General features: G+C 40.0%; 4 protein-coding genes and 1 non-coding gene across 22 annotated transcripts in view; 1 reads left to right on the top strand and 4 right to left on the bottom strand.

The window, feature by feature from the left end:
- Window positions 1-27,748: 27,748 nt before the first annotated feature.
- LOC112444239 (U6 spliceosomal RNA) lies at window positions 27,749-27,855 on the bottom strand. Its single transcript, XR_003032493.1, has one exon. It is a non-coding gene; the product is annotated as a U6 spliceosomal RNA (small nuclear RNA).
- Window positions 27,856-32,582: 4,727 nt separating this feature from the next.
- Window positions 32,583-76,852, bottom strand: CUPIN1 (cupin superfamily member 1). 8 transcript variants are annotated; one of them, XR_009492655.1, is made up of 12 exons: window positions 76,805-76,852; window positions 64,093-64,196; window positions 61,208-61,429; window positions 60,067-60,273; window positions 58,593-58,823; window positions 55,751-55,904; window positions 53,647-53,756; window positions 52,977-53,090; window positions 51,574-51,720; window positions 48,782-48,860; window positions 34,662-34,939; window positions 32,583-33,013 (listed from the first exon to the last, which is right to left on the bottom strand). XR_009492655.1 is itself a non-coding variant. In XM_059880747.1 (12 exons), exons 2-11 carry the CDS (start codon window positions 64,171-64,173, stop codon window positions 48,646-48,648), a joined length of 1,365 nt encoding a protein of 454 aa, XP_059736730.1. In that variant the 5' UTR covers window positions 64,174-64,196; window positions 74,708-76,781; the 3' UTR covers window positions 34,854-34,939; window positions 48,609-48,645. The 8 variants fall into 8 exon arrangements, 5 of the variants coding, with proteins under 5 accessions (XP_059736730.1, XP_059736732.1, XP_059736729.1 ...); XR_009492654.1 differs by lacking the exon at window positions 76,805-76,852 and adding an exon at window positions 74,708-76,781; XM_059880747.1 differs by lacking the exons at window positions 32,583-33,013; window positions 76,805-76,852 and adding exons at window positions 48,609-48,665; window positions 74,708-76,781 and having other exon boundaries at window positions 34,854-34,939.
- An 11-nt stretch (window positions 76,853-76,863) lies between these two features.
- Window positions 76,864-111,220, bottom strand: C24H18orf54 (chromosome 24 C18orf54 homolog). 4 transcript variants are annotated; one of them, XM_059880991.1, is made up of 8 exons: window positions 111,131-111,220; window positions 108,436-108,758; window positions 106,382-107,164; window positions 105,894-106,044; window positions 103,142-103,244; window positions 95,891-96,022; window positions 95,461-95,531; window positions 76,864-77,989 (listed from the first exon to the last, which is right to left on the bottom strand). In XM_059880991.1, the coding sequence occupies exons 2-8, from the start codon at window positions 108,710-108,712 to the stop codon at window positions 77,977-77,979; spliced, it is 1,530 nt and encodes a 509-aa protein (XP_059736974.1). In that variant the 5' UTR covers window positions 108,713-108,758; window positions 111,131-111,220; the 3' UTR covers window positions 76,864-77,976. The 4 variants fall into 4 exon arrangements, with proteins under 4 accessions (XP_059736974.1, XP_059736973.1, XP_005224326.1 ...); XM_059880990.1 differs by lacking the exon at window positions 76,864-77,989 and adding an exon at window positions 77,998-81,080; XM_005224269.5 differs by lacking the exon at window positions 76,864-77,989 and adding an exon at window positions 88,771-89,869.
- A 762-nt stretch (window positions 111,221-111,982) lies between these two features.
- STARD6 (StAR related lipid transfer domain containing 6) lies at window positions 111,983-132,794 on the top strand. 4 transcript variants are annotated; one of them, XM_059881090.1, is made up of 8 exons: window positions 111,983-112,063; window positions 112,879-112,938; window positions 113,579-115,184; window positions 115,385-115,434; window positions 118,630-118,756; window positions 122,462-122,579; window positions 125,018-125,111; window positions 131,626-132,794. In XM_059881090.1, the coding sequence occupies exons 3-8, from the start codon at window positions 115,095-115,097 to the stop codon at window positions 131,825-131,827; spliced, it is 681 nt and encodes a 226-aa protein (XP_059737073.1). In that variant the 5' UTR covers window positions 111,983-112,063; window positions 112,879-112,938; window positions 113,579-115,094; the 3' UTR covers window positions 131,828-132,794. The 4 variants fall into 4 exon arrangements, with proteins under 4 accessions (XP_059737073.1, XP_024840386.1, XP_024840385.1 ...); XM_024984618.2 differs by lacking the exon at window positions 111,983-112,063 and having other exon boundaries at window positions 112,169-112,938; window positions 113,579-113,662; window positions 115,091-115,184; XM_024984617.2 differs by lacking the exon at window positions 111,983-112,063 and having other exon boundaries at window positions 112,169-112,938; window positions 113,579-114,701; window positions 115,091-115,184.
- A 7,428-nt stretch (window positions 132,795-140,222) lies between these two features.
- Window positions 140,223-144,179, bottom strand: part of POLI (DNA polymerase iota) — a 24,060-nt gene continuing 20,103 nt past the window's right edge. For 4 of the 5 annotated variants that reach the window (XM_024984260.2, XM_024984261.2, XM_024984262.2 and 1 more), the window contains 2 exons: window positions 142,880-143,085; window positions 140,223-141,286 (listed from right to left, as the gene is read on the bottom strand). In XM_024984260.2, coding sequence (XP_024840028.1) covers window positions 140,477-141,286; window positions 142,880-143,085 — 1,016 coding nt within the window. In that variant the 3' untranslated portion in view covers window positions 140,223-140,476. 5 annotated transcript variants of the gene reach the window in all.

Raw genomic sequence — 144,179 nt, 5'->3', positions numbered from 1 at the left:
AGTATTGAAGGTGGAACATACTCACCAACTTTTTCACATCTCGTTATGTCACCAGTAAGATGGCCGACTCGTCGAGCTTTTCTGGAACTTTCTTGATCTTAAGACTTGAAGTCCAGGGTGGGATGATTCGGGAGAATGGCATTGAAACATGTATAATATCATATAAAAAAATACAAACAAATATTTAATCATTATACTATTAAAACAAACAAAAAAAAGACTGGAAGTCCTGATCTTGGGAAACTACTTAGGCTCGGGCAAACAAGGATGGTTGGTCACCCAAGTCACTGTGCTGTTCAGGGATCAGAGAGCTATACAGGGTGACCATTTATTTTGAAAACAGCCAAATATATATTTATTTGATGATACGGCATAGAAGTACATGAGGTGCTTAATGCATACATGAAAGTTTAATGCATATTTCACTACAGTAGGGAAAACAGCAGCAAAAGTAGTACATTAAATGCAGCATTTCCATCGATCCCTGCAGACAAAAACACACATCTGTAATGCACTGCCTCAGGTGATCTGTACCTCTAGTGTTCTCTATATAAAGCTGTGCTTTTAGCCTACCTGGGAAGAAATAAGCATGGGCTTCCTGTCCGAGAAGCATTTATCACATTCCACAGTCACACAGTCCAGTACAGTTTGATAGACTTCGTCTCACCAGTCCCTTAAACACTCCAGGGAACTTCCCCCAGCAGGTCAATGCAGTCATTACTGGGTGTCTTGCCAGAGTCCATGAAGTGTTTCTAAACTTCATAGCTACACTAAAAAGTTTACGATTGGCAGGTAAAGTTTTTGTTTGTTTTTATATTAAGAGCCAACTCATTGGAAAAGAACCTGATGCTGGGAAAGATTGAAGGCAGGAGGAGAAGGGGATGACAGAGGATAAGATGGTTGGATGGCATCACTGACTTGATAGACAGGAGTCTGAGCAAGTTCCAGGAGTTGGTGATGGAGGCCTGGCGTGCTGCAGTCCACGGGGTCACGAACAGTGGGACACAACTGAGTGACCGAACAACAACAAGAGAGAACAAAGTTAAAGGTTCAAACCTGATATACATTTAATTCATGATTCTCTGCTTAGTTCAATTTTGCCAATAGAAAAAGCTGCAAAAATGTAAAATACCAAAGCCAAATTGTTATATTATGGACCTCTACAGCTTTGACAAATTGATAATCATATAATCAGTTTCTTCCAGAGCAAAAAAATGTGTTTAATTATGGGATCAGGAGCTCTAGATGACAAAATGACTGCATGCAGTTGTGTTATAGTTCACCATCTGAGTCAGCATCTATTTTCCAACAGGTACAATTTCCAGATTCAGCTGGGATATTATGTTATGGGGAAAATTCAGCCTTTTGGAATCTAAGCACACCTCTAACGTAATCAACAGAAATTGTATGCAATTAACCAAAAACAGATTTGGGGCAAAAGTAAGTAATTAATTCAGGGTGTTACAGGAAACAAGCCTATGGCCTGAAAAACATGTTCATCACGATTATTATAAGTGATTAAGATATTTTTTTCTCTTCCTTATACAATGTTATTTTCTTAATGTTAACTTACTTTTGATGCTTGATATAAGCAAAAAACAATAGTTAATAACTCTTGCTATTAAAAATAGAGTTCAGTTCAGTTCAGTTGCTCAGTCGTGTCCGACTCTTTGTGACCCCATGAATCGCAGCATGCCAGGCCTCCCTTTCTATCACCAGCTCCCAGAGTTCACTGAGACTCACGTCCATCAAGTCAGTGATGCCATCCAGCCATCTCATCCTCTGTCGTCCCCTTCTACTCCTGCCCCCAAACCCTCCCAGCATCAGAGTCTTTTCCAATGAGTCAACTCATCGCATGAGGTGGCCAAAGTACTGGAGTTTCAGCTTTAGCATCACACTTTCCAAAGAAATCCCAGGGCTGATCTCCTTCAGAATGGATAAATACATCCAACTTCATCAAGAAGAGAAAAAGTCAGTCAACCAAGAATCACCTTAGAAGAAAGAGCCAGCCTGGTTTGCTGTCAGTATTACTCTGCTTGCTCAGTGCAGTTTACCAAAGGTCCTTTGAGGATTCATGTTCTGCACACTTTTAGGCTAGCAGAGGCATATATTATTGGTTTTGCTATTAATACAACAGCCACCATTTACAGAATATTTAATGGGTCCCAGATTTTGTCTCAGGCTAGCTGCATACTGTCATAAATCTTTACAACTATGTATGGTAGGTTTTTTTTTTTTTTTAATTTTACAGACAGGAAAGAGGCACAGAGGGTTGATTAACTCTGCAAAGATCACCCAGCAGGAAGCAGCAGCAACTGGATGAGAGCACAAACGTGTGGAATCCTATCCATATATCCATGTACAAAGCACGATGCTTTAAAGCGTTATAACACAGAATAAATTAATATTTTGCTTCTCTCAGAATTCTCTTTAGAAAATAGGCAAGTTCTAAATTTTATAAAACACCAGTTTAAGTGGGGCATGAATTAGTCATCTAGGCTATTTTTCCTGTGATATTTTAAATATTCAACACTACAATAAAAAACAGAAAGTATACCTATTATTGGCATCTCGTCTGATTTTATTTTTATGACATAAAAATAAAGTCACTTTGTTTGGAAGCATTCTAATCTCAGGAGTTGAAGGCTTACAGCATTCTTTCTTGTTTTGTTTTCATTATCCTCATCTCCTTCTAAAAACCACTTGAAGGTGATCAGAATGCTAAAACCCAAATAAAGCAAGACATCTAATTTTTTACCATTGTACAATGACTGGAAATAGGTGTGTTAAGTATCTAGAATAAGATGATTACTGAAGCTAAGCACTAAATTTATCTTTGAGTTTCTATCAGTTATATACAACAAGTAAACAACTGAGAATATGTAATTCTCATCATTCATTTTATTAAAAAGGAACAAGTTTCCTAGAAGAGTCAAATATTTTTTTGACAATAAATCTTAGAAGAGATTGTTTTAATTACTACCATTTAGTTAGTGTTCACTCTATGCTAGGCCCTGAACTTGGCAGGATACGTATATTTCCTTTTAAGAAGAACAAACATTATTTCAACCCTTAATAGGCTTACGGCATAAAATAAAATATCTTTGACTAAAGTTTTGTAATTCTGAGTCATTCTTCAAATGAGTATTTTTTATCTGCCTTCCTTTTAAAAAAAATAAAAGAGAGAGAGACAATATTGCATTAACTATTTATTAATGCAGGAACAGCGTTTCTGGAAATTGAGACAAAAGGTTCTGATTTTTTATTTGAGAGGAGCTGCCCTAGTGCAGGAATAGAGGGAAGGAAATGAGAGAAAGGAAGAAAGCTCATCCTTTCTCCAGCTCTGTGAAATATCAAACACCTTAAGTTAGTGTTTGACATTTGCAAGACTACAGTCAGTTTATAAATGAATTCCTTAATATGTTCCTATCTCATGGTGCTCTTTGTTGCCAAAAAAATCTTTGATATGCAAAAAGTAGTGTTAGAATTCTGTGGTATTGCTAAAAATTCTCATGAGTAGAATCTGTCATCCTGCTTTTGTTTTAAATAAGTTGATGCATATTTTATAACTTCAAATAGGTAACATTCGCTTTAGAAATTGAAAATATATACTGACTGACCTAAAATGGGAGATCGCATTACTTAGGATGCAATTTACATCATTGCTATAGGTAAACTTGAAATTTGCTTTTATAGTTTATACTCCCCTTCAGTTTTCTGCTTTCAGTATTTAAAAAGCCTACTTTAGGCGATTTCTTTTCCTTTGTGCTTTTAAAAATAAAGTGAAGTAATTATTAATAAGGCATTTTTACTTTTGTATTTTTTGTATCGGAGAAGATGATGGCACCCCCCTCCATTTTTATGTTGACTCACTCAATCCTTCAAATACTTGAAGGAACTCAAACTCAAAGCTTCTGAGGACCACAAACGATTATATAGAAATAATTAGAAAATATACTATTCTAGAATACTAAATACACACATTTACAAAGTAGTACACATAATAGACATACGTATGTTATTAAAGTGATTCAGAGTGTCAAGTTTCTGGTGAGAACTAAGACATCTTTGCTTCTGGGCCTCTGGCTCCCCCCTTTCCTTGGTTCTGTAAATGTTTTCCTGCTGTGTGGCTCAGTTCTGAACATGGGCATTTTGATCTTGTATTGGAACGCTTCTTACAACAGGCAAAAACCACTTAGCTTTTCATGAATTTGCTCAAGGCTCATTTGGAGGCACTATTTGTAATTGATCTGGGGAAAAGTTTACATCCTCCAGGAATCACACTCAGATACCTCCCACTGCTTATTCAGAGCCAAGGTGGACCGTTCTCTCTTTAAACAGAAAACAATGAATCCTCCCTGTGTGGGCGTCTTTTGTGGATTGGGGAAAGAGTCCCTCCCAGATCTCCTGCAGGTGGGGTCTGAGCTGATACTGGGTTCTCTCTTGGCAGGAACGTGGAATCCTAACATATCTAGGTAACCTAGTTAAGTCTACTTCTCAACTGCTCTTCAGCTCAGGACACTCTTTTATAACCATTTCAAGCCCTCTCTATTGTGAGCTATCCCTTATCTGCCCATTTGAGAAGTGAGTTCTTCACTTGGCAATGAACTCCTCTTGGTGAGGCCCATAACTGATTTCTATACACACATATGTGAGTATACACACTCACATATCCTATTAGTTCTATATCTCTGGAGAATCCTGACAAGTACAGAGGCCTTAAGTAACAAGCCAGGTCACAGAACTTTTCTTTTGTAGGTGACAGGAAGACTTTGAAGAATTCTGAGCCAGGTGTGGCGTGACCAGGGCCAAACTGAACTGTAGGAATCTGAGAGCAGAAAACAGGATCCTTTAGAAAGAAGAGACCAGAAAAGAATGATCAGTTAGGAAGTTACTATGAGAGTTTTGAGTGGTGACATTAAGAGATAGATGGAAATTTTCAAAAACAGAGTCAACAGAATGTTGGTCGCTCAGTTGTGTCTGCCTCTTTGTGACCTCATGGACTGTAGCCTACCAGGCTCCTCTGTCCATAGGATTCTCTAGGCAAGAATACTGGAGTGGGTTGCCATTTCCTTCTCCAGGGGATGTTACCAATCCAGGATCGAATCCAGGTCTCCTGCATTGCAGGCAGACTCTTTGCCATCTGAGCCACTAGAGAAGCCTCTCAGAACTTGGTGGCTAATTAGAGGTGACATCTGAGCAAGAGTGAGGGCATAGATTTGACATGGATCTTGAAAAATGGTGACGCCAGACTTCCCTGATGGTGCTGCGGATAAGAGTCTACCTGTCAACGCAGGGGACACAGGTTTGATCCCTGGTCCAGGAAGAATCCACGTGACAAGAAGCATTTAAGCCTCTATGCTTCAAGTGCTGAACTTGCGTGCTGCAGCTACTGAAGGCCGCCCACCCTAGCGCCCGTGCTCCCCAACAAGAGACGCCACAGCAATGAGAAGCCCGAGCATCGCAACAAAGATTGCCCCTGCTCACAACAACTAGAGAAAAGCCCACACAACAAGGAAAACCCAGGGCAGCCAAAAATAAATAAAGGGTTACTACTTGGGGAGGGAAATAGATTATCCTCCCACTGGGGTTTTTAAAAAACAGAAAACTGGTGATGTCCTTCACCTGAGTAGGAGTGCCAAGAAAAATAAGTGGTTTGTTGGTAAGCATTTATGAGTTCAGGTTGGAAATACCAAATTCAATCTGCCAGGGAGACATGAAGGACATGTGGAGAATTGAGAGTAGTAATAAGAGACAAACAATGTTAAAAAAATTAATGAATTGCTATAGGCTAGGCACAAGGCACAATACAAGCCTTAATCCATTATAATCTCCGTAAGCAATGTGAGACAGAAACTCTCAACTACACAAATATCCCCTTCAAACAATGGAACCAAAGCAGCTCCAGGAGGTTAAGTTGCTTGGGAGACAGTGAGTCAGAGGGGCAGTAAGAAGGCCAGCGTGCTAGAGAGTTGTGAGCAAGAGGTGACAGGGTAGAAAATGAGGCTAAACACACGCCAGGAGCCGGGGCAGGGAGGGGCCCCTGCAAGGTGTTTGCCTTGATTCTAAAGAAGATAGATCACTGGAGAAGCCAAGGACTTAGGTTCTTAATGTCACTTAATGTTTCAGAAGAATCACTCTGCTGTGTGGAAATCGACTATAGCAGGCAAGAGAAGCAAAATGTCAGGGAACAAGGCTCCTGGGGGAAACCCCGGCCACAGAAGGTGATGTTCGGACCAGAGATTAGGAGAGATAGGTGTGACAGGAATACGTTTTGAAATGAGAGCCCCTGGGCTTTATTTAGGAACTCAGTATGGGTAACAGCGAAAGAAAGAAGTCAAGGACAATGCCAAGGTCTCTAAACTCCGCTAGCAGGTGCCTGGCAGTGTCATTTACCAGTGGGGGTGAGGGGAGACAATAGGGAGGAGAAATCATAAGTTGTTTTTAGGCATGTAAAGTTAGCATGCAATTTAGTAAAAAGAACAATATCCTGCGCTGCTGTTTGGTTTCTCCCTGTTAAGTTGTTTGGAACAATATCCTATATTGTTATAAAGGGTGAGCACTGGCTAACAGTAGAATTTGAAATACTCAAAGGTGATCTGGACAAAGATTTTCTTCCTATTGTTACGCCAGTGATCATCACTTTGGGAACTGAATCACTTTTTAGTGTGTGTCACAAAACTAACCTGACCCTCACTATCCCACAAACTGTGAACCAAACAGACCTGCCTAATGTGTTATATGTCAGACTCTAAACAAAATCTTGAAGGCGTGCAATTGATGGATGAGAAACTAACTTTTTCCTCCTGGATAGGGAGAAGCCAATGGAGGCGCTAGAATAACAGCAGGATCCAATATTTAATGGGAACTTAACCAACATTGAACAGGAACTTACTGTGCTAAGTCTTTACCTGCATTTAACCATATTATCATATTCTGCTCTTCACTCTGTGAAAAAAATTCAAACAAGCAACATACTATTAATACAAAGATTTATTTGTTTGCAATTTGCCAAACAGAATAAGGAAAGAAAGTTGAAACTAGGAAATACATCTGGCTACAATAGCCCACATTTATTAATGAGGGATGGCAGTGAAAATGAAAAAAATGGGAACAGCATGGAAGAGATACTGTAAGTCCCAGGAGGGCAGGAACCTCATCTCTCCTGATCACATCTGTCTTGCTGCACTCTGAGTGGGAACAACGTCTGGAATATAGTAGCTATTGTTGTTTAATCGCTAAGTCATGTTCAACTTAATTTTGAGATGCTATGCACTGTAGCCTGACAGGCTCCTCTGTCCGTGGGATTTACCAGGCAAGAATACCGGAGTGGGAACAAAGTCTGAAACACTCTGAGCAGGAACAATGACTGGAATACAGTAGACACCCAATAAATATGTGAGAAAGAATTAAAGAAGAAAAAAAAGGGAGGCCTTTGAAGGAAAGGAGGAGAAAGGAAAGGAGATAAAACCTTTTTTACATGTGTGTTTACAAAGTAATATTACAAAGCAATAATTTTGGGAATTCTGGGAATTTTTACTGCCTGATTTCTCAAATTTTCTGAATGTCCGTCTCATTCTTCTTAAGTTCCAGTTTCTCCATTTAATCTTGCCACCTAGTATCATGTGTGTTTTTTTCAGTACTACAATCAAATAGGTGTTGGTGATTTAATGCAATTATCATTAATTGTATTAAATTGTTTCCTGATTTCTTCCTCATTCCTCAGAAGTGCCCTAAGTGTCTGAAGGTATGTAAGGCTTAATGTGGAAATAAAACACCCAAACCAATTTTCCATCACAATTGTAAAATCTTATTGTTTCTCATATAATAGCTTTACTATAGCTGTCCGTATTTTTAAAAGATGATTTATATAATTTTACATGTGCATTTGTTAATAAATAGGAATTAAGCATGAACAGACCCCTCTGTCTGGAGACCTAATATTTTTATTCAACAACATTTGCAATACAAATGATTTCTTAAGGACACACGTAACTAATTTGGTCCTAAAGGTAAGCATCTGGACGTGCAGATACATAGTTTTAAATTAAAATTAAAGGATGTACCAAAATATTCTCTGGGAATTCAAAAATCCCAATCAAAACTGTTCACAATATGCACTGAATTCAAGTGAGTTGTATTAAAATAAATCTGACATATGTTGTTTTTCCACTCTGTCTTTTCAAGACCTCATTCTGTTTCCCTCTTTGTCTCCGTTTTTTTTTTTTTTTCTTTTTATCTTCTGCCACTTTTGTGTGAGTGTAGGACTCACAGTTCCAGTATCATCACTCTATAGAATCCCTAGCACAAAGGAAAGTATTGATCTTCCTGGGATATTGTCTTCACCGATGGCGCCAACAATGAACAAACTGACTGTCACAGATACTCTCACTTTAAATGAAATACGACAATGTTTCCCGAAAAACTCTCTTTGAGAACTTTCGGTATTCCACATTCTACTGGATACAAATTTCATTGTTAGCAAAAAAGTTTAGAAATCAGAGATGTTTCTGTTTCAGCAGCAGCATAGAATACTGGTTAATACAGAATACTGGCCCTGGAATCAGGCTGTCCAGGTTCACAGGTTCAGGCTCAACTGTTTCGAATTGCTCTGTGCCTCAGCCTCCTCTCTACAGAGCAGGGATACTGGTGGTCCTGATGGGGCCTAACTCACCGGACTGCTGTGAGGCTTAAATAGGCTGATTTATGCCAAGAATGATGACTTCTAGCGTTTACTATTATTCCTTTCAGAAACACTCACTTTCAAGAAATCAAAAAGCTAAGAATCCTAACTGATCAAGGATTTAACACACGTGGAGATTCTCACTCAGAGAAGTTATATGCGTTTTCTGACTAGGATGGGAACTGTTTCCTGCTATGATGATATATAAAGTTCCAGGGGAAAAAAAAAATAAAATTTTTAAAAATGGAAGATCATCTGGGTTTATTGTGGCAGATTTTAGAAGGCTTGGCAAATAATTTATTTAATGTCATAATTTTTTAATACTACGCCCCAGCTCTTTTTTTTTTCTGTCCTGCCCCAGTAAGACTTGTTGTTTGAAAGTTCTCTTTTGCTCAGTGTTTGCTGATCGCTTTTTGTCCTCAACTGAACAAAAAGTCCACTGAGACCCAGAATCATCTTTGGCTCCTCTCATCTCTCTTCTAGATCCAAGCACCATATTTCAGGCCTCAAAAATCTATATTGATTGATTGCTAACAAGGCAATTTGCACAATACTTTACAATTTACAAAGCACTCCAGCATACACTATTTCATTTCATCCTCTCTCTCCGTATCTCTCTCTCTCTCCGTATCTCTCTCTCTCTCTCTCTCACACACACACACACACACTGAGAAAAATCAAATAATTTGCCAAAAGTCATAGAAACTAGTAAGTATTAAAAGTCAAACTTTGAGTTTTGGTCCTCAGAGAAAGTCTGTTGTTCCTCACTCCACACATTTCCCCACAAGCAACTCCCCGTCCTCGACCATCGCAACTGGGGACTCTTGTGTACGCCAAGCCCCTTGGTTTCACTATTTAGGAGTAAAATGGCTCACCCAAGGTCAAGCTTTGGAATTCAGGGTCCTGGTTCCCAGTCCAGCGTTCTTTTCACAGATGAGAAAGTGCATTAGTTGGACAGGAAAAGGAAAGGACAACCACCTGAGAAATAAGTCAATGACTCCCTCTCCAGTCACACCTAAAACTTGCCCCAAATGACTGCAAAGTCCTAGAATTTAGAATGTATATATTCTGTAAAAGAAACTCTGACTAGGGTTTTTGAACCTGAGTTTTTATAGAAAAACAAACCCTATACACTTATGCATTTTCCTTCTCCCTTAATACGTGAAATTAACGCAGTTCCTACTTTTGTGGGGCTTACTCAAATGTTTGCCTTTGGTGTGAAAGATCAATATTTTCCCCTTGAATCAATTAGCCATGTACTAATTCTAGTGTAGCAGATATGAATCTCAGTCCACAAGCTCAGGTGTTCAAGAAATATTGCAGTTTTATTGCCTTTTAATCAACTTAATATGGCACTAAGCCCACATTTCATCCCAGTCATGATGAGCATCCCCTTCGTTCCCAGGTGGCACAGATCAGTGGGGTCACTGGGAATGCAGCAAAGGCAGGAGGCGCTCTGGGTGAACACCCTCCCAGCCCAGAGAGGTTCTGTAAGGGCAGGAGACTTGGCCCCTTGTTATGCGCGGGCTGCAGGGATCTCCCCCTGAACTGGCAACCCTCACGTTCAGTCTCTTCTCCCCTAAGTGCCACTTTCCTGAGGTCTTCTCAACTCCTCAGCTATTGCCCCTAAGCAATGTGTTTATTCTCCCCATGATACCTCAAACCTCTTACTTATGAATTTGGGGAGAATCTTCAGCCTCAATTTCCCCAAGCCATTAAAGGCTTTTATTTATCTCCCTTTTCCTCAGAGGACATTACCATTAGCTCTTTCTTTTTTAACTGAAATATAGTTGATTCATAATATCATATTAGTTTCAGGTATACAACGTAACGATTCAGTGTTTTTATAGATTATACTCCATTTGGCGCTACTACAAAATAATGGCGATACTTCCCTGTTCTGGCAATTAGCTAAAAAAGAAAAGAAGGAAGGGGAAAGGAAAGAAGGAAGGATTGCTTCTCCTTTCCATCCAACAAAAATCTCTGAACCAATTAAAAAGAAAAAAAACTAGACCAGGCTATATTCCTCAAGTAGAGAAGAAAGGAAAATAACCAGAGAAAATAATCAGCTGATATTTCACTAATCTATCCCATCACACTTTTTTGCTCCTGGATCTTTGACATAAAGAAGGGATGGATGCTAAACTATTTCTCATGAAACAAGATTTAACAAGACTGGTTCCTCAAAAGTATGAAGGTGAGCTCTGTTGAAAGCACTCATTAAGAAGCATTATGCAAATACAAACTTCCAACAGGCCCTGCAGACATGGTGCAAAGCTGCTAGGTCTCTGTTGGGAAGGAGGCAGGTTGCAGGTGGTGCTGGCTGAAGCCTTGCTTAACAAAATCCCTGACACACCTACCGCCTTCTTCTCCCAGATCCTCTCCTGATCCCTTTCACGCCTTCACATACACTCATCTCTTCTAGGGCTGTCCGAAAGGGAAACAGACACAAACTCTGGAGAATAGGTAACACATACTTTTCATTTTTCCAAAAAGATTTTCTTTAGCTACAGGAAGAGTTGATGAATAGCCATAAAATAATATTCTGGCTGGGCAGGAGAGGGTGGGGGATGGAGAGAAAGGGGAGGGATGATGTTGTCAAAGTCTACTCTCTTTGACATCAGAAAACAGAACTACTCCAGCCTCATTTTTCTAAATGAAAAGGAAAAATAAAGACTCTAAAGGATTAGCCAACACTGTATTACAGGAATGCAAATTTAAAAGTCACTTAAACGTGAAAAATTTCGGGTTTTGTAAGAAATCACTCTAACGTGGAAAAAAACTTTGGGTCTTGCAAAACAGAAAATTATCGACGTTGTTTTTATAGTATTTGAAGAGAGAATGTTTCCCCTCCAACATTCCTGACTTTTCCGTGTTTAACTTGTTTTCATCAGGTGTTAAGATTTCTGGAGGCCATCCCAAGGTTTGTTTGTTTTTCAAATGAATGTTTGTTTTGTTTACCATCAGACACTTCAGACCTGGGGTTGAAAAATGCATTGGCCTTGGGAATTATTTGCAATTCTTCTGCACAGATTTGCTTAGTCTCCCTCCATTTATTAACAAATCATGTATCAATATTTATGTCAGTATTGATATTTTACTTATTTTATACTTTGAGTTTTAGTGCAGTATTATTTTATATGTTGTTGCCCAAATTGTTCCAGCATTGTAAAACAGGTTTTTGTAAAAACCAAATAATATTAATAATTTTTAAAGCAGCAATAAAGAAGGCAACTCTATAAAATAAAGACTATTATTATCCCCACTTCACAAAACAGAAACTGAGGCTTAGAAATCTTAACTAATTTATCAAAGAGTTAACCCCTAACTCTTTGATAAATTTGACAGTTAACCCCTAACTCTTTGATAAACTCTTTGATGATTTGAACCCCTAATTACAGGGATCCAAGACAAGAATAAATTTTACACACCGTTTCCTCTAGTGTCCACCAGAAAAAACTGGAGAAAAGCCAAACTCAATGCTTGTACTGCACTTAAATGAAAAATCTAATGTCCTAGGAAAGCAGACTATTATAACACAGAAATATGATATGAGGCAAAACATAGTCACTTAATATTATCCTCCTATCTGGACATAATCAGATCTTACCCTCTATCGAAGAGCAACTAGATGCAGAAAAACACCAAGCAAATGTCTACAAAGAGCAAAAATGACGTTGGGGGTGAAGCCAGGCTATTACTGTTCATCCAGGCATTACCAGCTAGCTCCAGGTCTTCAAACGTTAACAGGTGAAAAGTGACCAATTTGAATTTTCTCTCCTATTCCTCAACTTCTTCTACCTGTCCCATTTTTAAAAGCTCCCTTTAAAACTCCTGGATTGCAGAGATGAATGACTGGGCAAAACAGTAAATAGGGATTTAGGAGATTTTCCAATTCCAAGTCAAAGCTTGTCTGAGTAGGAACTGTCCATTACCTCCTGCTCTCAGTAGGAATTGCCCACGGTCCCCTGGCGGAAAAGCCTGGAGAGAAGGGACCGGAGAGGTGGGTGTGTCCAACCTTCATTTTCTCAGCCCCTCAGTGCACACAGGACCAGCCCAGCAGCTCTGAAAGAGGGGTGCTTGACAGAGGGGAACTCTAATTCCACTCTCGCCCCTGGGATTCCTGCTTGCCTCTGCACTGTTCCAAAGTCCAGAGTCAATCTAAATCCTCCAGTTTAGAATTCATCTCCGAAGGCTGGAGAAGCGGAACCCAGCCCTTCACCCTTTCCCTCCTGTGTCTGCCTCCCTGACGTGAGTCCTCGCTCTTATCTTGCCAGGGTCAGCCACCTTGCCTCCCACCCAGAGCACACCTGTGTCACACTTCACTCTGGATCCAGAGGACTCGGCATCTCAACTTTATTTCTAATTCTACCCAATCCTCAATGCTGCTCACCAGTTTGTTCTCTCTACCAGCCAAGTCTAAGTGCTCTTAGAACCATTTTAAAATAAGTCACTAACTCCGAATTGCATCCTCTGGGAAATATCCCTGTGAAAAGATGGAGAGCAGATTTCCAACAGCAGCTCTGCACTAAAACCACCTATTAAATCCTGGGGCCCAGGCCATGATCAGGACCAATTAACTTAGAAGCCTTGGAAGAGACACTCAGGCACTGACATCGCTAAACATCCCCCTGGGGTTCCCAATCAATGACTTCTGTGTGGAGACTCAGAACCTGCCGGCAGAAGTTGAGCAAGGTAGACATTCACTTCTACTTTGTTTCTGGGGGAAAAAACAAACAAAACAAAACACCAATGATGTGAAGCAAAAAGCTACACGTGGCTGCATTTGCAACACTCTTCTAGAACATCTGGGGTGTTCTGCTTATGCGGCATATGGGTAACTCTAGATAGAAAAACCCAGAATTTGGCAAAGGTATGGCTGCAGGTTGTCGTGTCTAAGGATGATGGTGGCGGAGGTGCAAGGGTGAGATCTACTTCTTGGAAGGAGGAGCACCCAGAATCCTTAAAGGAACGAAGGTGCGTTAGGACCTCTCTCTCTCTGTCTCTATCTAAATAAGGCACAGCTGAGAGCCAAGAGTGTCCCTAGACAACATCTATTAGAGGACTGCCTCCCTTTCCAAGCCAAGGATTTTAACAGTTTGGTCTTCTCACACTTTGTCTCCTTTTTTAATCATTCCCTCTGTGGCAGAGATTGCTAACTCTTCCTCAATATTCATTCTCCTCTTCTCATAGGAATAGAACCTTTGAGTTTCAGCTGGCCATATGATAGATTAAATTAAATGATGTCTCTTAAAAAAAAAACACTCCAGGAAAAAAAAAAATCATTACATTACCTCAAAAAACAGATATCATTAGTTCCTGCTTTGGGTCACAAAATATCTCCACTCCTGAAGGAATCTCTTCTTCCCCTCCCTGCAGTTCAAGCCCAAACAGAATCCCATCTTCCTCATCAGGCCTTAGTTGATCATCCTCTCCTTTCTCTGAACTCTGTAGACGTACCATCTCGTCTATATCACTCCCTGCCACTTAGTCCCACACTATTTTTCATTATAACACAAGACTTCCAAGTTTATCAGGCCTGCCTTCCATTAGAGTCTAAATACCAGAGTTCTTTTCTTTTAGTTCACACATCCTATTTGGCCCAACATGGTGTGCTCCTAAAATACTCATTAAAGGGATAAATGATACCCTTCAAATAAGTGTGCATGTGCAGCTTACAGAAAGCCAAGCAGAATAAATGTCATTCTATTCATACACTGAGTAACCAAATGGCAGAATACCTTAAACTTTAAAAATCAAATTAATGGAATTTTGACATTTGCAATCATGCACGAAGCCAACATCATGTACTTTAAATTTTGCCTTGACAGCAATAGATGTTTCTCTTGACTCACCTCGCTAACAATAAGTAAGTTCTAGCTGCAAACTCAGGTCCCCGCACAGCTGTTTCCCCTGCCATTTCAAAGCCCATCATAATCCTGTATTTTATTGGGCTTCATTGAAATAATATTCATTATTTTTCAAACATTTGTATGCTAAATGATAACCTGGAGTATCACAAATAAATAATTCTAGGAATTTCCAATCTAGTTTAGTTAGATGGTTCACCTACTAGGTGAACTTTAATATTTGTGCCCTACATCCCAAGAACAAATCCAAGAGAGGACAAAAGACATCTGATTCTGTTATGCGTCTAACTTCATGAGAAGGTATGAAGTGTCACTCAGCACAAGAATTGACCATAGAATGAATGTTTTGAGTGCCTGAGTCAATCTGTGTAAATCACTTAGAAAAATCCCCAGCAACACAGTAAGTATTTGAAAAGTGTTAGCTACTATTAGTAGTATTATTCATATTATTTACATATAAAATCATAATATTCAAGGTAATGTCAAAAAAAATTCAATCCCAGCTGTAAGTATTGACAACATTTGAAACCTAGATGAGTGTGGAGGTAAAAAGCAGAGTGTGATGAACTTGGTGAGTTGTTCATAACTGGGAATTTATCAATTAAACTTTCAGGAGCATTAATGAGGAATGCAAAAATTAAAGTGTAATGAATTTATTATGTAAATATATTCCTTATCCGTATTTTCACTGTTATCACAAAAGAGCAAAAAGGAAACAACAGTGTTCCAACAGGACACATTTAATGAAAAATCTATGGAACTTATACATTTATGAAATAGTACAAATGTAAAAGGAAATAAATGTACTCAGTTTATTTATCTCAAAGTCTTGGAGATTTTTTTAAATAGACAAATGGTTAGGATGGTAAATTATATGTTATACATATTTCATGAGAAAAAAATTTTAAGTGTACATAAAACAATGCAATATTCTTAAAAGTAGCAACAACCATGCTGATACTTTGAAATTTTGTAACTTCTAGATAAACTACGTTTATGAAAAAGTGTTAGGAGTCCATCAGAAGAGGAACTAATTTTTAAGCAAAATGGCATTAGGAAGAATGACTTGCTGACAAGTTTGAAAGGAGAGAGATTTACAGGTGCACGATCAAGATTTCCTTGGCTTTAAAAGGAAGCCCTACCCTAAATGTATAGTTAACTAGACTCTTCTGTTCGAGAAAAGGGGTACTGAGTTGAATTTGAAGAGATATAAAATATGATGTCATAATATGAAACCATCAGCTATTCAAAAAGCAACGTCTGCTCACTAGTGAAATGAGCGGTGCAGATCTTAAGCACTACAGGAGTCTGACATGAAGGCGGCGGGGCTAGTGGCAGGGGAGGCTTTTTAGAGGCAGGCTGTGAGCCACGTCCTGAAGGACGACAGAGGGGCAGGAAAGGAGGTGGAAGACGCAAGACTTTGAGGGACAGTGAGCAGGCAGAGAATTAACAGATGAAAGCTCACAGGGGTGGCTGAATTTATCCACCCCTTTCCAATTCCTTTTCCAATTCTAGTGGCTGTAATCAGGTCCATGCGGTCCTGGGAGACGTACTAGTGTCTGGAGATTTCCACCCTGCCTCAACCCCTGCCATCGACCCAGAGAACAACAGAGGCTGAGAGAGAAAAGCAAGAGCATAAAGTGAGACTGTACACGTGGGATCCTGCCAAGTTTTACAAATGCAAACGGTGCTCATTGCTTCAATCAGTGCTTTATTATTATATTACTTTTAAAAGAATTAAAAACTGTATTACCAAAGTAGCCTCAGTGGCACGACATACCTTAACAGCAAAGAAAGTCGTTGAGTAAGAAAAGAGGTGTTTTTTCATGTTCTGATTGTTGGTGACTAAGCTATGGTTCCAGAGTTCCTGCCTCATGCCTGGTGATGGGTTCCCAGCTCCTCCAGGCAGTCGGCTCCAGGAGCCCTCTCCGTATTTCCCCTTCCATCGCAGGCCTATTGGACTCTAGTTCATCTTTTTACATTTGTGTTCCCCCCCTCCGCCCCCACCCCTCCTACTAGGTGAGGAGCTTAGGTCAGGGCCCCTGTTAAGACCCAGGTTCCGGAGTCAGAATGCCCAAATTTGAATCCTGTCACTGCTATTCTCTAGCAGTGTGACCTCAGGTTAAATCACCCAACTTCTCTGAACCTCACTTTTCTGATTTATCAACAGAGATTGTGAGTCTATAAGTTAACTCATTAAAAGCACTTTAGATAGTTAGTGCATGCTTATAGTGAACATTCAAAATGTTAACTGTTTGATTGACCCAGAGCCTAACACAGGGTCTGGCATATAACGTGTGCTCAGGAAATACTACTGGAAGGAAGGAAGGAAAGAAGAAAGAAACGGAAGGAAGGAGGAAGACAGGAAGGAAAAAAATTTTTTACTGAGTAGAAAAAACTTGTATTTCTCTTTGCATCTCTCCCAAAACCTAGCACAGCGATGAGTAGATCTGTGTTCAAAGAAAGGCTTCAAGGCAAAGATTCTACATAAAATGAAGAAACAAAGCCACTGATGGGGTGGAATTCCAGGTCCCCCTGAGAGATTTTTTTTGACCAGAGATCTTATCTTCAAGAAGTCCTGTTCAGGCACCAACACAGGAGATACCCTTGAGAGCTCCCTGAACTTCACTTCCTGCAGGGGAGGGGTGAATATGAACGGGAACAGGAAGAGCTGCACTCCGATTCCCGAAATGTGGACCTCCTATAATGTGCACAATGCTGCTGCCACACCCTTCCTGAAATTCTGGACTCGTCCTTTCATAACAATTCACAGAAGCATTAGAATTTTGGAGCTAATCACTGGCTTGTGAAACACACCCAAGAACCAGCAACTGGCAGGTGTAGACCTGTCCAAGATTTTATGGGTGGAAAATAGGTGGTATGGGTAACTTCACTTGGATTAACGCCAGAGTTATCGAAAAACAGCTTATTCCCCACAAGACTGCACTGGTTTTCCATCAGACATATGGACTGTATCTCACCTAAACTCTCCAACATATTGAAGAGAACTTTTATAAACATAAAGATGAGACTTTAATTTGATTTTATTTTTATTTTATTTTATTTTTATTCTTTTTTTTTTTTACTTTTAAATTTTATTTTATTTTTAAACTTTACGTAATTGTATTAGTTTTGCCAAATATCAAAATGAATCCGCCAAAGGCATACATGTGTTCCCCATCCTGAACCCTCCTCCCTCCTCCCTCCCCACACCATCCCTCTGGGTCGTCCCAGTGCACCAGCCCCAAGCATCCAGTATCGCGCATCGAACCTGGACTGGCAACTCTTTCTTACATGATATTCTACATGTTTCAATGTCACTCTCCCAAATCTTCCCACCCTCTCCCTCTCCCACAGAGTCCATAAGACTGTTCTATACATCAGTGTCTCTTTTGCTGTCTCGTACACCAGGTTATTGTTACCATCTTTCTAAATTCCATATATATGCATTAGTATACTGTATTTATGTTTTTCCTTCTGGCTTACTTCACTCTGTATAATAGGCTCCAGTTTCATCCACCTCATTAGAACTGATTCAAATGTACATATACACAATGGAGTAAAGACTTTAATTTTAAAGACTGAAATATTTTAAAAATTTTGGGGGCAAAAGTCAGGATTCTAGTTCTAGTTCCATTACTTTCTGAACCCTAAGGCCAAGGACATGTCATTCAACATCTCTGAAATGGAGCAGGAAGCCCTGCTGTGCCTACGCTGGGTGGGGGACTGTTGCAACCATTTATTCATGCAACAAACATTTATTGGGTACCTACTATGGGCTTCCCTTGTGGCTCAGACGGTAAAGAATCTGTCTGCAATGCAGGAAACCCGGGTTTGATCCCTGGGTCAGGAAGATCCCCTGGAGGAGGAAATGGCAACCCACTCCAGGATTCCTGCCTGGAGAATTCCCTGGACAGAGGAGCCTGGCAGGCCACAGCCCATGGGGTCACAAAGAGTGGGACACAACTGAGATCTGAAAGCACTGAGGCTATGTTCTCTCCCTCTAAAAAGAAACCCAGGTTTGCTCAGGGCAAGTGATCTGTCCAAAGTACTTGCACTCTGGGTTTCCCTATAGGTCAGCACTGATTCTCGTGCCCAGATAATACCCTCTTTCTCTAGCTCTCTTTCTCTGCTTTTCTGCTGGTCTTTTCCTTCTCTGTAATAAAGCTGTTTAAAAGGCACAAAGACCAAGCAAGAAGAGACAGTGTCACTACGTTGACAGAAACAGGATTTGACCTTCAACACAGCCTGAGCTGGGTGCTTTACCATCAGGTTTGTGTGTGTGTGTGTGTGTGTGTGTGTGTGTGTGTATTAAGCCTGCCTTTGGAGAACCTGAGCTCTGGCCCAGACGTCTGAAGGAAATCAGTTTGTCGTAGAATTGTGCAGACAACCACAGCTCTCCGCTTTGGTAAAAGAAACCAGACTGAGGCAGTTTGTAAAAACTTCTCTAATGGTGTGTGAGCGCCATCTGATGCCCAGAGGCAGGGGTGGCTTCAGTCTCTAGTTTCAGGCTCAACATACTAACCACAGAATGTGGTTATCAAAATAAGGAGCCACGCTCTAAGATCCATGAATTTTCTTGTCAATTTTCTTGTCAATAATGCATAGCTAGTAGCAGCCATTATGACTGCTAGAAACCTCGGTTGTAAGTGGGGTGTTCATATTTTTCTTTTTAAGTCTTTATTGAATTTATTATAATATTGCTTCTGCTCTATGTTTTGATTTTTTGGCCACGAAGCATGTGAGATCTCAGTTCCCTGACTAAGGATGAAACCTGCTCCCTTGCATTGGAAGGTGAAGTCTTAACTACTAGACAGCCAGGGAGGTTCCCCCGTATTTTTCTTTATATCAATTTTATGCTATACTTGTGGCCTGAGTCTTATCAAGATATAGATCATATACGTCTATGTATATTATATCACCTCCAATTTCACTGATTGAACTAACTTGCTAAGTACCTACTATGTGAGACACCCTTTCTTGGTACTTCGAGGAAACACAAATGAATAAGGAGGAAAAAACCTTGCCCCTAGGAGTTTCCCTGCTTGCAAAGGAGATAAAACATCTTGACAACTTAGGAGGAAAAAGCAATATTACCAGTGTTATGAGAGGGAATTGAAGGAAGCTCGGGGAACACTCAGACAATGATCCACTCTCTTGTAGCTGAGAGGCTGAGAGGGTCTGGGGAGGTTTTTTGAAAGGTGGGTATGAGATCGTTTGGGGTGAGTGCTTCCCTGTGGTAGGGGGCATTCCTCTCCTTGAGACCCTGGTGGGCTCGGCCAGGGGAGAACTGTGGCAGGTATAGATCAGCCCACTACACTGAACCCTGGGGCTGAGGGGTGGAGGGACTCCTGATAACAGACGCAAGGGTAAAGCAGGAGAGTGTGCCTTGGGCACAGGAAGAAAGCTCAGGTGCTACTGACGACCCGTTCCCTGCCAATCCAAATGCCTATGGCCCTCAGCTCTGGACTCAACATCCAGCAGATTGATTCCCACCCCCCAGGTTGGCTGAGACCACTGAACGTGGGCTTTGAATTCAGGAGTGCCTCCCGAGAAAGAACAAAGGTCAGGAGCCACTGCGTGGAGCCTGAACTTAATCAAATGCGCCTTCTTTTCACTACCCTCTGGTGAGCTCACCAGTGGGGTTTTAACTGCATACAAGTACGCTAGGACCTAGAAAGGCTTTCAGGGGACACGCGGGCATGGACACTAGACCCTCAATTTCCGTGTGCTTCCCTAAGAGTGACTGCCCTGCACAGGCTCCGGGCTGGAGCAGGGTCACCCCGACCTCCCCTCCCACAGTCCTACCCCCTCACAAAGGAGAGATGCGGCCTTCAGCCCGGCGGACTGGAGCACTGCCCCAGGTTACCAGACTGGTGGACAACGTGAGAAAGCACCTCCCCTGAGGGCAAAGCAGAGCGAGTGAGGCAGGAAATCCTGAAGGATTTTGTCTTCTATGGCTGCGTGCATGTTCCCTCCACTCTATGACAAGAATTTAGATGTGGAATGCTGTCAAAGGAATGCACTTGAATGGGACTGAGAAAGAAAACCACTGTGTGTTACAAAGATTTGGCTGCGTGGGGTGAAAATGAGGAAGAGTTTTGTCCATTGATTACATGGTGGGCATATTTTATGACCAGATAACTCAAAGCAGTAGCTTCAGAAAGACATTTGAAGCACACACGCAATAATCTGGTAACTGCATATTTATAACTACTGAGCTTATGTTTAAACATCAAGTATGTATGTCAGAGGGGAGATACAGATTTTCACATAATTTGGAGGCAATGAAATCAAAAAGAAAGGAAGGGGAAAGGAAGAAGAGAGAAAGACAAGGGCTCTGGAGGGTAGGAGCAATTCAGAATCTCTTTCCGCTCACCTCACCCCTATTTGGGATTTTTTTTTTTTTTTTTTTTTTTATTGGCTGCTCTGGGTCTTCATTGCATCGCAAGGGCTCTATAGTGGGCGGGCTCAGTAGCTGTAGCAGGCAGGTTCTCCAGTTGCATTCAAGGGCTTAGTTACCCCAAGGAACGTGGGACATTAGTTTCCCGACCAGGGATTGAACCCACGTCCCCTGGGTTCAAAGGTGGGTTCTTAACCACAGACCACCATGCAAGTCCCTATTTGGGCTTTATTGCTCAATTAGGAACCTTTTCTATGATGTGTATTGTTTCTTTGTTTCAACTTGTTCAATGTCCTTTAGTCAGAGACCAAATAGCCATACCTCACCCTCCCCAGCTGTCCTTCCACTTCTTTTCCTTTGATATTTCAGTATCCCAAGCATGAAAGGTGTTAAAGGTATTCCTCCAGAAAGGATTCATGGCATGAGTCTGGGGAACGCTGAACACTCCCCTCTCTCCTAGAGAGTCATAATGCACAGCAGCTCTGTCTCCCCGTCTAGGCTGCAGGGGCCATGTCTATGGTGCTCACCACTGTGCCTACTTCACGGAGACCAAGTAGGCACCCAGTGAATATGATGCGAATGGATCAGGGTACCAGAGGCCCTTAATAAAAGGGTATATATACGAAAACCTCGGCAATGTTCTTTAACCCAATGTTTTCCTGAGTATTTCACCCTAGAACTCGTGCGTGTGTGTCCTGCTAAGACACTTTTCCTGCAGAGACAATCCCAGCAACAGTGGCAAATGGTTGTCTTATTAGACCTATTTAGAGACAGTTTCTTCACCTGGTAACACATGTTGCCACAGGTACAGCCTAGCTCTTGGGTGCACAAGGGAACATAGGAATACTCACCACCCACATTTTGCTGGCTCTTACATTTAACTGCCACGCAAGACCTTAAACCCCTCGAGGCCCCTTTGTGTATTTCTGAGAATCCCCCAAGCCCCGTCTTAAACATAATCACAGGAAAGCCTGGTCAGGTATCAGGTGGAGCCCCCCGGCCATCTCCTCTGGTGACATAAGATACCACCGCACCCTGCAGAACCTGCCTTCTCTGGAAGGCACCGGTGTCATCCCCTCCAGGCTGTCCCTGAGCATCATAACCACGCCTGTTTCTTCTGCCAGCTACTGCCCCATTTGCCAAGCACTGCAGCCTGATAAACACCTTGTCCACTGTGCTGATGTTCTGGAACGACTGAGAAGCCAAAACTACTCTGCATTCTTTGGAATCTTCAGTGTGCCAATGCCACCTTGCATTCCATGTCCAACTGGGGAGATCCTTGCTGGGGGTTATACTCTGCCTGCCAGGAAGTGCCTCATCCCCCAACAGAAGTAGGCTAAGATGTGGTCACCCGGAGGAGAGTTTCCCAGAGATATATCTGAACATGGATACTGTGTGGGTTTGAGCTATGAACCACCCACCAAGTCAACAGAGAGAACGGTGTTCAGCTCTATCCTCCCTGCAGAGCTGCTCTCTGCCTTCTCACCTACCACTGGCCCAGCAATCAGCCCTCCTCTCTCGCCCTCCAGTGGTGGAGCCTCTCCTCAGAGAGCACCCAAGACCTTCTAATTGCTGACATCAGGGGAAAAGAGTCAGACACCACGTAGTGACTAAAACATGAACAACAATAACAAAGCTTATTATTGTTATTAATAATAACAGTAATTAACGTTCCCCTTAATTAAGATAAGGGGAACCTTATCTTAATCTTTGCACCACAGTTCCCTTTACAGTGTCCAACACAAAGAAGGTCTACAATAAGTATCTGGCCCTTAAATTACTAAATATTTCTTTATTGCCAAATATAAGCGAGCATTGTGCTAAGAATCAAGGGAGAAAGAATAAAAGAACAAGACATGGAACCTGCTCTCAAAGAGTTATTTTCTTGTTTAAACAAAACAATACAGGCAAGATTCAGAAAAGGGTGACCCATCACCACTATTCTTTAACATTACTCTGAAAGTGCTAACCAAAATAATAAGATGCAACAGTAAAATAAAGAGGAAAACACTGGAAAGGAGAAAAAGTCACCAGTACTTGCAATGATATGATGTGAATAGCTGAAAAATCCAGTTTAAAAAAAAAAAAAACAATTTTAAACAATTTTCTAGAAACAGAGAGTTCAGTAAGGTGGTCAGTTACAAAATTAATATATTGAGATGGATAGTTTTCTTAAAAATCTAAAGTAATCATATAAAATATAATGAAAAAAAATCTTCCTTTTACTGTAAAATACAAATACCCAAGCATCAATTTAACAAGAACTATGAGAAATCTACATAAGGAAAACTATAAAGTTCTTCTGAAATATATAAAATATGACAATTATTCAAAATATATTTCTAGATAGCTCAATATTTTTAAGTCAATACTTTTCAAAGTTTATGTTTCATAACACTCCATTCAAAAGCCCAACATATGTATTTTTGCAATATGAAACAATAAAACCAAATTCATCTGGAAGAATAAAAATATAAGAGTAGTTAAGAATTGTAGGAGATAAGAGAGACCTATCCTTCCAGATACTGAAGCGTATCATTGAGTGAATCTATTACACAAAGGACAGACAAATCAATAGAATTTAATGGATAACTTAGAGGCAGAATCAAGACAATATATTTGGGAGAAGATGAACTATTAAGTAATGCTATTAGGCCACAGGCTAATTCTTGGATAAATAAAATAGAATTCCCTACTTCATACATCAGCTACCTTTTGCTATACAACCAGGAAAACTCCAAAGCTTAGGGGCTTAAAAACAGCTTCCAATTATTTAGTTCACTTTTCTGTGGGACAGCAATTTGGGCTAGACCCAGCAGAGCAGCTCTTCTTCAAGTCTTGATGCTTCTGCTGTCAGCTACTGCTCAGCTGATACCTTGGCTAGGAACCAACTGGTCTAAGAGAACCTCACTGACATTCTGGAAGTTGACTTGCTGTCACCTGGAGTGATGGAGAGCAATAAGGCCACATGCTCACCCAGCAGGCTTGATCACCTGGTGGCCCTGGAGAGTTCCCCGAGAGCTAGGAGAAGCACCAAGGGTCTCATAAGTTATAGCATTGGAACCACAAGCTGTCATTGCCACTGATTCTATTGGTCAAAGCAAGTCACAAGGCCAGACTTAAGCGGTGGGTAAACAGATTCCACCTCTTCATGGGTAGAGCTGCACCCTGACACTGCAGAAAGGAGTGGTCCTGAGAAGGATGAATTGAAGATTGTAGCCATTTTTGCAACCTGTCACAAGTATTAAACCTAATAAACATAGAACATATAATGATTTTGGTGAAACAATAAAATCACAGAAAACTTAGATGAAAATACGGAGAAATATTGATGGGAAGAGAAGTGAGAGACAGTTTTTAAGCAAAACAACAAAACTAGATCCCATAAAAGAAAAGATGGATGGTTAATTCTCTAAACATTTAACATTTTGAGAAAAACACCATAAAAATATAAAAAGTAAATGAGGAGAGAAAAATTAAAATGCTAGGAAAGGGTTAATGCATAAAGAGTTTTCATAATTTTCCAATGTTAAAAAACATACATAAAAGTAAAAACTGTAAATTATCAATAATGATGTAAAAAATGTCCACCCTCAATAGTAACCAAAGGTATGTAAACTAAACCGGTAATAACATACAATTGTTGGCCTGTATCGCAGTAAAGAATCCGCCTGCCAATGCAGGAGAAGCAGGTTCGATCCTTCCCTGGATCAGAAAGATCCCCTGGAGAAGGAAATAGCAACCCACTCCAGTATTCTTGACTGGAAATTCAATGAACAGAGGAGTCTGGAGGGCCATGGGGTCCCAAAGAGTCAGACACGACTTAGTGACTTAAACAATAAGAATCAGCAAAGATGTTTCTTTCTAATAAGACGGTGTTATCAAAGGTTTGGAGCAAGGAATGAACACACACTTGATGAAAATGTGAAGTAGAAGAATCTGGATAGTGGTTTGGCAATAGCTGGCAAAAAATTAAGGACATATATTTGATATTAAGAAGAGGTGGCAAGAATACACAGAACTGTACAAAAAAAATCTTCACGACCCAGATAATCACGATGGTGTGATCACTCACCTAGAGCCAGATATCCTGGAATGTGAAGTCAAGTGGGCCTTAGAAAGCATCTCTACGAACAAAGCTAGTGGAGGTGATGGAATTCCAGTTGAGCTATTTCAAATCCTGGAAGCTGATGCTGTGAAAGTGCTCCATTCGATATGTCAGCTAATTTGGAAAACTCAGCAGTGGCCATAGGACTGGAAAAGGTCAGTTTTCATTCCAATCCCAAAGAAAGGCAATGCCAAAGAATGCTCAAACTACCACACAATTGCACTCATCTCACACGCTAGTAAAGTAATGCTCAAAATTCTCCAAGCCAGGCTTCAGCAATACGTGAACCGTGAACTTCCAGATATTCAAGCTGGTTTTAGAAAAGGCAGAGGAACCAGAGACCAAATTGCCAACATCCGCTGGATCATCAAAAAAGCAAGAGAGTTTCAGAAAAACATCTATTTCTGCTTTATTGACTATGCCAAAGCCTTTGACTGTGTGGATCACAATAAACTGTGGACAATTCTGAGGTAGATGGGAATACCAGACTACCTGACCTGCCTCTTAAGAAACCTATACGCAGGTCAGGAAGCAATAGTTATAACTGGACATGGAACAGACTGGTTCCAAATAGGAAAAGGAGTATGTAAAGGCTGTATGTTGTCACCCTGCTTATTTAACTTCTATGCAGAGTACATCATGAGAAACACTGGGCTGGAAGAAACACAAGCTGGAATCAAGATTGCCGGGAGAAATATCAATCACCTCAGATATGCAGATGACACCACCCTTATGGCAGAAAGTGAAGAGGAACTACAAAGCCTCTTGATTAAAGTGAAAGAAGAGAGTGAAAAAGTTGGCTTAAAGCTCAACATTCAGAAAACTAAGATCATGGCATCCGGTCCCATCACTTCATGGGAAATAGATGGGGAAACAGTGGAAACAGTGTCAGACTTTATTTTTTTGGGCTCCAAAATCACTGCAGATGGTGAATGCAGCCATGAAATTAAAAGACGCTTATTCCTTGGAAGGAAAGTTATGACCAACCTAGATAGCATATTCAAAAGCAGAGGCATTACTTTGCCAACAAAGGTCCATCTAGTCAAGGCTATGGTTTTTCCAGTGGTCATGCATGGATGTGAGAGTTGGACTGTGAAGAAAGCTGAGTGCTGAAGAACAGATGCTTTTGAACTGTGGTGTTGGAGAAGACTCTTGAGAGTCCCTTGGACTGCAAGGAGATCCAACCAGTCCATTCTAAAGGAGATCAGTCCTGGGTGTTCTTTGGAAGGACTGGTGCTAAAGCTGAAACTCCAGTACTTTGGCCACTTCATGCGAAGAGTTGACTCATTGGAAAAGACTCTGATGCTGGGAGGGATTGGGGGCAGGAGGAGAAGGGGACGACAGAGGATGAGATGGCTGGAGGGCATCACCGACTCAATGGACATGAGTTTGAGTGAACTCTGGGACTTGGTGATGGATAGGGAGGCCTGGCATGCTGCAATTCATGGGGTTGCAGAGTCGGACACGACTGAGCAACTGAACTGAACTGAACTGATTTGAACCCAGTTGTTCCTTTTTTCCTTTTTTAAAAAAATAAATTCTTTTTTTTTTTTTAATTTAACAAGTGAGGCAATTTACTAACCCAGCATCACTTGCTCAAACGCTCCTTGCTGTCAACCATCACCTGTCTGGAGATGCTGTCTGGACCCTCCCTCTGTGAGGTGTCAGCCTGTGGGCCCCTCTCAGAGCTTTCCCGCCATTTTCAGAGGACCCCACGCTCCCGCCTGCACTGAGGAGGCAGGATGCCGGGTCCCTGTGCGCCGCTACATCTCAGTCACTAAGCCTCTCCAGCGCCAGCCCAGGGACAGGTGTAAAACTGGTTCTCATGGTTCAGAGCAAGTGCTTGAAGCCAGCCGGCTAACAGTGCCTACCCGTTCAGTGATTTCGGCCTCTCAGATCCTCTAAGCAAGGCTGCCGGGCGCTGACAGACTCCCAGGGGCCTCTCTCCATCACTTGGCTTCTAGCTGCCTTCGCCCCCTGCCAGGGCACCGGGAGCGACAGCGTTTCCCATGCAGCTTCCGGGCATCGGGGGTCTCAAGAGAGTTCCCCGTGTTCTACCGCTGGTCTCTCTCTGGACACACCGCTGTGCTTATCCACAGACAGGAATGGGTAGGGAGAGACATTTGTGGGTGGCAGGATTTTTCCTGTTTAGCTAGAATTATTTATTTTCTTTTTAAACTTTTAAAATTATTTTTTAATTGAAGTATGGCAAAAGAGTCGGACTGGACTGAGCAAATGAACTGAACTGAACTGATAACTGCTGTTGAATATATATATATCACAGGGGTATAATGTAATGTGGTATTGGAGAAAACTCCTGATAGTGCCTTGAACAGCAAGGAGATCAAAGCAGTCAATCTTAAAGGAAATCAACCTTGAACATTCATTGGAAGGACTGATGCTGAAACTGAAGCTCCAATACTTTGGCCACCTGATGCAAAGAGCCGACTCCTTAGAAAAGACCTTGATGCTGTGAAAGATGGAGGGCAGGAGGAGAAGGAGGCAACAGAGGATGAGATGGTTGGATGGCATCACTGACTCAATGGACATGAGTTTGAGCAACCCTGGGAGATCGTGATGGACAGGGAAGCCTGGCAAGCTGCAGTCCATGGGTTCTCAAAGAGTCGGACATGACTGAGCAACTGAACAACAACAAATAATATGAGTCACAATTTTTTTTAATTTTAAATATGGAACGCTTCACGAATTTGCATGTCATGCTTGCGCAGGGGCCATGCTAATCTTCTCTGTATCGTTCCAATTGGTTATATCCCATTTTTAGTTATATGAATGTTGGCTGTATTCCCTGCAATGTACAATATATCCTCATAGATTATTTTATACCTAATAGCTTTTCTCTCTTACTCTCCTTTCTTCTCCCCACTAGTAATCACTAGTTGTCTATATCTGTGTCTGCTTCTTTGTTAATATTCATTAGTTAGCTGTATTTTTTTGATTCTCTATAAAAGTGATAGTGTACAGTATTGGGTCTTCTCTGTATGACCTACTTCACTTGGCATAGTGCCCTCTGAGTCCATTTATGTTGCTGCAAACCGCATATTTTTGTTCCTTTTTATGGTTGAGTAGTATTCCTTTGAATATATACCATATCTTCTTTGTACACTCATCTGTTGATGGACTCTTAGTTTGCTTCCAAATCTTGGCAGTTGTAAATCAGGCTGCTATGAACATTTGGCCACCTGATGCAAAGGGCTGACTCATTGGAAAAGACTCTGATGCTGGGAAAGATTGAAGACGAGAGGAGAAGGGGACGACAGAGGATGAGATGGTTGGATGGATCACCAACTCCATGGACATGAGTTTGAGTAAACTCCGGGAGCTGGTGATGGACAGGGAGGCCTGGTGTGCCGAGGTTCATGGAGTCACAAAGAGTCAGACACGACTGAGCGACTGAACTGACCTGAACTGATGAACACATTGGGGTAGTATCTTTTCAAGTTAGTGTTTTGTTTTGGCGTGGGGGGGGGGGGGACATTTCCAAGTGATACGGTAGTTTCATTTTTAGTTTTTTGGGAAATCTCCATACTGTTTTTCACAGTGGCTGCACCAATTTACACTCACCAACAGTGTAGAGGGTTCCCTTTTCTCCACATCTTCACCAGCATTTGTTGTGTCCTTTTTGGCGATAGCCATTCTGACAGGTATGAGGTGATATCTCATTGTGGTTTTTATTTGCAGTTCCCTGATGATTTAGCAAGGATGATTATTGAGAAAGGGACATTGGAACAAAGCCCTGAAATTGTGAGGGAGTTAGAAATCTGACTGGAGCGACCCATGCAGAGGGGACCACCAGTAAATGGTCTAATTCTGAAGCATGCCAAGAGTGTTTGAGGCTCAGCCCAGAGGCTGGTGTGGCTAGAGTGGAGTGACCAGGAGGAACAAGAGTAGTGGAGCCTTAAGGCCAGAGAAGTTACGGGGATGAGGCACAGAAGCAGTGACCATGGAAAAGGAAGGGTATGGAGGGACTTGGGGGCAGCTTGGACAGGTGTGGCTTGGAGAAGTGGGATATGGAAGAGGGTAGGGGTTGGAGGAGGAAGATCTTTTAACTTCTGAGTGAGATGGGGAGTGTCTTGAAGAAAGGATGACATGACCTGCCTTACTTATAAAAAGGACCTCTCTGACCACTCCAAGAATAGACTGAAAGCAAGAGTTATAGGCAGAAAGAAAGCCAAGTTAAGAAACTCAAACTAAATAGGACAGGAAATGATAGTGGCTTAGTCCGAGGTGATAGCAGTGGAGGGAGTGAGAACTCGTCAGATATAGAGTGGACAGAGGATGTGAGACAGGAGCAAGATGACTCTGAGCATCTTGGCCTGAGTAAGCAGAAGGACAGAGTTGCCACTGTGGCATGATGTATGACATGTGCTCAGTTGCTCAGTTGTGTTGGACTCTTTGCAGCCCCATGGACCACAGCCTGCCAGGCTCCTCTGCCCATGGACTTTTCCAGGCAAGAATACTGGAGTGGGGTGCCATTTCCTACTTTAGGGGATCTTCCTGACCTAGGGATCAAACCTGGGTCTCTTGAGTCTCCTGCATTGGCAAGCATGTTCTTTACCACGAGCGCTACTTGGGAAGCCTGGAAAAGTTGCCATTAACCAAGATGAAAAATGTTCAAATGGAATTGACTTGGGAGAGAAGACCAGAAATTCACCTTTTGTCATGTGAATTTGAGATGTTTCCTAGACAAGCAAATGCAAATGTCAGGCAGACTGTTGATAAGTCTAGGGTTGGAGAGGGAGGGTCTAAAGGAGAGATGAGTTTAGGCAGGGGGAGGGGTGACAGCAGATTTCCAGCACCATCACAAGTCAAGCTGCCATCTGGGAACTAGGGACGTGGATTAGGCATGCTTATCATTTCATCGGACTTCCCTGGTGGCTCAGACGGTAAAGCGTCTGCCTAAAATGTGGGAGACCCGGGTTTGATCCCTGGGTTGGGAAGATCTTCTGTTGAAGGAAACGGCAACCCACTCCAGTACTCTTGCCTGGAAAATTCCATGGATGAAAGGGCCTTGTAGGCTACAGTCCATGGGGTCGCAAAGAGTTGGACAAGACTGAGCAACTTCACTGTCAAAAAAAAATGTCAATATCATTTCATCACAGCCTTCTCTAAAGTGTGAAAAAGGAGCTTTACACTAAAGATAGGCCTAAAGTCACAGTCTTTGCCATAGTAGCCCATGTTTAGCCTCACATTGCCAGGAGAAGCACTAGTTTAAAGTTGCTATTGAATTTTTTCCTGAAAGAGCATGTACAATTCTCTAAGGTTGTGTTCCCAAAACAGAGAATCCAAAGAAGGTGGCAAGCATATCCTTCAGTTCAGTTCAGTTCAGTCACTCAGTCGTGTCTGACTCTTTGCGACCCCAAGAATTGCAGCACGCCAGGCCTCCCTGTCCATCACCAACTCCCGGAGTTCACCCAGACTCACGTCCATCGAGTCAGTGATGCCATTCAGCCATCTCATCCTCTGTCATCCCCTTTTCCTCCTGCCCCCAATCCCTCCCAGCATCAGAGTCTTTTCAGGTGAGTCAGCTCTTCACATCAGGTTGCCAAAGTATTGGAGTTTCGGTTTCAGCATCAGTCCTTCCAATGAACACCCAGGACTGATTTCCTTTAGAATGGACTGGTTGGATCTCCTTGCAGTTCAAGGGACTCTCAAGAGTCTTCTCCAACACCACAGTTCAAAAGCATCTGTTCTTCGGCGCTCAGCTTTCTTCACAGTCCAACTCTCACATCCATGCATGACCACTGGAAAAACCATAGCCTTGACTAGATGGACCTTTGCTGGCAAAGTAATGTCTCTGCTTTTGAATATGCTATCTAGGTTGGTCATAACTTTCCTTCCAAGGAGTAAGCGTCTTTTAATTTCATGGCTGCAGTCACCATCTGCAGTGATTTTGGAGCCCAAAAAAATAAAGTCTGACACTGTTTCCACTGTTTCCCCATCTATTTCCCATGAAGTGACGGGACCAGATGCCATGATCTTCGTTTTCTGAATGTTGAGCTTTAAGCCAACTTTTTCACTCTCCTCTTTCACGTTCATCAAGAGGCTTTGTAGTTCCTCTTCACTTTCTGCCATAAGGGTGGTGTCATCTGCATATCTGAAGTGATTGATATTTCTCCCGGCAATCTTGATTCCAGCTTGTGTTTCTTCCAGTCCAGCGTTTCTCATGATATACTCTGCATAGAAGTTAAATAAGCAGGGTGACAATATACAGCCTTGACGTACTCCTTTTCCTATTTGGAACCAGTTTGTTGTTCCATGCCCAGTTCTAACTGTTGCTTCCTGACCTGCATATAGGTTTCTCAAGAGGCAGATCAGGTGGTCTGGTATTCCCATCTCCCTCAGAATTTTCCACAGTTTATTGTGATCCACAAGGTCAAAGGCTTTGGCATAGTCAATAAAGCAGAAATAGATGTTTTTCTGGAACCCTCTTACTTTTTCGATGATCCAGCGGATGTTTGGCAATTTGGTCTCTGGTTCCTCTGCCTTTTCTAAAACCAGCTTGAATATCTGGAAGTTCACGGTTCACGTATTGCTGAAGCCTGGCTTGGAGAATTTTGAGCATTACTTTGCTAGCGTGTAAGATGAGTGCAATTGTGTGGTAGTTTGAGCATTCTTTGGCATTGCCTTTCTTTAGGATTGGAATGAAAACTGACCTTTTCCAGTCCTGTGGCCACTGCAGAGTTTTCCAAATTTGCTGGCATATTGAGTGCAGCACTTTCACAGCATCATCTTTCAGGATTTGAAATAGCTCAACTGGAATTCCATCACCTCCACTAGCTTTGTTCATAGTGATGGTTTCTAAGGCCCACTTGACTTCACATTCCAGAATATCTGGCTCTAGGTCAGTGATCACACCATCGTGATTATATGGGTCGTGAAGATCTTTTTTGTACAGTTCTTCTGTGTATTCTTGTCACCTCTTCTTAATATCTTCTGATTCTGTTAGGTCCATACCAAAGGTTAAAATCTCCAGAGGAAACCAAAACTTTACAAAGTTACCTTTTAACTCACTCCTTCATTAGCGAGGGTTGAACTTCTGGTTCCTAGAAATTACCCATTTCTAAAACAGTTCTGTCACTACCACACTCAAGCACTTTATATCTAGGAAGTCAGCTCTTCAAGCTCTAATTTCCTTACTTGGAAAGGAAAGCAACTGGCCTAGGTCACTGAGTTTCAAACCTTTTACTGATTTGTTTGAAGCAGGGCAGGTGAAAGCTGGTAAGGGCTTTGAGCAGACCCCAGTTTGGTTCACCTCTGCTCTGAGTCCCAACTCTGTGCAGATGCTTAGGCACCACAGGAGCACAGCTTGGAATTACTGGACTAGCTGGTCCCTTCCCAGCTCTGAAGGTCTCTTTCTCTCTTACAACCTTCCTGAATATGGCTGTAGGGTGAAGTCAAGCAATAGTGAGAATCAGGAAGGCAGAGAGTATAGCAGTGTTTGGGATTTTCTCCCCGGAACTTGGAAGCGACGAACCTGAAAGAATGACACTCGGACAGTCTCTTGCAAGGACTGACAAGTTTATTTCTGCAGTCAAGCCTTTTTATAGAAGCAGGAACAAACAGCTTAGGGTATAGAGCCAGCAGAGCACGTACGGGGTTAACATCTAATCAGTAAAACTATTTCAAGGACAGCGCGCTCTAAGTGACCCATGTGCTTATCCCATAACCCATTTTCTCAAGCAACATCCTTAATATTTATTATTAAATCTTGGCGCCGGACATAACCAGAGGCAGGAGATGTTTTTCTGCCCGCAGCACCAAGCCGGGGTACTTCTGGCCCTTTGCCATTTTCCCAAGGACTTCCTCCAACCGCGCTTTTGTACTGGGCTTCCCAACATATCCTCCTTTTGTTTTTAATTTAAGCATGGCAGCTGCTAGTTAGACTCCGTTGTGAGAGGCATGGAGTCTTGAGTAGAGACATCTATATCCTATAAGCAATGACAAAAAAAGCAGGGTGATTAATACATATATAAAAATGTTGCTTCCTGAAAACCAAGTTTTAGGGTCTAGAGACGATAGGGTTTTGGTTAAAGTATCATAAAATTGAGTGCTGTACAATTCCTTAGGTACCTTAACTTGAAAATTAGCAACTTGTTGTTTCAACAAATTGATGTCTAAACTTGAGTTATCTGTGAGATCCTGCAAATGCGCTTTAACTTTATCCCAAGGATATTCAGTGCTATTATAGGGCATGTTAGTCAGACAAAAAGAAGTAAAATTCCAGTGACAACGTATACGTGTTTGGAAGGTCAGTTGCTGCATTTGATCTCCTAAGTGGATAATCACAGTTCGTAACTCATTAATTCATGTTTGTAATTGCTGATCTATTTGAGCTTGTCAAGTCCAAAGATCATGAGAGTCTTTGTGCCAAGCAGTGATAAAATCATGATTTTGTATAGAATTATGTAAAGCCATACCGGACAAAGTTCCTACAGTCACAATGGAGATAAGGCTTAAGATGCCTGCAACAATCCACCCAATGATGCGTTTAGATCGCCTAAGTCCAGTTTTCAACAATACAGAAAGAAATACAGGATCAGTCCAAGGCTCAGTTAAGTTTACGGGAAGCCATAACTCAGATTTTTGTTTAACTAGCGCAATGCTAGCATTGTGATATGAAATGGTGTGATTAAGGCAGGTATACAATACACATGCAGTACAATTGACAATCTTGGTCGATAAGTCAATATCAAAATGCCCTACAATAAACAAATATGGAAGGTGAACACATGATTGAATATAGCCAGTACTATTGTATAGGAAGGTATAATTAGAAGGACGAAACACACCCACAGTCCCATAAACACTAGTGAAGTGCTCTAAGGCTGCTGGAATTTTCCAAATGTGCCATCGCTCTGGCCCCACAATGGGGATGACAATCCTGGGTCATGGGGATGATAAGCCCCCATTATACCAATTCAGCAATATGTCCTTATTAGTCCAGAAATTTGTCTTAGATTTATGAAAACCTCCAATGCTTGATCTATTAAACCAGGAGCAGTTATGATGTTCCTCCTGTTCTTCAGGATAGTTTACAAACAACCCATGAGGTCCCCAGTCAACAAATTTGAATGTATGATTAGTATGATTTTGCTGAATTATAGAAACTTTCCCAAATTGGCCTCAACAATCAGACCAGTGTAACAGTTGTATCTCCTGTTTTCTTCTCCAAGATACAGTATGACATGAAGGTTCCTCTGGTTGAAAAAGCGAGTTCGAATAGTTGGCTATCTGGCCTGGACAATGTTGCTCGGAGCCATTAAGTAAGAAAGATGCCGTAGCAAACATTCCCAGACGCAAAGCAGTCCCACTGTTGGCAGAGTATGCCCACCATTGTGTGAAAATAATCATGCAAAGGGGGTGAGATCCGAAACAGATAGGCAAGGTTTTGAATTCCACGGAAATGTTGATTGGTTTTCCCTCATCTTCTTCATGAATTGGTTGCTTTATGGACCAGGGACTTGGAAAATGCATGCTATCATTAGTAAAGATCATAGGGGCTTTATCTACCCAATCCACTATGGAGAGAAGTGGTGGGTTGGGTATGTATGCCCAATAAACATATTCTGCACTTACCCAGAGGAAGAGGAAAGAATAGCTAACATTGGCAGAAACAGCTTATCTGGAGTCATAGAAGTTCCAGTACTCTTCAGTGTCTGCTCAGCCTGACGAGTCATGTTTTTCCCTTGAGCCCATGTCAGGTAAGGATTCAGACGATGGCGTTTCCTCATTGGCTCCTCCAGGGTCATCGACGAGACCCTTCGCGTCAACTTCGTCACTTCCCAAGGGAGTCCGGTCTTGGGGTCCCTCTCCGTAATGGACATGGCGAAGGGGAACCCAGATTTCTTCTCCATCTGCAATGACAAGACCATAACCCTTGCCTAGGAGTCATAAGATTCCTGGCAGCCACTGATTAAATTGCTTATACCATATTGGTGTATTGATTTCTAATTTGCTGTTTTTGTCTTCTGCAAAATGTCTATCTGCACGAGTGTCAGAATTATTTTTTGTTAAGTTTAACAAATTTAGGGAATAAAGAGTTAAAGATAATAATAATTGAGGGTTCATAGGATAAGAAGTGTATCTCCTCTTCCATATTCCCCCTTTCTGTTTTAATAAATGAGTTTTTAGGGTGCGGTAGGCTCTTTCAATAATGGCTTGACCCTGAGGATTATAGGGTATTCCTGTAATGTGTGTTATGTTCCATTCTGATAAAAATGAACGAAACGAGTGCGAGGTAAATGCAGGCCCATTGTCTGTTTTCAGGACTGAAGGAATCCCCATAACGGGGAAGGTGAGTAAGAGTGCAGAAATGGCGTGTTTGCTGGATTCTGAAGAGATAGGTATTGTCCAGATAAAGTCGGAAAATGTATCAACTGAGACAAAAAGCAAAGAAAACTTTCCTAAGGAGCAGTGATGAAGTCAGATTGCTGAAGGAAATCAGTTGCCCCCTAGTTGCCCCCGGGGATTAATTCTTGAAATCGTAGTCCATAAATGCAGAGGGGCACAGACATCACAGGTTTTAATAATATGCCATGCTTCAGCGAGAGGAATATGGTATTTAGAGTGCAATCTATTAGCATTGGTATGAAGATTAGCATGTTCGTCACTGGCAGATGTAAAAATGGGAGCTATAAGCCTGTCAATAGCATCATTTCCTGTAACCAGAGGGCCAGGTAAACCTGAATGAGCACGTATATGTGCAATAAAGAAAGGTTCCGTACGTGAGCGAATTAAAGCTTGAGTCTGTGAAAAGAGAGTTGTAGTTCATCTAGGTTGTATAAAAAGGCAGTAACAAAATCAGGAAAACGGGAAGCAAGGTATTTGGAATCAGTATATACGTTGAAGGATAACTGTTGAAGCGACAAAAGAGCATATAAAGCATACAACTCAACTCTTTGTACTGAAGAATAGGTAGTGGGTAATTTCTCTTTGATATCAGGGCCGACAGTCCCTGCTATGCCTTTCTTGTTGCCATCAATGAAATAGGTGGGTGCATTGGAAATAGGCTGGGATGCAATGATATTAGTTACAATGAATTCAGTACATTGTAGAAAGTCCCATAATTTTCCTTTTGGCAAATGAAATGAGATAACATTTTGAAAATCATTTAATGCCATTTGCATGGTCAAGTTATATTGTAAGGCAATTTGCAATTCCTTTTTTGTCAAGGGAATGTGTATTGCATATGGATCAAATCCAGTCAAAGTTTGTACATGGCGTCTTCCTGACACAATTAAGTGCCCTATTTTCTCAATATATGATACAATTTTTTAAGACTGTTTAGTGTGTAAATATACCCATTCTATTGGGCTATGTTGAGCTATAATTGCAGTGGGCGAATGTTCAGTGGGGAATATATATAAAGAAACTGGTTGATCATAATCTAGCCGAGTTGAAAAAGATTGTTGAATGCGTTTCTTCACTAAGGCCAGTTCTTCTTTGGCCTCTTTTGTTAGTTGCCTAGGACTATTAGGGTCAGGGGATCCCTCTAAAATTTTAAATAGATTTTGTAAGGCATAGGTGGGGATGCCAATAGATGGCCGCAGCCAATTAATATCTCCTAGCAATTTTTGAAAATCATTCAGCATGTGTAGAGATTGCACAGAAACTTGAATTTTTTGAGGTTTGATTTTAGATTCTTCCATAACATGTCCTAAATAATTAAAGGATGCTTTCCATTGAATTTTATCTGGCACAACAAGCAGGCCATGATTTTGAAGAGTAGTAGTAACTTCATTGTATAACTGTTGCAAACAGAGTTCAGATTCCATAGAAAGAAGTATATCATCCATGTAATGAATTATAAATGCAATAGGACATTTATGTCTAATAGGTTGTAATAAAACAGATATGAGATATTGGCAAACAGTAGGAGAGTTCATCATTCCCTGAGGTAGCACCTTCTATTGAAATCTTTTAACAGGAGCCATGTGATTTATAGAAGGAACTAAAAAGGCAAAACGTTTTCTATCTTTAGGGTGCAGAGGTATAGTAAAAAAGCAGTCTTGTAAGTCAATGATAACTACAGACCATCCTTTTGGTACCATAGAAGGGGAGGGCAATCCGGGTTGTAAGGGCCCCATAGGTAACATGGTATTATTAACATTTCTTAAATCTATGAACATTTGCCATTTTCCTGATTTCTTTTTTATTACAAAAACAGGGGAATTCCACGGGGAAAATGAAGGTTCTATATGAGCTTTTTGTAATTGTTCATTTACTAATTGCGTAAGAGCTGCCAATTTTTCTTTAGTTAGGGGCCATTGAGGTGTCCATACTGGGGTATCAGATTCCCAATCGAGAGGCAGTGGTGTTAACTCAATGGCCCCCATTAAAAAGGTTCATTTAAAGAAATTGTGGCTTTCGTTTGTTCAAGAAAATCCTGTCCCCATAAATTGATAGGGATATTAGTAATATATGGTTCAAGATAAACTACAATTTGATCAGGGCCATACACTTGTAAATAGGATGCATTGACAAAAGTTTGTGTGGCATCAGCTTCACCCACTCCTAATAGTCTAGAAGGAGCCACAACCTTACCCCAATCAAGGGGCCACTCTGCAGCTCTAATGATTGAAATGTTAGCTCCGGTATCTAACATGCCTGTGAAATTTTTTCCCCATATGCATAAAGTAAGCATGGGTTTCTGATGTTCCTTTAATAAGGTGGATAGTGCAGCTGTAAGGTTGGTACTGCCAAAGCCTCCCTGCCGAACTTTATCAGATGCCTTCATTGGTTTGACATATGGCAAAAGTAATAATTGTGCAAAACGTTCCCCTTTTTGTAAGTATACATTTCCCATTTTCACAACATTTACCATAACATGTATTTCCCCTTCATAATCTTCATCCACAACACCAGTCAATACCACTAAACCTCTCATTGTGCAGCTACTACGTCCCAAAATCAGTCCCACTGTCCCGGGTGGAATCGGGCCATAATATCCAGTGGGAACTTTGTGGGGGCTGTATAATTCTATTAGTTCCATATCCTAAGGACTAGGTATATCACTCTTAGATGTAGCTGCTTGTGGCGTCATAACGTTAGGTCCTCCTTTTGTAGTGGGGCTAGAGGATGACCCTTTATCAGTTTCCCTGTTGTTTTTGTTGTGCACCGGGGTTCAAAGTGTTTCCATCCTTATCAAATTTAGGATGACATTCATTCAGCCAATGGAACCCCTTTTTACATCCTGGACATACTCCTGGGGGCCTCTTCTTATTAGAAGTAGTATTATTTTTTCCGGCCTGTGTTGGCATGTGACATTGTTTTTTCATATGGCCGGGCTTCCCACAGTTAAAACATTTGGCATTAGCAGCTTTCTGTACATTAAAGGTTTCCAATGCTGCCAATTTTGCTCTATGGGACATAGATCCAATATCCCTACATGCTTTCAAATATTCCATGAGAGAGCCAGTCTCTCGAATTGATCTGAGCACGGATCGACATTCCTCATTAGTATTTTCAAAAGCAAGTTGTTTTAAAATAATATTTTGTAAAGTCACATCCTTAATAGATTTCTCAACTGCATCCTTTAATTTTCCTATAAATTGAGAATATTCCTCCTCATGTCCTTGAATAATCTTAACAAATGAACCATCAAAGTTAGCGCTATTAACTTTTGCCCATGCCCTGCAGGCAGTTTCTTTAATAAAATGTAACATCTGAGAGGTAATATTAGCTAATTGTGCAATCAGATTGGCCATGGCTCTTGTTCCGGTGAGTCTATCATAGGTTAAAGTGGCAGGGTTACCATGAGATTGCTGGTCAATCAGCATTTGTTGGGCCTCATCATTAACCCATATTTGCCACTGAAATAATTGCTGAGGATTTTGAATTATCTTTGCTATTTGAAAAAATCATATGACATCCAATGGTCAGCCCATCCTCCGAGAAATTCCATACAGTAAGGAGAAGTAGGTCCATACAGAGTGCATGCTTTCTTAAAGCTAGACAACATGCCAAAATCTAGATTAGCCCAAGTATTTTGGCCTTGGGCAGGTTGATTAAATTGCATTGGGAAAGCGAAAGCGCAAGCAGGCATCTCCCGAGGAGGAGTGAAATGATTAGTACGAGGAAAGTTAGCAATTGCTGTTACAGGCGGAGCAGAAGGAAAAACCTCAGATTTGGGCTGTCCATTGAATGAAATGACCTCTGTTCTAAGTGGCTTCAGTTTTGACACATCCTATATATATGTCTCTAAGTTGTTTTTCTAAGGATTGTGTCTGATTGAGCATAACATTCGTATATTTCAAAGCACCTTGTATATCTTGTTCCTTATGCTCATATTCATGTAAAGATTGAATAGTTTTTTACTTCCAAATCAACGTTATGCCCTTCAATTTGTTCTATGATAGCCCGTATGAGTGACCATGTAACCCTTGCCGATATGCTCGCAAAACATTATTTTTAACCCTTTTCTATATGTCTAGATTGAGTGTCCCCTCTTCTGGGAACCATGAATTGTTCCAGTAAAATATGATAGCAGTCGTTCAACTGATCTCTTGAAACATTAACACCATTTTGTTTCAAAAAATGATGCATTATAGAAATGAAAGGAATTTTACTGCTATGTTGTCCCATCCTGCCTACCTCTTTCTGCAGGGGCTCGTCGCTTTGTTCAGCCTTCCTTTCAAGTCCCTGTTTGTGGCGCCACTTGTTGGGGATTTTCTCCCCGGAACTTAGAAGCGACGAACCTGAATGACACTGGGACAGTCTCTTGCAAGGACTGACAAGTTTATTTCTGCAGTCAAACCTTTTTATAGAAGCAGGAACAAAGAGCTTAGGGTATACAGCCAGCAGAGCGCATACGGGGTTAACACCTAATCAGTAAAACTATTTCAAGGACAGCACGCTCTAAGTGATCCATGTGCTTATCCCATAACCCGTTTTCTCAAGCAACATCCTTAATATTTATTATTAAATCTTGGCACCGGGCATAACCAAAGGCAGGAGATGTTTTTCTGCCCACAGCACCAAGCTGGGGTACTTCTGGCCCTTCGCCATTTTCCCAAGGACTTCCTCCAACCAGCTATTTTGTACTGGGCTTCCCAACAAGCAGCACATGGGAAGGGGCTTTGATGAAGGAAGTGGGGTCACCACAATCAAGAATTTTCCAAAACACAGTATAAGCCATGTGGCATTCCAGACAGTTGTGGTGATGTCATTGCAGGTGACAGAGTAATCTGACCCATGACACTTAATGGATGGGGATTTTCACTCCGTTAAACAAAGGTACTTTGGGGAAAGGCTTCAGATACTAATTTGAGTTCATATTGATTTCTTAGATGCCTATTGTGGATGTGTGACTGGTGTTTGGACCTCAGCCCTACATCTAATCCATCGTTCAGATCATAATATTCTTACTAGCAACTGTCCCTAAACCCGTCGTACAAAATAAATTCAAATTTTCTACACATATTTTATAGCAAGGCCTCAAAAGGTAACTCTCTATTCTATTTGACCTTCACATCTTGGGTTTGGGGAATTTTTAGTGCCCACAGATGCAGGATTCTCAACATTTCATTTTACAAATGGAAATGGTTCTCATGCCCCAAGCAGAGGCACGTGGAGAGACCTCTCCAGATGAGCTCTGCCTCTGCAGTCTACTTTTCCAATCAGGCAGCCAGGGTCAAGGACTGTGAGGAGGGACTTGCCAGAAGGCTTCAGCAGCCCCTGTACCATAATCCACCTCCCGGACAGTCCTTCTCGCAGTCACTGCAGAGTTACAGGAGGGTCTGTATCTCCCTTAGCGTCTAAAACCACAGCAACCATTACACTCTTCCTCCCACTTCCTCCTCCATTTCTCCCTGTCCTGCAAACACTGATAATAAATATAAAAAGAAATATCAGATGACAAATGCACAATTCTTTTGTCTTTGTTATATAACCACTTTGACTGCAACCTAAGAATCTAAGTTGACTTCATTCCAGTGAATCAGTTCAGTTCAGTCGTTTAGTCATGTCTGACTCTTTTCGACCCCATGGACTGCAGCACACCAGGCCTCCCTGTCCATCACCAACTCTCAGAGCTTGCTCAAACTCATGTCCATCGAGTCAGTGACGCCATCCAACCATCTCATCCTCTGTCGTCCCCTTCTTCTCCTGCCTTCAATCTTTCCCAGCATCAGGGTCTTTTCAAATGAGTTAGTTCTTCCCATCAGGTGGCCAAAGTACTGGGGCTTCAGCTTCAGCATCATCCTCTGCCTTTTAGGTCAGAAGAATAAGTTGGAGTAGTGTTCAAATATCTATTGATTTTCTTGATACTGCATTAGTAATTGAAGTAGACACATTCAGACAGCTATTGGCTTTACTTCTGCACTGTGCATTAAAATGAATGAACTGACACATACTTAGTAAAAAGAGGACCTTCAAAACTACAGAGCTACTATTATAAATTTCATTCTGCAAAGAGCCCAGGGGAAAAACTCTTGATAAAATCAATTGCTCAAACTTGAAAGGGTTATTTCATCTAAGCTATATGTTTGTGAAGTTTAAATCTCTCTCTCTTAAAAATAGCTGCTGTTAAATTTATTTTTATGAAGTACTAGCTCATTTCTCATGGACAAGGAAACCAGGAGAGGGAAAACAGTTATGAACAACTTGCCAACCAAACAAGAATGATGTTTTTTTATTTTTTTTTTTTTTATGAAAGCTGGTAATAGGTCACCTTCCTTTACTTCTAGGTCACCTTCCTTTACTTCTGCCTCCCTAATTAAAGAAAAAGGACTTCTGTTTGGGGGAAAGTGTTGCCATGGAATTGAACCTGGCTGGAGTAGTCAGCATTGATCACATTCCTCCCACCTGATGGACTGGGGTGGAAAGAGTTGGAGTAAGGAGAGTGTTAAAGGAAAAGAAACTTCAGACAGAAAGTGCTAAGTTTTTAGCACTTCTCTCTTCTTAGATCTCAGTTCTGCCCAGATAACAACCATGTAGAAGAAAAAAAAAGCAGGGACAGCCCTAGCGATGAAGGCCACCAAGAGGACCTGACTTCGAGTCACTCCACTTATACACATGTCATGGCTCCCTACACTGAATCAAGGAGGTGACACATGAAAGCAACATGTCTATCTGAAGAAAAAGGAAAAAAAAAAAAAAAAAACTAAGTGAAGAGGAGGAGCAACAACATGAATGAGTTTTGAAAACATAATGTTATGGAAAATAAATCAAGTCCCAAAAAGCACACAGACTATGATCCCATGCATACAAAGTTCAAAAACTGCTTATCATATTGGGGGTGGTGACTGAAGCTGGCCCCACAAGAGGACTTGCAGGTAATATAATATTTCTTGATCAAAGTGCTAGATGAATGCACATGTTCTGTTTGCAGAAATCACCAAGCTGTACATTTGCAATTGGACATTTTGCTCCTGTATGCTTTATCTAAATGAGGAACTGAAAGTTAAAAGACCTAAGGGGTAGTAGCTAAACATATAGGCCAAAGTAGATTATATCTGGCTAGAAAAGTTTTCCAGTCAAAAGCAAATATTTTAAAAGAAAACTGAACATGTCTCATGGAAAGGAAATTCAAGATTTCTACTCCAGCCCTTAAAACCACAGCTTTCCCTTTTCTTGTACGTGTTCCTGCTTCTCTCTGTTCTGGAGCTATCTGTGTATTTAAGAAAGCCTTCCCATACCCAGGCGAGGTGGGAACTCAGAACTATATAAACTCGTAAACTCATCTCCAATGGTTTATTTTACATTAGAGAAAGTACATTTGAAAGGACAATCCATCCTGGTTGACAGAAATTTCTTCTTCTTGGCTTTTACTATCTAAAACGCCTTACAAAGAGAGACAAAATTATCTCCCACGACAGCAATCCTCTGAGCAGTGCTGATTCTGGAGGAAAAGTTATCTAGGTACTGGAGACATTTAAAGGCTTTACATGAATCACTTGAGACCAACCTTAGGAGTAACTGTTCTATTTTTATTTAATTTATTCTCAACACGTACTAACAGCTGCAGCGTACTGCATGCTTAACACCAAAACAAAAACAAATTAAAAAACACTGCCTCTTAATTGTCCAATTTCCTGAAAAGACCAAAAAAAAAAAAAAAACACAGATACTCTTTCCTTTGCAAATTTTTCCTAGGTGATGATTTAAATATCTTAAAATCTTCATTGACCCTACATCCAAAGTGGTCTTTTGGGATGTGGGCTAATGCCTTCACTGAAGTTCATGAGTCCAGGCTCCCCCTCACTACAGCTGGCCCTTCTGGTACAACATCCATTTAGCCTGCACATCAAAGCCTGCTCCCTTTCATTGAGAGCTACTCCACATTCTGAACAAAGGAAGATGGAATTCAACAGGCTAACATAATAAAACAATAGGTATACTGCCAGTAGGATGAAGTTGGGCATTCCTCAATCAAGGTAAGAGATGTAAGGGACACCTGCTGAGGCTACATGGGGTTTCTTGTTAATGTTTAAAGAACAGAAGTCAAACACTCTGGATGACTAAACTTCAGGGACTAGAATGAGGTGCCTTCAAAAAAAAAGTAGAGGAAAAGCAATTTTATGAGAGTTATGAAAAATTTGAGGACCAAGAACTGTTATGACAGTCTCTGGAATGGGAACCACCAAAAAGACTGAGTGTTGCCTTCTCTGGAAATACAAATGCTTAATATAGACTCACGTCTTTAATTTTTTTCAATTCTGCTACTATGTACTCCTTGTGTGTGTGTGTGTGTTCAGTCATGTCTCTGTGACCCCATGGACTGTAGCCCGCCAGGTTTCTCTGTCCATGAGATTTCCCAGGCAAGAATACTGGAGTGGTTGCCATTTCCTCCTCCAGGGGATCTTCCTAATCCAGGGATCAAACCCTTGCATCTCCTGCATCGGCAGGTGGATTCTTTACCACTGTGCCACCTGGGTAGCCCCTTAACGTGATCTAAATGAATAAACATTCTTTTGAATACTCATGATAAGGGCTGGGTTCATACAGGGGTGGGGAGGGAAGAGAAATATAGAACTAAATAAGAAATATTTAAATTATAAATTTGTAGAGACCACATCTTCATGTCTCTTGTGTATCCCAGCACAATGATAAGAATATAGTAAAGGCATAATTACTGAAAATGAGTAAAAAAATTCATAAAAATAAGGCCTGAGTAACATTGTATGACTCCACTTATATGAGGGACCTAAAATAGACAAATTTATAAAGACAGAAAATAAAGGTTACCAGGAGCTGGGGAGGAGAAGGGAATGGGGAGCTAGTGTTTAATGGGTATTATGTTCCTGCTTGGGATGCTGGAGAGTTCTGGGAATGGACAGTGCTGGTGACTACGCAACAAGGTGAATATACTTAATGCCACTGAACTGTACACCTTAAAATGGTGACTTTTATGTTATGTTCATTTTATCAGTGTAAGTGTGTTAGTCTCTCAGTCACGTCTGACTCTGCGACTCCATGGACTGTAGTCCGCCAGGCTCCTCTGTCCATGGAATTCTCCAGGCTAGAACACTGCAGTGCGTCGCCATGCCCTTCTCCAGGGCATCTTCCTGACCCAGGGGTTGAACCCGGGCCTCCTGCATTGCAGGCAGATTCTTTACCATCTGAGCCACAATATAAAAATTGTTTAATAAAACTTTAAAATGAAAACTCAAGCAGGGAATACTTGGCTACATAGGGACAGTGATCTCAGGGGGCTCTGGTCACCTCTTTACCAGGGGGTTGGACACTGGGCACGTTCCAGGCTCAGAAAAGGAGAAGCGGTGTTGGCACTGGGGCTGCTGAAGTGCAGGTGGCAGAAGCCACCTCTCCCACTTGAAGACGGTCCATTTCCTAGTGTAGAGTTCTGCTTCAGGTGGAGGAATCTTGTATGTACTTGAAAACAGTCATCAAAAAACTCTACAAGGATACCATGGAGCAACTAACCCCGTGAGCCGTAACGACTGCAGCCTGAGCTCCACAACAGGAGAAACTACCACGATGATGAGCCTGAGCTCGGCGACTAGACAGCAGCCCTGCTCCCTGCAACTGGAGAGAGCCCACATGCAGCAACCAAGACCCAATGCAACCAAACATACAATAAATAAAAGTAAATAAATAAAACATTTACTAGCGGACCCTTTAAAAAAATAAACTCCCCAGGGGAGGTGCAAAGCACCTCAAAAGATCCAGACTTTGTCTCAAATATCTTACTTACAATCTGGGCACCCTACCCTTGTCAGGTATCACTTTGTCTCTCTGCAAACTGAAGCACTGAGATCACACGATACATGGCCTCTACCAGCTGTACAACTTCACTGTTTCTACGTCATCCCTTAACTTTTTTCCCGACAGTTCCAACTTAAGTACACTGAAGAAAACATAGGTTTTCATCTCTTTAGCATCAATTTTCTTTTCTGGACTCTCCAGTGTCCTACTGTTCTGTATAAAGGAACAGTGCTCCAAAGTGAACATACAAGTTTCATGAAGCTACGGTGAGTGCAGAGAGTGGAAGAAATACCACTTATCACTTCTGATTATAGCACAAAGTCACTGTGGCTTTTTTTTTTCCACTTTCTTTTCTTAGTTTTTTTTTACAGTAGTAATGCTATATAACTGAAAATCACTTGCAACCGTTGGTAAATTATGGTCATTAAGAATCAAGTTATATAGTAAAAGTAACTATTTTCCTTTTTCTAAATTGGTTTGGTGGTAAAAAGCAGCCTGATTACTCTTTAATAGGAAAGGATAAGAATATGAACAAAGAAACTTTTTATAACCACCTTGCACTATTTATAAGCAGTAAGGAACACTCAGTGGTGTTTACCTAACCTTGTAGCTCCTCTAGGCAAATCAATTCGCTCCATTCAGTTATTCAAAGCTGCTGTTAAAAAGTTCTAAAGATTTAAGAACTTTTTATGTACAATTCAAACCATTTCAAATGAATCAAATGTAGCTGTATTATAGACTGGCTATGTAAAGTGAGTAAGGTAGGTTCAGTTTTAAAGGAGCTTTTCAGTCAAATGCCTGGGTTTTGCCTAAATGATGACAAATAATCAGTCTGACTGAGCAATTCACTCTTCAATCTATTGATTTGATAATAAATAAAATAGGTATACCAAAAAGCTTAAAAGCACTTGAGTAGTAATGGATGAAATTACCCTAAGGAATAAAATGGTATTAAAGTTAGACATCAGCTTTCCAAACAGGGAAAAAGGACTGAAATTAGAACCACCAAGTGAAAACTAAGAATATATCCTCCCCAGGGAATTTCCTGGCTGCCCAGTGGTTAGGACTTTGCACTTTCACTGCCATGACCCCAAGTCCAGTTCCTGGTCAGGGAACCAAGATCCCTGAAGCTGAGCAGTGTGGTCAAAAAGAAAAAATCCCCCCATAAAATAATATACCAACAACATCCAATTAATATGTCTTCATTAGATCATTCAATTTTATTTTTACTATTTTTCTTTTTTAAATACATAATAGGCTGGAAACCTAAGTCAGGAAACCCAGAGAGTTCCAACACCATAGTATTTTGTCTTTAGATGATGATATAGCATATTTCAAGGATGCATAGAAGGAATCCAGTAATGTGCCAAATTCATAAAACTGCAAGAACAGGTTTCATTTAAAATTAAATGACAAAACAGTGGGAATTTGCTGTATGACTCACAGAACTCAAACCGGTGCTGTGTGACAACCTAGAGCTGTGGGATGGGGTGGGAGGTGGGAGGGAGGCTTAGGAGGAAGGGGATATACGTACACCTATGACTGATCCATGCTGATGTATGGCAAAAACCAACACAATATTGTAATTATCCTTCAATTAAAAATAAATTAAGAAAAGAAGAAAAAATTAAATGACAAAATAATATGCAGATACACAAAATCTTTATTAAATGATCACATAGTAATCAGATACACTTCCTGATTCAAGAAAAGGGATTATCACCTGGTTTATAATATATTTTTAAAAAGTCCCAAAGTAAAACAAGATTTGCAGGTAAGCTCTGTCCACACACACCGCCGTCTCCTTTTATGAATACTCCCCCTCTCTTTGGACATCCACCTTCCACACACCTACTGTCCTATGCTCCTCCCTGCATCTTCTCAACCATGCGCCTCCTCCTGGATGGTGACGAACTCCCTACAAAGTCTCTTCAAAGCAAGACTACCACCACAAAATCCCCTGTGCTACCAAGCTCTAATCTCAGCTGGCTCTCCTGGAAAATGGCAATAAGGTAAATACACCTTGGTAGCAAGGGATGACAGGCCTTTCATGACCTGATCATATATAATATGCAAACGACTACTCCTCCATCAAAGGGGGTCATTCCTGATTCTCTGTCTTCTATAAGGTCAACAGAGCTAGTTATCTAAAGAGAGAAACACAGAGAGAGAGAGAGAAAGGAACATATAAACAGATTCCTTCTTCGGCTAAGAACAAACATCCTTAAAATATCTAAAAATTTCATTATGAGTCAGGGAAATATAACTGAAAGAGGGTGCTGGCTGAAAGCATTAACAAGTGTCTATACTGACTAGAGCTGTATATAGTATAGCCCAGAATTGACAGTGGTACCCAAGCAAAACGCAGAGGTACCAGATACCTATTAAGATAAACTATAAAGAAAACTCAGGGCTTCCCTGGCGGCTCAGTGGTAAGGAATCTGCCTGCCAATGCAGGGAGCACAGGTTCGATCCCTGGGTTGAGAAGATCCCCTGCAGGAGGAAATGGCAAACCACTCCAGTATTCTTTCCAGGAAAACTGGACAGATGAACCTGGTAGACTACAGTCCACGGGGTCGCAAAGAGTTAGAACGACTTAGTGACAAAACAACAAAGAAAAATCAAGCACTGATTAGATTTGAACAAACTCTTTTCTACTTAAGACAATGACCCCCAACTTAGAGACCACCAGCTCCTACCAGTTTCCAAGTGATGAAAAGTAGTCTTCAAATCCACATACACACCCACCCAATAGACTAAAGAAACACTTGCTTCTCAAATATACAGATGACTGTTCCTCAAAAGTAAATAGTCTGTGATGTGATTAATAAAATTCAAATACATTCAAAGAAAATACTGAATTTATAATTAGTTTGCCATTAAGTATTTTCTCAGCTAATATACAATATGTAAACTACTCGTGTGAGTCCTTGAAATTTGGAGCCTTATAAAAAGTATCTTCATGTCGACAAAAGCATTGAGAGTGGCTAACCTAAGATTCTACCCTAAACTCTCCAGACAAGGTTAGATGCACCTGGCTTCTTCTGGCTGCGTCTGTATGTACATACATAAGTAGGCTGATCTCCATACTTCTTCCACAGTGATGAATAGCAAAAATACAAGGATGACACTAAGTTTCACTCATGTGCAAAAAAAAGAATGGATTTTCATTTGGAGTAATAAATCTGATGCAACAAAAGCAAAATAAATATATACATGCATACTAAAATCCATTAAAAAAATAGTAATTTAATTGAGCAGAGCCCCTCTGTAGATAAGCTGCAGAGTATACGGAAATGTTCGCTTAGCACGAGTTGCCTATGAGCTTAGCTAAATGAGCCCGTGGGGCTGCTTTCATACCTGCTTGACCAATGTCTCTCTGTAAGGAGCTCCAAGTTCATGAGCCAAGTGGACCTTCTTTAAAAACAGTAATAACATATGAAGAAAAAAAAAATAGGTATGAACACGTCAGCAAATCTAAGGCAGGTTGACTGCCTGGTCTTCCTTAAATTGGGGGATCTTCTTAAACTCACTTTGCTTCTTGAAGAAAAGCTGAGCCAGGATGTGGTCTGCGGTGGCCTGGAGATAATCGTCCATGTCAAGGGTTTGCAACTGATAGTGGAAACCAAGAGAAGAGGTGTCAGCGCCAAAGTACGGCCACATATATCCTACAGCCAGCAGGGCATTTTCAGGACATTAGCTGCATGGCTATGTAACACCAGGAGCTGTGAAATCCTGCAAATGGTCCCCTTGTGCTTATCTTCTCTTGCCAGGGGGAGCTCACCTTTTCAACTCCAGGAATAAGGAAAGTGACTGATGGCTAGAGATGCCAAGGCATCTCTTTAGAAGGGACCTCCATCCCACTGAGCTGGTTCTCTTTAAAGAGGGAGCACGAGCTTCTGCCCACCTAGAAGCAGGGATTATTGCCCAAAGGGCCTCCCCAGGCTCCACGCCCAGAGGCACATGATGGAGGCTCACCGGGAGGCCCTGTAAGCGGCCCTCCTTCTCCGTAGCCAGAGACAGTCGTTTGTCTCTGCCTCTGGGGCAGGGTGTCCAGCTGGTTTGACTCTGTCCGCCCTCTCTCCATCACTATCTTCCTGTCCTTCTCTCTGCTCCCCTCCCGCTCTGACACCACCTCCTTTCTCAGCCAGCCTCTCAATTTCTGCATGTATGTGGGTCTCTCTGTGTCGCTCACTGTGCTTCTCTGTCTGCGTGTGTCTCTGAGCTTGTATGTCTTTGAATCTCTCCGTGTGTGTTTCTCTCTAGGTCTGTCTGCCTTTCCCTCTCCTGTGTGTACAGGTCTGTTTGTGTGTGGGTATGTATGTGTCCGTGTGTCTCTCCTCCTGTGCCTCTCCCTATGGGTCTCTGTCTGTGTTTGTGTGTTTCCTTCTGTCCATATGTCTCTGCGTTGCTTCTCTGTCTGTGTCACTCTCCTTGTGGTTCTCCATCTCTATGTCTGTGCATGTCTCTGTCTGTGTGTGTGTGTGTTTCTGGGCACGTATGTCTCCTCTGTGCTCCCATCTCTCATCCTCTGTTTCCTTCTGGGTGTGTGTTTCCATCTCTCAGACTGTCTCTCATCCTCTCTCCCTCCTCTCTTTTGATGTTTTTCCCTTCTTTTCCTATTTATATTGGATTTGATTTTGCTTCGTGATTTGTTCTTATAATAACTGTAGAGAATAAAGACCAAGGCGGGGGGCAGTAGCAGTGCAAGTACCAGCTGAGCTACCAGGGAAGCCAGTGTATACCTTGTTTTGCATCATGTCCCCATGACTTGTTTATTTTATAACTGGAAATTTGTATCTTGTGAAAAGTGAAAATGAAAGTCACTCAGTCATGACCGACTCCAAAAGTATGGGACACCAGAATCCTATCCCTCACCTTCCCCCGAGCAAGTCTACAGCTGTTAATAGTTTTCTAGTACGTATCTTTCTCAAAGAGCTCTCCATAAACCTCACCCCAGGTACCACCAGAAAGGTTTGGAGACTCAGAGAAGCAGACTCTGGAGTTTTCCAGTCTCCCTTAAAGAGGGGAAGTGTCATCATAGAAATGAGCATCACCCAGCAGGACAGGCTCGCCTCTTGGTGTAGGTCTTGTTGATGAAACTGCTGAATCCACACTGTGCTCCCCACTGGAGATCTTGCTGGGTCTCCACGTGGGAAGAACCATGGCCTGTCTGTTTCTGGACCTGCCCCAGGGGTCCCCAGACTCATAATTCTCACCCTGTCTCGGCAGGGAATCTAGTCCTAAGATCTTTTTCTAAAATCTAAGTTCTACTATTTATTCTTATTCTTCAAACACATTATTCCAGCTAATTAAGGAACACTGGGGTGAATTTTTGAAAGCAAACAACTATTTAATATAATAAATAATTTCTCTTAATATGGGTTTTATAATACAGATCATGGTATATCAGATTTGCTTCAAACAATGATGGGAGGGAATGCTACTCCTCCTCAGGAGCACTGCTGAGTCATACTTCATGCTACTTCGTGTCTCCTATAGTTTCTTTTCATATACAAGAGACTTTCTTTTCCTTCCTCCCTCTTCCTCTTTCTCTTTCTCCCTTATCTCTCTACCAAAATTTCAGAAGAATAATTTGGCCATGCTTACTTCACCTCCTCCCTCTCTGTTTGGGAGCTGGCAAAGCTTCAAAATTCAGGCTGTGTTTCTGTTTCTCTATGCCATAAAGTATGTAAGAGCTCACCTCAACACCAATCCTGGCCAACCCAGTAGATATTAGGAAACCCACCTACCCACAGATGCTAATCATATTCCCAAATATCTTCATGATTAGTAATAGAAAGGATTTTCTAAGTCTCTGTATGCTGCTCTTTGGGCTTCCCAGGTGGCACTACTGGTGAAGAATCCACCTGCCAATGCAGGAGACTTAAGAGACACAGGTTCGATCCCTGGGTTGGGAAGATCCCCTGAAGAAGGCCATGGCAACTCACTCCAGTATTCTTCCCTGGAAAATTCCAGGGACAGAGGAGCCTGAAGGGCTACAGTCCATGGGGTTGCAAGGAGTCAGACGAGACTGAAGCAACTGAGCACGCACATGCTACTCTTTCATCTTTTTTCTCAGTTGGTTGAGAATTCGGGGAATTGAGAGAGAAATGTGATGTATTGGATCCCTTTATAACCAAATGAAAAGATTATTTGACCTCCAATTCTCCTCTTCACACATCGGTTCAGCCAGTTCATTAAACCAGTCATCGATTCAATATCCATGTGCTGAGTCCCCTCTATGACCCAGATACACTGCTTAGCAGAGGACTCTGCACATCACTGGCACTCACCAACATCTCTGCCACTGGCTTATTCTCACCTGGTCTCCAGTGCTGAAGGCAAGAATGAGAAGCAAATCCTCATCGCATGTGCTCTTAATGTAATGCTGGGTTCCAGTGGGGAAAAATATCACATCTCCAATGTGAATGTTAAACTCTGTGAAACTCTGAGCATTGATAATGCCCACCTAAGGAGGGGGGAGAAAACTATGCTGAACTGAAGCACATAAAATCATATATTCAATAAGGATAAGTATTCATAGTGAACAGATCAATAAAAGCACGTAGTTATAAAGGGACTTCTTAGAGAAGGTAAACAGTAAAAAAGAGGCAATCCTTCACGTTCACACTCCTGTTTCTGAGACAGAGTTCTACAAAACTCAGAAGATACTCTATTGAAGTAAATGTCCCTCAAAATGCATTAGTGAAATCAATACTGCAGAACTTCATACAAAAAAAGCATTAACTGCCATGTTCTAATTAAGGGTGTCAATGACATTCATTCACTAATTAGGCAGAGGATTTAAATTCCAGTGTTTTACTGCCCCTACACCCTCCTTTCCACTCATTTGGGAAAATTCAGCCTTCTGGGAGAGCAGCATCCTAAGGGTCTTCCTTTAAGAGGGCTGGAGACTGAATGCACATAAACGCACACACATGTGCACAAAGCACCTCACAAAGAACATCCGATCCTTGAAAGGAAATCTGTGGAGGATTAATGACAATGCCCTCTTCCAGTATGGTAAAGCTGTTGCCTCTAAAAACTTAAAACTTTTGCTCCAGATGACATAAAAGGTGAATTTCAGTCTGGTCTGATTCTGTCACGACTGAGGCAGATATATGCTAGAGAAGCCCATTTTTACCTGCAGATCTTCCCAGGATCCCTACGAAAGCCCAGAGGAGCTTCTGTCAAATCACTGTAGTAAGATGATACTCTGTGTGGCTTTTCTTATGGTAATCATATAATTAATTGATCACCCAAACCAGGACTCTCTGTAGAGTCAAAAGGGGTGCTATTAATAATTTCACCAATGGGACATATGGCCACCCTACTGGGGCTCCACACCTCCCCACCACCCCCATTCATATTACACTGAGAGGCAAACAGCCAATTTCATGGTCCCCAAAGCAGAGCACATTAAATGCTTACGTTACCAGAGAATGCAAAACTCAGAAAATGTAAGCAGGTATTCCAGCCCTTCACCATTAGTGATAAGCCTCTCTATCAGTTCTGAAATGTTCTTAGAACCCTTCTCATGCTAAGAGCAAATTTGGAAGTTACCTCATAGGACATGCATGGTATCCTCTAAGGAAACCATGCCCAGAAAGCCATGTGCACAAAGTCCTATTCTATTACCAACAAATGAACCAAAACAAAGAAATACCTCCTTGTTCGCTTCCTTCTGCACTGAAAAGGAAAAAAAATTGTTCACAGAGAAATTACCTTTGCACATCCACTTATTACGTATCCCATTTCATTTGCATTAAAATGAAAGTGTGGCTGTCGTAATCCATTGTTATAAATCCTGAGTGTACTCAAAGTGAGGGCTTTTTGATGCTTAAGAAAAAGAAAAATGAATTCCAACATTTAGCCAACATTCAACTCAGCAATTTAGCAATTCATATTATCATCGTAGTAACTAATATTTATAAAGCCCTCACTGAGAACAGGCAATTTTTTATATCCTTTACAGTTATCATGTCACTTATCCCTTATAACACTCTTGTAAGATTGCCACTAACCATATGAGATGAAAATAAAGTCTAGGTTGCCTGAGTAAACTAGGGACACACCGTGGCAGAACTGGGGTTTGAATCACGGAATTTGATGCCAGAGCGGTGCTCTTAGTCATTAAACAATACCGCCAGGTGAGCATTTAAAACACATGAAAAGAGAAATCTCACAAGCCTCCAGTCTCTTTATTAATGTAACCATCCATGCCAAGAAGTTAAGCTTCCAAATTCACAATGAGGCCTCAATCCATAGTTTGCGCTGATCAAGTCAACGAGTGTTTGACTAGCTCTTTCCTTTTGCTTTGTCCAAAAAAACTGACCCAACCTAAAGCTCATATTTCATCCATTTTGATAATCATCAAAACATTTTTCTCAATTACCTGATTCAGGAACTCACTAAAAATTTTTTCATTGTGGCTCAGTTCACTTCTATTTTTCCAATATTGTGCCAACTGTATTATTCCTCCAGGAAATCGATGTTCTTTTGAGCCTGAATCAGATGAAATTTAAAAAACAAAATAAGACAAAACTACTTCAAAATGGTACCACAAACGGAGAGCCAAATGCAGTCCCAGGAACAGCCCTTCTATAGTCACAGAAGTTTCTGTGGTAGGAAGTGCTATAGCACATTCTGTGTGCTGCCAAGATATTGACCTGATCCCGCCAGATAGTTCTCCTGAAATTTCTAACATACAGTGACCTCTTTTAGGACGTTCAACTCAGGGGACCTCGTTGTACAGCTAGCCATTCAGTTGTGTCCAACTCTTTGCAACCCTATGGATTGTAGCCTGCCAGGCACCTGTGTCCATGGGGATTCTCCAGGCAAGAATACTGGAGTGGGTTGCCATTCCCTTCTCCAGACGATCTTCCTGACCCAGGGATCTAACCCTGTCTCCTGCATTGTAGGTCGATTCTTTACTGTCTGAGCCACCAGGGAAGCCATGGAAAATGTGAGACTCATCCTAAATACCAATCTCTACCTCTCTCCTCGATCAGTCAATGAAGTCCTGTCAGTTAGGCAACTCTAAATCCCCTGCTTCTCAACAATTCTTTCTGTCTCACAGAGTGAGGCCACCATCATCTCCTACCTGAAAGACTGCAAGAGTCCCTGACTCATCTCCCTGCTTCTCAGCTGGCCACTTTCAATCATTCTCCACAATTCTGCTGGTCATCACTTCAAAAACAAAAACTAACACCAGCTCAGAGAGACAGCTGTGCCCTCGTTCACTGCAGCATTATTTACAATAGCCAAGATACGGAAACAATCTATGTGCCCAAGCTCACAGGTACAGGGAACAGAGTGGTAGCTGCCAGAGGCAGGCAATGGGGGTGGTTGAAGTGGGTGAAGAAAGTCAAAAGACACAAATTTCCAGTTATAAAATAAACAGGTCATGGGGACATGATGCAGAACAAGGTACCATAGTTAATAACACTGTAAAGCATACACTGGCTTCCCTGTGGGTCAGCTGGTAAAGAATCCACCTGCAGTGCAGGAGACCTGGACTCGATCCCTGGGTTGGGAAGATCCCCTGGAGAAGCAAAAGGCTACCCACTCCAGTATTCAGGCCTGGAGAATTCCATGGACCCTATAGTCCATTGGGGTCGCAAAAAGTCGGACACGACTGAGTGACTTTCACTTCACAATGCATACATTAGAGTTACTAAGATCTTGTAAGTTCTCCTAAGAAAAAAAATTGCAACTACTGATATGTACAGTGGTGATGTTACTAATAACTGGACTTATTGTGGTGATCATTTCATAATATATACAAATATTGAATCACTGTTTTATACCTGAGACTAGCGTAATGTTGTATGTCAATTACACCTCAATAAGATAATATAAAATAAATAATAAAAATAGGTAAATTAAAAACCTCACTGTATCACTCTCCTATTTAAAACCCCTTAATTGGGACTTCCCTGGTCGTCCAACAGTTAAGAACCCAACTTGCATTGCAGGTTCAATCTCTGATGGAGGAACTAAGATCCCACACACTGCAAAGCAACTAAGCCTAAGCACCTTCACTACTAAGCCTGTGCATCACAACTGGAGAGACCATGTGCCTCAACAAAAATCCTGCGTGCAGACCTTCACAGGACCTTCACTGCACAAAGATCCCATGTAGCCAAATTAATCAATTATTAATTTTAAAATAAATAAAAATAAACCCCTTAATTGCTACATGGTTGGACCCCTCCTCTCTCATCAGGCTCTTCTGCTACAGCATTGCCCAGCCCCAACACACACCCCCTCATGCTCTGAATTTTTTCCTACATTCTCATTTGCTTCCAGGCCTTTTCTCTCATTTCCTACTCTGTTGAGAAATGTGTTTTTTCAAAGTTCTCTTGACTATGCCTTACTGTAAAAAAAATAAGTAAAACAAAAACACATTACATCTTAATTCAATACACCCATGTAATCATACATATATAAATACTTAACCAAAAAGTAAAAAGCCTTCACAAAATAACATACTATACCTTTCAAGTCATAGAAGTACCTCCACACAAAGTTATCTGGAGACTGTGAGTAATTAGCATTGACAACCAGTTCTGCCAAGTTGGGAGGAAGATTGACCCCCTGATCCTCCTCTTGCTTATGGAATGTTCTAATGAAATTAATTCCACCTTCAGGCTGAAACACATAAGAGACCAAATGAGTGAAAGTGAGTGAAATTCGCTCAGTCGTGTCCAGCTCTTTGCGATCCCATGGACTGTATAGTCCATGGAATTCTTCAGGCCAGAATACTGGAGTGGGTAGCCTTTTCCTTCTCCAGGGGATCTTCCCAACACAGGGATTGAACCCAGGTCTCCCACATTATAGGCAAATTCTTTACCAGCTGAGCCACAAGGGAAGCCTAAGAGACCATATAAGATATCTGTAAACTAAGACTCAGCACAGCTGAATAAATATTTTAAATTTTAAAAAGGAACAAAGTACTGATACATGCTACAACATGACTAAACACTGAAAACTTTATGCTAAGCAAAAGAAGCCAGACACAAAAGGCCACATATCATATGTTTTCATTTATATGAAATAGACAGAACAGGCAAATCCACAGAGAAGGCCAACTAGTAGTTGCCAGGGCCTGGGGGTAGGAGAGAATGGGGAACGAGGGAATGATATTTCATTTCTTTTTGAGGGAATGAAAGTACTCTAAAACCAGACAGTGGAGACTGTTGCACAGATCTGAAAACACACTAAAAGCTTTGAAACTATATACTTTAAAAAGGATGGATTTTACAGTACATGGATTACATCTCAACAAAGTTGTTATATTTTAAAGTGAATGTATATAAATTTCATTGTATAATGTTTTGATCCCATTAAAGTTGGTTAACCTGCAAAAAAAAAAAAAATGTCCAAAAAAAAAGGTATTTGTGAAACATTCTACAAATTTTAGCAACAGAAGAGGACAGCTGAGGATAGGGTAGCACTGACACCAGTGTGGTTTTCAATGGCCCAGTCAAAACAGCTGACCTCAACCACCCCAAGATTTGTGATCTTTATGAAAATCTTCCAAGTGTTCAATGGATTGGCACTGGTATTTTGTGTTCAATATAAACTCCTGTAAAAATATACACTGGTTCCCATGCTTAACAATACTCTCACTCTAACGACTCATTTCTTCTACTTCTCCCTAAAACGTTAGAGCAGGATCTAATGCAAGATAAATCTCAGAATCCCACTATTGAAGTCCCGAAATTTACCACAGAACCCCTCCAGATTGCCATGCCTGGACCATCTCCAGTTCTGATCACCGATCTGCACTTTCAGCATCTACATGTGACCCTCTAAACCCAGCACTATCAGCAGTTTCTCCAGTGATACTGAGTGAGATCAAAAGCAGCTATTCCTCAGGAAAAACTGTGGGCTCCTCTGCATTAGATTAAGAAAACACAATCACATCATCTGTAGCAAAGTTCTCCCTAGATGAGTTTATGGTTTTCCAGAGATGAAAAATTATAGTAATTTTTACTATCATAACCTTTATACCAATTCATTATATCAATAGTTTCCGGGACTTCCCTAGTGGTCCAGGGGTTAAGAATTTGCCTTCCAATGGGATTGGAAGAGACTCAATTTGATCCCTGGTAGAGATACCACCCTTATGGCAGAAAGTGAAGAGGAACTCAAAAGCCTCTTGATGAAAGTGAAAGAGGAGAGTGAAAAAGTTGGCTTAAAGCTCAACATTCAGAAAACGAAGATCATGGCATCTGGTCCCATCACTTCATGGGAAATAGATGGGGAAACAGTGGAAACAGTGTCAGACTTCATTTTTCTGGGCTCCAAAATCACTGCAGATGGTGACTGCAGCCATGAAATTAAAAGACACTTACTCCTTGGAAGGAAAAGTTATGACCAACCTAGATAGCATCTTCAAAAACAGAGACATTACTTTGCCAACAAAGGTCCATCTAGTCAAGGCTATGGTTTTTCCAGTGGTCATGTATGGATGTGAGAATTGGACTATGAAGAAAGCCGAGCGCAGAAGAACTAATGCTTTTGAACTGTGGTGTTGGAGAAGACTTTTGAGAGTCCCTTGAACTGCAAGGAGATCAAACCAGTCCATTCTGAAGGAGATCAGCCCTGGGATTTGTTTGGAAGGAATGATGCTAAAGCTGAAACTCCAGTACTCTGGCCACCTCATGCGAAGAGTTGACTCATTGGAAAAGACTCTGATGTTGGGAGGGATTGGGGGCAGGAGGAGAAGGGGACGACAGAGGATGAGATGGCTGAATGGCATCACCAACTCAATGGACATGAGTTTGAGTATCCAGGAGTTGGTGATGGACAGGGAGGCCTGGCATGCTGCAATTCATGGGGTCCCAAAGAGTCGGACACGACTGAGTGACTGAACTGAACTGAACTGAGAGGCACTAAGATCCCACACACCACAGAGTAACTACTGAGTAACTACATGCCACGGAGTAACTACTGAGCCCATATGCTCTGGAGCACACGCACAACTAGAGAAGCCTGTGTAATGCAACGTCTTTGCATGCCACAACTAAGACCCGATGCAGCCAAAGAAATAAATATTAAAACAAAGTATTTTTAAAAAATACTTTCCTATAGAAGCCCTTCACAGGGGAAAATAAAGAGCAATTCAACCTCAAGGAGGTTTATGTGTTAAATAGGAAGCAAGTCATGTTCTTGAGCCCGTTACCCAACTGTTACTTTGTTGACTGCCACCTTAGAAACTCAAATAGCCATGTCCTCTTGGTGCCCATGGAATGCACACGCTCTCAGGATCTGTTCTCAGCAGTGGTTCACACCTTTAAGTGACCTGGAAGTATTCTCAGCAGTGATACAGACCTTAAGTGACCTGGAAGCAATATCCTCAGGTGTAGAAAAAAATACATCATCAACATCCAGGGTCTGAAGTTCCTCATGTGTAGAAAAGAAGAGCAAGAAAAAACAGTCTTCACTCCCCACATTCTTTATCCAGTGCACTGTGTTTTTCGGGAAGAAGATCACTTGGCCAGCTGTAACATTGTACGTGGTAATGACAGCACCATCATCAACCACCCCTACCCATGCCGTCCCCTGAAATGGAAATGGAAGAGCATATCCCAACATCAATTTAGAGCAGTGCTCTTCAACCTTTCTTCATTACCTGCCTTCTAAGGTACCATGCTAGACTGTTTTTCTAATCCCCACCCTATGAAATGTTACCATTACAGAGGTACTGGCATATGAGACCTGTATACGGCATACACGTACTGCTCATGTACTACACACACATCTATGCTGTGGACATGAAAAGAGTGATACTTTCACCCTGCTAACAACCAGTTTTTGCCCTCTTTGGGGCAATACCACCCCACTGAACATTTAGAGCTCTAAGATCATGCTAGTTTGCAAAGACTGCAAGCACATGTGTGTGTTCATAGATGGTTGCACAGACATGCATGTGTATGCTTGTGTATGTTTGTGTGTTTGCAAACAGATGTGTATGTATTTACCAGGTAAGAAAAAGCCTACATATAATTTTAATAATAATAATAGTAATAACATAGTGCATTTACTGTTATGTCCAAGTATTCTTCTAAGGAGGGTTTAACCTCATAGATGAAGCTCTAATCTCTCTTCTTGTAAATTCTAAAATCAAGTGAATTGTCCAAGTATAAAAAAGGAATTTTATTAGCAATCAGAAATATGTCACACATAAAAACTGGCTGATCTATTAACAAGATTACCAGGGTAAGACCAAACTCTGAAAGTTCTATGAAAGCTTAATCACTCCAATTTCCCCAGTGTCTGGAACACAGAAGCCATAAATACATTTCAGAATTAATGAATTATTTGCAATTCAGGGAAGTACACTCATTTCACTTCCAGCTCTATTTCACTTTACTTCCAAAGAATTCTGAAAAATAAAAGCCACAAAAGGGCATATCATTGGCTGATCTCAGGGACTCCAGGTTGAACATCAGCAAACTAGTTCGTTATTCCAGTCCCTGCTTTTTTCCCTAAAGGGAAACTGTAGTCTCTTTGATCATTAGATCAGAGCTACCAGGTTTAGCTTTGGCTCAAAGGATGGAACAGTGATCTGAGCTTAACAATGTATGAAAAATGATTTCATACTGAAGAATGAAGTTCAAAGTGATGCCATGAATAATTAAAACAAACAGTCTAATGTTCCAAGGCACTGCTAACTGGTCTAATTGGGTACACAGCCAAAGCCTAGATGTTGTCTATCATCCTATTATTTAAGTAGGTCTAAATAATAGCCTGAGGACACACAGCACAAATGCTCAAGCACAGAATGTGGGCAAACCAGTTACACCTGTACAAGATAGCCATGTTCGTTGGCATTGAAGTGCCAGTGAGGGGCCCGGAGGCCACTGCTTTTTATTCTCAGGGTCCCGAAGCTCATCTGTGATCTCTGGCTGTTCAAGCTGCTTCCAAAGGCCTCCTCTTCAATGCTGAGGTAGTCGTTGGCATTGTTCCTGTACCGGGCCCACTGGATTGCGCCACCAGGGAACTCAAACACCTGAAAAGTCATAGGTGAACCATCAGCATGGAGGTCATTTCCTGAGGAATGTGAGGCCACCATGGCCCCCAGAGTGAGAGGGCAGCACAGGGGAAAAAGAAACAGGGGTGAGTGGATACGGGGGTGAGTGGATATGGGAGGTCCCCCCAGAAAAGAAGAGAAAGAACAGGTCTGCAAGCTCCAGGAGACAACAGTGCCATCAGTCCCTGTTAGACAGAAAAACGAACACCTATCTTGACAAGAGAACACAGGGCTTTCCATCTGTCTGCCTGCACCTCCCCCCTCCAGCCAGAGAACCAGCTACTAAAGCAAAATTCAGCCCAGAGCCAACATCCACCCACCTTTCCCCTTTTCCATCCCTCACTTCCCTTCATCCAAACAGCCCATGGCTACTTCTTTCCAATGAAGAGAGAACACAGCTTAGAAACAAGCAATGGGTGCACTGGGACGACCCAGAGGGATGGTATGGGGAAGGAGGAGGGAGGAGGGTTCAGGATGGGGAACACATGTATACCTGTGGCGGATTCACTTTGATATTTGGCAAAACTAATGCAATTATGTAAAGTTTAAAAATAAAATAAAATTAGAAAAAAAAAAAAAGAAACTTTGAAATCATCATTTATAATAGATGATTCTTTTTCTTAACACATGTAATCCATACCACAGAGAAGGCAATGGCACCCCACTCCAGTACTCTTGCCTGGAAAATCCCATGGACAGAGGAGCCTGGTAGGCTGCAGTCCATGGGGTCGCTAAGAGGCAGACACAACTGAGCGACTTCACTTTTACTTTTCATTTTCATGCACTGGAGAAGGAAATGGCAACCCACTCCAGTCTTCTTGCCTAGAGAATCCCAGGAACGGGGGAGCCTTGTGGGCTGCCGTCTATGGGGTCGCACAGAGTCAGACACGACTGAAGTGACTTAGCAGCGTACCTTGGATTTAGATAAATGATTAAGAAACTGAAATTTTGGATCAACAGCCTTTGGCACCATGGGAATTGCTGTTTGCAGAGATTGGGCTCCGGGTTCTGAATGAGGCTGAGGGTTGTTGACATAAACCAAGGAGACAATCAGGACTCCGATCACCGTGGTAATGGTGCAAGCCAAAAGACACACCAGGAAAATGCTCATCAGTGACCACTGCTTCGTCTTTTCCTGGAAGAAATTAGAAATTATTCTCCACTCTTGAGGCATCAGAAACATTGCCAACTGTCTGAGTTTGGTTTATTTCCTTTTATGAAAAAAAAAAAAAAGCACATTTGTGGGATAAACATACCGAGTAAAATGAGAGATGTGTAAATCAGTACACACACACACACACACACACATACACACACACACACACTCACAGTATGGTCAGGCCCCATAAGATGGCTGCTCTCCTGCTTTCCGTACAGCCCTTGCCCCACTCTGCCTCACCCTTCCCTGATGCGCACGACTTCCTCCCCTCCTAAAGGGAAACTAATCAGTAACCACATGCATGATCGGCCTGACCCCCACTAATGATCGTTCCAGCCCTTGGACCACATCAGCTCCGGTATGTTAAGTCACCACGGAGGAACAGTGGCCCTTGCAATGGTTGCTAACCCAGAGCTGTGGGGAGATGCATTCCAACAGTCTCCCTGCAACCCAGGAGCCCTTCTGACATCATGCCCCTTATAACTGACAGCCCCTCCTCCCCTGTGCAGGGAAAATCGAGGCTGTGTCCGCCTGCCCTCGGCAGCACCCAGCGGGTGTCCTTCCAGGCCCTCAGCCTCTGACCTGTAAGACGCCCTGTCCAGTGCACCACTGATGTGTCTGCTGCTGACTCGGGTTCTCTCTTCAGTCTAGCAGCTGGGCAAGTGCAAGGACTGTAGGACATTCACACATAGCCCATACATCAGATGACACCCAAATAAACAAGAATAAAAATAAACATTTGAGGACTGGGGCACAGAATAAATTAAGGAAATTAAGTACTAGGAAATTAAGTACCCAGCTAAGTACTTCCAAGTCAGTCAATTAGCCCCTATTTACCAGTTTCTTCACCTGAAAATCAATGAGGTTTTAAGGGGCTATTTTCTAAGAATGTTTTGGTTCCAGAATGTACAAATGCATTTATGTGTACAGGTACATGCATGGGAATAAGTAACATATCAGTAACCAATCAATGGGCCTGACCTGACAAGTCTCTGTCTCTCCCTCCCTCCTTCATTTAAATAGCTTCAGTAAATTCCCTTCAATAATAATACATATTATCATGTGTATTACCTATATGAGGTCCTAAGTCATCACTCAACTCTAAGTCACGGTATTTCCATGTATATCTATGTTACTACTTCCTGGTTTCATGTCACAAATATATGCTATAAACAACAGTATTATTTCTGAGTTACAATCCACATTACTGAAAGCTGCCAAGAAAATACTCACCCCAACCTTTGAACCAACTTGCCCTTACTCCTCTGACCACTAAAATGACGATTATCATCAATGACGGCAAGGAGTCCTTTTCCACTGCTCTCTGAGTTCCTGGTCTTGCTCTCTGAGCAAGTACATTTTTGATCACTAATAATTCTAACATAGATAGTCTTACTTTGAAAGTGAAAGTGAAGTCGCTCAGTCATGTCCAACTCTTTGGGACCCTGCGGACTGTAGCCTACCAGACTCCTCCATCCATGGGATTCTCCAGGCAAGAATACTGGAGTGGGTTGCCATTTCCTTCTCCAGGGGATCTTCCCGACCCAGGGATCGAACCCAGGTCTCCTGCATTGGAGGCAGATGTTTTAACCTCTGAGCCACCAGGGAAGCCTTACTTTAACACTCATAAATATTCAAAAGAACACAAATAACAAAGGTTGGCAAGGATGTGGGGAAAAGGGAACCCTGTACACTGTTGGTAGTCACTGTGGAGAACAATACGGAGGTTTCTCAAAAAACTAATGATGGAACTACTACATGACCTGGAGATTTCACTCCCAAGTATATATTTAAAACAAAAACACTAAATCAAAGGGATACATGCACCTCAATGTTCATAGCAACATTATTTACAATCTCCAAGGTATGGAAGCAACCTAAGTGTCCATTAACAGATGGCTGGATAAAGAAGATGTGGTATATATACAATGGAATACTACTCAGTCATAAGAAAGGAACAAGATTCCCGCCATTTGTAGCAACATGGATGGACGGGGAGGGCACTGTGCTAAGTGAAATAAGCCAGACAAAGAAAGACAAATACTGAATGATATCACTTATATGTGGAATCTAAAAAATACAACAAACTAGTGAATGTAACAAAAAAAGAAGCATACTCACCACATAAAGAGCAAATTAATGATTACCAGTGGGTAGGCAGGGGAAGAGCAATGGACTGGGGAATAAGAGTACAAACTGCTGGTGTAAGACAGGCAACAAGGACGTATTATTATACAACAGAGAGAATATTGCCAATATTTTGTAATACTTGAATGTAGTTTTGTTAATGTGCAAAAAAATTTTTAATGTTTTAAATTAGTTAATGATATGTTTGGTATAGCATAATCATTTACCAACATATTCAGTTTAACATTGTGTGAGGGTATTATATTGAACAATAAATAACTCATTAATGCCAGGAACAACAATTCATGGAAAGCTGGGCCCCTAAACAGCTACAGGAGTTAACAGTTTAGGAGAGAAAAGGCAGGTCAGGAGATTTTCAGAATAGGACATGCTACCTTTCTTTAGAAGGTCACTTGAAGAAAACTGGCCTAAGGAGGGGCTCTTTCCTGAGATCTGCATAAAGGTTTTGAGGCAAGTAATCTCAAGATGTAAATCCCCATGTACATTCTTACCATTCTGGAGGTGTTCACCTTCCCCTCAGACACAACCTTCTGCTTTGCATCTTCATGCGTTTCAAATGCTAAGTTGTCCATTGGCTAAGAGGGTAAGCAATCCACTGAAAAAGAACAACAGGGGAGGGACGCAGCTTCAGCAAATGCAGAAACCCCTGAGAAGGATGATCATTCTTAAGTAAGGAAGTGCTTATATAAAGCTGAAAGTCAAGGAAATGAAATAAGGAAGCTGTTTCTCAAACAATAATCTTGGTTAGGAAAAAAAAAAAAAACAACCCATAGAAAGAATTGCCAAATTAGAGACCAATAAACACTTCTGGTCCACTACTCTTTGCTCACTGATGACACATACAACAGATAGTAACAGTAGCTACTAACGTTTATTTCCTCCCTTCCACTAAGTACCGAGCACAGTACTAAGTGCTTTCCATACACCATGGGATTTAATTCTTACAGCAATCCTGTCAGGTATTCCGGTGATTTATTCCCATTTTGTAAATTAGGAACCTAGGCACCAAGAGGTGTGACACCTGCCCCAAATCACACACCTAGTTTTAGAGTAGGAGCAAAGATACCCTTTATCAAAAGATTCTCTCATAACATTGGGTTCTCTGAAGAGTTTGATGTGAGTACAAATGTTTTTTCACCCGTATCAGTCCTGCCAGACAAGAATACTGGATTGTGTTGCCATTTCCTCCTCCAGGGGAGCTTCCAAACCCAGGGACTGAACCCATGTCTCTTGTGTCTGCTGCACTGGCAGGTGGATTCTTAACCCCCGGTGCCATCTAGGAATCCCTGTCTCTTGACAGTGTGATTGATTGTTCTATGTGGTTTGTTTATTGGATAATGCTGTTAAAGTTAAATCTTTAAAATTCGTTTTACGTCATCTTTCCTGGTGATGAGTTGTGGCCTGAGTAAGCTAAAAATCTACTACTATAACCCACAAAACAATCAACCATCTGCATCCAGTAGGTGGTGTTTTGAGGGTTCTAAGGAGCTCTGGTCTTTCATGTCTCAGCACAAAAAGAATTCAGCGAAGGGCAAAGTGACTAGAGAAAGTCTGTGAGCAGCAACCAAGACCCAGAACAGCCAAAAATAAATATTTTTAAAGGATAAATTATTTATTAGAATAGGACATTTGTGAGGCTTACACACAGCTGGGTGAGAAGGTGCCACCCCGGGAACTTGGTGGGCTACCTTCTTTTCATCAAAGGGAAAGTGGGCAGGGGGAATAGGCCGCCTCCTCCCTCATTCTTGAGTGGACATGCTTCCATCATCAGCTCCTTCTCCAGGCTGGGCACAGGAGTTTTCTTGTCCCTACATGGTCAAGCCAGGACTATCAGGGCTCCATAGAAAAATTATTTCAGGTCTCAGTAAAATGAGCGTCTTTCAACTGTCACCTTTCCATAAATTATTGAATTTTAAGTGTGCAGAGAGCGTGTCATAGGGGTCATCTCCTTACTGAGCTCACTGAGCAGAATGTGGGTCTCAGGCCACCATTATTTTATTGTTTTGAGGCATATCTTGTGCTTCTGTGGCATGGTTTGTTGCTAAGCAAACCTACTTTCTTGAGTAACCATTAACTTACAGGTGTCTCCTATACTATATTCTTTATCTACCATTCTCTAGAGGAATTAACTATTTAATTATCTACTTTGTCCCTTTATACCTTCAATAAACAGGACTGAATGCCTACTCTATTTCAGGCTGTATACCACTCTACACATTAAGAAGGCTTTTATTACCGTGTAATCTAGTAGGAAAAACAAAAAGGAAAGCAAATAGTTTCCCCCAACAATGTGCTGAGTTATGATAGAAGTATGCACGAGATCTTGGGAGGACAGAGTTAGAGTAACTCTGTCTAAGAGAGAAAGAAAAGACAGGGCCAATCTGAAAACATAATTTTGAGCTAAGATTTCGAGTCCTGACACAATTTCACTTGTTAGGCATTCTTACTTCCATTCTATTTTATATGTCTGGCTGCCGAGAAGTAGCTTATTAAGAGAGGATGTAGTAAAAATATAGATCCTATCTGGGTCAGGCAGCTCTGACTCCGACGAGGCTGAAGGTTAACCTGTGCTCAAATGATGGGGAGTGACTTTGTGACTTTCCTACCATATCTTGTCAAATCTAAAACTTGTCAGTGACTCATATCAAATTAGCCTTTTCCCATAAAGACCTGGAATTTAAATGTATGGCATTTGAATTTTGAGATAATAAAATGTTCAAAATAATTTATCTGTGGCGCTAGCAAGGTGATTTTCTCATTGTGCTATTACAGTACCATAAAACATATTTTCCTGTTCAATTTTCCTGGTGCATTTGTCAAACAGAAAATTCTACATTTTTAGAATTCTACATTTTAACATCTCTAAAAAGGGGATGTGCTTTACAATGAGTGATCAATAAGATTCAAAGGAAATACAGTTGGTGTGGCCTCACCAGTATATACTAGATGAGTATCAGTCCTGCCAGTGGCTAAAACCAGGGCACAATCTTATAGTGTATGATTCAGAGTGAAAATTCTGGAGCCAGACCATCAAGGTTTGAATCCTAATTCTGCTACTTAGTTGTGTGACCCAGGGCGAGTTCTTTAACCTACTGCGCCTCAAGCTCTTCATTTTTTTGTTGTTTGTTATTTAGTCACTAAGTTGTATCTGACTCTTCTGTGACCCCATGGACTGTATAACCCATCAGGCTCCTCTAGTCAAAGGATTCTGCAGGCAACAATACTGGAGTGGGTTGCCATTTCCTTTTCCAGGGGATCTTCCCAACCCAGGGATCAAACCCATGTTTCCTGCATTGGCAGGCATATTCTTTACCACTGAGCCACTTGGGAAATCCTCTTCATCTTTACAATGGAGATAATAATGTTGCCCTCATAAAGGTTTGAAAAGATTGAGCCAGTTAACATAAATGTTTCATACAGAGCCTGCACATAATAAATGCCCAATGAATCCTTTTTAATAAGCCAAGTAGACTCACTACTTTAATAATTTGCTTATTTTAAAATGGCAGAAGTACATCTGAATTCATAAATCACCTATTGCCCCTCCTAGTAAGTCAAAGTGCTACATCTTCATCCATTACCTTGAATGATTTATAGAACTGTCCTTATTCTACAAATTAGAAAATCATAGTAAAAAACCTGCTTACATTAAGATAACAGAATTATAACTAAAACCCAGGTTTTCTTATTGCCAATACAATGAGCCTTCTATCTAGACCAGCTGGATACAGTTATGCACTGGGGTGGGGGGCAGGGGGAGGGGGCAGAGCCACTAGAAGGGGAAGAGCCTACTTCTCTGATTCACTATGTAGAAGAAACCCACCTGCCAACCAAGAACACTCATCTCAAACTCTTGCATAAACAAATACTAAATTTCTGACATATTGAAATATTCTACATTTGGGCAATCTATTTTTTTTTTACCACATACTCAAACAAACTTGTATCCCTATAAAGTTATATCTCTAGTCCTAGTTCCACTAAAGTATGCCGCTAGGTTTATTCTTTGAATGTTTATCTCTATCACAAGGGCTGCTGCTGCTAGGGGCATGCTAAAAATACACTTGGGAAGTGCAAAGAACTGACTCATTAGGAGACCCTGATGCTGCAAAAGACTGAAGGCAGAAGGAGAAGGGGATGACAGAGGATGAAATGGTTGGATGGCATCACCAACTTGATGGACATGAGTTAGAGTAAGCTCTGTGAATTGGTGATGGACAGGGAGGTCTGGCATGCTGCAGTCCATGGGGTCTCAAAGAGTCAGACACGACTGAGCAACTGAACTGAATTAACTGCTGATTGCAATATCTATCAAATGAATATATATTAAGATATAACTCTTCATTAGATGACTGGAGTTTATTTTCCTAGAACACATTCAATCAAAAAATGCTGTTTGTCTGAGTCAAGTAGGTTCTTCCTTTATGCCATGTTGGTGGATAAGAAAAGGAGGTGCTTCTATGTTCCAGTAAGAACATTTCCCCAGCTTCACCACCTCCAAGTTATCTGAATTATATAATGATTCAGGTGGAGAAAGCTGATAAGACGAAGTTGGGCAATCAGTTTTGATTACTTCCTTTGAAATGTCTACCAGTAACAAGATGGATCAATGCTCTTACTATGCAAATGTTTCTTATCTATTTCTCAGCTTTCAGATATCCAGACACTGGAGACAGTTACCAGCGTCATAGAAGATATAGACCCTCGCCTCAAAGACAACAGAGTAATGATTCACACCAGCTAACAAATGCACCAGGAAAATTAAACAACAAGAAAATGATGTTGTATAGTATCCTGATAACAAGATGAGCTTCCCAGGTAGCACAGTGGTAAAGAATCCACCTGCCAGTGTGGGAGATACAAGAGACACAGGTTCCCCGAATCAGAAAGATCCCCTGGGGGAGGACATGGCTACCTGCTCCAATATCCTTGCCTGGGAAATACCATGGACAGAGGAGCCTAGAGGGTCACAAAGAGTTGGACACAACTTAGTGACTGAGCACGCACACACGCACACACAATAACAAGACAGGGACATCACCTCACTAGCCCCACAGATAAAACATTTTAAATATTTTGTCACCTCAAAATCAATACCATACATGTAAATTTCAGATATTTGTGGGGAAAGGCTCAATACATGTTCCCATTGCTCCCACTGCTACCTATTCCAGAATATTCTCAAGAACTCAAACACTACAGGTGTTTGGTGGGTACGGGCCCCTAAAATAAGTGTCAGCAAAGGGAAGGAGCAGGGCAGGAGCTCTGAACTTGTACAGAAAACGAAAACATTCTATTCATGCAGCTCTACATGATGATCTGATCTTGGCCTAGCTCCTTAGCCTTGCTAAGTCAGTTTTCCTCATATGCATAAAATTAAGGCTGGATTAAATAACCCTTAATACCGTCTAGCTCTACCTACTTGAATTGGAGGTAAAATTATCTTGAGAAATAATATTCCTAGATTCCCAACACTCCCATTTTTTCAAGATTCTATTGACATAATTCAAGATATTCTACAGTTCAGCTTTTGTTTGTTTGTTCCCCCCAAATAAGTGCTTTATCTGAAATTTTTAGTGTCAATCCAACATTAAAAGAGAAGGCCACTGGGTGTTGATATGAACAACAAAATCAGCTGAGTCCAACTCTAGAACCTATTACAGCTCACATGAATTCATGCAACGAATACTGACTGAATGCTCACAATGCCCAGGCAGTGTTTTAAGTGCCTGAGATAGATCAGCACACCAGACAGTAATTCCCTGCCCGATGTGCAGCTTACATTTTATTAGAGGAGTCAGGACAAATAAACCAATAAACAAAAAGAGGTGACATACATACTGTATTAGAAAGTGATAAGGACTACGAGAACAGACTAAACAGGAGTAGGCAGGAGGGTGTGGGGTAAGAGGGAGCAAGTTTAACAGAGTGATGAGAACAGGTTTTGTCTGGAGTTGGGTAAAATTTCCTAGAAAACAGAGTTTTATGCTAGTCTCAACTTCATCGGTGACTAGCCACGTGCCCATGGATAAGAAATACAAATTCTTTGTGTCTTACTCTTCAGGTAAATGGGTAAGATCATAAGACCTTTCCAACAATACACTTCAGAAGTTTATGACAAAAATTCAACGACCTGTAGAAGAAAATGTTTTGGAAACTTTTACACTCACCATAAAACTAAAGGGATTCGCAGTTACCTGTCCTCCCCCTTCAGAGAGAAATAAACATACATCTAGGTTTCTCGCTTCCCTTACAGTGCTTCCACATCACTTTTCCTTCAAATTTCACCTGTCCTATCTGCTTTCTGTCTACTCCAGAGAGATGTGTTATGATCAATCCTTCAAATAAATTGGAGAGAGGTTTTAGGTGATCCTTCTGACAGATGATCTCTAAGCCAGGTTAATTTGCAGACATGTCATACTTTACATTTCATTTGGTACCACACACCTGGAATGGTCTCTGCCTCTGACACTGTTTCCTGAACTTGTGTACCACAGACTGCATTTTTTTTATTAGACAAAAGCCAAAGACCCGCAGTGTTAAGAATGAAGCAAATTACTGTGTACAAGGATCAGTCCATGGACACCCTCAGCCAGAAACCATTACAGCCAACTAACAGATCAACTGATAATGCATCAAGCACTTGTCTTATACAAACAGTGTGCTGAGGGGCTGAGAAGAGTACCGGAAAACATGCACCATGATTCCTGATAGCCATACACCTGAAACTAACACAAGACTGTACATCAACTATATGCCAATAAAAGTTAAATAAATAAAGAAGAAAGAAACTGAAATTTTTCATTTTCATAACAGCTGACCTGGGGAAAAAAGAAACATACCCCAAAAAATGTGTGCTTCATTCTAAAGACCTGCCGACTAGTGATTCAAGTACCTACCATGAGACCACGGGTAAGGAAGGCAACATCTCTGAGGCAACCCTACACTCACTTGGGGAGCTTGTTTTAAACAACGGCAGACCGTGTTTGCTGACAAACACTGACACTATGATTGCCAGTCACTACAGTGGCGCATCCTCAACTCTTTTGCATCCTTAGTCTAACACAGTCTGTAAACTTTGATCCTTTTTTATTTTAATTCACAAAGATTTGGAACAAAATGTAATAAACTATTTCTTTAAAAACTGCGAGGGGATTTCCCTAGTGGTCCAGGGCTATAGCATCTGCCTGCCAATGCAGGAGACATGGGTTTGACCCCTGATCTGGGAAGATCCACATGCCACAGAGCAACTAAGCCTGTTCTCCGCAACTACTGTGCCTGTGCTCTAGAGCCCAGGAGCCACAACTGCTGAAGCCCCCACACCCTGGAGCCCATGCTCCACAAGGGAAGTCACCGCCGTGAGCAGCTCGCACACTGCACCTGGAGTAGCCACTGCTCGCCCCAACTACAGAAAAGTCCACGCAGCTATGAGGACCCAGCACAGTCAAAAACAAACAAATAAAAAAGTTTTTAAAAACCAAGACATTATGAGTCTTCAGTAGCTACAATTTTATTTCCTGTCTGTGTGGGCCTTATAATGTCTCCAAATACAGCAAGTTCTTTGGACCTTACATCCACCTGCTGAGCGCCTTTTCCTTTCTCCCATCTATCTAAACTCTACTACCCCAACTGGGTTAAGCACTCCTATATGCTCTCAGAACACCTATGTGTTGACAGTCTCATTTCAGTTATATGTAAAATTATTTGTAGCATGAATAGCTCCACTGCCAGATTATAAAGAGCAGAGGCATCATCATTAAAGTTGACCACTAGATCTGACACTTAGTAGGCTTCAACGAATAAATGCTTAACTCTTACATGATCTTTACATTCAACATAATCACATCTCTTTCCCCCAAACCATCACCAACTAGTGACTAGGCTTTATCTGTCATCCTTTATCTTTACCCTCTACAATGTTGTTAAATAGGATAACATCTAAAGGATCAGTGAAATCATATTATAGAACTGTTTTTTAAAAAACAGTATAGGAATGCACGTGTTCCAAGTTGCTTCAGCCATGTCCAACTCTTTGGAATTCTATGTACCATTGCCTACCAGGCTCCTCTGTCCATGGGATTCTCCAGGCAAGAATACTGGAATGGGTTGCCATCTGTCCTCCAGGGGATCTTCCTGACCCAGGGATTGAATCCACGTCTCTTATTATGCCTCCTGCACTGGCAGGCAGGTTCTTTACCACTTAGCGCCACCTGGGAAGCCCACAGTATAGAAATACGAGGAGCTAAACAAGAAGTACAAATGTGAATTCCTGTCAACGGTTCTGGCTCTTCATCACCAAAAGCAGCCCAGCAGCACCTTCAGTCGCTGTGCTTTTGCCCTCCACCCACTCTCTTCTGCTTCTCAAGTGTCCAGACTTTGATCTCTAATGTAATTCCCTGCTATGAGGAGCAAGAACTCCTGGTTCCTTGGGAGGAGGTTATAAATATGTCCTATGGCAGGAAAAAATCAGGAAGGTCTTGAATATCCAGCTGTTTCCAGAAAGCAGTGATGATGTCAAGAATGTCAACACGAAGGAGGCTTTCAAGGGACCTCACAGGCCAGACTGTGATAACTGGAACTTCAATAATAGTCTATTGGGGTTAATTAGACTATATTACACCTATAGAAGGTTCTAAGGTCATAACGATGCTTAAAAGATAAAAGGTAATATAAACTGTTGATAATAATAATAGAATATATTTCTATATTGTAATAAGAGTGCTAAGTTGCTTCAGTCATGTCTGACTTTTTGCGACCCGGTGGACTGTAGCCCACCAGGCTCCTCTGTCCATGGAATTCTCCAGGCAAAAATATCGGAGGGGGTTGCCATTCCCTTCTCTGGGGGAATCTTCCCAACTGAGGGATCAAACTCACATCTCTCATGTCTCCTGCACTGGCAGGTAGGTTCTTTACCACTAGTGCCACCTGGAAAGCCCACTGTAATAAGAAGAAGAATATTAATATATTAATATTATATATTAGGAAACAAGGAACCTTGTTTCTTCTATTAATGATATATCTGTTTAGAAGGGCATGGTAAACATCTCCAAGAAGCAGACAACAGAAAACTCATGAGGAATAACAATGATCTTAGTTAAGTATGATCAACACTCTATTGCTCCAATGCAAAAGAGACACAGAAACACTATACCTAGCTACTAATAACAATAATAGTATTGAATAATAATGTACTAGTTAACATTTATTGAGGCTTCCTTTATGATCTATTTTACTGTTCCATGAGATATTTATGAACAATCCTAGGCTGTAGCTACAATCACTAGTCCCACTGTACAGATGTGAAAGGCAAAGTGTACAGAAGTTAACTAAACAAGGTCATATAGCTAGCATGTGGTAGAGCCTCAAACAAAGACAGGTCTGACTCCAGAGTCCCCACCTAGCCCTTAGAAACAAAGAAATCCCCAACATTTCTTGTTACACACAACCCTGGTTTTCTGAAACTTATGTAACTATGAAGATCTCATTGGTCAGCATTAAAGGATGAAAATTTACAGCATAAAAGGCGGTGTCAACTTCTTTTTGTCTCCAGAGACTAACACGTGCCACATATGATCCTTCCTCACAACCCAGTGATGGAGTTGACGAAGGAAGACCACCCACCAATCCTGATACACCTATCTTGAGAATTCCACAGTATACACGCCCGTCTCTTTATTTGTGAGCAATACTACTTATGAAAGTGAAAGTGTCAGTCACTCAGTCGTGTCCAACTCTTTGCCATCCCATTGACTGCAGCCCACCAGGCTCCTTTCCCAGGCAAGAATACTGGAGTGGTGCCATTCCCTTCTCCAGGGGATGTTCCCAACCCAGGGATCAAACCTGGGTCTCCCACCACTGCAGGCAGATTCTTTGCCATCTGAGCCATGGAAGCTCAAATACTACTTATGGCTCTACCCAAATCTTGCTTGTGGCTCTAAAAGACTTTTAAACAAGATGTATATTCAAAGATTTTTGCCACATTTCTCTCATGCAAGACTCATGTTAAAAAAATTTCACCATGTTCTTCAGTATCAACTTATATGAAAGAAAACTGAATTAATACAACATAATCTTAAAATGATATATCAGTTTATAAGTTACAGGTATATTACTTCTAGGAAGATACTGAAATAAACATAAAGAAAAGAACAATGAATGAGAGGAGGAATCCTGAGACAAACAGATACTGTATCAAAGTCAGGAAGGGCTGAGAGGCATCAATGGTTACATAATAAGTAGGAGGAGGAGGGTTCAACAGATAATCAGCACCTATCATTACACACTTGTCAAAAGAAGGGTTCCAATTGTGTGTTCCAAAAGTATTTGTTAGCTAAATTTCTGAAGAGAATAGATAATTACAGGGCCAATCCTCACCTACTAGGAGAAGAAAAATCCCTAGATGGCCCTACTAATCACAATCAAATTATTTGAGAAATGTATGTTTTTAAAATGTCAACACACTAGGTCAACAAAATATAACAGGACAACGGTTCAGGTACTGCTGGCCAAGGGAAATTTAAAGACTGAATTATTTCTGGGATAAATACCAAGTTTCACAAGTTAAATCTGTATGGAAAAACAAATACTTTAAGGTCTCATAATATAACAGGCAAAACTCATGAAAAGTGAAGTTACTCAGTCATGTCCAACTCTTTGGGACCCCATGGACTCTACCGTCCATGGAATTTTCTAGGCCAGAATACTGGAGTGGGTAGCCTATCCCTTCTCCAGGGGATCTTCCTTACCCAGGACTCAAACCAGGGTCTCCTGCATTGCAGGCAGATTCTTTATCAACTGAGCTACCAGGGAAGCCCTATGTAACCATTAAAAAAAAAAAAAAAACAAGAGGACTCCTTCTAACGCTCCTATAAGCAGGCCCATTATCACAACCAATAACTGACTGCTGATACTCAGTTCCTACAACATTTTGCTTCATTAGGATCCAAAGTCATTGCTCCTTATCAGCAAAATCAATTACAAACGTTCATTTGTTAATGCTGACCTATTTGAGATTTTACATCTTTCATCTTTAAACATGTCTTTTCACATAGATAGTTACTGACAAACACTGATACCAAGCACACTATTTTAATTGAGAATATTCACCATTTGGAAAGCAAGTAGAGAATTCTATTAGGTTCTTTTCCTGCTAGTTGCCTTTTAAAAATACATTCAGTTCAGTCACTCAGTTGTGTCTGACTCTTTGTGACCCCATGAATCACAGCACGCCAGGCCTCTCTGTCCATCACCAACTCCTGGAGTTCACTCAAACTCATGTCCATCAAGTCGGTGATGTCATCCAGCCATCTCATCCTCTGTCATCCCCTTCTCCTCCTGCCCCCAATCCCTCCCAGCATCAGGGTCTTTTCCAATGAGTCAACTCTTTGCATGAGGTGGCCAAGTATTGGAGTTTCAGCTTTAGCATCAGTCCTTCCAATGAACACCCAAGACTGATCTCCTTTAGAATGGACTGGTTGGATCTCCTTGCAGTCCAATGGACTCTCAAGAGTCTGCTCCAACACCACAGTTCAAAAGCATCAATTCTTCAGCACTCAGCTTTCTTTACAGTCCAACTCTCACATCCATACATGACCATTGGAAAAACCATAGTCTTAACTAGACGGACCTTTGTTGGCAAAGTAATGTCTCTGCTTTTGAAGATGCTGTCTAGGTTGGTCATACCTTTCCTTCCAAGGAGTAAGTGTCTTAATTTCATGGCTGCAATCACCATCTGCAGTGATTTTGGAGCCCCCCAAAATAAAGTCTGACACTGTTTCCACTGTTTCCCCATCTATTTCCCATGAAGTGATGGGACCAGATGCCATGATCTTCATTTTCTGAATGTTGAGCTTTAAGCCAACTTTTTCACTCTCCTCTTTCACTTTCATCAAGAGGCTTTTGAGTTCCTCTTCACTTTCTGCCATAATGATGGTGTCATCTGCATATCTGAGGTTATTGATTTCTCCCGGAAATCTTGATTCCAGCTTGTGCTTCCTCCAGCCCAGCGTTTTTCATGATGTACTCTGCATATAAGTTAAATAAGCAGGGTGACAATATACAGCCTTGACGTACTCCTTTTCCTATTTGGAACCAGTCTGTTGTTCCATGTCCAGTTCTAACTGTTGCTTCCTGACCTGCATATAGGTTTCTCAAGAGGCAGGTCAGGTGGTCTGGTATGCCCACCTTTTTCAGAATTTTCCAGTTTATTGTGATCCACACAGTCAAAGGCTTTGGCATAGTCAATAAAGCAGAAATAGATGTCTTTCTGGAACTCTCTTGCTTTTTCGATGATCCAGTGGATGCTGGCAATTTGATCTCTGGTTCCTCTGCCTTTTCTAAAACCAGCTTGAACATCTAGAAGTTCACGGTTCACATATTGCTGAAGCCTGGCTTGGAGAATTTTGAGCATTACTTTACTAGTGTGTGAGATCACCTTCAATTGAAGACCAGGTGAAAGCTCTTCAGCTGTACAATTAAATAGGTTTTTAAATTTCAAAGTCTTCTTAAGTCAAACAGAGAAGGAGAAATACTGTATGACATCCCTTATATGTGGAATCTAAGAAGAAATGATACAAATGAACTCACAAAACAGACTCAGAGAATGAACCTATGGTTGGAGGGGTTGGAGTAGGGAAGGACTAGGGGAAAGGGATAGTTAGGGAGTTTGGGATGGACATGTGCACACTGCTATATTTTAATGGATAACCAACAAGGACCTGTTTATAGCACATGGAACTTTACTCAACGTTATGTGGCAGCCTGGATAGGAAAGGACTTTGGGGGAGAACAGATACATGTATACATATGGCTGAATCCCTTTGATGTTCACCTGAAACTATCACAATACTGTTAATTGGCTATACCCCAATACAAAATAGAAAGCTTTAAAAAATGAAAATAAAATACATTTTAAGAACGTACCAAAAAAAAATTTGGAAATCTTTATACTTGCAGAGAGGTCCAAAAAATGCTACTGCCTTAAAATCTATTAAATTTGTGGAGTAGAACTCTTTCTTGTGTTAACATTTGAAAGCACGAGCAGTATTTGATATTAAAATGCAAACCACATTAGTTGCCATCAAAATGATGATATCACATATAAGATAAGCATATAGCTGATGTTTTACCTTGCAACTTTAGGTTGAACTCATTAAGAAGCTTAACTGTCTCAAAAGCTAATTTCCAAAGCCGTTCAGTACTTACAGTAGAGGAACACGGGCTCTTCTCAATTAACAAATTTCGATTTGGGCCCTAAGATTTAAAAAAAAATTCACAGTAAAACTTTACCACTGCTGAGTCATCAAATTGAAGTGTGATAGGGCAAGAAAGAACAATCCTCTTCTATTCCTGATAAAAGTTCACAGAACTGATAAAGGTTAAGTCCACAAGGGCAAATGAAGTTCACCACTGACGCTACTGGTTCAGTTACACGTGGTAGACTCAAATACTTTCTGCAAAGTACCTGCTAACGAATATTACCACAGGCAAGCTATAAACATCTTACATTTCACAACGCTTGTCAATTTGTACAACTAAGCTTTTTTCCTCTGTTTGATGCATGTTTTTGTCACTGTAAGTTGTAATATGTCTCAGCAGATTCCACTTCATGTTTACTGATTCGTTTTTCTAAAATTCTTTGAACTATTCCCTTTTTACTTGTAACATGCAGACTATTCATAGAGGCTAATTCTTTGACACTTTAAACTCATCTTTGACCCCTGGAATAAAAAAGAAAGCAACTTAATAGTATCAATAATACCTTTTGGACTCATCAAGAGATAAGAAAAACCAAAGAATCTCTATCAATATCACTAGACCAATTTTTAACTATCAATGTTGCTCCCCAAAATCATCAACTCTTTGGTCAATTGTTCTCCCTAATAAGTTAATAGTATTAAACAAGTTTATCTCCTCTGGACAATTTCTTCAGGTGTTTCAATTAAGCAGAATTTAATAAACCCACTGTCCGTAAGCAGTTTTCCTTATTTGGCTAACAAACAAGCCATTCTAAACTTACTGTGACTTCAGCCTCATTTTTATTTTTTTATATTTTTGAAGAAATTATGCTGTGATTTAAAAAAATTGTTTCTAATTTGCTTTTCTGTGTAAGTTGGAAATATTGAGTGCTTGGTCTAGTAATGTTGACAGAGACTGTATTCTTTATGTGTCATAAAATATTCATCTTTTAAATTTTATTCAATCATTTAAAAACATACATTCTTAATCGTGGACTGTACAGAAAACCAGCGGCAGGCTAAATTCCAAAAATGAGCCATAATTTGCCCATCCCTACTCTAGACAACAGGCTTCCCTGGTGGTTCAGTGGTAACCAGAAGCCACCTGCCAATGCAGGAGACACGGGTTCGATCCCTGGGTCAGGAAGATGCCCTGGAGAAGGAGATGGCAAACCAGTGTTAGTGAATCTGAGACTCTGGGTCATAGAGAATGCTATAAAAATTTCATGCTATAAAATCTAGACATTTTTAGAATCTAGAACTAGGATACAGAGACTCCAGTTTTACAATTCAGAACTCTACAAACGTGACTCAAAGGGGAGCTCCCCATCTATCCCTACTGGACAACAGAAACCCCCACCTTTTGAACATCCTGGAAGATCCTCCCCTCTTCTCCTCACCCCTCACCTGTATACCTTACTCACTCTTTCATGTTTGGGGGTTCCTCTTTGTGGCCATGGCCAAGTAGAGCCCTGACATAGAAATCGGGACCCTCAAATTTGACATTCCATTGTATACAGAAAACAAATCCTAAGTCACAAGCAAACTAGGTTATAACCTCCCGTGTGTAAGGTTACATTGTAGGCATGGTCACTAGTTAGCAAACTGAAATTTCTACTAATCCATGAAAAGATTAACCTAAGCAAGGTCTGTGAGTTCAAAATAGTGGTGTTATCAACGTTTGTTCATATTTTAATTTTATTTTTAAACTTTACAATATTGTATTGGTTTTGCCAAATATCAAAATGAATCCACCACAGGTATACATGTGTTCCCCATCCTGAACCCTCCTCCCTCCCCATACCATCCCTCTGGGTCGTCCCAGTGCACCAGCCCCAAGCATCCAGTATTGTGCATCAAACCTGGACTGGCGACTCGTTTCATATATGATATTGTACGTATTTCAATGCCATTCTCCCAAATCATCCCACCCTCTCCATCTCCCACAGAGTCCAAAAGACTGTTCTATACATCAGTGTCTCTTTTGCTGTCTCGTATACAGGGTTATTGTTACGATCTTTCTAAATTCCATATTATGTGTTAGTATACTGTATTGGTGTTTTTCTTTCTGGCTTACTTCACTCTGTATAATAGGCTCCAGTTTCATCCACCTCATTAGAACTGATTCAAATGTATTCTTTTAAATGGCTGAGTAATACTCCATTGTGTATATGTACCATAGCTTTCTTATCCATTCATCTGCTGATGGACATCTAGGTTGCTTCCATGTCCTAGCTATTATAAAACAGTGCTGCGATGAACATTGGGGTACACGTGTCTCTTTCAATTCTGGTTTCCTCAGTGTATATTTCACCTTTCTGCGTTTTTTTGCTTTCTGTCCTTCCCCAGGGCTTCCCAAGTGGCTGAATGGGTAAAGAATCAGCCTGCAATGCAGGAGACAGAGGAAATGTGGGTTTGATCCCTGCGTCAGGAAAATTACCTGGAAGTGGGCATGGCAACCCACTCCAGTATTCTTCCCTGAAAAATCCCGTGGACAGAAGAGCATTGTGGGCCACAGTCCATAGGGTCGCAGAGTCAGACATGACTGAAGCAACTGAGCACACACACACTCCTTCCCCATCTCACACCTTTTCTCTGACTTGAAATTAAGACTGTTGGGGAGGCTCTGGCCACTGGCTTTGTCTACCAACTAAACTTGCTTTACGTATGGGAAAGAGGACTGAAGGGTAAGTGACAAGGGTACTTCCCCTGAACCTCCACTCCCAACTCAAGATGTCAAGCCTGTATCTTGTTGAAAACCCAAAGCCAGGTGTTCCTTTTAATGGCCACCACTTTACAAAGGCAAACACATGTGCCTAAGCTAAAACACCTTTCCATTATGTGAGTGTTGGGACAGTAACTAAGGAGAGAGAGAACACAAAGGACATTAGTGGTCTAACAGGAACCACTTCTGGACTGAAGCCTCCTGAAGAGGGAGAAGAGAATAGGGCTCCTAATCATAATGACTACAGTCTAAAGAATACATCTGGTTTACAGAATGGGGAGAGATGCTTCTTTCTAAAAGGTTGTAACTTGATGTGAGAAGGAAGAGGGAGATAAGATCATCTCCTAACACACCCCATCAGCTTTCAAGAGCTGTAACGGAGAATGAATGCCAGGCGCTAAGCTCAAAACCCTGGAGACAGGAAAGGCCACCCACTCCAGTATTCTGACCTGGAGAATTCCAAGGACTGTGTATAGTCCATGGTGTTTCAGAGAGTCAGACACAACTGAGTGACTTTCACAAGCTCAAAACCAGATTAAGGAGTAGTAGGACTCATCGGAAAAGACCCTGATGCTGGCAAAGATTGAGGGCAGAAGGGGATGACAGAGGATGAGATGTTTGGATGGCATCATTGACTCAACAGACAGGAGTTTGAGCAATCTCTGGGAAATAGTGAACGACAGGGAAGCCTGGTGTGCTGCAGTCCATGGGGTCACAAAGAGCTGGACACGACTCAGCGACTGAACAAGGCCAATGACAAAATTTCTTAATGTTGTTACTGCCAAAGCAGGCAGTGCCCTCTAGTGGGGAAAAAAAAAAATTAAACAGTCCTTACTAAGACTTGGATTGGCTTCTACAAAATATCCATACACAGACAGCTAAATGGCAACAATTATGACTAGCTGAAATTCTGAAAACAAGCACTGACATAACTGTATTTAGCAATAATAGTTTACACTGGGCACTTCCCTACGGTGAGGCACTGTGTTAAGGAACTGTTTTACAGGCATTCTCTCAATCCCTTCAACTGTGTTCTGAAGCAGCCCCACTAGCTCTGCTTTATAAATTCAATCTTACAGCTCTAACTTGCTCAAGGCACCCCAACTAAGAAGGGGCAGGAGGGAATAAGATATTTAAAGTTTAAACCCTCGTAAGAAATCTCAGAAACACACACACAATGAATGAGAACTACAGCAGAAAGTAGGAAAATGTTTGCTAAACTTTGGCCATTTTTAATAGAAAATTGATACCTCTTTAACCGGAGATGATGAAATAAATCTAAATAAAATTTTTCATATGTCCCTCAGGTCTAAAAAAAAATGAAGACTGAAATGATTTGAAGGAGTGCTGAGTGGTTCATTTGTCGGGGGCATTATCAAGGTCCTTCCAGGGCTCCTGTCATGAGGACTTCTGAATCCCACTCCAAGAGACTTCTTTGTGCTTCTATTGTCTTCTTATACTCGTATCCAAAATCCCACATAAATCATTCAGTAAATCAAATAGCATCTAGTACTTCAACCTGAGACAAATAAATAGTCCTCTAAACATTATTAAAAAAAAAAAAAACACCTATATTCTAGGGACTTATTTTACAATAAAACATCATAGGAACATCAGTAAAACTAATTCTGAGCAAAAAAACTAAATACGGCCTGCTTTATAGTTTTACTTCCTAAGAAAAATTACTAACATAATGCATTTATGCTGTGGTATCAGATTTTAAAGACTTAACTATCAGAAGGAAGAAAAACTGTTGGTTTTAGTATTTGGAAAACAGTTCAGTCTGACTGCAGCCATAAATCAATGTAGGGACTAACAAAAATTAATATTCACTCAAGGCTGCATCAAAAACATAGGTCCCTTTTGCCTAGGGAATAAAATCCAATTCTCAGCTGAGCACACCACCTGCCTCAGAAGGGTCCCCAAGCCACTCTCTGGTCCTCATTCAGAGAACTACTTACGTAGCTCTTTAAATTACTACTAGGCACTATCCTAGTTGTTGAGGAGTAAATAGTGAACTCCGGGAGTTGGTGATGGACAGGGAGGCCTGGCGTGCTGCGATTCATGGGGTCGCAAAGAGACACGACTGAGCGACTGAACTGAACTGAAATAGTGAATAATACCAAGTTCCCGCCCTCACGTTTCAGTGAAGAAAAATTAGGTCTGAGTTTCCCTGGTGGCTCAGTTGATAAAGAATCCGCCTGCCAAAGCAGGACACACAAGAGATGTGGGTTCAATCCCTGGATCAGGAAGATCCCCAGAAGGAAGTGGCAACCCATCCCAGTATTCTTGCCTGGGAAATCCCATGGACAGAGGAGCCTCGCAGGCTAGTCCATGGGGTTGCAAAGACATGACTTAAGTGACTAAACCACCACCACCACCAAAGAGTAAAGTAGAATAGCGGGGCAGGGAGGAGGGTAGGCTTGTCTGATAAAGTGGCATTTGAGCAGACACCTGAAGTAAGGGAGGGAATTAAGAGGCGTTTGTGTAAAGACTGACAAGATGGAGGACACTGCAAAGGCCTGGACACAGAGGCATATTTGTGGTTATTTGGTTAACAGCCAAACCAACGTGGCTGAATCAGAGCAGAGTGGTAGCAAAGGTTTCGGCCTTGAGGAGTGACGGGAGGGGTGTTGGCACATCATCTAGGGCTTTTCAGGGTACGGTGGGAACTTCACAACTACTTTTCCAGCAGGTAGCCACTGGAAAGCTTAAGAGGTACATCATCAGACACGTTTTTCAATAATAATTCTTCCTGTAATGTAGAGCATATAGCTCCACCATAAAGGAGGCAGAGCTCTGAAAAACTGCCTTCCAACTGTGCTGCTGAAGACTCTTGAGAGTCCCTGGGACAGCAAGAAGATCAAACCAGTCAATCCTAAAGGAAATCAACCCTGAATATTCACTGGGAAGACTGATGCTGAAGCTGAAGCTCCAATACTTTGGCACTTGCTGCGAAGACCCAACTCATTGGAAAAGACCCTGATGCTGGAAAAAGATTAAAGGCAGAAGGGGACGACAGCAAGGATGAAATGGCTGGATGGCATCACCGACTCCAACTCTGGGAGATGGCTAATGACAGGGAAGCCTTGAGTGCTGCAGTCCATGGGCTCGCAGAGTTGGACACAACTGTGCAACTTAACAATAATGTAGAGTAGAAGGGGGAACCACAAGGGTAGAATCAGCCTATGCCTTATTCCTGGCACCTCCCTTACCTAGGTGTACTAGCATTATTAGCAGCTAGTGTTTACTAAGATCACAGATGCCAGGCATTATCATTCAATCCTTGAAACAAAACTTCGAAGCAGCTGTTACAAATGAAAAGGAAATTTTAAATGAAGCCTCAGGCAGGATCAAGGAGCTTGTTCACAAGAGTTAATAAATGGTAGAATCATAAAACACATCTGCCTGATGTTAAAGCACAGGTTTCCTCCACTATGACACACAGTATACCCAACTCAATAAAAAATTTTGTATCTGGCCTTTTTTAACAACTCAAGTCTTTGCACGTCTTGTTGCTGTTGCCTTTTAGTCGTTATGTCCGGCTCTTTTCCAACCCCATGGACTGTAGCCTGCCAGGTTCCTCTGTCCACAGAATTTCCCAGGCACGAATACTGGAGTGGGCTGCCATTTACAGGGGATCTCCTGACCCAGGGATTGAACTCACATCCCCTGCATTAGCGGGCAGATTCTTTACCACTGAGCCACCAAGGAAGACCCTTTGAATGTCTTACTGTCTAAACATCCTTCAGTCCAATTTCTTTGATGAAAAACTTGTTCATTTTGGAGATCAATTCAAGCATCCCCTCCTAAGTGAATTTGTTCCTGATCCTTCCGGCCACTTAGCTGCTCCATCGTCTGTGCCTTAATAGCTATTACTCCAGCTTCATTTCTCTGAAACAATACTTACTTGGTGGTATATAACTGTATCCGTTTATATATTTCCATCGAGTTCCTCGTGATAAGTCATACCTTATTTGCCATCATCTCTCCTACCCCTACCCTCTCCTCTCCTCCTTCCCACCTCCACAAAGCCAAATGCATGCTGAAAAGTGAAAGTGAAGTCGCTCAGTCGTGCCCAACTCTATGTGACCCCATCAACTGAAGCCTACCACGCTCCTCCGTCCATGGGATTTTCCAGGCAAGGGTACTGGAGTGGGTTGCCATTTACTTCTCCAGAGGATATTCCCAACCCAGGGACTGAACCTGAGTCTCCCGCATTGTAGGCACTTTACCGTCTGAGCCACCAGGGAAGTCAAATGCATGCTAGCTGAATGGAATAATAAATCATCGAAGAATCATAGACTTTTCATGCACCTATTCTACACATCTTGGACATTCGATGCCATATTTTTTAAAAATTAACTGTCCAAAAAAAGATAGTAATTGGTGATGAACATATTAACAAGATGGGAGAATCTTTTCACAATGTGTATACATAACATACACTTTAAATATCTTTACAATTTGTCAATTATACCTCAACAAAGCTGAGGTATAAAAATTAGCTATGGATGGCAATAAGAAAAAATAAAATGGGTGGATATTAACTAGACTTACACATAAACGTTCAATCATGTCATACACCTGAAACTAATATATGCTAATCTTCTTATCAATGTGCAAAATAAATGCATACTCTAGCACTTTGTTAAGTAGGGCTCTGGATCACCTGTACAATTTAGACATTTAAACAATAAAAGGAAAGCCAGATGGCACTATTACAAGTGAGGCAATTATGAACATAAAATTGTGTCCTAAGTATTTGGAAATTAAAAACAGCCTGAAAGATGGAAGTAGCATTATTTTTCCTGGTTTCAGTATTTTAAGACCAAAATGTGTATATGAGATTGCCTTGAATGGCAAAATTAAATAAGGGTAATATGTGGGAGACAAAAACAAATCGTGGCTTAACTGAAGCAATATACTACAATGCAAAGCATTGCAGTTGCAAGAAATGCTCCATTTCCAGAAACACTCATATAAAACCTATGTGGCTATCACGATGAAAAATTGAATGCAATCTACTCCTCTGAAATTCTGATCTTCATTTGTATTCCAGAATGTTTATAATAGTCCCAGATTTCTAGTTCAGTTTTTTTTCTATAAAATTATCAAATTTATTAATTTTGAAAATATTGACCCAAGATTTCTTATTGGGCCTGTTTCCTAAATGAGCTGACATTTTTGTTATTTTACCTTTATGCCAGGTTATTGGTTTGGACAGGCTATATTGCAAAACAGGGTATCAGAGGTGGACAGGTGAAGCAATTTTTGATTTCCCCTTGTGATGTTTTTTCCCACCAAAACCTTTCAAGTACCTGACAAGTTTCCGAGCCAGTCATCAATTCAGTCTCTCAGCTCCAAATTCACCCCAAAGGGGCTCACTCGCAGCTTTCCAGCAGCTCCAGCATCAGTTAACTCGAAGGATATGAAGAAACCCAGTGGTTCTCTGTCCCAGTCACAGTCCCAGAATGCATGGTTCTCCCTGGCACCACACAGACCTGGCCCAGGCCGGTGATCACCTTCTTTCAACTTTCCCAATACAAACCCCTTTTGCTCCTGGCATCCAGCCAGCACCGTCCAGCATGCGGAAGGTTCCCTCACTCTCTCTCCAGGCCCACACTTGGTCACTAGCTGCAGCTTCCCTAAATCTTGGAGGGTGGCTTCCTTCTTGCCCAGTGACTGCAAACAGACTCCGGTCTGGGCAAGCCTGTAAACTCTGCCATTCAGTGGGCTGCCCCTTCAACAAGATCAGACTCCCATCTGAGATCCCTTGTCCTTGAGTACTTGCAAGCTTGTCCCTACTTGAGTCCTCTCTCTTAGCTCTGGGGTACCAGATAAGACTTATTTTGTCATAATTTAGAACTTTTCCCCCCACTCTGCAGAACCTGGGAGGCAGGCAGGCAGCCTGGTCCAGGGAAACATTGCTTCATCAGCTGCTGCAAACACTGAACTCCGGTGGGTCTGACCAGTTTAAAACTTTTGTATATTGAGTTGCTCCTGTTTAAAACCACTGTGTGGTTTGTTTCTAGACTGGACCCAGACTAACAGGTTCCCGTCTAGCCAGGCTCACAGAAGCAACACAGTGAAAACCAGCCACTGAAAGTTTCCCTAGACTTAGTCTGGGGAACGGATTTGTAACATAGGTCATGTACGTGATGAAATGCAGAATATAGAAAAACCCCAAAACCATAAAAGTCTTGAAGGCTCAAGACGTTAGAAAGCTTACAGCCAAGTCATCCAAAATACATAAATGTTAATCTTGCTTGATAAACTGCAATATCAAAAAAGAAAAGTCTTCCAAAATAGGTTTAATTTACCTCATTTTAAAAAGGATTTGTAGGACATCACATAAAGGATGTGGTTTCCATCATGAATTTACAATCTTATACAGGAAACCTGCCTTAAACTAATCGATTAACATGTCTCTGGTTATTACATCACTATGTAAGGGACACTATCAAGGAGACAAAACAAAATCAATCTTCTAATATTTTTTAAGACATTTTCTCCCCTAGGGATACAAATCTTGCTACAAGAGGTACATCCAATACTTAAAATAAGAAATCTAACAGTTAAACACATGATGGGGAAAGAAAAAGGAGAGCCAATCTACCAGAGTTTGGAAGGTTAAAGTGTTTGGGCAATAAAGGATAAGCTCTGTCAGAGCTTTAAAGAAATGGCACAGTATTTCAAGTATGGAAACAATATGTACAAAGGTGAAAATGAAAACATACATATGAAGTTTGGCAGAATCTGAGTAAAGCAATTTAGCTACAGCAAACTTGCTGAAATAAAACAGTAAGATTACAGTAGTGGTATGTGTAACAGTGTCTTGCAAAGACTAGTCAGGATATCTTTGAACCAAAAATGAGGGGAAGAATGGATAAGGTTGAAACAGGTATTAGGAGGCAAGTGGACTAGTCTCAGTAAAGAGGCTGCGACACTGAATTGGTCAGGTCTGGTCTACAGTAAGGACAATGTAGAATAAACTGGGAAGATAAAAAACTAGTTGTTCAAAAAAGATCTTAGCCATAGATCAGTTTTGCTCCCTTTCATGCTACTTGCCTTTTAGCCATTTTAGTATTGGAAAAGTTGCTTTACAATGTTGTATAAGATTCTGCAGAACAGCAAAGTGAATCAACTGTACGTATCCCCTCTTCTTGGATTTCCTTCCCATTAGGTCACCACAGAGCACTGAGTAGTTTGTTTCCCTGTGCTGTACAGTAGGTTCTCATTAGTTACCTATTTTATACATCGTAGTGTATTATATGGGTTTCCCTGGTAGCTCAGCTGGTAAGGAATCTGCCTGCAATGCAGAAGACTCTCATTCCATTCCTGGGTCAGAAGATCCCTTGAAGACGAGACAGACTACCCACTCCACTATTCCTGGGCTTCCCTGGTAGCTCTGAAGGTACTGAATCCACCTGCAGTACACAAGACCTGGGTTTGATCCCTGGGTTGGGAAGATCCCGTGGAGGAGGGCATGACAATCCATCCAATATTCTTGTCAGGAGAATCCCCATGGACAGAGAAGCCTGGCAGGCTACAGTCCATGGAGCCACAAAGAGTCAGACATGACTGAGCGACTGAGCAGAGCACAGCACAGCACAATGTATTACACAGGTCAATCCCAATCCCCCAGTTCAGCCCACCCCCTTGGCAAGTTTACTTCCGAGAGCACTTCTACCAAAGAGATTTTTAAACATTGTGAAAAGTGGGACAGAAAAAGAGGAAACATAAAATCAAAACTATGAGTGATTCCACATATTCAAAACATCGGGGGAAGAAAATCTTGCCATGACTTAACTTCGGGCAATATTTTGGTATAATTACATATGATTTAACATTATCCCAAATATTAAATATACAAAATACCCCCCAAAACCCACATTTATAAACTTCAACAAGAAATAACAAAACTAGAGAGAGAAACACATAACACAAATGAACCCAACACAGAGTTCCTCAATGTGGTCAGAAATCTCTATGAATCTGAACTAAATTATCCCAGAAAAAACTGAAGAGTTCCTACTGATAATAAGGAAAATGTAGTTAAGTTCAAGTCTTCACATATTCATCACAGTTTTATCCCTGGATCTCAGATAATTTTTGTACTTAGGTTTGTTCAATTTTTTCATACTCAACTAAAAACCTGAAATGTCATTAAAGTTTTATCACTTTTTCTATTCAGTATTTTTCAATACACCTAAAAGAGAAAAAGGTTGATAAAGCCTTATGTTCACAATGCTATTTTTAAAATCTAATTGCCTTAAATTCCCAACTCAGTTGTCTCAATACTGTTGTCTTTTTTCCTTTGGAAATCTCAAAATAATAAATGCTAAAATATTTAATTAAATTCCTTAAATAATTTATTGAACACTTATCATTTACATTTTTCTTATTGAATCACTGATATATTTTTTAAAGGTTACAATTAATCATGTAAAGTTTTCTCTTTTTTGCTAAAAACTTCCATATTTAATACAAAAAACACTTTGGGATAAGTATCATCAAGTTTCTTAAAATATTAGTTAAAATTCTAGAACAAGTTTATGTTATTTAGTATTGGAGCTATGTTTTTGCAAATGAAGCACTAACCAAATCAGTGTTACAGAGTCATTAAGCACAGTCCCTTTGCAGATTCCTTCTATGTACACTAAATATATCATGTCTGATCAACATGTAATACATAATTATCCGGTATGTGCTGTGCCTTTAGAATTCGTCAAATCCTGGATTTCCCTGAAACATGCTCAGCTCAGATCCATTCATTCATCCACTTAAAAAGCTCAATTCATCCAACTTAAAATCAACCCATCCACACTTAACAGCCAACCACATTGCAATCATCAAAGTAATGTCTTGTTTCATTGTATGCAAACTATTTGCTGTGAAGCAGAAGACCATAATCAGAAAATTGAATGTAGGTGGCAAAAACACATCCAGAGTAAACAAACTTACTAGCAAGTGACTCTCAAACTGGGCAAAAAGAACAGTAGTGACTCTGATTCACTAGGCAAGGGAAAAAAGACAAGATTCACTCTACAGTCTTTGACATGTAATTTCTGCAACAAAGGTCTTATGTGGTGTTTTAAATTGAGGTGGTGGGGGCGGGGGGCAGGAATTCTTTCACCCAATGTGCTTAGAAATTCTTATTTGACAGTAAAGGTACTAGCAAAAAATGCTCCAAAATTTGAGTAGTGTTAATTTGTATACATACAAACATACTCTTTAATTTCATCAGGCTTTTTAAATATACTTTGCCACATATTATGACTTATTTCTTCATTTTGTTAGTAAACATGCTTCCTGCTTATCAGAAGTTCACTTGATAGAAGTTCCAAAATTAGAGAACTCTGTTTAGTTCTAGCTAGTGACAAATCTTCTACAGACTGCTTTAAATAAAGTTCAGCATTTACAAAATAGCTTTAATATAGTTACTGATTTTCCATAGTCATTTCAGTTACCAAATTTCATAAAGCAATCGGTCAAATATGGTTTTTAACTAGTTTGAGCTAACCTCAAAATTTAAATCTAAGAAATATCAAAATGTTAAATTCTTCCCCGCAAAATGTTTTAAAAACTGTGAAATACTGTCAAATATTCTCACATAAAATAAAAGCATTAATTAAATGAGGTTTTTCTGGAATTCACAATATAAAACAATATTCCTTTTAGCACTGCATCAATTAATGTTATTTGCAAATACAACATATTCTTAAATGTTTGCTTTATGCAACTTGAAAGTAACATACTTCCATATAGATAAGATACATCAACAATTTTGATATTCCTTAAGCTCCTTACATTGGATGCTACCTTTATAAGTCTATTTAACTTAAGAGATTTTGGATAGAAACCAAGAAAAGCTTCTAAATGATCCAGAATCAGATAAAATCATGAGGATGCTGAAGAAGGTGTAAGTCCATGTAAGCTTCAAGAACAGAAATCATCCATCTTTGACTATTCGACTTATGATAGCCTGAAGACCAAAGTCAGACTAGGACTATGGGTCCTCCCAATTCACCTCTCGTGTTTTGGCACAAAATGAGGAGAGGCCACAAAAAAATATACGGACGTTTTCAAGTCTGATTTTTAAAAAATATGTAATACTTGAACCAATCACAGAATAACGTATGGCTTATAGTTAACTGTCAGTTTAAGCGATGTGAAAAAAATACATTTTGTTCTGTGGTGACTATTTATTGGTTAAACTTTTATTTTCCTCTTCATATTTTCGGTGACTGTTTCCCACTGGTATCATCAACCAGGTCTCTCAGGCGAGATAAATGGTGCAAAGCCCTTCATTAAAAAGTATAAAACACATTATCAACCAACATCAAGGACTGAATAGGTAATGCAGACAGTAAGAAAGGGTCATTACATTGTTTATTAACTTCAAAATCAGTATGAGAGATAAACTTACGGAATATGTTTAGCATCAAAACTATGAAAATTTTTCTTTACAAAACCTTGCAATCTGAGTAACTCAAGGCTAAAATAATTCACCTAAAATTCTATAAACACATAAAAACTTATGTTTGACATCTAAAGATATTCTTTTTAAGTGTACCAAGTAGCCTAATAAAAAACAATAACAGGTACTATTTGTATCACACTTAAAACATCTTTTCCATGTGATTTTCAGAGTGAGATGATGCCTTTTGATATACTATGTATATCATTTAAGAATAAAGGACATAATTCATTTTTAACATATACATTCAAGGCAGCTAAAATTTTAAAAATAGCACTAAAGAATCAGTTACAATTGAGGAAAACTCATTTTTATTGAGCATGGGGAAAACAAATGACAATTACACTGAATAATGTTAGTATACCAGCAACCTAGTCTTCCCAATCATTCCTCAGACAAACCAAGAAGACAGGGACCCTTTCCAGTCTTCCTCTGAAAGTATTCTTCCAGTTTTCCCTCTCCCCTACCCTTTAGATCCTTGAGGATCACTCAGAAAATATAAGTTAATCAACCATACAAAAATATGTCTCTGATAAACAAGAGACTAAGAAAAACAGAAATAATGTAACAATTATGATGTGCAGTAATCTTTAAGGTGAGAAATTAGTGAAAAGTTGTAATGATGTATAATAAATAAAATACATCCTCCACTTTACCAAGAGTAAGATGGAGAAAACTAGTAGTGTTAATTACTATATTATATCACATCTATTTCCCCATGCTCTACTTCTCAGACACTCAAATGTAATAATCTGAATTCTGGCACCCATTCAACAGCTTCTGTTAATTTTTGAGATTGTCATCTTCATTAACTAAATGACAATAATTCACCCAGGGTTACTAAGCAATTACAGGTAAAACTAGACTTTATTATTTCTACATCCTATAGTAATCTCTCTCTACTTAAAGAATTTTCTTCTTCCTAGACACACATTTATGAGGAAGAATATAATCTGTAAATATAATACTTGGGGCTTATCTTCCTTTTTCTTTTCAGGCTGTGATTCAAGAGACAGAAAGACAAGCGGCTAGAATCCAATCTCATTGTTTACAAAACTGGAGGACCACAGATTCTTTAGATTTTAAGGATCTATACAATGGGATGGGGGGGAATTATCTTTATTTTCACTAAATGCTATCTCTAAATTAGCATTTCCTTCCATTATGAATGTAAGCAACAGACTAAAGTGATCTCATATGCTACAGAAGTCAGAGATATTTTCATATCACATAGTCATTGCAAGTATGTTCTATACTCATGACTATTCCAAAATTACAAGTTATATAATAGTTACAAACTTACAAGTTATTAAATCCACTGCTATAACACAGGTACTCTCATTCTTTCTGTCTCAGTCCAAAAGTTCATATGACATAACTAGATAACTATTAGAAAATTTTAAGTCTAGTTGTTCATCCACCAAACAGTGAAGTCTCACTGGTGACCCAGACATCAATGTCTTCCAACATTCTCTTTAACCGTTTGCTGATCAACATGTGAAAGGTTAAGTAAAAGACCACACAATTGTTTAATGCTTTTATTCAAGTTTTGCAAAAGACCTTCACAATAATACGTTTTTACAAAATGAATTTTAACTTACCTGTATTTTAAATGTATTGTCTTATTTTAAATGCAATAGAGAAGCATATATTATTACTAATCAGAAATGTATTTAAATATTTTCATAATTAATTCAGTATAACTGGTTTCCTTTCTAATCCCATGTTGTATATTTTATGCCTTTAAAAAACTATGTCAGGTGGAAAGGGGGGGTAGGTGGGTAATAATGGAAAGGAATAAAAAAGCTAAGTAGAAATATGAAACGTTTAGTCGCTCTACCTCAGTTATACAATCAGTTGGCGGTTCCTTTCATCTAACTCTTTTGAGAATAAAGCCATCTACTTAGACTATCAAAAGTGATTGGTATTTCAAAGGTAAGTAAGGGAGAAGGGAAGGATAAAATTGCAGAAGGAAATTTTTCTTGATTTTCTTCTGTCAAAAAGTGAAAAAGCAGGTTAATGGGGAAAATATCAACTTAAGGATTATATTACAACACTTAGTAATCATTCACCTTAAAAACTGAAATTTAAAAACTCATTTCTCATTGTGACAATGCATCTACCAATGACCATTCAAATACATACAAATCAACTCCCAGAAACTCAGCAACACTGATTATATGATGACAATTCAGCTATACTTTAATTTACTTATTGATATCTCGCATTTGCTTTTCTATTAGTACAACTACATTGGCTGTTCTCTTAAATACTATGTTTACTGACCAATATTCAGCTTAGTATTCAGCAGGAACTGAACAAAAAGCTTTTCAAGACAAACTGCCTACTATTTTCTAGATCTAAGTAACATACGAGCACATTAGAATAAAGAAAAATCTTTGCTTTAGGGTCATGTTTTACAAGTCTGAGAGCTAATTCTGTCTATCCCTAGTATAGAACGAACACCAGAAAACTGAGCAGGAAAGGAGATCTGAGAAACAAGACAATTTTCCAGCTATCATTAAGCATGGTCTTCACAGCATGACCTTTATTATTGAGAATTCTTACACATTCATCTCCAATTTATATACAAAACTACATGTCCTGAGGCCAAAACCAAATTATTTTTGGAGGACTGATAATTTTGCAATCATCCACCATTGCTGACCTTTATAGCGTGAGAACAATATGCAACTGCTCATTTTTTACAACCAACCTAAGCTTATACGACATAATAAAAGATCCTAGAAAAGGTACTGGCTCAAAAACCAATTCTTTCATTTGCTTAAAGATGATAATTTTAATATGCAAATGTATAAGACAAAACTAAGTATTATAGGGATACAAAACAAATATAACTCTGATTCCTACTAAAAGCAAAATCTTTCTGGAAAAAATAATATCTTAAGCTGTATCAGCCATTTATACTTCAGGTCCAATGAACCTTTATCTCTGTTATTTCTAATAGGAGAACCTAAGAAAACTGTGTCCAGGGGAGTAAACAGAACCCATACTAAGATCTTGGAATTTCCTAAAGCTAAAAAAGATATTTTAATGAACTGATTAGCAATCCAAACTGTTAGAAAGAAAATCCAGTTATTTGAGGATTGGGGAGAAACACCCTAGAAAAGTAATTAAAGCACCTAAAATACAACCTATAACTTAGGCAAAAGTTGGGTCCTTTTAAGTATGAAAAGATGACCATAATCCTAAACAGAATATTTTGCAGTCTAGTAAGAGGAATTCTGAGACTGAATTAATTTTAACTTGTCCCTAAATCAGTCTTATCTAAAGACTGAAAATAAGGGGGAGAGGGGAAATGACATGCTTTCTTCATAAATCTAAACTTACTTCATAATACTACAAATGCCTTACTGATAATTCTTTCAAAATGTAAAATAAAAGCCAAATTGAGGTTGCTTCAGCTAATCCAAAACAATCAACAGCTAAGACCCATCTAACAAAACTGGACTCTTACTCTCTAAAATTGGCCTTCTGTAGACAAGATTACTAGATAAGGCAATGGCACCCCACTCCAGTACTCTTGCCTGGAAAATCCCATGGACGGAGGAGCCTGGTAGGCTGCAGTCCATGGGGTCGCTAAGAGTCAGACATGACTGAGCGACTTCACTTTCACTTTCATGCATTGGAGAAGGAAATGGCAACTCACTCCAGTGTTCTTGCCTGGAGAATCCCAGGGACGGGGGAGCCTGGTGGGCTGCCGTCTCTGGGGTCGCACAGAGTCGGACACGACTGAAGTGTCTTAGCAGCAGCAGCAGCAGACAAGATTACTAATGGTCTAAGCTAGAAAAAAGTTATTACTATAAAAAAAAAATTATAGAAAATGGTAAAAGCACCTGTACAATCAGTATCAATTTTTGTGGTTAATTACATATGGTTCAGAGTTCATTTCCACCAAGAAAAACATCTTCTGGGCTATGTACTTTAACTCAGAAAATACACTTAAGTCTTGTGACACAAGTTCAATATCAATGTTTTTAAGAACTGTGGAAAGCTTGAGGTCATCTACTTTAAATTTTAAAGCAGAACGAGGTCTTTATCCAAGATAATCAATTGAGGCACTGCACGGAGACTAAAAGGATAATGCACCACTATCATTAATGAGAGTAGTATTAGGAACACAGACTGTAGAATCTGTCTGGTTTGAATTCCAGTGCTGTTTACTAGCCAGGCAGCTTTGGGCAAGTTACTTTATTACTTGATCTGTATTATGAAACAAATAATAGTACTTACCTCACGGGGTTGTAAAAATCACATGAATTACATACAAAAGCACTAAGAACACTGATATTTGGTAAATGTTCAATAAAGGTTAGTTATTAGTATCATTACTCACTGAATCCTATTAGATATGAAACATTACAGCCAAGACTATGGCAAGCAACAAAGAGGGATTATTTCTTCCCAGAATAGAGGCAGAAATTCATACATATTTTTTAAAGTATGCAAACAAAAATGATATACATATCTTTCTCATGACAATTACAAATTTACATGTCTAGGGTTTCACTTTTTCACTGCTTCCTTACATAAGAGAATCCTAAGCAATTCTGAAAGGACAAAAGGTAGTCAGTATTTGTCTAGCCCACTTATAGTCAAGCAAAATAATGTTACAAAGTAAAAAATTTTAATCTTAGTGTTTACTAAGCTGCATATTCCATCTTTTGAGGGCACTTCATATTCATACTCTAGTATTCTTGCCCGGAGAATCCCAGGGACAGAGGAGCCTAGTGGGCTGCCGTCTATGGGGTCGCACAGAGTCGGACACGACTGAAGTGACTTAGCAGCAGCAGCAGCATATTCACACAACCAAATCCATAAAATATAACCTTCTCATCTATCAATACCATGACTATAAGAAAGAACTGCATTCTTTCCAGCTTTTAAGATAATGTAACTAAGAAAATAAGTAGATTAACACCTTAGGGCATCTGGACCTATCTTTACATCCAGAGCATTATATTCCCTTTAGATTTCTGCAGAAACATATCAAACAACGATACGATTACTTATCTCTTCTAGAGAGAACACAGGACAACACGTTTCAAGCACAAGCTGTTCGTCCAGAATGCCAACACCAACGCTCTCTCAAACTGTTGATGTTACTCAGAAGGGAAAAAGAAAACTTCTCCAAGCCATTCACATCTATTGTATTTTAAGTGTCCACAGTTATCTCATTAAGCCATAAGAATATTTTAAATAGAAAATAGCACACGTTTAAGAGAAAAGTCTCAGGATTAAACAACATGCTCCAGGAAGCTTAAATATACCTAGTACATGTCTTCCTTCTTAGAGCTACTTAATTCCATCCTGTAACCTTCTGATTTCAATCAAAGCAATGACTAAAACAGATTTGTATTCATAACATACTCAGAAATTAACAGAGAACACTTACTTTTGAAGTGACCTAGTAATAGGAGCCATACTTTCCTTCAACTGTACTTTAGAGAGATCATCCTCTGAGATCTATTATTGAAAACACCAAATATAATGAAATAGTAAAAATATTATATAATTACAAACAAATGCTATTTAATATGTGATTAATAAGAACACATTAAAAATATCATCTGTATTCCCAAGGAAATAAATCTAGTAAATAATTTTCAGTAAAGCTTAAATATATATACTTTTAATTCTAAAAATATAACTTTATTTTGCAACGGTCCTAAAGTATGCCTCTAAATGTTTGTTCACTATATACCATGCTTATTAACATAAAACTAGAGGGAAAAACTACAAAAAGATCTAGGAGGAAATCGTATCCTTCACAGATCTCAATTCACATTCATAAATTTCAATTCATAAATTAAGTTTATGCTTACTTGTTTAATTTCTCCTTTTGGCTCTGCAGTTTTATTCTGATTGAAACTTTCTTGCACTGCCTGAAGATTAAATAACATTTGCTTCAGGGCTTCAACAGGTCCATGATGTTTCCCTCCAGAAAGGGTACAGCTCTAAAGTTAAAACACATGAATGATAAACCACTCAAAGTCTTAAGGGGAAAAGTTATATTCTGCCTTATTTCACCACAATATAAAATTAATGCAAAATCCAAATAATACATGTCAATAAAGTGTTTTACCAAATCAAAACTGTAACTCAACCTCCTCTTACCCAGTACCCAGACGGAGTCACTTAAAGACAACCATTATTAAAATGCTGGCAAATTCTTTGTAGTCCTTGTTCTTTTACAATGAATGGTGCATGTTTACATTTGCAACACATTCATTTACCACATTTAAAATCATAGATTTTTACAAGTGAAAGGGCCTTAGAAGCAGGTAAGCCAACATGCTACTTTCAACTGTGTAAATGAAGCTCATATCAACTGAACAAGAACTAGCATTTCAAATACACAATGGTGTACTCTTCATTCTAAGAAAGAAAGGAAATTCTGATACAACATGGGTGAACCTTGAGGACATTACACTAAATGAAATAAGTCGATAACAAAAAGAAAAATATGATCATCTTATACTATGCTATGGATTGAATTTGTGTCCTTTCCCACACCCACCACCCCACCCCACCCCCGAAATTCATGATGAAACCTAACTGAATGTGGCTGTATTGAGAGACAGGGCTATAAGGAGGTAATTAAGTTAAGCGAGGTCATAAAGGTGGGATCCTGATAACCATAGGATGAAGAGACCAAGGAAAGGCCATGTGAGGACACAGTGGGAAGGTGGTTTGTCTGCAAGTTAGGGAAAGGGCCTTTACCAGTAAAATAATAAGTTAGCATCTTGATCTGAGATAATTTCGCCTCCAAAACCGTGAGAACTGAGTATCTATTGTTTAAGCCACCTAGCCTATGGCATTTTGTTATGGCAGCCTCAGCAGACTAAAACATACGTGGTTTCCAGAATAACCAACTTTATCAAGAGAAAGTAGAACGGTGCCAGCAGAGGGTAGTAAACAGGCATGGGGGTAAACAGGCATGGGTAGTTAAGTGTTTAATGAGTACAGTTTCAGTGGGTAAAGATGAAAAAGTCCTAGCAACAGATAGAGCTGATGGGTACACAACAATGTAAAGATACTTACTGCACAGAACTATATACTATACCCTTAAAAATGGTCAAAATATTATGAATACTTTAGCAAAATTTTAAAAAAGAAGAAAAAGAAACAGCATAAGGATTCAGTTTGGTTTATACTCCTACAACCCTGGAGACAGCACTTGAGGCGTTATCGCTAAATGATCTGCATCCAGTCACTGGTTTAGAAGAAATTCTAGCTGCCTAATGCTAACCATAAAAGTTACAAAGGCTTGCCTCTGAAATTTGGTGTCTGCCTTGAGTGAACTTTTCAGGCAAAACTGTAGTCAGAGTACCAAAAACAAGAAAACTAAAAAAACAGATTATATGAACTGTTGTGTGTCATTCATGAATGAATGTTTAATAAATGCTGTTCAGTACGTTTGACAGAATTTGTTCTGAGACTTGGCATTAAATCCTGGGAGTGAATGCCTCTGAGTACGTCTTTTGGTATAGCTTTGACTCTTAGAACTGTAGTACTGTTTCACATATTCAAGAAACAACCATTTAAACCACACAAAATGTGGGAATAACCCAATTTACACAATTAAAAAATGACCTAACAATATTACAAATGAACAACATGACCACACTGAAAGGAGTTGAGCAGAAAATAATTAACCAAGGTAACTTTGTTAAAGAATACTTTCGATATCATAGGGCTAAAGACAAAAAGTGTGTGTGTGTTAGTCGCTCAGTCGTGTCCAACTCTTTGAGACCCCATGAACTACAGCCCACCAGGCTCCTCTGTCCATGGAATTCTCCAGGCAAGAATACTGGAGTGGGTTGCCATTTCCTTCTCCAGGCGATTTTCCCGACCCAGGAATCAAACCGAGGTCTCCTCCATTGCAGGCAGACGCTTTACTGTCTGAGCTACTAAGGAAGCCCCAAAGACAAAGAGAATCACACATAAACAATATAACTTAGCTGCTGCTGTTGCTAAGTTGCATCAGTCGTGTCCAACTCTGTGCGACCCCATAAACGGCAGCCCACCAGGCTCCCCTGTCCCTGGGATTCTCCAGGCAAGAACACTGGAGTGGGTTGCCATTTCCTTCTCCAACGCATGAAAGTGAAAAGTGAAAGTGAAGTTGCTCAGTCGTGTCCGACTCCTAGTGACCCCATGGACCGCAGCCCACCAGGCTCCTCCATCCATGGGATTTTCCAGGCAAGAGTACTGGAGTGGGGCGCCATTGCCTTCTCCAATATAACTTAGCTAGTAAATCTATTTCTTACAGCAATTCTGAAACTATGCATATGCTAAGACTGAAAAAAACAAGTAAATCTATTATAGATAATAAGAGCAAAGATTCTTACCAGAGGAGAAAGAAGTTATAAATAAAGAACAGAAAGGGCTAAAACTAATACTGTGGTATTGAACTGGAATTAGTATTAGTATAAACTCATGATTTTATACCTAGACATAAAATATATTAATACATATGTAAATAGATATAGAAACATGTATACATGAATGTGGGTTAGTAAACATGTTTTCTAAGTCTGCCTGCTGAGAAAATCTAGCATAAAGAACCCAGGAGCAATAAGCACAACTCGTGCCTAGATCTTAGTTTCTAAACACAGTTTCCAAATAAAAAGAAACCATGGCTCCTCAAAGAAGTCCTCAAAAAATGATAGGGACATGTCGAAAGGATACAAGAGCCAACCTGAAGCAACTCTTACGGCCTAAACTGGAACAATTTAAGCAGCAAAATAATATTATTATATTGTAAACCTAGAAAATAATACCAGGCTTCCCTGGTAGCTCAGACAGTAAAGAGTCTGCCTGCAGTGTGGGAGATCCAGGTTTGATCCCTGGGTAGGGAAGATCCCCTGGAGAAGGAAATGGCAACCCATTCCAATTTTCTTGCTTGGAAAATCCCACGGACAAAGGAGCCTGGCAGGTTATAGTCCATGGGATAACAAAGAGTTGGACACGACTGAGCAACTTCACTTTCACTTTTCTTTCTTTCAAACCTAGAATTAAGTATCTGTGAGTCCCCAGATTTAGAGAATGAACTTATGATTGCTAGGGGGATTGAGGGAGAGGATGTTGGGGGGAAAGGATAGTTAGGGAGTTTGGATGGACATGTACACACTATCTATTTAAAATAGATAACCAACAAGGACCTACTGTACAGCACATAGAACTCTGCTGGGAGGGGAATTTGGGGGAGAATGGATACGTATATATATGGCTGAGTCCCTTTGCCGTTCACCTGAAACTTTCACAAAATTGTTAATCAGCTATACCCCAATATAAAATAAAAAGTTTAAAAAAAATCTGAGTCCCAATAAAAACAGTTTAATAAATGGGGAGGAAGAGCTCATTACACAAGAATTTCAACTAATAATTCAGACAAAAAACAAGATCCACCAATGATGCTAAAAACAGTGGATGGAAGCTTGAGACTATTAATACTTGCACAGTCTCACAGCATCTCCCCTAAGATATTTATTAATTACAAGGGGAAACTCTAATTTTACTAGAGAAAGCCAGTAGGCACCATATGTTCAAGACTAATATCACCAGTACTAACATATTATTATAGTTTTATCTATAATAAATATAAATTATCTATAAATAAATATAAAAAATAAATTTCAACGATAATTACATATTATCATATCAGTATATTGCTCTGGACTGAATGTGTGTGCCCCCTACAATTCAAATGTGCAATTTGAATTAATCCCAACATAACGGCACTTGGAGGGGCTTCTATGAAGTAACTACGTCACGAAGGTGGAATTCTCACGAGCAGGATTAGTGCACTTACAGAAAAGACACAGAAAGCTTGTTCCCTCTCTGCTCTCTCCACATGAGGATACAAGAAGATGGCCACCTGAAAACAAGGAAGCAGGATCTCACCAGACACCTTCATCTGAACTTCTCAGCCTCCACAAACGTGAGAAACAAATGTCTGCTGTTAAGCCATCTGGTCTATGGCATATTTGCTACAGCAGCCTGAATTAAGACACATTATCAATATTATCAATGACATCATGACCCCTCTGATATGATGCACTGAGAAGGGCACAGCATGATTTCTGTTGCATTCTTGCTAAAAATTCATGACCCCATTCTAATCATGAGAAAACGTCAGATAAACCCCACTGAGGAACAATCTACAGGAAAAAACCAACTGACCATTAAGTCTTCAAAAGTATCAAGATCATGACAGACAAGACTGAGGAATTGTCAAGACTGAAGCAGACTGAGGAGATACGGCAACTAAATGCAATGCTACATCTTGCAACAGGACACTGGCAGGAAAACTGGTGAAATCAGAATATGGTCTGTGGTTTTAGTAACAGTATTATGCCAATGTGAAAATTACACTATGGTCAGTGAGATGTTAACATTAGGGAAGCTGAAAGAAGGGTGACAGGAACTATCTGTATTATTTTTGCAACCTTCTATAAATTTAAAACTATTTAAAAATTAAAAAACACAGTGGTAGTGAGGTGGTGTGTGTGTAAAGGCAGAAGAAAAGGAATTGGCTGGTTAGTATTTAATGGTCACCCATCTCAAACTTTACAAAAGTTACGCAGATCTGTTCCTTTACCAGGGTTCACTTCAACTAAGTAAACTGCACCACCCACTGCTTTAGTTGTTCGGCTCAAACATCTGGGACTCACCCTTTGAATCTTCTGTCTCCACCCTACCCAGTCACCTTAAGAACACATCACAAGTCTAACTATTTCTGACCACTTCTAACGCTCCCACCTAACCCAAGCCTTTACAGTCCCTATTATGGAAGATGGCTAAAGCCTCCTAACTGTGTTCCTTGTCCTTCCCCAGCTCCTCTCAAGTCTATGTTCCATACCACTGCCACTTTATATTTTAAAATGTAGATCTGATCATTTCATTCCTCCACAGTACTCCACGCACTTTTCATCACATTTACAATGTAAAATCTTCATTCCATTGCTTACATACCTACACGATCTGACTCCTGGTTACCATCTTATCTCTTAACCATTCTTCCTTGCTCATTCTGACTGAGCTACACTGACTGGACTTTGATTTTCCTTGAACATTTTTCTGCCTTGGGGTTTCTGCACTTAACGATTCCCTCTAAATGAAAAGTTATTTCCCTACAAGTACATGTGTGACTTACTCACTCATTTTAGGTTTTTTTAAATTTTATTTTATTTTTAAACTTTACATAATTGTATTAGTTTTGCCAAATATCAAAATGAATCCACCACAGGTATACATGTGTTCCCCATCCTGAACCCTCCTCCCTCCTCCCTCCCCATACCATCCCTCTGGGTCGTCCCAGTGCACTAGCCCCAAGCATCCAGTATCGTGCATTGAACCTGGACTGGCATCTCGTTTCATACATGATATTTTACATGTTTCAATGCCATTCTCCCAAATCTTCCCACCCTCTCCCTCTCCCACAGAGTCCATAAGACTGTTCTATACATCAGTGTCTCTTTTGCTCTCTCGTACACAGGGTTATTGTTACCATCTTTCTAACTTCCATATATATGCGTTAGTATACTGTATTGGTGTTTTTCCTTCTGGCTTACTTCACTCTGTATAAGAGGCTCCAGTTTCATCCACCTCATTAGAACTGATTCAAATGTATTCTTTTTAATGGCTGAGTAATATTCCATTGTGTATATGTACCACGGCTTTCTTATCCATTCATCTGCTGATGGACATCTAGGTTGCTTCCATGTCCTGGCTATTATAAACAGTGCTGTGATGAACATGGGGTACACGTGTCTCTTTCCCTTCTGGTTTCCTCAGTGTGTATGCCCAGCAGTGGGATTGCTGGATCATAAGGCAGTTCTATTCCACACATTTTAGGTTTTGATGCAAACATCACCTCACAAGAGAGGCCGTTCCCGCCCACTCCAGCTAAAATTTCTCTGCCCTCGTTTCTCTATCTCAATCAGTTTTTCTTAACAACATGTGTAAGACTCTCCTTTATACACGGGCTTCCCAGGTGGCACAATGGTGTAAAGAATCCATCTGCCAATGCAGGAGACACAGGTTCAATCCCTGGGTTGGGAAGATCCCCTGGAGTAGGAAATGGCAACCCACTCCAGTATTCTTGCCTGAGAAATCCCATGAACAGAGGAGACGGTGGGCTGTAGTTCATGGGGCTGCAAAGAGTCAGACATGACTGAGCACAGCACTTATACATTACTGTTTGTTGTTGTTATTCAGTCACCATTACCTATTTCATTTTGATATAGCTCCTCTGTCCAACTTGGAATAAAAAATCCAAGAGGCAAGGATTCTTCTCTTATTCACCATTAGGAATACAATTCCTAGAAAAGTGTTTGGTACTCAAATTTATCTGGCAAATAAATATTTGATAATTAAGTTTCATTTACCCAGCATTTACTATAGTATCTTATTAGAGCACTAAGGTCAGACATATTCTGACAACCTCTACTTTCTATAGTAAATGTCACTGAAGGAAAAGATATATATTAAAATTTTTAGCTAATTTTTGTCTGGAATGTTCAATCTCTCAAATCTTCCAGATGTCAGTATCTCAAAAGTGTATTTAATATTCAACAGCCATGAATTAAAATTATAAATCATATTATAATCATTCCTTACGTACATATATAAACATTTACACTTTGTTTCAGGATTACTTGCAAGATGTACATGTGCTGATTTTATAAAGCTGAGTGATAAATTTCTCATTTTAAATTAAACAGATGTATAACTGTATCTTAGAAACACAACTCTCAATAAGCAACTGCCCTATGGGAAAATATAATTTACTCTGTAAGGTGCTGTTTTACATGTTTTCCAGGAAAAAAAAAAAAAAGAAATCACTGTAATGACAATTTAGGCTCCCCAGAGAGTTCAATCCCAGGTCCCTCTACTTCAGAATACTAAAATTATCGGTAATTCTAGGAGTGATGGTCTCATGGATATGTGCTGGGGAAGAAAGGATTTGAGCCATTTTTTGTTTTATAATATCCAAGTAACTTAGAAATTAATATCTATAAATTAGTCATAAATATTCCTTTAATAAGATAAAAAGATTTAACGTCACCCACCTGATTATCATCATTTAAAAAATCTTCAAGGAATTCATTAGCATACTTTGTCTTTGGAATTTCTTGAGGACTATCATCAGTGTTAACAGGAACAGGAGATTTGCTAGGATTTAAGGATACAAGACAGTATATAAGTTCCCAATTGATAAAAATTAGACAGTATATAACTGACCGTTATCATTTTAAATGGTCACCATGAAGTAACCATTATAGATAGGATTCCTATGGATGTTGCTTGATAATTCCTTCATCTTCTCCCTAAACTTCTTCCTTCATCACGCCCTATCTCCTTGCTTCTCCTGTAAAGCTTTAAGAAAAAAGATAAAGAAACTGAAGACACTAGTCTTTAATTAAATAAATGAGCCTTCAAATATAGGTATCCTCCAAAAGCGCATTTGTTTGAAACAAGCAGTACATTTTTCCAACTAAACATTTTTGGTCACTCAATATTAATACACAAAGCCCCCACAAATTTATAGGTTTCTATTAAGATGGAACTACATGCTCCTACATCAAAGCAACAGGAAAGACTTCTCTAGAACTGGCACTAAGGACAGATTAAAGTGGGAGAAGGATTAATTCTGAAATTAAAATTCCTGAGTTCAAATCCCAATCCCAATCATTGTATAACTTCACAAAACTTTACCTTCACTTCAGTTTCTACATTTGCAGTCCTTCTTATCTCATACACTACATAAATTTAACTCTCCATACCTGGGACATTTAAAAGAAGTTCAATAAATAAAAGTTTTTTTCTTACTGTTCAAGGGGAAGAAAAGTACATCCCTAGCAAAAGTAAATATTTTCTCAAAACAAAATTCCATTAGCTGCAGAGAATAAACTCATTCTATCTCATTTATATATCAGTATGTGTTTCTAACTCAAGTGTCACATATCTAAGACTCTTAAAACACTTAAACATCATAATGCAAATTTTTTTCTCAGTAATTAGCAGTTCTTCATTATTCACTCATCTGATTTGTAATTTACTACGAACTTTTTCTTGTTCCCAAGTAGTTTTTCCTCCCATTCTTTACCAAAGAGTTTGTACATCCACCAACTATCATCAAAAAAGCATTTATCTGATTATAAAAAAATGAGTGCTGGATACATATGGATTTATCATACTATTCCTCTACTTTTGTATGTGTTTGACATTTTCTATTACAGAAAGTTAAACCAAAAAAACAAAAACAATTTTCTGGCTGTGGTTATTCTTTTAGCACACTATTACCTAGTCAATTTTGTTTTTAATGACAGATTAATAATTTATCAATATCACACTGAAGTCAGATCTATATCTTATCACACCATCAATAATTTTATGTAAAACATATCCATCATAATATGATGGTACTGCTGCTGCTGCTAAGTCGCTTCAGTCGTATCCGACTCTGTGCGACCCCATAGACAGCAGCCCACCAGGCTCCCCCGCGTCTGGGATTCTCCAGGCAAGAACACTGGAGTGGGTTGCCATTTCCTTCTCCAATGCATGAAAGTGAACTAGGGCAAACCATTAATGATAATTATACAAGTCAGAAGTCATAGTATCTAATTACAAAATACATTTAGTATATTCAAAAACTTTACTCAATTTAAACACCTCTGATATTTGCTCACCCTATAGGATTTTACAAATACAGACACAATACAACCAACTGATAAGAAAATAAGAAATTAGTAAATATGAAAAATAAGAGAACTGTAAGAATTAAGTGAACTAATTATTAATCCTAGTTTTTTTGTGTGTTTTTTTTTAAACACATTAATGAACCAACAGTTGAGAAATGAAGCTGAACAAACAAAAAATATTCTGGATGATCACCACCACTATTACAATTTACAAGGGAGCGTCATAAATCAGAAACTGTCCTAAGTACCTTATATTTATTTTCTAGTCAACTGAATCCTCAGAACCCCAAAGTAGAAGCAACCTGTACAAAATCTCAGCAAGGAAATGACAGAATCAAGATTCTAAACTGCAATTACAGTCAACGTCCACATTTAAGAAAATAAGATGCTCAACTGAGAAGTAATTAAAGGAGTCAGGAAATAAACTCTGAACAGAATGAAGGTTTAGACAATTGAAGATATTAAATTATCAGAGCCTAGGACAGGATTTAGGATTACAAAGAATGCATTTCTGACATGGAATTAATATCAGTGAGAAAAGAAGCTTTCCTAGATTCTTCCTCTATGCTCACATTCATGGGTAAACACTTTTTAAATTATTCTGAGCAACTATATCACAGAGAGGTTTAGCACACAAATGAAAACACTCTTAGAAACTTCAAACATTTACTATACAAAAATTCTACCATCATTTATGGAAAATAATGATTGAAAAATATTAAAATGTAAATGAAGAGAAATGAATATTCTAAAATATAGAGAATATAGAGGGAGATAAAACTTAAAAGTGAAAAAAGAAAGTAGTAAAATTTTAATAGCCTTCTCCATTTGCAAAAGAGTTGCTTTTGGTTCTAATCCCTATTAAACATATATCAATATTTGATAGTGCAACGAAAGGATCATGTAACAAAAACAAAAGTTATATAAGGTACCTAAAGTTACCACCTTCTTGTGGTAACTAATGAAAAATGCGATCTAAAGCAAACAACACTGAAAGTTATGCTCTATAAAAATACCATGATATTACCATTGTTAATTATCATTAAGTTACTTAAAGATGAAACCAGATGTGCACATGGCATTCTTCATTTGGAAAACTGAATGCTGCATTTTAACTTACAAAGTAACAGGAATATTTTCCCATGATCTTTCCGCTTCAAGTTTATCTAATGAACAAGGACTGTCATCCTTTTTCATAGTCTTTGGTAACTCTTCAGTACAATGCTCTAGATTTCTCTTGGCCTTCAGGATAAGCAATTCAATTTTGTCACCTAATTTAAAAGATTACATTAATTATTTAAGAAAAGAAATAAATGCAAAGCATAGTAAAATCTTATAAAGGCAACAAGAATTTACATTATTTGGAATATAAACATATCCACAATAGCAAGCTATGTTAAAATGTAACATTTGTTGTGACACAAAGAAAAAAATAAGACATTTTTCTAGTCACAGAATACTACATAAATAAAGGTGATAAGAGTTCAAAACAAAAATATCACTTGAGCATTCCATCAAGAATATAACAGATCCTAGATACTACATCAAATTTACAGCACTTTCTTTGGTTCTTAAAAACAGTAAAAACACAAAAAACAAAACAATTACCACTGAATGGCTTTTTGGATCCTGGAAGAAGCAGATTCTCACACAGACAACGGCTAGGTTCAGGACCACATTTATATTCATTCAGTAATCCTTTATCCTCACTCAAGGAATGTGAAATGCATGAAGGTTCAAAAGAATATTCAAAACAATCTAATTTATTCATTAGCCGAGAAGTTCTTTGTGCCTGGTAACTATGCCTCGGAGAACATTGATCTTCTTTAGACATTTGATGTATTCTTTGACTATCTGTATCAGGTAACAAGTCTTGATTGTAGAGCCAGACTGGGTACTTGAAGTCCGGTATACTAGTTATCCCTGAAATATTAAGGTCAGACTTCTGGCTAGTGAGCCATCTTGGGTAATTCTTTTCAAGATTGTGTTCTGAACTGTCCCTAAAAGATAATTTTTTGGAAAAAGATAAAGATGGTACAGAAACGCTTTTATTAGCCTTATTCATGAGTTTTGGGTTTTTTAGCCTACCACATTGCCTTCCTTTTATATTTGTGTATACAAGTGGGGTAACTAAGTTATCCTTGCCCTGGAGAGCAGCTGGTTCTTGAAAATTCTGCTTCTTTTCTCTGTCAGATGAACTCAGTCTTCCAATATGTTTCCTGTTTTTCTTGCTACTTCCGTGACCTGATCCAAAATAAGTGAAAGAAAATGATCCATCTGCTGGAAGCTTTAATAGATCATCAGTTGTTAGACTAATGGAGTCTATGTCATTAAGAGTTTGTCCTCTATAGGATAAGGATAAATGTCTTTTGTCATCAAGATTTTCAAAAGCTGAAAAACAAAGAAGAATTCTGTTTATCTTCCTGTATCACATATAAAAATACTTCATAACATTCAACAGTAAATGAGAATTAAGAATTAAGAATCATGTTTGCTGTTTTTCCTTAATCTTTACTCAAGCTTTGATTAAAAGCCTGAAAGGTATAGGTTGATGTAACTGGATATGATTTTTTTCCTTCATATGTCTTCAATTTAACTACTTGCTACACTTTTTGCTTTCCAGCCTCCTAAATATTTTCATATTCTTTAATTTACAGTTTCTTCATCTAGACACACCCAATGCACTAATACACTCACATGAATACTGGTCACTCAACTGGCTTCAACACAGGAAAAAAAACAAGTCATTAAACTAGGTGAAAAAATAATTTGCTTTCTTGCTTGCTAACCCTGAAATAGCATTCACACGCACAGAACAGCTGTTCTAATTCTCCTCTTCTGGAATATACTGCCCACTTTTTTCTAACAGTTGATGTAAACTTTTTTCACCCTAGGGGTCAGTCAAGTGTTAACTGGGTTATCAACAGATGCATTTTCCAAACTTGTCTTCACGGACCTCGATACCGTGCTGTGCTGTGCTTAGTCACTCAGTTGTGTCCGACTCTTAGCAACCCCATGGACTGCAGCCTGCCAGGCTCCTCTGTCCACGGGGATTCTCTAGGCAAGAACAGTGGAGTGGGTTGCCATGTCCTCTTCCAGGGGATCTTCTCAAGCAAGGGATGGAACCCAAGTCTCGCGAATTGCAGGTGGAATCTTTACCAACTGATCCACCAGGGAAGCCCCAATGGACCTCTGACCAAGGAAAAATCCTTAACATCCTGTGAATGTTACTGCCCCACAGAATACAGATAAGAAGACTAATACAGCCCTATCCTCTCAACTGAACTGATCAAGTATAAATTCTGAAAGGCTGACATTTGCTTAAAGTCATTAAGCTAGGTAATGAAAGCTAGAACCACCAAGTCAATGCTCTGTCCATTACACTGTAACAGAATGGCTTAAGGGTTTAGAATCAGCCATCTGCTATTACTAGTTGCATTTTATGAGCTTCTACTCCAAAGTTAAAAGAGGATCTTTACCCCAAAACTCCAGAGAACCAAAAATCACAGAATCATTTAAGAAATATATACAGATCTCAACATTACAAGTCATTTTTTATTCCAAAAGAACAAAATAAAGCATCTAATTTTCTAAGACTACTATACATCTCTCAAAATTCTTTAAATTAATAGGTAAAAAGAAAACAAAGGATAAAAGCATACCATTGTTTGGTTTACAAATGTAGTTGGAGAATTCCGGCATATTAGCAGAACATTTATCAATGTTAATCTTTCCAGTGCTTGCACCAAGACACATTTGGCTTAGATCAAAATCATCAATATAGGCCTGTAGAGCCTGAGATGCAGAACTGTACAGTTTATCCTTATACTGAAAAGAGCCAGAGTTAGAGGAATTACTGCCACTCAGGTTGCAGCTTAACAGAGAAGATACTGAAGATTGCCGAGAACAAACTCTGTGTTTTGTATCTGATTTTGCCATGGCTTCCTCAAAATTGGTGATTTCTATTCATTTCTCCTAAAAGCAACTATAATACAAAAAGAAAAGATTAAAGTTCCAATTAAAATAATAGGCCACACACAGAGAAACTACTAAATTTGTATAAACTTTTTACAACATTACAAAACAAAACTCATTATCTATACATTATTTTTAGGCAATGCACATTATATATTTTCCATTTTAATTACTGTAAATTCTTTCATCGTCGATTTAGAAAACATGTGAAGTGAAGTCGCTCAGTCGTGTCCGACTCTTTGCGACCCATGCACTGTAGCCCACCAAACTCCTCCATCTATGGGATTCTCCAGTCAAGAATACTGGAGTGGGCTGCCATTTCCTTCTCCATGTATTGAGCACCTAATATATGCTAGGAATTATATATACAAAAATTATCTGATGAATGATGCAGGGAGCTCAGATCTGCTGCTCTGTGATAACCTAGAGGTATGGGATGGGGTGGGGTGGAAGGTGGGAGGGGATTTAAGAAGGAGGGGACATATGTATGGCTGATTCATGTTGATATGGCAGAAACCAACACAATATTGTAATTATCCTCCAACTAAAAACAAATACATTTTTTAAAAAATCATCTAAGACTATATAGAAAGTGTCAAGGGAAGAATACTCACTTTTTTTAAAGTCCTGTAAACTACTGACGTAGTCTTTTCTTATGCTCATACACTCTATGACATCATAATACATAACATTCCCCTATACAAAATACTGTTGAACTCATAAGCCCACCATACACTACACACAGTAGGAGCCTGATAAATTTTTAAAAGGCATCAAATGACATAGTTGAAACAAGAAGGAAAAATGGAGACTAATTATCCACTTTCAACATTTTAAATGCCAATATGTAACTTTAGGCAACCTTTTCCCCAAAGATTTGAGCAAACAATTTACAATATTCATCAATAAATAAACTGCAAGTCTTACCATGAAATAAGCTGGCAAAATGTTCTTTTCCTAAAATAATGCAGTTTTAACAATCCTTTTCTGACATTTCGTTTTTTGATACTACCCTATTTTCAATTCTCATGTAAAACAGATTCAGCCCTCCTCTCGAAAGAGACTTAACAGTATGGAAAAATTGCCTCAATGCACTCATCTTTTTTTCCATTATTAAAATTGAGAGAATTTCAGTCTACATTAATATAGCAACAACAGTATATTTGAAAACCTAAGAAGTAACAGAATGAACCGGAGAAGGCAATTGGCACCCCACTCCAGTACTCTTGCCTGGAAAATCCCATGGACGGAGGAGCCTGGTGGGCTGCAGTCCATGGGGTCCCTAGGGCTAAAAGTCGGACACGACTGAGCGACTTCACTTTCACTTTTCACTTTCATGTATTGGAGAAGGAAATGGCAACCCACTCCAGTGTTCTTGCCTGGAGAATCCCAGGGACGGGGAAGCCTGGTGGGCTGCCGTCTATGCGGTCACACAGAGTCGGACACGACTGACGCGACTTAGCAGCAGCAACAGCAACAAATGAACAGGGACAACTTCAGTAAATAATATGACATTCTTTTTAAGAATCAAATCATGGATTTTCTGAAGTAAAAATGAAAGCTTAATGTCTAGGACTTATCATATGCTATGGTATTATAACATGTTTCAGTTCAGTTCACTCACTCAGTCATGTCCGACTCTTTGCTATCCCACGGACTGCAGCAGGCCAGGCTTCACCTTCCATCATCAACTCCTTGAGTTTACTCAAATTCATCCAACCATCATCCTCTGTCGTCCCCTTCTCCTCCCGCCCTCAATCGGGGGTTATAATTTTGGGAATGTTTAAGTTATAACAATATTTAATGTAATTTCAATAGCTGTCAAATTTGATTTTAGAACAGTGAGAAAGTCTTCAGTTTAAGAAGAGAAAAAGGTCAGAGCTGACAGTAGTCAACCGAAGCATCAGTAGAATGTAAGATAATTGTTATTTTCCTGAATGTTCTGATATGGCTAGACCAAGTCAGCTTTGCCCTTTCTTCACCTTTCTAATGATTTTAAATCTTCTCAAGTAAATATTGCTTGGATGACAAACCTGACCAAACACTTCTTCCCTTACTCCAACACAGCACAGGTTACCAATTTTATATTTTATTTTACAAAATCTTAAAAACAAAAACAAAACCCTAAAAGGGAAAGCTGTTAAGTTACAGTTCTCAGTAAGTGGGTAATAACATTTATCTTAATTCACAAGAAGCAAAAAGAAAACCCACGAATGAATTATTACTGGGCAGTTTCCAAAAGTACACACAAGAAGAAAATTTAAGTCAACTCCTGGGCACCCTCATTCTGCATCAATAACCAACACAACCACACTCTTTATCCACCCACTTCTCCTCACGTTCGCCACAGAATTATTTTGAAGCAAATTCGCTGTCTCTTACCGTTTCTTCCGTAAACACTTCAGCATGCCGCTCCAAAAGGAAATCCATCATTCCGACGAATATAATGCTGAAACGAGTGGCCAGTGGTTTCAACTACCTTTGATTCAAACGCAGAACGTACAGCGTTAACCAACCAATATGGTAATAGCTCACAGGAAATAATAAACAAACGACTCAACGGCTCTGTGATTTATGTTAGGAAAATGAACGTGTTTGTGGTTGCCGCAAAAACAAGACTTAATGACCCTGGAAAGCGAAGATGGCTGGCGCCCCTGCTGAGGGGCATCTTCGGGTTCAAAGCCTGCCCCCTGAATGAACTAGGACCCACCTCCCTCGGGGATTCCAGCATCCCCCGCCAGCCCACCCAACGCCGCGGTCACAGACACAGCTTCTCTAAACCGTTATCAGACAACAGGACTGGGCGGGCTGAGTCTTTGCGAGGCGGCGGCCCCCGAAGCCCGAGAGCCTCCCTCCCCGCCCGCTTCAGCCTCCGGAAGCGCCCGAGGGCCAGGTCAGGCCCCCTCCATCCCATTCCGAGCCCCTCCTCTTGAAGCTGCCCGCTTCCCACCCGGCCTGTCAGCCCGCGCCTTGCCTCGGGAAACGCCGTCCCTCTCCCACCCCGCCATCTTTCCCTTAGCCCTCCCCTCTCTCAGGCTGTCAAGGAATGGGACGCCCCTCGGAAATACACCCACCGTTCGGGCCGAACTCACCGACGAAGGCCCAAAAAAATTTAAAAAAACGAGAAAAGCGCACACGTCCACAACTCTCCACTGAAAGCCTTGGGCTGTCACCGGATGGGAGACGCGACAAAGCATCCCGACCGGGTAGCCGCCCCGCCTCCGCCTCAGCTTGCTCGCATCTACCTGCGCCGTCACATCCCAGGGCTACGCCCGCGCTAGCTTTCAAACTGACCCAACATGGCGCTGACTTGCGGTGCGCATGCGTGGTGCTCGGAAGAGGGCGGGGCGAGGGGGCGGGACGGAGAGAACGGGGCTGGGTCGCGGTCGCCGCTGGGAAGTGTAGTTTTTCCTTCCGGGTCTTCCGGGGTGCGGAGATCCCAGGCTACCTCGGCGTTGTTGACCGGCACGCGCTACGTCATCCCGGTCTTGGTTACGGCTCCGTGCGGCCGGTCTCCACGGATGACAGGCTGAGCTTCCTTCGGCCAGTTTCCCGAGGCTTCAAGAGGGGACTGGGCAGAAAGGGGGACCTGGAACCCTGGCGGCTTCCGTTTCAGTCTTTTGAGAGCTAGCCCCTCCATTCCAGTCCTCCCCACACGCTCGGCCTCTCTGCTTTCAGAAACCCGCTCCCAGGATAAAACAGCCACTGGGCCCGGGGGGCCGCTCCCCAGACCACGTTCTTCCCTCCCTCCCTCTGCGCCTTCCCCTTCCCTTCCGTGAACCCGGCTTCCCTGGTCTCCCCACCAGCCCCCTCGAGTTCAAAGCAGACGCGGAATTGGAGGAGGGAGTTGGGCCCGCGATGACACTTAACAAAGTCCTTGGGGACCTTGATTCCCAGGGAAGAATGGCAGTGACCCAGCACGGATTGGGGACCCACTCAGGCAGCCCAGAAAGAGGGAGATTATACAAACAGATGTAAAGAGCCACTTAACAACATATGGGAACCTGTTTACAAGGCTGGGACAGGATGTGAGGTGCGAAGAAACCAGTTTCAACCGAGTGGTGTTATCAGAAAAAGATGCCATCTCAATATTGGTTTGTGTTTATTTTCCACTGACCCTGTGGGTGAAGATATCCTTGATCATTATCCCATCTGAACATGTTCCTGCACAACCAGTGTTACATCACCAGGTAATACTGTCCAACTGGAGTCTTGCCGTTGGCTCTTTTCATCTCGTCACCCTCTCTAGCCCACTAGGCTTAACCATACCTTTTTTTTTTTTCTTGGCAAACGAAAAGGTCCAGAAGCTATAAAATTTAGTTGAGTGGTTCAGTTAAGCACATGTTTGTTGTGGCAGTAAGCAGTGCTAGCGATTTGAAAATGAATAAGACAAAGTCCTTGCAGAAAGTTTATATTCTAGTGATATGTTGCAAAAAATCTGCAATTTCCTGATCCTTCAGTATCAAGTATGTTGTTGGTAGGAAATAAAGGACTGTGTTAAAAACGCTGGGAGAAGCCCAGGTCAGGGACCAACCAAGGATTGTTAGTGGCATGAGCTTAAAAACTTAGACATTTTAATCCACATTTCACACTTAAGTGTCTTTTAAACCTATCCTTTTAAAAGGTAATTTCTCAAAGATTCTTTTCATAAACATTATCTTTATGTTCTTACTACCTTTTTCTTACATTGAGGAAACATATAGTACATGTTTCCGAATGAGTACATAAAGTACAAATCAAAGACACTGAAAAAATATTAAGGAAATTATCAAATATATTTTCTAATTCATGGATCAAAATAATTCTGCTTCCACTTTTGTTCCTTCACAGGTTAAAAGATATGGAGATATCCATCAGGATTTGGAGAAGAGTCCCAGTAGTTATTAAAATTCTGGCTTAGATCTACTAGGAAAGGTAAAGAAACCAAGAGTCTCCTAAGAAGAAGGAATTATAACAGTTTACCAAACATTTTTCAAATATATATGTCAATTAGGTGCTACACCTTGCCGAAGAACTAAAACAAGAAAAAAGTAGATTTATGATCCAACCTAAAGGCATTTAGGTGAGAGCAGGAAGACATATGCTGATAATTAAACTCTGAGGTTTATTCAGGCAGCTTTTAGGAGAGTTTTTGGTTGTTTGTTTGTTTTTAGCTAGATTTAAATATGTCCATTTAAAGAAAAAGCAAAAACTAACCTTTGAGCACCAAGAAGGGCCTGACACTGTTTCAGTCACTTCTACATATATTAAATCACTTAATCCTCATAATAACCCCATGAGACAGGTATTACTATCCCCTGTCTATAGAAATGAAAATCGAAGTCCAAAGGCTAAGCAGTTTACCCTAAATTATAAAGCTGGTGGTAAATGGCAAAGCCAAGATTTGAATCCAGTTCTGTGTTGTCATTCTTTCCACCACACCAGCCAGCTTCCCTTATGGGTGATAGGCCAAAGGACCAATGAGACACCACCTTCCTGAGCTCATTCAAAGCAGGAACAGGATCATACTCAACTGCTTTTGCCACAGATACCACAATATTTAGCCCTTAGCAAGAGTTTAATACGTCTGTTTGATCTGAATTGATATGAACTTGATCCTCTCTGAAGAGAATATTTAAGCAAAGACACCAATGAGGAGGAGTCAGTTGTGGGCACACTGAGGAAGAACGTTACAAGCACAGGGAACAGCAAGTACAAAGACCCTGAGGTAGGAAGTTGCTGATTGTATCTGAGGAACAACCAGGAAGCTCAATGTGATTGGTGCTAAGAGGGAGAGAAGGAAACAGGAAGACGTTGACTTTGCAGAGGAAGCCGGGCTCAGGTCCTCAGCGCCACTGCCACTCACTGTGAAAGAGACGAAGCCCCAGTAACCCCTGATCAGCAGATTACGTTGCTTCACAGGAGAAAGGAAGCAAGACTGAGCTGTTAGAAATAATATGTGCCAGGGAAAGGGGTAAGATGTTTAGTGTATTGTTTCAGTTAATCCTCACATCAGTTCTACTGACTTAGGTATTATCCCAGTTTTACAGTTTGATAAAATGGGGAAAGAGAAATATTAAATAATGTGGTTTACAATTTGTCAGTGGCAGAGACAGGATTTGACTCCAGTCTCTGACTCCAAAGCTAAAGCCTGCTCTTTGTGATGTATCACATTTTCTCATTTGAAATACTGAATAAAAAAGAAGAGATCCATGCATGCATGCATTGAAAACAGAATTATTGTTCATTGCTATGTGACAGACATTTAGAAATAGTATTAAAATGAAATAGAGCATTTAAAAAAATCTTTGTATGATTTCTTTCTCACCAGTCATTTGCTTTTAATACTTTGCATATTTGCAGGTAGATGGACTATAAGGCACTTGCCCAACAAACTGCTCAAGAAATTTTAGGTTACTATCAAGATACATCAGGCTGGAAAGTGGTTAAGAATTCAGTAAGAAAACAAGTTAAATATATTTCAAGAGTTTGTTTTTTAATGGAAAATAAATCATTGCAAAGACTTTTTTTTTAATATTTTCTTTTACAAACCAAAAAAGGTTTTTACTTTCTTTTTTTTTTTTTTGTTTTTTATATTTCATTTCTTTCTGTATGTGACAGCTAATTTATTTGTGGATTTTTTTATTCCTCTTTGAGAAAAAAATAACTGTTTCCAGCAAGGCTTCTAAAAAATTCCATGGAAATCTGTGAGTACAATTTCCTATTTATAATCATGGTTTTGAATTCAATGACATTGATCTATCTAGAATTCAGTGCTGCTGCTACTGCTGCTAAGTTGCTTCAGTCATGTCCGACTCTGCAACCCCATAGATGGCAGCCCACCAGGCTCCCCCGTCCCTGGGATTCTCCAGGCAAGAACACTGGAGTGGGTTGCCATTTCCTTCTCCAGTGCATGAAAGTGAAAAGTGAAAGTGAAGTTGCTTAGTCGTGCCCAACTCTTAGCGACCCCATGGACTGCAGCCTACCAGGCTCCTCCATCCATGGGATTTTCCAGGCAAGAGTACTGGAGTGAGTTGCCAGTGCCTTCTCCAAGAATTCAGTGCTACTTCATTAGCTATAAGACATTATTTGATAGTGAACAGGAAATAGAAATTACTTATAAAGTCACTTGGTTGAAACGTGGATTAATAAAAATAGAGTAATATGTACCATCGAATTTTCAAACTTGAAGACAGAAAAAAAAATCACTTCTAGTGAATACTTCACAAAACTAGGAATTTCCACTTCAAGAACTAATAACTAATAACTGTAAAAATAGATTGGTTTTTTCTTAGAGTATTTTGTGGTCTTTTCAACATTTCACCTTTCCATTAAGTGAACCACTTAAAGATAAAGTTTATTTCCCCAATATATTTCTCTTGCAAATATATATAATTTTTTCTGTAAGTGCTTTTAAGGATATTGTGTATGTGTGTGTGTACACGTGTGCATGTTTAGTTGCACAGTTGTATCCGACTCTTTGCAACCCATGAACTGTAACCCTCTGGGCTACCCTGTCCATGGAATTTTCCTGGCAAGAATACTGAAGTGGGTTGCCATTTCCTCCTCCAGGGGATCTTCCCAACCCAGGGATCGAACTTATGTCTTCTGAGTTCTCTTGCATTGGCAGGCAGATTCTCTTATAATTTTTTCTGTAAGCTGCTTTTTAAGGATATTTTTTAGGAACCTGTTGTTTCAAATTCAAATACACTAAGGGAAATTGTGCAGACTTTTTTAAACCATATTTTTAAGAGTTGTTTATATGTTATTTAGAAAACCAAATTTGACTGAGTTTCTTTTGGTGGCGGGGGCAGGGGGGAGGGTTGTTGTTCAGTGGCTCAGCGGTGTCTGACTCCTTCCGACCCCATGGACTGCAGCACGAGAAGCTTCCCAGTCCTTCACCATCTCCCTGAGCTTGCTCAAACTCATGTCCATTGAGTCACTGAGTGCATTCAACCATCTCATCCTCTGTCACCCCCTTCTCCTGCTTTCAATCTTTCCCAGCATCAGGGTCTTTTCTAGTGAGTCAGTTCTTCCCATCAGGTTGCCCAAGTATTGGAGCTTCAGCTTCAGCATCAATCCTTCCAATGAATAATCAGGGTTGATTTCCTCTAGAGTGGTATCATCTGCATATCTGAGGTTGTTGATATTTCTCCCAGCAATCTTGATTAGAGCTTATGAGTCATCCAGCCCAGCAATTCACATGATGTACTCTGCATAGAAGTTAAATAAGCAGGGTGACAATATACATACAGCCTTGCCTATTCCTTTCCCAACTTTAAAGCGGTCCATTGTTTCATGTCCAGTTCTAACTGTTGCTTCTTGTCCTGAATACAGATTTCTCAGGAGACAGGTAAGGTAGTCTGGTATCCCCATCACTTTAAGAATTTTCCACAGTTTGCTGTGATCCACACAGTCAAAGCCTTTAGCAGAAGTCAGTGAAGCAGAAAATTGGAGAAGGAAATGGCAACCCACTCCAGTGTTCTTGCCTGGAGAATCCCAGGGACGGGGGAGCCTGGTGGGCTGCTGTCTATAGGGTCGCACAGAGTCAGACACGACTGCAGCGACTTAGCAGCAACAGCAGTGAAGCAGAAATAAATGTTTTTCTGAAATTCCCTTGCTTTTTCTTTGATACAACAGATGTTGGCAATTTGATCTCTGGTTTTCTAAACCCTGCATTTTCTAAATCCAGCTTGTAAATCTGAAGTTCTCAGTTCATGTACTGTTGAAGCCTAGTTTGAGGGGTTTTGAGCATTACCTTGCTAGCACATGAAATGAGTGCAGTTGTATGGTTTGAACATTCGTTGGCACTGCCTTTCTTTGGGATTGGAGTGAAAACTGACAGTTTAATTATAATACAGACAGACCCATTTATTATATATTGTCTATGGCTGTTTCACTGCTGCACTAATAAAGTTGAATAATTGCAACATGGAACATGAAGTCTATGTTCTATGTCATGAAGCAAAGCCAGATTATTTACCATCTGGCTCTTTACTGAAAAGTTTTCTTACCTCTGCTTATATCATATTACATTCTTAAGAATTAAGGCCACAAGATGCTGCACAACCACATAAGCATCTCATCAGTTACTTAAGGCTTATGATAAATAGAGCATGTAAAAGTTTATGAGAAAGAATTTAGAAAAATTGTAAATGAAAGTAGTCCTTTTAAAAAGACAACAATAGGGACTTCCCTGATGGTCCAGTGGTTAAGCATCCACCGCCCTATACAGGGGACATGATTCAATCCCTGCTTGGGGAACTGAGATCCCACAAGCCATAGGGCAACTACACCCACTCCCCTTGACTACTGAGCATGTGCACTCTGGAGACAAGCCAGACCCAGAGGGGAGCCCGCACACAGCAACAAAGGCCCACCTGGGTTCTGCAACTAAGACACGGTGCAGCCAAATAATTAAAAAAAAAAAAAAAAAAGACAACTATAGAAACAGTACAAACAAAATTTGTTGAAAAATGAATTTTTAAATAATTTATATTAACTATTGCAATGCATATTTAAATAAAACTGTTACTGGCTTCCCTGGTGGCTCAGTGGTAAAGAATCTGCCTCCCAATGCAGGAGACACAGGCTTGATCTCTGGGTCAGGAAGATCCCCTGGAGAAGGGAATGGCAACCTGCTCCAGTATTCTTGCCTGGAGAATTCCATGGACAGAGGAGTTTGACCGGCTACAGTCCATGGGGTCACAAAAGAGTCAGACATGACTTAGCAACTAAGCAACAACTTACAATTGAATATTAGTATTTTAAATCGCTAATATTACCTTCAAATTTTCTTTATATTATTTGTTAAATTAGTGTGCTTTATACTGTGATACCATATTTTCAACTTAGGCTAAATTCAATTAAATTTTGAATTTTCTTTATTTTGTTAACCATAGATATCGTGTTGAAGCAATGATTCCAGAATCGACATCTAAACTATCTGATTTCCTCTTCAAACCTGAAAACAGAGTCACATGGGACAAATCATTGAAAATGTACAACATGGTACTAAAGATTGATTTGGTAATTTATTGTTTAATGTTGGACTTTTACTGTATTAATGCAGTTTTAGCTTTTATATCTTAGTGATTTCAGTTTATTACATCTGTATTTTATATATTCAAATCAAGTTGAAATCTTTATAAAAAGCTTAAAACTTTTTTCTTTATTAATTGAGAGTTCAATTCCAGTTAGCTTTATTCTATTTTTAGTGCATACCACATTCTGAAACTGGTCAGCTCTCCTGCAGATGTGTGCCTTTGGTTATTGATAGGACTGAACTCATGGATTTTCCTCCTCCATCAAGGGGAATAAAAATTAAGCATGCCTTGTTGACGGAAGTCAGTAGATTTATTGTAGTCATAACACACTAGATAACATTGTAGATACTGTTAAGGACTTAAGAACAAATAGCATGTAACTTTTTAAATGCATGTGTGAAATAACGTTATGATGGTTGTGGTTTTAGAAACACTTTCAAATACATTATCTCAGAGATGAAGGGGAAGAATAAAAACAGAGAAAAGAAAAATAGAGGTAATGGAGTAGGAAGTTAAAGTCCTAGAGGTGAGAGAAAGGAAGACAGAATGCAAGAGGCAAATGGGGCTTAGAAGGGCAGAGGAGCAGGGTGAGGCGAGGCCACACTGAGAGCTCAGGAGGAGAGGAAATGGGTGAAACGAGAGAGACTGAGATGCAGCGGAAAGGGGGAGAAACAGAAGACGGGAGTCGGCTGAGGGACTTCGAACTCTGCTGCAGTACCGTGTCACTCTGGTACTTACGAAGACTGTTAGACGTCACGATACGTAAATTACACCTTAGCAGGCTGTTTTTCAGAGAAGGCAATGGCAACCCACTCCAGTACTCTTGCCTGGAAAATCCCTTGGATGGAGGAGCCTGGTAGGCTGCAGTCCATGGGGTTGCGAAGAGTCGGACATGACTGAGCGACTTCACTTTCACTTTTCACTTTCATGCATTAGAGAAGGAAATGGCAACCTACTCCAGTGTTCTTGCCTGGAGAATCCCAGGGATGGGGGATCCTGGTGGGCTGCCATCTATGAGGTCACACAGAGTCAGATACGACTGAAGTGACTTAGCAGCAGCAGGCTGTTTTTAAAAAATGACTTCTATATTTTGGCTAATAATAATTTTAATAGAAGGAAATGGTAAAGGTGAAGAATGTTGGCGGAATGCAAACTTTTATGATTTTTACAAACAGTTGCATTTGTAAAATTCCAGATTACTGAGTCTGGTTCTTTAAGTCCCCAAGCCCATTTCACTCATCAAACAAATGTCCCACATACCTGCCATCACTTTACCAGTTATTTAGAACTCTGTAGGTTACCTGCACCTCCTTCTGTTAAACTGATTTTAAAATCTGGGATGAGGATGAGGTTGCAGAAAAGCCCGGGAAGGTAAAGTAGTTTCATCTTGAAGAAAGGCTCTGGAGTTCTTGTCCACAGAGAACACAGTTCTGTGACTCTCTTGGGATTTGAACTTGGTCTGTCACAAATGAAAATGCAAACATTGTATTGTTTCATTCATAATTGTATGATACTAATTATACAGTTTCATTAGCATTTCAGATATTTCTGTTTTTGCTGCAAGTCAGCTACAATAATGGAAAGTATAGTAGATTTGGCATCAAAAGACTTGAAAACATATTCAGAGAAATTTCAGTTCAGTTCAGTCACTCAGTCGTGTCTGACTCTTTGCGACCCCATGGACTGCAGCACACCAGGCCTCCCTGTCTATCACCAACTCCCGGAGTTTACTCAAACTCATGTCCATTGAGTCAGTGATGACACCCAACCATCTCATCCTCTGTCATCCCCTTCTCCTCCTGCCTTCAATCTTTCCCAGCATCAGGGTCTTTTCAAATGAGTCAGTTCTTTGCATCAGGTGGCCAGAGAAATTTAGATTTGCCCAAGGTCAACACAGACAGTGTATGGTAGAACCAGGACTTATACTGATCTCCTGATTCAGATTTGATGTCTTTTTCAGTATACCATAATATCTCTGAATCACATTACACAATGAGAAGACCTTTTCTGCCTTCTTATGAATGTTTGTAGCATTCATTTTGCAAGGGTGCATTTTAATTGACTCATTCACTCCATTGGTGAGGAAGGGATTCCTGCTCTAGGGTTATGGCGGTGGTCAAACAAACACTTCGACACCAGCACTTAGACAAATAAGATCTACAGCAGTTTATTAAGACTAATCACAGCCCAGGAAAGGAAGACTGTTAAGACTTTGTTAAATTAACATTTGTTGGTGGGGCACAGGATGCCAATGGTGAGCCAGGTTCAACAAATGACCACAAAAGAAATTGAAATAGAGAAGTTTATTACAGTCCTGGAGGAAGTGCATAGCACACGTTAAGGGCCCTGTGTGGGGAGGTCAAGGTAGGGTGCAGACAGGTGGACGTGTGCCTTTATTAGGGTCTGTGGGTAGAGTGCTTTGGGGTTCCTAGGCTAAGGCCAGATTGATCATTTGGAACCAAACATGGCAGGATTTTAGTAAACTACACAGGTGGTCTGATTTAAGGGGCTCACAAGGGGAAGGCCCTGGGAAGTGTGGGAGACTGCTGATCAGAAGGGCTGTTGGGGAAGTCATATCAGGAACTTAAATTTGCTTGTGACTCTTCGGGCTATTATCTAAGCTATGCTTACGTGAGAGAGCTGGTGTTAGTTTAAGCCCCTGCAGGCTGCTTGGCCAAACAAAATGGATGCTGAGGCAGCAGTACGTGGAATACCTCAGCTAGGCTCTCCAGGACACACCATGCCCCGCAGTGTGACAGGGGGGTTGCACTCAGTAACAGAGTTAATAACCAGGAGTTGTGCACAGCAGGTTTTGTAGTATCAAGAAGCTGAGGTGACCCCTGATTCTTGCAGGAGGATCTGATTGGTTGTTGGACTAACTCTACAGGGTAGCAGGGAACTGAAACCCACTACTCAGGTGTAAGTAGGAACTGTGTCTTATCCTGCTGATAAGGAGAATTGTTGGACTAAGGGCTCTTACCTATGGGAACAGAATGAAGAGAGGATCTTGCAGTTTGGCCATTCAAGACTCAATTTTAACAGATGTCAAAGCAGCACATATACTGGTCTTTAATTCTAGGCTTTACACCACAGGCTGCTATGTCAATATATTATTCTGAATATATTACCTAGTCAGTGTGGAGTAGCAGACACACTATTGTACTGGAAATCTGGAAACCCAGGTTCTAGTTCTGTACATCTCTCTAGTTCTACATGTAACTTAATCGCTAAGTCGCTTCAGTCATGTCCGACTCTGTACGACCCCAATGTTAGGCTTCAATTTCTTCATCTAAAAATTCAAATATTAGATAATATCAAGATTCTTTTCTAAATTTATTGTATTTGTAATTTATATTAACCCCTTGTTAGATATATGATATGCAAATATTTTCTCCCACTCTGTGGGTCGCCTTTTCATTTTGTTAATGGTTTCCTTTGCTGTGCAGAGGCATTTTAGTTTAATGTAGTCCCACTCTTTTATTTTTGCTTTTGTTGCCTTGCACTTATAATTACACATCTAATATTTCTTTAACACTGAAAATGCAAGCTGACTTGGTGATAAATTCTTAAAACCTCAAAGCCATGCTTTTTCTAAAAACAGGCCAAACTTAGTGAAATTCTTTGGGGAGCAGTACAAAGAACAGATATTAAATAATTGTTGCAATTTTTATGATTTGATTTGTTTCAGGATACATTCCTGTGTCATACCATTACAGAAAGTTTTGCCATGGGCTCAATTTCCCCCCGAGACTTTATCAACTTAGTCTCTGTGAAGCACTATGAAGGGAATATGGATGTTATCAGCTGTAAGTTGAAATATTTTGCCCACACTTGGGAATTACTATGAGTCATTAATAATTTTTTTTCTTTTAACTCACAGTTTGAAAGAATATTTTCAATTAATTACTCTTATATTTATTTGGTGAGTCCAATAAATACATGTGTACTATAGGTAAGCCTGAAGTTTTTAACCTAATTCTGGAGGTGCCATTTATATCATAGTCAATGACTCTGGCATCTCCTGGCCTTTTTGAAGCATATACCCTGCAGCACTGAATATAGATAGATACTTGCAGGCTAAACCTTCACAGCGTACATCACAAAACTACCAAGAAACAAAATGGATCTTTGGATATATACTTCTATATTTGAATATGTAGAATGGGTATATCTAAAAACTGATAAAAATCCTGAAGAAAATTCCACTAGATAGCTCTTTTCATAAATGTGCTTACATTTCTCTTAAAAACTGAAAGTTTTAACATACTCTTATCCATTGCTTGTTGCTCAGTCACTAAGTTGTGTCCAGCTCTTCATGATCCCATGGACTGTAGCCAACCAGGCTCCTCTGTCCGTGGGATTTCCCAGGCAAGAATACTGAAGTGGGTTGCCATTTATTTCTCCAGTCCTTATCCTATCCCCCACCCCCAGCCAAAAATGTGTCACTCTGTAAAATGCAAATGTGTAGCCACTTCCTATTTGCATTATTCACTTAAAACATGCCAGTTTACACTCCAGAGATCTTTGGACTCCTAGAACTCAAGATAATTTACGGAGAAGGGACTTTGGTAGGACAGTAGTAGCCTAGAGCCTGTTTTTTTCCTCTACAATTCAATTTAATCTCACTATTCCTATGTGAATAGTTGCCCCTACTGTAACTACTTGGGGACAGGGACAGTTAACTGTTGCTAATTACTCTTTTCCGCTTGTAGGACTCTAATTTTCAGAGTAAAAGTCTGAGTAATAGCTCTGCTAATAGCACTCACTCGCACAATTAGCTCTGTTGACCGTATATACCACTGGGGACTGATGTTCATCACTTTCACATATTTGTCTCATATATTTTCATACAACTGTCATTAGTCATCTCATTTTCAAATGAGGGCACATAAACACTTATTCACTGCCTATAACACAAAATATTGTCCATTTGAATCAGAGATCTCTTATTGATCTCTTATTGTCTATCTTGAAACCATTCTATTTGTGTCTCATTTTTGATGGTCAGAAGGAAGGTCAAAAAGAAGTATAGAAGATAAAATCCATGAATAGTTATAATCAGTCATTCAGTGATCACTACTGAATTTGCTTTTAAGTGATTTTCTTTGAATGAGTTTTTGATGAACACTGATAGTTTTCTTCTTAATGTTTCCACTGTTGTTTAGCTTACTGTGTACTTTGCTTTTAGCTAAATGTTTTGCGTGCATTTTCTCACCAGTAAGGAAACTGAAGTTCACAGAAATCAAGTTACATAGCTAAGCAGCAGCTCAAGTCTTTCTGATTTTCCAGAATCTGTGCTAACTACCATACTGTGTGCCTCACAAAAGACCCATACTTGTTTGTGGAATGTAACAAAATTAAAAAAAATAAAGACAAATATAATCTCCATATTTTAAACAGAGAAGAAAGATGTTAATATCAATTTTGGCAGTACCATTTTGCCAACGCAACTGGCTCTATTAATATGATGGAACAGATAGTGAAAATGGGAAATGCATACACATTTCCCACATTTTGTCTCCTAACTAGAGCTTAATGTTGTATTTCCTACTGAAGTGATTATGTATATTAAAATCATATAGGAAAATTCTCTGATGAGCAGGATTCAGTTGCACAGACTAAAGAAATACATATTTTAAAATGTTTTTAGGAAGAGTATCTATAATTATCATAAACGTGAAGATAATCAGATCTCCTCCCTTCTACCTTCACATGCAGTTTTGCAGTTACACTGCATAATTCCTAAAACAAAATCTACTGATTTTTAATCATACATTGAAGTTAGCTACAGGGAATTGGCAGAAAAGAGCATTTAAACTGCCTCCATTGACAGGCTAAATAACATATCAAATATTTTATTTTAAAAATGATAAACCAAAAAAATTTATCCTAGTAGATTAGTCTGTTTCTTTGTAATTTCTGCTTCATACCTCAGAAAGTAAATAAATTATACTTGTAACAGTTCTTCTTGTATGTAAAAGGTAGCAGCATCTTTAGAAGTACTAGCCTGAAAAAGTGTGAGAGGACAGTAGTGATACTTTTTCATGCTAGTACTTGTAGTATGATACTTTTTCATTTTTGGCCTGTGTACACACTCAAGTGTGAAAACATACATACCTATGTTAATTAATGTCAGTGTTAAATCAAATGCTATGTCATGCATTTTTGAAAATATGCTACTGGAAACAGAATTGTTTATCTTTGTGGCATAGGTTTCATTTTAATTTTTCTTTTGATCACTTAGCTACTAGTGTGGATTTTCCAGCATATCCTCCATCCTCAAGTTACATCCGAGGTTATAACCATGCATGTGGCTATATATGTTTACCTGTGCAAGAGTAAGTGTTATTTCCATATATTTATTGTTTAACCATTTTTTAGTTCAGTTTGTAACTTGCTAACTAACTCACCAGAAATATTTTCTGGTATATCCTGTTGGGGGGAAAAATGCCCCTAAATACATTTTTTAAAATAGTTTTTCAAGTATTTTTCATCTTAAGTAGAATCAGAATAGATAATTCCCTTAAAGTATAATTTACAGTTTTCCGGCACTAGTCATGTGTTCACAGACATCATCAGCCCTCCAGTGAACCTTGACCTGATGTTTTATGTTTCTCCATTCGTCACTTCTGTGAATTATTAAAGGACTTTTGCAAATGAAAAATAAATTTCTCTAGAATTATAATAGTTACATTTATCAGCAATGAATCATGCTTTACTTTGAATATATTCTTTCCAATGGACTACTTACTATGAACAGATACCTGCAGAATAAGCCACCCAGTAGGTAAATTCAGAGAGGGAAGAGCTGGAGAAATTAGAGATGAGCCTCTGCCCACAGGTGGCCAGCCACTGGATAGGATGGTGACATCCAATACACATATTCTATAAATGCATATATATATTAATTCACTATATAGCATTCTACAACTTCCTTACATATTTGCTAAATGACTTTATATTAAATAAGATACTGGCACATAAAACGACATGTAAAACTTTATATTGGTCAGATGTAAACCACTCAGTAGGAGAAAAATACGTATGTGAAGGAAGTCAAAATAAAATGACACTTAGGCCCATATTCCTTAATGTTTAGACCCATATTCCTTAATGTTTTCTACTGAATTAGAGAACTAAAAGAAATCCACAAATATTTACATTGATGGACAGGATCATTGGTTCAGATGATGATGATGACAGTGTAGTTTTTCTCCCCATCTATCAATTTTGATTATATGGCCAAGACTGTATTCTCCACAGCAGGAAAGGATAAAACAAGGGAAAGATTATTACTCCATATCAGGTAGGTGAATCAGCTGCTAGTCGGGATCCTGGTTGGGAAGTTACACAACCTAAAATGTGCTTCACAGGCAAAGTCCCCTTCTTGCACCTTGTCACCATTCCCTTTCCACTGCAAAAAAAAAAAAAAAGAGACAGAGAGAAAAACACTAATTTAGATATTCTACCCAGAGTGGGAACTCTGCCTAGCAACCTGCTGGAGAAGGATGCTGACAAAAAAGTGATTCTTCTGTACCTTTTCCTTTTGTGCAGCTCAAGTCCTGTAGTAAATTTATAAAGCATATTATCTACAGTAAACATACTCTCCAGTAAATCTTGGAAAAGCTTTGTTAAGTGTGTAAAGCCCTAGTAAATTCACATAGAGATTTAAGGCCATACAAATTGCTAATGAGTCCAGCCATTTGAGACAATGTAAAAATAGTCTAAATTCTGCATAGAAAAAAGTTTAAGAAAATAGATGCTCATATGGTTGGTTGGAGCAGTGGTCTTCAAACCCCTCTAAGAGAATTTTGTAAAATCGTATATTGCCTTGCACATTTTTAAGTTGATATTAAAATTTTGCATAGCATTATATCAAGAGGGTGAAATTTCCAGCATAGTATAAATCTTGACACTTTAAAAAAATGTTTGTATCACACTTCTAAGTGCATTCATCAGAACCTAAATACTGTAACAACTTGAAACCTACCACTACATTATCAGTTTCAAAATACATATAACCTTTAACAGTCAGAAATATTATATCATTTCTTTTCTCCTTGATCTGATATTTTTACTCTTTTTCCCTTGCATAATTTTATCCAAATAAAATATATTTTATGCTTCAGGTTCTTTTATCAATCAGTGTTTATGCTGTGGGTTCTTTTATCAATCACTGTTTACTTTCTATCATACCTCTATAAGAATAAGTACCTAATTTTTAAAATTTCTTTTAATTTCTGTGACCCTAAGTATCTAACGCTGAAGAAGCTGAAGTTGAACAGTTCTATGAGGACCTATAAGACCTTTTAGAACTAAAGCCCCAAAACAATGTCCTTTTCATTATAGGGGCTGCTGCTGCTAAGTCGCTTCAGTCATGTCCAACTCTGTGCCACCCCAGAGACAGCAGCCCACCAGGCTTCTCCGTCCATGGGATTCGCCAGGCAAGAACACTGGAGTGGGTTGCCATTTCCTTCTCCAATGCATGAAAGTGGAAAGTGAAAGTGAAGTCGCTCAGTCATGTCCGACTCTTCCCGACGCCATGGACTGCAGCCTACCAGGCTCCTCCATCCGTGGGATTTTCCAGGCAACAGTACTGGAGTGGGGTGCCATTGCCTTCTCCCTCATTATAGGGGACTGGAATGCAAAAGTAGGAAGTCAAATTTGGCCTTGGAGTACAGAATGAAGCAGGGCAAAGGCTAATAGAGTTTTGCCAAGAGGATGCACTGGTCAAAGCAAACACCCTCTTCCAACAACACAAGAGAAGACTCTACACATGGACATCACCAGATGGTCAACACTGAAATCAGATTGATTGTATTCTTTGCAGCCAAAGATGGAGAAGCTCTATACAGTCAGCAAAAACAGGACCGGGAGCTGACTGTGGCTCGGATCATGAACTCCTTATTCCCAAATTCAGACTTAAATTGAAGGAAGTAGGGAAAACCACTAGACCATTTAGGTATGACCTAAATCAAATCCCTTATGATTATACAGTGGAAGTGAGAAATAGATTTAAGGGACTAGATCTGATAGACAGAGTGCCTGATGAACTATGGACTGAGGTTCGTGACATTTTACAGGAGACAGGGATCAAGACCGTCCTCAAGAAAAAGAAATGCAAAAAAGCAAAATGGCTGTCTGAGGAGGCCTTACAAATAGCTGTGAGAAGAAGACAAGTGAAAAGCAAAGGAGAAAAGTAAAGATATACCCATTTGAATGTAGAGTTCCAAAGAATAGCAAGGAGAGATAAGAAAGCCTTCCTCAGCGATCAATGCAAAGAAAGAGGGAAACAATAGAATGGGAAAGACTAGAGACCTCTTCGAGAAAATTAGAGATACCATGGGAACATTTCCTGCAAATATGGGCACAATAAGGACAGAAACAGCAAAGACCTAAAAGAAGCAGAAGATATTAAGAAGAGGTGGCAAGAATACACAGAAGAACTGTACAAAAAAGATCTTCACGACCCAGATAATCACGATGGTGTGATCACTGACCTAGAGCCAGATATTCTGGAATGTGAAGTCAAGTGGGCCTTAGAAACCATCACTATGAACAAAGCTAGTGGAGGTGATGGAATTCCAGTTGAGCTATTTCAAATCCTAAAAGATGATGCTGTGAAAGTGCTGCACTCAATATGCCAGCAAATTTGGAAAACTCCGCAGTTGCCACAGGACTAGAAAAGGTCAGTTTTCATTCCAATCCCAAAGAAAGACAATGCCAAAGAATGCTCAAACTACCGCACAATTGCACTCATCTCACAGGCTAGTAAAGAAATGCTCAAAATTCTCCAAGCCAGGCTTCAGCAATATGTGAACCGTGAACTTCCAGATGTTCAAGCTGGTTTTAGAAAAGGCAGAGGAACCTGAGATCAAATTGCCAACATCTGTTGGATGATTGAAAAAGCAAGAGAATTCCAGAAAAACATCTACTTCTGCTTTATTGACTATGCCAAAGCCTTTGACTGTGTGGATCACAATAAACTGTGGAAAATTCTGAGGGAGATGGGAATACCAGACCACCTGATCTGCCTCTTGAGAAACCTGTATGCAGGTGAGGAGGCAACAGTTAGAACTGGACATGGAACAACAGACTGGTTCCAAATTGGAAAAGGAGTACGTCAAGGCTGTATATTGTCACCCTGCTTATTTAACTTGTATGCAGAGTACATCATGAGAAACGCTAGGCTGGAGGAAGCACAAGCTGGAATCAAGATTGCCAGGAGAAATATCAATAACCTCAGATATGCAGATGACACCACCCTTACAGGAGAAAGTGAAGAGGAACTAAAAAGCCTTTTGATGAAAGAGGAGAGTGAAAAAGTTGGCTTAAAGCTCAACATTCAGAAAACGAAGATCATGGCATCTGGTCCCGTCACTTCATGGGAAATAGATGGGGAAACAGTGGAAACAGTGTCAGACTTTATTTTGGGGGGCTCCAAAATCACTGCAGATGGTGATTGCAGCCATGAAATTAAAAGACACTTACTCCTTGGAAGGAAAGTTATGACTAACCTAGACAGCATATTGAAAAGCAGAGACATTACTTTGCCAACAAAGGTCCGTCTATTCAAGGCTGTGGTTTTTCCAGTAGTCATGTATGGACATGAGAGCTGGACTATAAGGAAAGCTGAGTGCTGAAGAATTGATGCTTTTGAACTGTGGTGTTGGAGAAGACTCTTGAGAGTCCCATGAACTTCAAGGAGATCCAACCAGTGCATCCTAAAGGAGATCAGTCTTGGGTGTTCACTGGAAGGAATGATGTTGAAGCTGAAACTCCAATACTTTGGCCACCTGATGCCAAGACCTGACTCATTTGAAAAGACCCTGATGCTGGGAAAGATTGAGGGCAGGAGGAGAATGGACAACAGAGGATGAGATGGTTGGATGTCATCACCGACTCAATGGACATGAGTTAGGGTAAACTCCAGGAGTTGGTGATGGACAGGGAAGCCTGGCATGCCACAGTTCATGGGGTCACAAAGAGTCAGACATGACTGAGTAACTGAACTGAACTGAAGTATCTAAATGTTAAATAAGTTTATTTGTACTGGTTTAAATTGTTATTATTACCCATTGATCAAAATAAAAATGTATTACATAATTGTTAAATGTAAAAGCAGATTGTTACTGGAAACACTTCTTAGTAGCAAAACTTAGCATTTACTGTGTGTCAGACACTGTTACAATTTACAGATACCAAATGTCAACTATTTGATCCTCACAAGAACCCCATAAAGTAGTGGTCTTACTATCCCCATTTTGCAGAAAAGAAAATGGAAACCCAGAGAAATAAGTAACTTTCTCAAGGTTTCACCTAGGTAACAGCAAAGCTCAGCTTCAAACTATGCATTCTGGTTCGAGAGTAAATGCTTCTATCACTTACACTCACTTACCTGTAAAAAACGTGGGACAAAAGGCCTACTCTAGATATCCCATCAGATAGAACGACATCAAGTCTACTTCTACTTTGCATTTTTATGAATGTAACTGTAGGAAACTTTGTTCACATGAACGGGTGGGTTAAAATGGAGAGTAGAACTCTAGGGCCATCACGCAATTCCTTGACATTCTTCTGAGTTATATTCCATGTTACATAGTGACCTATAATCAAAAATCGTTTTTAATGACTTATCAGCTGACAATTCAATTAGATCCTTAGATTTTATTGAAAGCAAAGAATTGACATGGTAAGGTTTTATTACTGTCATCCGTCATTCACTTTCTTAACTCACTTCCAATTGATTGAATTTTTCCTTTAGCAACTCATGTTTATATGCCAGGGTAAAGCACCTTAGTACTATTCAGTCTTATTTGGGGGAGATGACAGACATCCCTTGGTTCTATAAAGCAGAAGGTTCTATAAAGAAGGCTGGTGTGATCAGGCTGGTGGAACAAAAGCTGGAATGTCCGTCAGAGATATATTCTCAGATCAGTTTAAGGAAAAGGTACATGGGAGTCAGAGATTTGAAAATTTATTCTCTTAAATGTTATTCAGCCTCTCATACCCCTTGGCAAGTCTTCATATCCTCTAGTTTGAAGTTCACTGGGTTAAAATATAAACTACTATGGTCTTCTTGGAAGGTAGTTTGGAGATAACATTTCAAAATGTTAAATACACAAAAACATTGACCTAGAAACTCAATATTTCTAGAGGTGCAAATGGATATATTACAAGGTGTTTTACTGCAGCTTTATTTATTGTGGCAAAAAGTAAGAGATAACTCCATGATAGTCAATAGAGGACTGGTTAATAGAATATGAAATATCATATGCAATCATTAAAAACAATAAGCTGATCTGTATAGACACAGAGGTGCATGGTACCGTACTAAGAGGAAAATGAAACTAGTTCCAGAAAAATAAATATGTCTCATTTTTGCAAAAGTAAGAATGTACATGTGCATGTATATAGGGTACATAAACATATATGTACACACGTGTTATCTTCATATATCCATAGGTGATAATCTGAAAAGATACAGTCAACTCTATAAATAGTGACTGTCTCTGGGGAACAGAATGAAGAGGAATTATGAAAATGCTCTACTGTTTAAATTTTCATAAGCATACATTAGTTTTATAATTTTAAAAAGTTGATAAAATGACAAGAAAGAAATGATAACTAAAACTGAAGACTTTAAGATATAGTCTGACTACTTAATATTTTTATGTAAAATAATTTTGAGTGTGTAAATCATTCCACATGTTTTTTCCTTCTTCAGTCACTATTTCCCCTGTCATAAGCAGTGTTGGCAATCAATGGTAACTAAGAATCCTGCTTCTTATAAACTTGTAAATTCAATAGATAAAAATTCTTTATATTTTTTAACTCTTCCTTTGTTTACAGGAATCCAGCATATTCCAAATTAGTGATGTTTGTTCAGACAGAAATGAGAGGAAAATTGGCCCCATCAATAATTGAAACAACCATGCCTTCCAATTTAGTAAGCTTCATGATCAATGTAAAAGATGGAATAAAGACACAAAAAATTCCATCAAGACGTGGATATCATCATAATGGGCATTCATCATTCCTAAAGAAGAAATGAGGCCATTTAAAATCACGTGTGGCAGTTACAGCCTTTTGCTTCTAAGTCAATATGCATAAATACTGTGACACTCTTCTAAACAGTATTCTTGAACAAATTACTGAAGGTACTTCGTGAAAATAAGACCACACAGTTGTACAAGACAACAGCATTAAATATAGTTTTTAATCTCATATAAGAATAATGTTAAATAACAAGGGTTCTTAATGCACTTTTATCTTTTTCTTTTCCCCCTGGAAAATTCTCTGCAAAAAGCATCAAAAAGAAAGCATATACAATCAGAAGTCAGCACTAATTAAAGATTAAAATATATTTTAAATTGTTTTACCTACTGCTTAAATCAACAACTGTAGGAAACATGAACATAAAAATTGACAAGAAGTCCGCTAGAATGTCTGACAGTTGATGTCTGGAATGTGCAGGCTTCCCTAATGAATCAGTGGTAAAGAATCCGCCTACCAATACAGGAGATGCAGGTTTGATCCCTGGGTCAGGTAGATCCCCTGGAGGATTGCACAGCAACCCACTCCAGTTTTCTTGCCTGGGAAATCCTATGGACAGAAAAGCCTGGCAGGATGCTATTCATGGGGTCACAAAAGTCTCGGACACCTCTTAGTGACCTGTTGGGGAATGTTAACAGGAGGATTCCTACGTGCTGTTTCTCACAAGTCCTTTGTTTCTTTTTAAGCGGAACAGCACACTGCTCCCGGGAACTGCGGTCATTGTGTGAGACAGGCTTGAATCTCCTTTGGTAAACATTCTCTTTACGACAAAACTGCTTAGTCTTGATCCCCTTTCTTGAGATATGGATTGTCTCCTGACCTTGTGATCATCATTATCCCTTGTTCCCTTGGTAACGGTTACTGTACATTTGGTTTTCTGATCTTTATCATTGACGAAAGAAACTTCTTGTACTACAGACTATATATACTCACAGAAAAATCATTAAAGCACCTTTGCTCCATCAGAGCTTGGGTCCCTGTGTCTTTCTCTCTCTCTCGCTCGCTCTCTCTCTTCAGCTGATTCCTTGGAGCGCAGAGACCCGTCTTGCTCACTCTCCTGTCCGGGCTTCTAGGACTCTCTCGAGAAAGTGCCCTGTACCTTCACCCCACCTCGAGAGGGCACCCGGTGCCTTCGTGAGAGACTTAAGTGCTGTGTCAAGGACTTTGTTGGTTTTCTGCGTAAACCAGGGAGTATCAGCCTCTTTGTCTCTTTCACTTTGTTATCGTTGCCTCCGGACTGCCAGGTCCCGGTTCATTAAAGGACCCCAACAGTGACCAAACAATAACAACAATCTGGCATCAGGAGCTGAATCATGAATCAATTTCTGGTCTAGCCAGAATGTAGTAGCCCATTCCTCCCAAGTCTTCCCTCCTAAAACTAGAAGACCGTGCACTCACCAGACAAGCATAGGAAGACTCCAGCTTAGATGGAAAGAAGGTGGCAAACTGGACAAGGACCTGGGCACCTGAGGAATGTCCTAGCAGGAGTTCTCTGGGTTCCCTTATTACCATCTGTATATTCAAGACGGGGCGCTGCAGAGGACTCCAACCTGGCACTGCTGAATGGCAGGTAGAAATCAGAAGAGGTGGGGGAGGCTTTAGGAAAGAGCCTGTTCCCCTGCTCCTCACGTAGGAGTGTCCACACACAGAAGGCTGGTCCATAGAACTGTAGCCAAACAGCAACCTAAAAACCTCAGCCGCCCCACCTCCTGGTGTCTGCAAGGGTAAGCAGGAGCTCCCTGTCCACCTTCACCGCCAGAGGCAGGTTCGGAGCCTTGGTATCCCGGCTGGGGTGGTGGCAGTGAGAGCCAGTGGCAAAATGAGCTTCCAGCCCCGCCTGGCAGCACCATGAATTAACCAGCTAGTTCAAGGAAGGACTGCTCACCAGTCAGCCTCCCTGATCCCCAGTGTCATCGCCGCCCCGCAAATGCCAAGCCGCCCACCCCACCCAGCTGCGATGGCCTCCCCTCTGTGGTGAGTGGACTGGTGACCCCAAAAAGTATGTCCTTGTCAAATCCCTGGAGCCCTGTGGCCGTATTTGGAAAAAGGATCGCGGCAGATGTAATTAAGAACCTCAGAATGAGGTCACCCTAGATCATCTGGGTGGGCTCTCAATTCAACCCCAAGTGCAGGAAGAGTTGCACATGGGAGAGCCGTGTGAAGAAGAGGAGGCTGTGTGGAGACAGAGGCGGGGATGACATGCTGCGACCACAAGCCGAGGGACACCCGGAACTGCAGAGGCTGAGAGGAAACAAGGATTCTCCCCTAGAGCCTTCAGACAGCCCGACCCTGCAGACGCCTGGATTTCAGACTTCCAGCCGCAGCAACGGAGAATATCTGTTCCTCCAAGCCACCAAATTTGTGGTCATCTGCACCACTTAAGGAAACCGGTGCACCCTGGCTGCAGTCAGCAGGGCTCAGTGGGAATCTGGGCCTCTGCTCCTAGGTGGCGAAACCAGGTGTGGGTCGTAGGGCCGGTCAGCACTGCACGTCCCCGTCCTGCCCCGGTGTCCTCGGGACCAAGTGCAGAGCTGAGCTTGTATTTGTAATTGGAAGCAACATAATGCAAATCAGGGCCCATTCCTGCCAGGAAGGGGGCTGTTCTGCCCTCTTATGGCTCGGTCAGTGTCTCCGTTCAGCAGGGTGGTGAGAGCTGGGCCTGGTGGGAAGCTGAATGCACACTTCCACCAGCCCTCCGTGACACAACTAGGAGACTGCCTGCCAATACAGATCGTTCAAAAGGATCCACGGTCCTTCAGAAAGCAAGACCAGAATGGGTAAAAAGAGGTGAAAACGGCAAACGTCATTAGTGTATCCTCGGGAGTACTTTAAAGCACATTTGATGGCTGTGCATGCATGCTCAGTCGTGTCCAACTCTTTGTGACCCCATGGACTGGAGCCCGCCAGGTTCCTCTGTCCATGAGATTTTTCAGGCGAAAATACCATAGCGGGTTGTCTTTTCCTCCTCCAAGGGATCTTCCCGAGCCAGGGATTGAATCTGTGTCTACTGCATCTCCTGCATTGGCTGCTGCTGCTGCTGCGTCGCTTCAGTCGTGTCCAACTCTGTGCGACCCCACAGATGGCAGCCCAGCAGGCTCCCCCGTCCCTGGGATTCTCCAGGCAAGAACACTGGAGTGGGTTGCCATTTCCTTCTCCAATGCATGAAGTGAAAAGTGAAAGTGAAGTCACTCAGTCGTGTCCAACTCTAGCGACCCCATGGACTGCAGCCCACCAGGCTCCTCCATCCATGGGATTTTCCAGGCAAGAGTACTGGAGTGGGGTGCCATTGCATTGGCAGGTGGATTCTTTACCACTGAGCCACCTGGGAAGCCCCCATCTGATAGTTGGCAAAGGTGCGAAAGCAATTCAGTGGAGGAAGGACAACCTTTCAGCAAATGGTGTTGAAGTAACTGACATCCAAAGACCTAACCTTGCACTTTATACAAAAATTAACATGGAACAAGGGTTTAAATGTAAAACATTCAATTATAAAACTTTTAGGAGAAAAATCTTCATAACCTACAGCTAGGCAGAGTTCTTACACTGGATACCAAAAGTATGATTCATGTAAGGAAAAGTAATAAATTAATCTTCATCAAAATTAAAAGTTTTGCTCTAAGAAAGGCCTTATGAAGTAGTATTAGGAAAGGTGTCATCTGTAGTAACAAAAATCCCATATAACACAAGTTTGAAGGTAATACTGTCATCCAAATAATATGAAAAATAATTCTAAACTGATTTTTAAATCTTTTAAATAATCTAATCATGCAACTCTCCTAATAATCTCAGATACTCAGACATTACTGGAATTACCAAAATAAAATGTTTATATTGAATCGAATAAATGCTTATTCCCTATGCACCTTCATAGCTTGGATCTTATCTAACCATGATGCTGGACATATGTTAATGAACCAGAACATGATAATATCAATTAAGAAAATATTTGGCTGCAAAAAGAAAAAAAGGACTTTCAGAGAACATACTGTTGAGAAGTTTACTGCTCGCATACAAGAAGTCTGGGAATGCACAGTACAAAACTAATGGTAATTGAGACCAGAGAGGCTCTTTACATCAATTCTGCTTTGCTTGCAGCTCCTTTCTGCCCCAGTGTTACGGGCAGGACAAAGAAGGGTAAAAGCTAAGACATTTTACTTGATTTCACCCTGTTACGGTAGCTTTTTTGGAAACCCCCTCATTCAAAGATGCTCACATCTCATTAGCCAAGAGTGGAACACATGGCCCTGTTTGGTATTTAAAGATATTCCAGCACCTGAGGTAGAAAAAGCAAAAGGGGTGGGGGTGGGGGTTCCACTGGAGTGCAGAAATAAAACAGTACCACTTCTATTTACATTTTTCAAAAAAGCAAATCGCTAATTACTAATATATACTGTGTACTTTGACTCCAGTGTCACACCTAGCCATTTATGAAAGAGTCCTGAGACACATACATCATACATGACAGCCTGAGGAGTAAGAATAAGTTCCACAATGTGGAAGTTCTGAAAGTGACTGTTGGCTTTCAGTATATTTTGAAAATTGGGTTTTCTATGGGTACGTTTAAATTGATAGTTTTAATGAAAAAAAAAATCCTTGGAAAATGGAGAAATGAGTTTAAAAGATTTCTACAAAGAAACTAAGGACTGAAAATGCAAATAAAGCAAAAACAATATAGCAGAGCTGACGTTTCACTAACGTGAGCTCTCTGCAACATCAGAAAGCAAACAATACCAGTGTATGCAGTTAATCTCACAAGCCAGAAAAAGTACCAAGACTCTGTGAAATATAAAATTGCATCCACTATCAACGAAAATGAGTTTCATCCTAGATGTCTTTCATGTCTTGAGATACTTAACAGAATAAATTTACAATTTTAAATTCTATAAAAATAAGTACATTGAAATAAATTTACATTTTGATCAAATAGATGAGTATTAAAATCAGTATCTGTCCAAATCAAGGTCCCTCCTATTATCACCATCATAGGAAGAACTGGGATAGATAAACCTGAAGTTTTATCAAAAGATATTTATTATAATTTTGCTTAAATTTTTCTGAAGTCCATATTTTAAAGTTTGACAGGGTGCAAGAAAAAATAATTTCTCAGTTTTGTCAGCTTCTAGATGATACCTGCAGACACTACATTGTACACCTTCACTACACAGGTTCAAGTGGCACATACAGTGATACGTCAAGGCTGTATATTGTCACCCTGCTTATTTAACTTCTATGCAGAGTACATCATGAGAAACGCTGGGCTGGAAGGAGCACAAGCTGGAATCAAGATTGCCAGGAGAAATATCAATAACCTCAGATATGCAGATGACACCACCCTTACAGCAGAAAGTGAAGAGGAACTAAAAAGCCTTTTGATGAAAGAGGAGAGTGAAAAAGTTGGCTTAAAGCTCAACATTCAGAAAACTAAGATCATGGCATCTGGTCCCATCACTTCATGGCAAACAGATGGGGAAACAGTGGAAACAGTGTCAGACTTTATTTTGGGGGGCTCCAAAATCATTGCAGATGGTGATTGCAGCCATGAAATTAAAAGAGGCTTGCTTCTTGGAAGGAAAATTATGACCAACCTAGATAGCATATTAAAAAGCAGAGATATTACTTTACCAACAAAGATCTGTCTAGTCAAGGCTATGGTTTTTCCAGTGGTCATGTATGGATGTGAGAGTTGGACTGTGAAGAAAGCTAATCGCAGAAGAATTGATGCTTTTGAACTGTGGTGCTGGAGAAGACTCTTGTGAGTCCCTTGGACTGCAAGATCCAACCAGTCCATCCTAAAGGAGACCAGTCCCGGGTGTTCATTGGAAGGAATGATGCTGAAACTCCAGTACTTTGTCCACCTCATGCGGAGTCGACTCATTGGAAAAGACCCTGATGCTGGAAGGGATAGGGGACAGGAGGAGAAGGGGATGACAGAGGATGAGATGGCTGGATGGTATCACCGACTCGATGGACATGAGTTTGAGTAAACTCCGGGAGTTAGTGATAGACAGGGAGGCCTGGCGTGCTGCGATTCATGGGGTCGCAAAGAGTTGGACACGACTGAGTGACTGAACTGAACTTCTTTGGACATAAAATCTGGGAGTTTTTTCAGTTATATGAGTTTCTTCAGAATGAACTTTGATTTAGGGTTTATAGCTTTGACAAATATCAAAAATCCTTTTTAAAAAATGGCAGTCTATAATAATTGTTTTAATAAGTTGCTTTCAACTTTGTTGAACAAACTTTGTCCTTTGAGCAACTTTGTCCTCCACTTGAAGGTTGTTTTGGGATTTAACTGAATAAAATGTTTTCCACTGCCATTTTTTTTCACTAACGCTTTCTTCACATACTTTATCTTCTTCATAAATTAAGGTGACTTCTGTACTACTTCTGACTACTGTAAATTATCATATATCAATTGCCACAATAATGATGTATAACAGACAATCACAACACCTCAGAGGCATACAATTAACTTTATTTATCCCAAGTCTGGCACTGGCTGTGGGTCATCTGAGAAAGGATGGCCTGGGCTGGAACAACTGGAGTGGCGTCACTCTGCTTCCTGAGTCTCCATCCTCCAGTGGGGGATGAAGCTGTTCTCACAACGAAGGCAAAGGAGCAAGGAAAGTGGAAAAAACCTCACGTGCTTTTTCAATCCTAACATCCCACTGGCAAAGCATGTCACCTGGCTGAACTCATAATCTATAAGGAAATAAAACCTGCCTTTTTAGTGAAACTGCAAAGTCACGTGGTAAAGGAGCATGAATACAAGAGGTGCAGAAGTGAGACCGTGAATCTTGATGTTTGACATATGCTCACCGCTCACTTTGCCACCTTGTTAACCAGGGTGGCTGGAGAGTAAGATGGCAAGTTTTCCACTTTAGTAGTTCTGGTTCTCTGTGTTTCCTTTAATTTCTGCTTGCAGCCTACCCATCTCTCCTGTCTCTAAAGCGCCACTCTTTTCCTGCATGTAGTACTTTAACCCATATAGCTGAAAGCCACCAGGTGGCGCTTCAGAGATTCTGCCTGGAGATGACCTTTCATTAGGTATGCTTTGTTTTCCAAGATTCCATAGGTAGCTGTTTTATCAAATGTTTCATAAAAGCTTTTTTAATAAAGCAACTTCCTCATCATTCTTCCAGCCTCAGCTAACAGTTTTCTCAACTCCCTACTGAAGCCAAAAGCACATTTTCAGGCATTTGTTGGTTGGTGACAACTCTCCACCTCTTGAATTTTGTAGTAGTTACCTATTAACAAAATAAAGCCAAAAAACAAATAACCACACATTTTTTGTTGACGCAGAAAGAATATTTACCATAAAGTTATCGAGTATTTGCACCACCTCAACATTCGTATTAACTGTCAATACCTTTCCCTACTCAATAACTGAAAATTGTTGTCTCCAATACATAGCTTTCATAATTAACAATTAGTGCAACATTTTACTTTGCAATAATTACAAATGCATACTTTGACTAATGGAACTTGGTGACATCTAGAAAGAATGCTTACCTATATTTGAAAATGAATAATACTCAGATGCCCATAACAAATCTAAATGTGATAATAAATGCTCATAATAAATCTCAATCAGTGGATTAACACCGATATGATGTTAACCTACATAATCACAGAACTGCTCCAAACCAGTGCTGAGCCATACTTTGGTGTCCTCTATGCCTTGCAAATTATAAAATGCCCACAATCTTATATCCAGTTTTTAATCTGGAAGGCAAAAAGGGACAACGATGGGGTACAGCGGACGCCATCAGTGTAGTCACCGTGTGTATCTTATCTCATCTCTCAATCTTCATCTACAAAATTGTAGAGAAGATTCAAACACATCCAATCCCTTGCTTTTTTTAAACCTTACAGACGGGCCAGAGGAAGTGGACTTATATTATCTGACAGTCCTAAAGACAGATCACTTTGAAGTTCTGGTGTCATCCTTCCCTTAATCAACCCGTATGGAGAGTTCCTTCTAGTTCTTTACAACATATATATTCCACCACCCAATTCCTCATGGGGCCTGTGCCACACAACTTTCTTTCAATATTTACTGAGCATGCTCCATGTGCCAGGCATTGTGGTAGGTTCTAGGTATACTAAGGAGCATTAATTGAATATACACTGCTTTGGTATTTTTTTAAAAATCAACTTATCAAATGGTACATAGTACCAAGACCTATACATTTTTAGCAGCTTAGCTGGCAATAGAATTTTTTATGGCTATTTCCTAAAGAGGTAAATTTCTTGAGCAACTCTGTACTTCATAGGAAAAAGCCCTGTTCTTTGCTCTAGCATAGCAATGATTTAGCTACTCTTATTTTTTATACACAGTCATATATATCTTCCTCCCAGTGTTTCCACGATGTATGGAAAATATACTAATGCTGATCATGATATTCTTTTTATTGAAAAGCAATATAAAACATGTTAGGAATGAGAGGAAGGTAATATTTTACATTATTTCTGTTATATTTTTATGCTTTATGCCAGAATTTGTTCCCATAACTATGTTTGCTTTATCTGGAACATTTCATATTACATTTCTACATTATTGAAAGTATTAGTGTTTAATTTAGGAGAGCTTAATAAACTGTTAATCTGGGAACAACGGTCTTTCCCTTTTTTGGAGCGCGCTCATTTATGTAGTGTGGAAATCTGATCCCGTTCTCTTCCAATCAGCCAACAGTTCTTTTTGTACCTCTTCAGGCAGTTCATAGAAAACTTCAGGATCAATGTCAGAAGGAAAAGCAATTTTCTCATCGGGAGACTCTTGCTCTCTATTTTCTTTAAGTCCTTCATGACGAGAGACTGTTGCCACTGGTTGCTTATGGCTGTCTGTGGTGCGGTTTTTGGACAAAAGTTGTTCACTCTGCAAATTTGGAAATGAATGGAAAACAGATACAGCAGGGTTTGTATTTGAAAAGTGGAATCTTTGAGATTCTTTAGGTCCTTGACTCATTCGTTCATCTTTTAAGCTACTGTCTAAATAATGTGAATACTCTTTTTGGCTAGACACATATGAGGAACTGCTCCCGCCTGATGTTCCTGGTTCACAGGGAGATACAGAGGAGACCTGTTTGCTTTTGGGTACATGATCTTTAGGATTTAAGGAACTATCCTGCTTTTGTTTCGTAGAAAACAAAGACAACACTCCTCTAGAAGCACGTAATGGACAACTCAAACTTCCTTTTCCTTGAACTTTTTCTCGGGATTTTCCAGAAAGGATTTCTTCTTGAATATCTACAGGAAGCTGCTTGAAGACTTCTTGGTCAATATCCTCGGGAAGTAAGGAGACGGGAAATTCATTACTGTCTTTTTCTTTAGAAGAATTTATGGGATCTGGTGGAGACTCCCCAGTTCTTGTACTTTCAATCCTTCCAGTTGGTAGAAAATCCCGATTTGTTTCCTTGTCTTTAGAAAAATCCTCCATATGACAGTCTTTCATTTTCTAGAACATAAGGATAACAGAGTAATTTAGGTGTCTGATATCTTTTAAATATTCATGCTGCTGAAGTCTAACTGTAGCTATTATGGGACCAACATGCTTCTATCCTGCTCCATAACTTCAGTCCTTCCGGCCAGTTCCAAATAACTAGAAATGATTAATCCACCACAATTAGTCACACTGCTCTGTGGACCTTTGCTCACTATTCCAGGAAGAGGGCTTCCTTCCTAGACAGCACTGAGCCAGAAGGTAGGTATGTATCTGGAGACCTGGAAAGGACCTTAACAATCATGTATTCAAACTTCCAATTGTGAGGATAACAGAATGGTGGCCTATGCAAATGATGACTCACCAATGACTCAATCTAAAACACGTATGTGCACAGATAGGATCAAGGACTGGTTTTCTAAAATTCTCTACTTTGAAGTGTAACATTTAACAGAAAGAAAAAAAATACTTCTACAGTAAAAATCCGATATCATTTATAAAATGTAACATTCTTTTATATGTACCTGAAATAAAAATTTTAAAACATCCTCCATTTTAATGTGTATAATTCTCCCTCTAGTTTTAAGCACCATAAAAAGTGTATAGATAGTCAAATATAATTCAAGAAACATTAACACAACAGTAATTTCAAAAAAGTAAGAGCAGAAGAGATTTGGGCCAGGGCACTGACTGGGCACCTATTGTGTGCCAGACATGAACAAGGTACTTGCACTTACGTTTACCCCTCTAACACTACCGTGAATTAAAGACCTTTAATCCTCATTCTACGGACTAATTTTAAAAAGTAAACATCTTTTAAAATTTCAGTTAATAAAAAGGGTCACTGAAAAAAAGTACTTTGAAGAGGGCACTAATTCAGTATTTCCGTAACACTATTCTGTTCTCACTATAGGCTTAAATGTAATCAAAAATACTACTAAAATTATATTAACAATAAAAGAAAATAACAAAAACATTTAAATTAAGAGTTAATGGTAGGCATAAATAATTTAGTAAAAGATTATTTTATAAAGCATCCCACATTTGGTAAACAAAAGTTATAGAATGGCCATCTATATAGCATTTTCTTTAATCATTTGAAATTATGACTGACCTCTGCCTCTCTATTACCATACTCTTAATTCCTACAATTATAAAGTGAGCATTCATACTCTATCAATATTGCTACCAGAATTCAATATAATTTCAAAACCAAGAAAATGTAAATACTTGAACAAAAACATTGGTGTGGGGGAACTGCTGGTAGCTTGTGTATAAATTGACAACAAGATTCGATTTCTAGTTATTTGAAAACATTTTCATATGCGCTCACCGTCATATTCCTATATACTGTTAAAAAATGTTTTAACAGTTCCAAAACAGAGTACCTCTATCAAGGTTTTCTCTTTTATCCAGTGATGCTTATGTTTTATTTTTAGACTACACTACAATATACTTAAGGCTAGTAACCAAAATATGACAGATACTACTAATATATATAAGTAAGTCATTCAAATTTCATCCCCCCAAAAATCTCTAAATTATATCAGTTAAACACAAATTTATATTTGTAATTTAACTAGACAAATCCAGTAACAGTGTACTTACAAAACTGCGCTTTCCAGCGTGTGAAGTTGTTGATAATGAAGGTGTTAAGTAATAATCCATAGTCCCTTTCTTCGCAGTATTTAGGGATTTAAGGTTGCAGAAGCACACACTTAGTAGGGTAAGATGAAATGGCACCTTCACATTCACCATATTTCGAAAAAGTTTCATAAGGATATCAACCATTGGGGTCATCACATCATAATTTCCTAAATAAAATGTGTAAGAAGACAATAAACATACTATGTCATAAATTAATGTTAAGAGCTTAATCTAATTGATATTGCCTAGATTAAGAAATTAAAATCCTAGATAGATATCATTGGGACACCGTGACATTACATACCGAACTGGGACATCTCAACATTAACACCAAATGCCAAATAAAACTTTCCAGAGGATTTGAAATGTTGAACTTTTAGTTGTGGGAGAATGTAGAGGTTGGAAAATCTCCGCATAAAATTAAAACTGAACAAAATGGTCAAAAATAATCATTTTGAAATTCTGGAATGAACCAAAGGTGAAAAAATTGAGAAGCACTGACTTATGAAAAACTGCCAGAACTCAGGTACGAAAGCGGGGACAGCGGGCTTCTCAGCTGGAGTCGTCTGATTCCCCCACTCACAGGGCAGCTGGGTAGCAGTCTCACCAGGAGGCGGCTGGCCATCAAAGCCAGCAGCTTTGCTGCCAGCAAAGACTGACCTGATTGGAGGAAGAGGGCAAGAGCCCGCAACCGGCAATGATGCCAGAAAAATGAGCAAACTGGCCAGGAAACCAATGAGATCACGTGGCTCTTGAGCTGGGACAGCAACTGTGGCTAGGGTGAGTGATGACCAGTGGCCCAGACATAACATTCAACCAGGAGATCGGAAACGAGAGAACCACAGCTGACTGAGAGCAGAGAAGGCCTAAGCACGCCACGTGTCTCTGCCTAGAATAGACAAGCATACCAGGGAGATGCAAGAGGGAGGAGTGGAAGACAAAAGCCGAGGCAGTCCTGAAAAGAGCCTACGTCTCAAAAGTGCCCTCCAACCCAAGCACATCTCCCTGTACAGATGAAAGCCTTCCAGCCTGTGGTATTTGAGCAAACTTTTGACCAACTATTTCCTAACCAAACTATGCAGACAACAGGGTAACCTCCTAGGAAGCCAAAATAAATGTTTTTAATTTCAAAAAGAACCTAAGCAGAGAAATCAGGGCAACCCATCACAGGAGAGGTAGATTATGCAGCTTAAGTCCAGACAAGTTACAAACAAAGAAAAGGAAAAAAAACACCCACAGGGGAAAAAATCCAAATTGAGAG

Source organism: Bos taurus, chromosome 24 (assembly GCF_002263795.3).
Source record: "Bos taurus isolate L1 Dominette 01449 registration number 42190680 breed Hereford chromosome 24, ARS-UCD2.0, whole genome shotgun sequence".
Taxonomy (NCBI): Eukaryota; Metazoa; Chordata; class Mammalia; order Artiodactyla; family Bovidae; genus Bos; species Bos taurus.
Note: the sequence above shows the minus strand (reverse complement) of the source record. Positions and strands in the feature narration are given on the sequence as shown.

What these genes read in the sequence shown, in the direction of transcription:
- CUPIN1 (NM_001371792.1), bottom strand. Translation starts at nt 64,173, where the DNA reads ATGGACAACTTAGCATTTGAAACGCATGAAGATGCAAAGCAGAAGGTT. An exon ending in ATCATTTATCTAAATCCAAG is followed by an intron (nt 60,274 to 61,207) that starts GTACGCTGCTAA and finishes ATGACTTTTCAG; the next exon opens with GTGTTTGAGTTCCCTGGTGG. An exon ending in GTACTTCTATGACTTGAAAG is followed by an intron (nt 53,757 to 55,750) that starts GTATAGTATGTT and finishes CATCTGATTCAG; the next exon opens with GCTCAAAAGAACATCGATTT.
- C24H18orf54 (XM_005224269.5), bottom strand. Translation starts at nt 108,712, where the DNA reads ATGGCAAAATCAGATACAAAACACAGAGTTTGTTCTCGGCAATCTTCA. An exon ending in CATTTGTAAACCAAACAATG is followed by an intron (nt 107,165 to 108,435) that starts GTATGCTTTTAT and finishes TTTGTTTTTCAG; the next exon opens with CTTTTGAAAATCTTGATGAC. An exon ending in ATCCAAAAAGCCATTCAGTG is followed by an intron (nt 106,045 to 106,381) that starts GTAATTGTTTTG and finishes CTTTTAAATTAG; the next exon opens with GTGACAAAATTGAATTGCTT.
- STARD6 (XM_059881090.1), top strand. Translation starts at nt 115,095, where the DNA reads ATGGACTATAAGGCACTTGCCCAACAAACTGCTCAAGAAATTTTAGGT. An exon ending in AAAAAATTCCATGGAAATCT is followed by an intron (nt 115,435 to 118,629) that starts GTGAGTACAATT and finishes TGTTAACCATAG; the next exon opens with ATATCGTGTTGAAGCAATGA. An exon ending in TGGTACTAAAGATTGATTTG is followed by an intron (nt 118,757 to 122,461) that starts GTAATTTATTGT and finishes GATTTGTTTCAG; the next exon opens with GATACATTCCTGTGTCATAC.